At 43.8% G+C, this 144,179-nt stretch overlaps 3 protein-coding genes across 5 annotated transcripts; 1 reads left to right on the top strand and 2 right to left on the bottom strand.

Annotated features, from left to right (window-relative positions):
* The first annotated feature begins 14,148 nt into the window (after nucleotides 1-14,148).
* apln (apelin) lies at nucleotides 14,149-43,154 on the top strand. The gene is made up of 3 exons (XM_039012049.1): nucleotides 14,149-14,717; nucleotides 30,463-30,638; nucleotides 38,755-43,154. Exons 1-2 carry the CDS (start codon nucleotides 14,651-14,653, stop codon nucleotides 30,630-30,632), a joined length of 237 nt encoding a protein of 78 aa, XP_038867977.1. The 5' UTR covers nucleotides 14,149-14,650; the 3' UTR covers nucleotides 30,633-30,638; nucleotides 38,755-43,154.
* A 34,545-nt stretch (nucleotides 43,155-77,699) lies between these two features.
* vimr2 (vimentin-related 2) lies at nucleotides 77,700-97,755 on the bottom strand. The gene is made up of 10 exons (XM_039011762.1): nucleotides 97,603-97,755; nucleotides 96,662-96,806; nucleotides 96,080-96,229; nucleotides 95,791-95,910; nucleotides 92,197-92,292; nucleotides 89,866-90,003; nucleotides 88,277-88,414; nucleotides 85,053-85,163; nucleotides 84,386-84,510; nucleotides 77,700-78,609 (listed from the first exon to the last, which is right to left on the bottom strand). The coding sequence occupies exons 1-10, from the start codon at nucleotides 97,716-97,718 to the stop codon at nucleotides 78,567-78,569; spliced, it is 1,182 nt and encodes a 393-aa protein (XP_038867690.1). The 5' UTR covers nucleotides 97,719-97,755; the 3' UTR covers nucleotides 77,700-78,566.
* A 304-nt stretch (nucleotides 97,756-98,059) lies between these two features.
* On the bottom strand, nucleotides 98,060-137,948 carry ocrl (OCRL inositol polyphosphate-5-phosphatase). 3 transcript variants are annotated; one of them, XM_039012045.1, is made up of 24 exons: nucleotides 137,306-137,948; nucleotides 136,513-136,595; nucleotides 129,537-129,628; nucleotides 129,100-129,138; nucleotides 128,343-128,456; nucleotides 122,820-123,050; nucleotides 122,316-122,583; nucleotides 120,989-121,150; nucleotides 120,394-120,495; nucleotides 119,871-119,985; nucleotides 119,512-119,628; nucleotides 118,766-118,947; nucleotides 118,233-118,344; nucleotides 117,722-117,831; nucleotides 116,935-117,070; nucleotides 116,522-116,632; nucleotides 115,998-116,163; nucleotides 115,131-115,366; nucleotides 109,673-109,696; nucleotides 102,973-103,092; nucleotides 102,581-102,665; nucleotides 101,931-102,058; nucleotides 101,609-101,720; nucleotides 98,060-101,243 (listed from the first exon to the last, which is right to left on the bottom strand). In XM_039012045.1, exons 1-24 carry the CDS (start codon nucleotides 137,348-137,350, stop codon nucleotides 101,119-101,121), a joined length of 3,015 nt encoding a protein of 1,004 aa, XP_038867973.1. In that variant the 5' UTR covers nucleotides 137,351-137,948; the 3' UTR covers nucleotides 98,060-101,118. The 3 variants fall into 3 exon arrangements, with proteins under 3 accessions (XP_038867973.1, XP_038867974.1, XP_038867975.1); XM_039012046.1 differs by having other exon boundaries at nucleotides 122,316-122,580; XM_039012047.1 differs by lacking the exon at nucleotides 109,673-109,696.
* Between the last annotated feature and the right edge of the window lie 6,231 nt (nucleotides 137,949-144,179).

Here is a 144,179-nt window from a genome sequence, read left to right as displayed (position 1 = left end):
TACCTAAACCTGCTCACTCAACTATGTTGGCAGTAGCCAGAGTGATGACCCACTACCTATACCTGCTCACTCAACTATGTTGGCAGTAGCCAGAGTGATGACCCACTACCTATACCTGCTCACTCAACTATGTTGGCAGTAGCCAGAGTGATGACCCACTACCTATACCTGCTCACTCGACTATGTTGGCAGTAGCCAGAGTGATGACCCACTACCTATACCTGCTCACTCAACTATGTTGGCAGTAGCCAGAGTGATGACCCACTACCTATACCTGCTCACTCAACTATGTTGGCAGTAGCCAGAGTGATGACCCCACTACCTAAACCTGCTCACTCAACTATGTTGGCAGTAGCCAGAGTGATGACCCACTATCTAAACCTGCTCACTAAACTATGTTGGCAGTAGCCAGAGTGATGACCCACTACCTATACCTGCTCACTCAACTATGTTGGCAGTAGCCAGAGTGATGACCCACTACCTATACCTGCTCACTCAACTATGTTGGCAGTAGCCAGAGTGATGACCCACTACCTATACCTGCTCACTCAACTATGTTGACAGTAGCCAGAGTGATGACCCACTACCTATACCTGCTCACTCAACTATGTTGGCAGTAGCCAGAGTGATGACCCACTACCTAAACCTGCTCACTCAACTATGTTGGCAGTAGCCAGAGTGATGACCCACTACCTATACCTGCTCACTCAACTATGTTGGCAGTAGCCAGAGTGATGACCCACTACCTATACCTGCTCACTCAACTATGTTGGCAGTAGCCAGAATGATGACCCACTACCTATACCTGCTCACTCAACTATGTTGGCAGTAGCCAGAGTGATGACCCCACTACCTAAACCTGCTCACTCAACTACTGTATGTTGGCAGTAGCCAGAGTGATGACCCACTACCTATACCTGCTCACTCAACTATGTTGGCAGTAGCCAGAGTGATGACCCACTACCTATACCTGCTCACTCAACTATGTTGGCAGTAGCCAGAGTGATGACCCACTACCTAAACCTGCTCACTCAACTATGTTGGCAGTAGCCAGAGTGATGACCCACTACCTATACCTGCTCACTCAACTACTGTATGTTGGCAGTAGCCAGAGTGATGACCCACTACCTAAACCTGCTCACTCAACTACTGTATGTTGGCAGTAGCCAGAGTGATGACCCACTACCTAAACCTGCTCACTCAACTATGTTGGCAGTAGCCAGAGTGATGACCCACTACCTAAACCTGCTCACTCAACTATGTTGGCAGTAGCCAGAGTGATGACCCCACTACCTATACCTGCTCACTCAACTACTGTATGTTGGCAGTAGCCAGAGTGATGACCCACTACCTATACCTGCTCACTCAACTACTGTATGTTGGCAGTAGCCAGAGTGATGACCCACTACCTAAACCTGCTCACTCAACTACTGTATGTTGGCAGTAGCCAGAGTGATGACCCACTACCTATACCTGCTCACTCAACTACTGTATGTTGGCAGTAGCCAGAGTGATGACCCACTACCTATACCTGCTCACTCAACTACTGTATGTTGGCAGTAGCCAGAGTGATGACCCACTACCTAAACCTGCTCACTCAACTACTGTATGTTGGCAGTAGCCAGAGTGATGACCCACTACCTATACCTGCTCACTCAACTATGTTGGCAGTAGCCAGAGTGATGACCCACTACCTAAACCTGCTCACTCAACTATGTTGGCAGTAGCCAGAGTGATGACCCCACTACCTAAACCTGCTCACTCAACTATGTTGGCAGTAGCCAGAGTGATGACCCACTACCTAAACCTGCTCACTAAACTATGTTGGCAGTAGCCAGAGTGATGACCCACTACCTATACCTGCTCACTCAACTATGTTGGCAGTAGCCAGAGTGATGACCCACTATCTAAACCTGCTCACTCAACTATGTTGGCAGTAGCCAGAGTGATGACCCACTACCTATACCTGCTCACTCAACTATGTTGGCAGTAGCCAGAGTGATGACCAACTACCTATACCTGCTCAGTCAACTATGTTGGCAGTAGCCAGAGTGATGACCCACTACCTAAACCTGCTCACTCAACTACTGTATGTTGGCAGTAGCCAGAGTGATGACCCACTATCTAAACCTGCTCACTAAACTATGTTGGCAGTAGCCAGAGTGATGACCCACTATCTAAACCTGCTCACTCAACTATGTTGGCAGTAGCCAGAGTGATGACCCACTACCTAAACCTGCTCACTCAACTATGTTGGCAGTAGCCAGAGTGATGACCCCACTACCTAAACCTGCTCACTCGACTATGTTGGCAGTAGCCAGAGTGATGACCCACTACCTATACCTGCTCACTCAACTACTGTATGTTGGCAGTAGCCAGAGTGATGACCCACTACCTATACCTGCTCACTCAACTATGTTGGCAGTAGCCAGAGTGATGACCCACTACCTATACCTGCTCACTCAACTACTGTATGTTGGCAGTAGCCAGAGTGATGACCCACTACCTATACCTGCTCACTCAACTATGTTGGCAGTAGCCAGAGTGATGACCCACTACCTATACCTGCTCACTCAACTACTGTATGTTGGCAGTAGCCAGAGTGATGACCCACTACCTAAACCTGCTCACTCAACTACTGTATGTTGGCAGTAGCCAGAGTGATGACCCACTACCTAAACCTGCTCACTCAACTACTGTATGTTGGCAGTAGCCAGAGTGATGACCCACTACCTAAACCTGCTCACTCAACTACTGTATGTTGGCAGTAGCCAGAGTGATGACCCACTACCTATACCTGCTCACTCAACTATGTTGGCAGTAGCCAGAGTGATGACCCACTACCTATACCTGCTCACTCAACTACTGTATGTTGGCAGTAGCCAGAGTGATGACCCACTACCTAAACCTGCTCACTCAACTACTGTATGTTGGCAGTAGCCAGAGTGATGACCAACTACCTATACCTGCTCACTCGACTATGTTGGCAGTAGCCAGAGTGATGACCCACTACCTAAACCTGCTCACTCAACTATGTTGGCAGTAGCCAGAGTGATGACCCACTATCTAAACCTGCTCACTCGACTATGTTGGCAGTAGCCAGAGTGATGACCCACTACCTAAACCTGCTCACTCAACTATGTTGGCAGTAGCCAGAGTGATGACCCACTACCTATACCTGCTCACTCGACTATGTTGGCAGTAGCCAGAGTGATGACCCACTACCTATACCTGCTCATTCAACTACTGTATGTTGGCAGTAGCCAGAGTGATGACCCACTACCTATACCTGCTCACTCAACTATGTTGGCAGTAGCCAGAGTGATGGGAAAGGAATGTGCTACCATGCTGGAGCCCTTGCCAGGCACACATGGGGCTGCTTTCCCAGCAAATGCAGCTGTTGCCCTGGATAGACTTTAACACAGTTTGCAGCCTGGGGGATAACGTCATCCTCCCTCCCTCTTCGACACCCTTCCGGGACAGACAGGGGTTGTCAGAAGGCTGGGGTGGCGAGACAGATCTGGAACACTCTTCTCAGTGAGAGACCCCAGGGCCAAAGGATCCACACCCAATGACACAGAATACAGTGAGCCATGTGACCATGGGGGAACATGTCCACCAATGACCCAATCATGCGCTGTCCTACAGCCCTTAAGTTGCAGTCAAGAGTCAGTTACAGTGTTCTTGACCTAGGCTACATAATGACTGTCCATTTATTTTCTCAATTCATCAGTTGTAAACTGTAATTCAAGGTATAGTGAATTTGGGGGACTCCACACCCTACACACTCCAGCCACGTTCCTCTTCCATGGTTTGTAACCAGCGGGTTATGCCACATGGGCAGGGTAAGGTTCTGAGCCATGTTTCCTATTGGGTGGTGAGAGGTTGTGTTGGCACGAGTGAAATTAAACATGAACCCGATAGCTGTGACATGAGGCAGTGGCATTCGGGATGTGGTGTGAGCCCAGATTCAAAACACCCTGGGCTTTAAGTGACAGCCTTGTCATCAGTTTCACTCTCACAACAACTGAGTAGTCCTCTAACGTCAGTGGTTACAGAGATATGCTGCCATCTCATGTGTGTCAACACGGTTTTGGATTGTAAGTGTCTCTGAATATCGCCCTCTCAAGGAATTGACTTACCAACACTAGTTTTCATTTCCCCATAGTTTTCCTGGTCGGCCTCATACTCTGATGAAATTGCTGAAATTGAAATTGCTAGCCTCCAGTTTGTACTCATTTGATTTTAGATCCTTGTACTTTTTCTCCTCCAAGGATGAGTTTTTGGCTTTCGGTCTCAAAACGTAGCAAATTTAGCGAGCAGGCATTTCGGCATACCTCACAGCAAAACGACTCCACACAGAGTGTCTCAAGCTGGAAGTCGGTGATTGCATAATCTATTGGGAGGCTGGAATTCCCAGTACAGTAACCATAAATGTTTTTCTCATAATTGCTTTGGATGGTGGCCTGGAGCCTTTGAATTAAAGTCTATTTTATAATAAATTGTCTGATTCAACTGGTAACATTTATGCACTTCAAATCAGATTTTTGGGGGTTGATTTCACTAAACAATGACAAATATTTGAATAATTGTCCCAAATCTTTTAATTGTCCCAAATGTCCCAAATGTTTTAATTGTCCACTTTTATCATGAGATCAGAACAGTCAAGTCTGAGGGGTTGGTGGGAAACGTTGTGTTATTAGATATTGCTACTAGTGCTGACATGGGGTTCAAGAAAATGTGAACACATGCCCACTTAGATTTATGATTTGTGTTCGCTAATAGACAAAAATTATGTGAAATACAATTCCTGTCGAAAGTCTAGTTTCTACGTAACTGAGAAGGGTCATACACGCTGTTCTTTCACCAGAGAAGTCCATTTATCAAGTGCCGCCAACGTGCCAAACACACAAAGGACAACACATCCTTCGCTGGCTACATTTCCCTTTTTCTGTCTCTTTCTCTGCTATTTTATTATTTTGAACTCCATTGCAAAGGTTTCTTTAAAACCTTAACAACTACTCACAAAACAAAGAAACAACCTTATTTCTTCTTTGTGAGAAGGACATGGACTTGACTCGAGAACTGATATGTATCTTTAACTGTGAAGAAATAAGTTATTTAGGTCTAGTGTTTTCCTTTCTCTAGGGGCCCTATCCTTCCTTTTCTACCAAACCAAACACGCTTTCAACTACTATCAAGTCAATCAATCAAGTTTATTTTATATAGCCCTTCGTACATCAGCTAATATCTCGAAGTGCTGTACAGAAACCCAGCCTAAAACCCCAAACAGCAAGCAATGCAGGTGTAGAAGCACGGGACTAGACTACCCATACTAGTAGTCTACCCATACTAGACTACCCATACTAGACTACAGTTCTTAAACAAATGTAGCTGCTTTATATATTCTATTGAATTTAACTGCCATGTGGAAAATGTTCAGGTTTTTCCATCTGTATTTCGTTGAGGTACAAAGTAAACTTTTCTTAATGGGTCCCTGAGCCCATGTTGAGAAATGCCTTGAAACTATACTGCCGGAGGCAGGTGAAGACCAGAGTGGCACAACACAAAAATAAATGATTCATGATTGGGATATCTGAAGTTCCAAGTTGGCCATGACACATAGGTCATCAATGGAGTTGCCTTATCATGCCCGTTTCTCTTTCAGTTGATAACAATACACAGCTGGGGGGAAAAGTGTCACAAGACCTATTGGCTTTGACTTTACATGTGACGGAATATAAATTACTTTTATTACACGCCATATAGCAGAGAAAATGGTTCATTATGAATTGTGACTCGTGATATTATTCTTCCCAAATGTGAGCAAAGATAATTATTTGAAGAAAAGGTGACAGCGCGTCAAAGACAAACTTCACAAAGGCATAAGAGACAAAAAAACATTGGGTTCAAAACACCGCCGGTCTGCTGTGGCTTTTGTAGAGCCTGTTTATTTTCCACTGACTCAAGTCGAAAAGGAAAATTTTCCCATTTCATCCTACTGCTCCTTCTACCTCACGCCAAACTCAGACGCGAATCTCTGACCATGACACAGGGGGCACTCAAAGAAGCACAATGGCAAACCGTCAACGAGCGGTCCAAGAGGAGGGCGGTTTCAGCAGAAAGGAGGTCGTGAAAAAAAGAGACCTCTTTTTAAGTCGGCATACCCCATAACGGCACTCGCTAAACCCTTCTCTTTATTGACTCTTCTCCCTCTCTCTGCTTTTGTTCACCTTGGCCTGGTTGCATCAGCACCAGAATCACCTCTGAGAGAATGGCTGCAATTTTCCTGTGAAAGTCTCTCTGCATTTGCAAAGCATCGAAAAGAGAACGTTGGCTAATGATGAAATTTACAACACGACTCAGTACAGCGGTAATGAGGACAGGAAAAGGATCATTTAAAAAAGGGCCAAATCAGCTCACAATAACATGCTGGTTTTTATAATTACTTTTTGAGTGTTTTTAAGGCTGCCCACTGAGCATAAACTGGTTGAATCCATGTTTTTTCCATGCCATTTCAACAAAACAATGTATTGTGATGACGAATCAACATGGAAATGGACTGGATTTACAAAAAGTCATAAACTTAAAGGAATCCGGGAATTGTTGTCTTTTTTTCACCCAACTTTTACTCTAAATCCAATGAGATGGTTACATTTTTTGCTGATTTCCCTTTGAATTGACGTTAGTTGACAACTCAGGGTTGAACTGAAATCTGTGCCCAGTGGGTGCTGTTCAACAGGTAATTCTGCCAGCCTTAGATTACCATCTTTTGGGACATGTTAGCCGAGTTTCATGCTCAGAACTGCATTTATCCTTGAACTTTTCCGAACTTGTATCAGAAAGGAAGAAAAAAATGTAAACAGGAAAAACTTCCAATGAAAGGTTGAGTGTGTAGAGAGCGTAGAGAGACAGCAATCTTCAAGCTCTTATTAACTGATGGAGGCTCGGGCTTTGTGCACTTTCAAAAACCCATTCAGCAACACCTTACGCCTGTCTGCCTAGTCTTTCCTCCCCCATTCCTCTTATCTCTCATCTGTCAAGTTGCATCTCTCCGTCTCTCAATGTGTCAGAGAGACCAAGCCAGAGCACGCTCGGTCCCCCTCCCTCCAAACCCCCAGCACTTTAAATCCCGGGATCCATAAGAAACAAGCAGTCCGTTTCCAAACTGCGTGCCACTGCGCTCAACAGATAGAAATCCCGATAAGCACAACAATATTGGAGGGGAAGAGAGCACTATCCGCTTTGGCTACTTCACACCAACCGTTTAATTTGTTTTGACTCCATTTGATCTCCTGCTACAATAAAGGAACTGTGGATGATCAACATATCTCCTCGCCAGAAAGAGACAGAAAATACTCTAAGCATGAAGTGCACTTGAAGTGCATGGAGGCAGGTGAAAAGCTGGCAGCCTTTCACACTCCACGAGGACACACACCCATACCCACAAGTACAGCAAAGTCAGGAGCGAGGATCGAACTCTAAGCTTCAGATGATTTCTCTGGCACCCTGATCACTTCCACAGGGCATTCAACACTGCCACTGAGACGTACAGTACCGTAGGTGACGGCAGGAGCAGTGCTCCTCTTACCTGTCACCTGGAGAGAGAAAAAACTCTGAAGATCTAAGGTTTGATTAGAGTCACTGGGGAAATCCTTCAAAATCCAGCCTTTGTTTGTTGTTTTAAGATATCTATAGAGAATCTCAATCTGACAGGCTTATGAGGGCGTGGAGCAGTTTTTATACATTCCCTTGGGGTTTGATCATGCCCCAGCTGCAGGATAGAGCAACACATGCACAGTACACGCATGCTCGTCGACCAAGCAGGCTTCCATGACGTAAGTGCATAGGTAAAAGAGACGACTCCTGCAGGTGCAACATCACAGGAGACGAACTCTGGTCCCTTTACCACAAATCAGCAGAGGCGGAAGTCACCTAACATAAATATTATGATTTATTAAACTACTTGAAAGGCTCATAGCGGTGCATAGCGGTGCACAGTTTCCCAGTGATCATTTCCGTTCCCTCTGTCGACGCGGCCCTAAACTGTCAATTCCCATATCGGAGACTCAATTACTGCTCTGGGACGGGATAGCCTGGATTATGGAGACAGCAGCTGTGGAGTCACGCAACACTGGAGCAAATGGTCATAGGGGATAATTGTCCCAGGGTCGGCTGAAAGTGTGTGTTAGATATTGGGTAGTGAGGGGATATGTGAAACAAGCCCCATGTTATACCTTATACGTGATGGGATGAATGGCAAATATTCCCATCAGTCAGTAGAAAAGCAAGAGTGTTCATTCATTATTTGGATGTTGGAAAAGAAGGCCATTATCTTGTGACATTTGCACCCGCCTGCTTCCTACGTCAACACTACTGAGGATGTTGTATGCATTTGTTACAATGGGAAGAGGAAGAGGAGGAAAAGGAAGAAGAAAAAGATTAGGATGGAGGGTTGATATCTATTGTTGGGATTGCGGAATTGGTGGGAATACAGAAACGTTTGGGGACACGTTGAGTAACTGTGTACGTGAAGTGTCTATGATTACTCTTACGGGCTTTGTGTGTATTTGTTCATGACCCCCCAGACTTACAAGATAAAACCCAGACATCTTGCCAGATAGAGACAAAAACAGAGCATCTCACACGTTTTTCATTCCGTTAGCACAGCAGACTAAAACATTTCAAGACACCTCTGCCTGTTGCCTGTTGTTCCAAGAAACCCTTCATACTACTGCAGCGGTGCTACTGTATACTGAGAGTGACCTTATGGAAGAAATGGTACTGTGATTGTTCAGAGGCGAGGTGACTGAGTGAGAATCAAAGACGGGGCAGCAATTTTCTGCCAATCTTCCATCCAGGGCCTCGGGGAGCAGAGCACATTTCTCAGTTGAATTTCAGAGCCACCGATAATGTTACGATTAAAAGGCAGAGAAGTTAATCCACCGGCCCTGTGATTCTTGACATTTGTGATATGAAGCACTGTGCCGCCTGAGGGGAGTATCGTGTTTGTTTAAAGCATCTGTGAAGAAGTGGAGAGCGATGGCTCAGCTCCCTCAGATCCCCTTCATAAGACAAACTTAAACAAGTCTTAATGAAGATGTCAACAGTTCCCCCTTCTCATTACGGATCACAAGAGAACCACATCTTACTTACTGTCTTACTAACAACTTGCATACAGTAGCAGGCTTTGTGCCTATGGTTGGTGAATGAGACTCCACCTTACTCGGTCTCGATATGTTCTCCATTTTACAGTAGGCTGATTATGACGGGGGCCTGGGGAATAGTGCCGGATGGTCAGGTATTCTCACCTCTGCACAACAACAATAACAACAACAGCCCTCCCCTTCTGCTCATTCAATCATCGGGACAATTAAAACAAACATCCGTCCACTTAAGGTCAGACATCTTTTTGAGACAGGAGGTCTGCCATTGGCACATTCAGACTTTCAGATTCTTAAATTTAGAGTCCGATAGTAAACAGGAAGCACAATCTTGAATCCGGAAAATAATGCCGGAATTATTCCACACAGATCGGTGACCTCGTTGTATCTGTATATTAAAGGGAACCTGTTGATTGTTCCACAGTAATGATGGATAGGAATGGAAAAACATGCTTTCGGAGAGAAGCACCTATTTCCTCCACTCCTTCCGATTACACACGTCACTGGAATTATGGAATTCAAGTTGAACTATTAATAATACAAGTTAACAAATCAGGAAAGCCTAGTCATTTACAGACCACAAGGGCATCACCAGTATCGTCATTGCTGACCAAATCCAAGCATAGATGGAATTCTTTTTATCAGACGGGTTTCCTGTTAACTTCCAAGTGCTTCCTGTGTCAGGGCAGATGTGGTTGTATTGCGGTTCTGTGACTCACTCCGCTCCCGGGAGGTGCCCATCGGGCAGATCCCCACTGGTCCATCAGGAAGACCTCCACTGGCCCATCAGGCAGAGCGTTACTGGCCTACACTCACGTCACCACAACAGACCGCATCCTGCGACTGCATTTTGGGGAAATCTCCAACTCTCTCGTCATTAGCTTTATTTCAACATTACAAGCTTTTCTTCACGCAAACATAATTAAAGATAATACGATTGCAAATGTTTTGATCTTTATTGCCAAGTTTGTGTCGAATCATACATTCTTATGTTAATAACTCGGGACGTTTTAACGATTTGTAAATCCACAAGCAGTCCATTTCCGCAGCCAGATGCACCTGGATCCCCGCAAGTATGCACAAGCTCACTCAATATAAAAACAGACAAATCCCTACTGATATTCGGCAGTAAATTTTTTTAAAGCATCTTAATACAGTCATCCCAAAAGGCATAGAAATGAGTCCTAAAACACGGAACATGTAAAAATTGGAGTATGATGGAATGTGGGAATTATACGCCCAACGCCAGACTGAGCAGGGAATATGCTATTTCCCAAAATGTCAGTCATTGTGCAACTTCAGGAACAAACATCATGTTTTCTGGTAAAGTGGTAATGAGAGCACCTGTATGGGATAATGCTAAAAAACAAAACAAAAACATTTATTAATTAAGGCAACAACAACAAAAAAAGTAAAGGCTGATGGGAAAATATCTTTAGGCTTGGCCTCAGTCATCAGCCAGCCCCGAGGCGAGAGGACTACTACACACATAAAGTGAAGGTTTTAAGTGCTGTATGTAAAAATGGAAGGTGCTCCTGTTATTGGCTCTCAAGTGGGTGGCGCGGACATGCTGGCCCCTGGGACAGAGGGGCTTCAAGAGACAAAGGCTGGGCTATGTGAAGTTTAGGGCGGGGCCTTGGGGGCCGTTCTCAGGTCTCTACAGCAGTAAAGTCCCTTTTTTCGTGACAGCACATGGTTGTGACCAAGGGCACAGCATCCATCATGTGTCACTGTTCCCCCTTTAGTGACTCTCTAGCACTGTAGGCCACCAGTGCTAGAGAGTCACCATATATCAACCACCACATATCAACTTACATATTATAGCAAACGTGGTTTGTGTTTGAATGATTGAAAGGTCAAATAATGAGCTACGCTTTCCAATTTATGAACTATTTTCTATGTGGTGTTAACCATTTCCCTGTTCGATCGCTAACATTGATTGTTCAGTCACATTTTGACTGCAGCTTCTGTATTCTGCTGAAAAGGGTGGACCTAAGCAAACCTGAAAAACCAATGTGAAGGGTTGGGTAAGGGTGAAATTATGTAGATATTTCTGATCAGAACAAATATGTTTTTACTCCCCAAAAATATACATATCCTTTTTGGAAATCAACCAGCTGTATTTGTATGTATTGTGGATCCTCATTAGCTGGTGCCAAGGCAGCAGGTACTGTTCTTGGGGTCCAGCAAAATTAAGGCAATTATACCATTTTAAAAACATTACAATAAATTCACAACAGATTTCACAACACATTACGTGTGTGCCCTCAGGCCCCTAATCTACTACCACATACTGTATCTATAACACAAATCCATGTGTACGTGTGTGTATAGTGCATATGTTATCGTGTGTGTGTGTATGTCAAGGGTGGCAGGCAAGCCTGGAGGAGTGGGCCCACTCCAGGACCGAGGAGTGGACAGAGTCAGGAACAAACATCCAGTTATCCGGGCCCGCCTGGGTTCGGCTGGGAACGCTGCTCCTCACGGACCTACTTCCCTATTCCCCAGCTGAGTGCCATTGCCAGGCACGAGGTGGGAAGGATGGTCTCGGGGCCTGAGGGTGTAGCCGCGGGGCTATAGCGGTGTGACAGCGCATCCGGCTTGATATTCTTGGATCCCGGTCGGTAGGAGAGGTAGAAGTTAAACTGGGTGAAAAGCAGGGCCCACCTAGCTTGCCTAGAATTGAGACACTTGGCGGTGCGGAGATATTCCAGGTTCTTGTGATCCGTCCACACAATGAACGAATGTTCCGCCCCCTCCAACCGGTGTCTCCACTCCTCCAACTCCATCTTCACCGCGAGAAGATCACGATTTCCCACATCGTAATTCCTCTCCGTGGCGTTGAGGCGATAAGAGAAGAAGGCGCAGGGATGTAAGTTGAGGTCCAGGGCAAAACGGGACAGGACAGCCCCCACTCTGACATCCGAATCATCAGCCCCCACCACGAACTGACGGGACGGGTCAGGATGAACCAATATGGGAGCTGTGGTGAAGTGGTGCTTGAGGTCCCGGAACACCCGGTCAGCAACTGGGGACCACGTGAACGGAACCTTGGGAGAGGTGAGTGCAGAAAGGGGGGAAGCCAGGGTGCTGTGGCCCCAGATAAAGCGGCGATAAAAGTTGGCAAATCCCAGGAAACATTGCACTGCACTCTAGACGTAGGCTGGGGCCAATCCACCACCGCTCTCACCTTCCCGAGATCCATCTGTACATTCCCTGCAGCGATGATGTAACCAAGGAAGGGGATGGAATTTGCATTTCTCCGCTTTCAAGAAAATGTGGTTCTCCAGGAGGTGCTGGAGGACCTGTCGGATGTGGAGCACATGTTCTTGGGCTGAGTGGGAGAAAATGAGGATGTCATCAAGGTAGACGAAGACGAACCGGTTCAACATGTCGCGGAGAACGTCCTTACAGGGCCTGTAACACTGCTGATGCTTTGGTAAGGCCAAATGGCATGACCAGATATTTGTAGTGACAGCTGGCCGTGTTGAAGGCAGTCTTCCACACATACCTCTTCCGTATCTGCACCAGGTGGTAGGCGTTCCACAGGTCCAACTTGGAGAAAACGGTGGCCCCCTGGAGCGGCTCGAAGGCCGAGGCGATGAGTGGTACCGGGTAGCGGTTCTTCACTGTGATGTCATCGATGAACAGGCGCAGAGTTTTGTCCTTCTCCACAAAGAAGAACCCTGCGTCGGCAGGGGAGGCAGAAGGACAGATACACCCTGCAGTCAAGACTCAGGAGAAGACCCAGATGCAGACAGTTTCGAAGTAACAAAAGTTTATTTCCAAAACAGGGGAGCAGGCAAAGAACAGGTCAAGGGCAGGCAGAATGGTCAAAAACCGGGAAAGCTCGAAAACAGAAACTAGAGACAGAAAGGAGCATGGGAAAAACCGCTGGTAGGCTTGACAAAACAAAATGAACTGGCAACAAACAAACAGAGAACACAGGTATAAATACACTGGGGATAATGAGGAAGATGAATGACACCTGAAGGGGGTGGAGACAAGCACAAAGACAGGTGAATACAGATCAGGGTGTGACAGTGTATGCATGTGTCTGTGCCTATGTTTGTGTTGCTTCACAGTCCCCATTGTTCCTTAAGGTGCATTGTTATCAGTTTTTTTATATCTAATTTTACTGCTTGCATGAGTTACTTGATGTGGGAAAAATGTCCATGTAGTCATGGCTCCATGTAGTGCTGTGTGCCTCCCATAGTCTGTTCTGGACTTGGGGACTGTGAAGAGACCTCTGGTGGCATGTCTTGTGGGGTACTTATTGCTCCAATGGCGATAGTGAAACAGGTTGCATTCAACATGATGTGACAAACTATTCCTCCTATCTATGGACAAAGCTGATAAGAGTACTTGTTACAGTTGTAGTGGTCGCACGGATAGTTCTCACAATTCAGTACCAGAAATGCAACCTTTCCTGTTTACCGTCTAATAAACAAATGAAAAAACAAGTGCATTTATTTCAGAGCCTTACAGGGAGGGTAGCTTTCTGGTTGCTTTGTTCACCAAAGAATATAACATTGGAAACCAAACCAAACAAATTACTCAGAGTCAGTGAAACAAACAACAAGAGATTGGATCAAGCCAATGAGTCTGCTAAGTTTTTCCTAAGGGTACTCCCAATGTTGCGGACATTGACTTGAAATACCGCAAAACATTTAACGCCATGCCCTTAGTCTCTAAGGACTGGAGTTTTAGACAGAGAATAAGGGAAGGGAGCTACATTCAAAGACTACTTTATCAACAAGAGCATGTGGCTGGTTATTATGATGACCTGGACACCCCCCACCACTCCTCCTTTCCTACCCCCGCCTGCCTTTCATTCCCTCTCTTTCTTTAGTGGGAGGGTCGATGTATGTGTGTGTGGGGGGCAACATTGTGGGTGGGGTGGCCCCCTTTTCCAGGACCCACAGAGTCAATGATACATAAGCCACATGACCGACTGGGCTCCTGTTATCCAAGGCAAACAGAGGACTTGCACACACACACAGCCAGACAGACCTTCTTCGAACTGCAAGCTGACTCCCAGCACATTCACAGCTCTACTGAACTTGGCACTGGCTGCCGTGTTCTCCGAGAAGGAAAAAAAAACTGCACACCTCCGTGGGAGAGCTCAGATAAAGACTTGCGTTCAGTCTTGGAGTGGCGTTGTCACACACTGATATACAAATACGCATTTAGAAACACACACACATACAGAAATACACACACGCACCAGGCAGGCAGGCAGGCATCCAGACACACTCCCAGGCACACAAACACACGCACGCACCAGGGTGCATACAGAGGCACGCGCACACTCACTCTTACACACACACAGAGAGAGAAGCAAACAGTCTTGCTCTCTCCCTCTCTCTCTCCCTTGCTCGCTCAGTCGCTCTCTCTGCCTCTCTCCCTCCCTCCCATCCACACACACACACACCACTACAGTATATCAGCTAGCGACTACCGGAGAGCCAGAGGGGAGTGCAGAAATGAATGTGAAGATCCTGACGCTGGTGATTGTGCTCTTGGTGTCTCTGCTGTGTTCTGCCAGTGCTGGTGAGTACAGGGCTCGCTCGGGCTTCTGCCTGTAGCCTCCCTATGCTTTCTATTTTCTCCCTCGTTATCGGCCCTAAGGCTCGGCTAAGGCAGCTGTAGTTGATCAGTTACCCAGTGTGATTAGCCTTGTGTGCCACTAAAAGGGAAGGAATATCTGTTCAGCACCTGACTGTGTATAGTACTGCAGTGCAGTGGTTTCCATGTTATTGTTGCTGGGGCTGTATTTTGTATTGAAGTGTATAAGGTGCTCTAGGTCATATGCTTTTCACTTGATTCAGCTTGAGGGACAGCAGAGATTGTGGCTCATATGAAATATTTAGGGGCTTTTATTGATGGTCATTGCTGTCTATGCTGAGTGCTGTCAAGGCTGTGTTGCTATATGACTGTTGTGACTGTTATGAAATGGACAGTGGACATGGCACATGTACTGCAAGGTAGTGTGGGGAAATAAATCAACCATAGCTGGTAGAGGCATAACTGGTTGTACAATCCTAATTCCACCTGACTAAATGCATTTATAATGTCTTAGTGTATTGTTTTTAACCACATTATAGCAACAGCATGCCTGTTCCCGTGGTAATCCAATGCTCTGATTCATTTGGTGTGCTGTTGATGAGGATTGTATTTAGAATGTCTATGGGGGAGGCACATAATCCTAGATGCATGGTTGGATGGTCTCTTGAGGAGCTCAATTTGTGCTCCTTTGTCACAGTACATTTCCGTAAAGTGCTGCCGCAGCTCTGGAGCCATTGTGTTGGACTCGGGTGTGAAATGAGAATCCCTGTGCGTACAAATTACAACAAGCCACAACGAACGTGGAGCATAGTGTCTAGAGTTATTTCTCAGTGGTGGCTCATGGGAGTAGGAGCCTTTAGTGATGTGGGAGGGGGGGGGGGGGGGGTCAGTTAGCTGACCATTGGCCAGCCTGCAGATGTGGTGCAGGTAACAGTGGTGTGTGAAAACATAACAGTGGGTCTTGTGTCAATGCTTCTAGCTACCTCTCTGAGGATCGACATCTATCTATTAACCACTGCTGGTCGGCACGTGCGTGTTCATAATTGTGTATCTGTGTATATCTACTTGTATTATGTGCCTGACTGTACGTGCATCTGTGAGGTGTACTGGCCACACTTGGCGTATAAAACTACAAGGTGCAGCAGTGAGACGCTCATCGTCTCCCATGCTTCCGAGCGTTGCATTCATTACGGTGTGTGACGTGCTATTTTTGTCTCGGCCACACGAGTACATGGGAAGCAATTATCCTGCATTATACGGTCAGTGTCGTTTTTTTCACAGCCCCTGCGTGTGTCTGACCATGTTCCACGCCCGAGAGCTCAGCACCGCCCTACACTTCCCCTTCCCTGTGCTCTGATGACGGAGGAAAATAAGCTGTGTGGGCTCAAAAATGCTTATTCAAATGATTCTACGTCTTTCAGGACATGCTGCCTGTATCTGCTCTTTCTCCTTGCCTGTTTCCCTGGCTGGTACTGTAGTATTGTCTACATTGAGAGGGAGAAAGGGGAGGCTACTGTATAGCAGCGTTCGTGGGTGTGGGGAGAGATGGATGCTGCTAGTTCGAGCTGGAGTCTGTGTCTGTGCCTGTGCAGCACCAGCCTCTGCTATATGCGCTGTGCTGTCGCGGGAAGGTGTCGGGAGAAGGCTCTGTGTGTAGGAAGTGGGTGTGAAGCCTTTCATCTCGAGACAAATGCTTTTTCCAGTTCACCAGGAGTTTTCCCGGGTTATCTGTTTTCAGGCGTGTGTGTGTGTGTAGGCTGAAGCACTGGCATGGTCAGGCAGAGAAAGGGTGGGGACCTGTGTGTGTATGTGCCTGCTTGTGTGCCTGTGTGTGTGTGTTTGGCAGTCAGAGCTCATGGTGCAACAGGCGACAGAACCTCAATCTAACACTCCCCTCCGGCAGTCCTTCGGTGTCACTGAGTAGATTCAGTAGCACTACAGTGGCCTTGCTGGTTCTATATCACCATCCCTGAACAGCATACCGTACCTCAATTACCCATCTTCAAAAAGGCACAGTCTACCTTGAAAGCAAGAGAGAGCAGGCAAAGCCTCAGATGTGGTATTCATGATTCATTCTGAAGGCGATCACTTGTCTTCCTCCCCCTCTATCTCTTAAGGGCTGGTATGTAAACAATCCGTATTGTGGAAACAGTCTGGCCTCTCAGGCCTGTCAGCCGAGATATCAAAACCCCATCTTTCACAGGCACGGAAACACCTCCGCCCAAATCCCTAAATGCAGAGAGTTGCACAGGAGGAAAACAACAGATGCTGACACACACACACACACACACACACACTCTCAAAAGGCACAATGCTTCTGAGGTGTGTGATGTTAGAGGCCTGGTTGACTCCGGGTTGAGACCCAGGCACATTTGAACAGGTGAGGTGGTTGGTGGTTTTGTGAGGTGGGCATGATAGGGGGGCTCCTCTTACTGGAATTATATATGGGAGAAATCATCTGCCTTACAGTAGGGAGGCAATTTCCCGTGAGCTGTCAGCAATGCTATTATTCCGTGTTAAACTTTGATGTATTGTCGGTTCTCGGGATTCGGCACCAGCATAGTCCCAACTCAGCTGCACCTGTGGTGCGTTCTGGGTCAGGGAGAGCCACAGAGAGGCCGGAGAAAATAAATACAGGCCCTCATTAAGGCACCTACATCCACACAATGTTTCTTTTCAACAATAAAAAAAGGGAAAAGGGAGGCGGCGAGGAAAAGCCAGGATATTTGGTGAAACAACATCAATGGGACCTATGCTAACAGTACCCAGGAAGCCTTAAATCATAATCCCAGCTCCTTCACATTGGCTCTGGTAATGTAAAGAGTTTTTTTGTGTCCGCTGTTGCTGCAGTGATTATATGGGCCGTAGAGAGAACAAAAACAGGAAAACTTTTCCAGATGTCCTGCAATAACATAATAATGGTGGGCAAACATTTGCGACAGAGTGGGCGCAGTAGTTAGGTTATTAGGGGATTATGGGGAATCATTCAGAGGGTCTTTGAGGCGCGGGGGCTAGCTTAGTTGGGCGAGTGAGTGGCAGCTGGGTTTGTCTTGTTCTCTCCCACACACACAGATACACATGAAGAATAACACATTGTGAATAACCTGGATTTCCTCTCTACGCAACGCTGGCAGAGAATCAGAGCCAAACCATCAGTTTCAAGATAGGACAGCTAGTCTGAGAGACACGACACAGACACTCACGGCTCTGTCTCTTTACAGATGCAACCAGACATGCTCAATAGACAGCAAGAATGTTTGACCATTGGCTACAGTATGGTGCATGGTGGCAATCCTGAATGGACACATCATGTAGGCCTAGTTTCATTCTTCAACCCCCAAATCAGGAAGAGCTAATTATTTTATTAGCAACCTCTACTAACTGCTAACTACTTGTTGCACTCTGCCATGTAAATGAATGACAAACATGGAGAAACCGAAATAAAGTCCTAAATCCCTAGTAAAAACCCATAGCCTGCGATTTACTGTATTGAAAAAACAGTCTGGTCTTGTTGACTTCAATAATAAAGTATTGGGACTTTATTAATGTTGTTTGTGATAAGCCACTTTATACTGTACATTGGTATAACTCCCACTCACCGTGGACTTCATATAAACCGTCCACAATTGCGTTAGAGGAGAGGGAAGAGATTTGTGGGGGGAAATCGTAAGTCAATTGGTAGGCTCCAAGACGTTAGCATATGCGACTGCTGAGGCGCTGTAATGTAATTCAGAAATCCTTTGAATGAATAAATCAACTCACTTAGAACATCGGTCAGAAGTGTAGGCCTATGCATAAGAAGAAAGACACAGGGAGCGAAAAATAGAAAAAAAGAAAGGAAAGACAGAGAGAGAGCGGCCATCTTGGAGCACAAGGGTCGTTTAAGCTTTCAGTGGCGAGGGGAGCGCCATGCACGACACTGAAATATTAAAAAGCCTCTAAAAACTTCACAGCTGGTGGTCTCACTTGCCTTCCCAAATTTCTGCAGGTGGACGAACAAGAGCAATAAAAGGTGGCATGCAACGGTAGTAAAACAATTAGTCTTGAAACGCTCTCTGCCTCTGCCTGACCCTGAATCCATTATGTGGCCCTAGCTGTTCCGGAGTCGGGCCTTAGTCTGTCTCCCTCATATGAGAGCTATGAGAATGCTGCCCTGGGGCAGATGGTTGAGGTTACCCACCATGCTAGCCAGGCCTCTTCTGAGCACCACCAGATCCCTATCCCCAGGCCCAGGTTACTCCCATTCTTGCACCCAATAGCTTAATCAAAGCCAGATATTTTCAAAACCTGCGCTAGCTCCACCAGGGGCTCAATATTAACGTGATTTATGACTCCCTGTTCAAACATTAAGTGTTACATTTAAAGTGGGTGTCAATTGTGATACGATCGGAGTGGACATTTTTATTAACAGCACACCAAAAAACCCTGAATAAATATTCTGGAGTCGTTGGAATGAATGAATGGAGCTTTAATTACTTACACGGTCAATTTACGCAAAACATGGAATGGGAAAATATTACTCTTGAACAGTGGTGGTCACAGATATCATTTCCCATCATTTCTTGTGGCCAAACATTGTTTTGTTTCATCTCATTCTTTCATGACAGATATCCATAATTCAATGCATGGAAATATAGGAGCAGCTGGACATCACTTTAGAATGAGGTAAAACAGAAAGAGAGTGGAATGAAAATATAACCAAAGGCAACTTTGTATCCCTATTAATGCTAAAACCACGTACAGTACATTCATTACGGACACCTGGTCCAAAGCAAGACACAGCTGGCACTTGTTAGGGACTGTTATAGATAAGGAGGACTGGGGAGATTCATGCGAACTCTGAAGTAGTGGATCATGCATTGGAACGATGGGCCATGCAAAGGGGGCTTAGCAGAGTTTGGGAACACTTACCAGTGCCCCTTACCAGTGCCCCCACTGTGTTTAGTCTTACCTCCCAGGCCCTAGACCACAGGATATCCTTATTTCGGCTATACCTCTTTATTCTCTCAAAGACACACATACAAAGTCAAGTCATTTCTCTCCCCACCCCTCCCGATTTAAATTAAATGCATGAAACTAGAAACCATTAGATCACTTTCCCTTCCTATACCCAAGTGGGCTACACGTGGAATCATTCATTTATGAAACAATACGTTATTCATGGCGGGAGGAAGTTGCCATTGTGCGTAGTTTGTTAACTAATGATATTTGACTATTCCACACATGCAAAAGAGAGAGCTCCAATGTGGGTCAATCAGCCTGTGACTGATAGGTGGAATCTCTCAATATGTTTCCTAATGGCTATATTTGGTGTAGGGCTGGACCTCCCACAGTGCCTCTTTCTCGATCTCATTTACTGATGAGGAGAGAGAAAGGTTCCCTCCTTTCTTTGCTGGCCCCTGACCATGAACAGATGTTTGTGAAAGGGGAAAACAAGAAGTGGGATACATAACCATATATCTCGATCAGGCAGAACGTTGAGTCAAGTAGCAGCGGAACATCTCACGGATGCTTCAGGACAAACACACACAGGTTAGCATGTGCAGTACATTTGTCAACAAAACGCCGTAAGAAGCTTATATATTTCAGTTTTATGTGACACAATGTGACCCAAGGGACAGGTATCTGACAGGTATACCAGTTTGTATATAAAACCCTTTCAGAAAAGCATTACCCCTTGACTCGAACGTTTATACTAATGTTGTTATAAATGCAGGTGGCATAAGTCCTACTACTACTAGGATGTCTGCCAGTCAGGTAAGAGTAGCTGACTTGGCTGTTCACCTATGTGTGCGTTTGCTGTTTACCTAACCATGACGTCAAAATGCCCTCATTAGCTGAGAAACAGCCATATGCAATGTTGATGCTATTTTCCTTTAAATCCTACCCTATGGGAGAAGCACTGATCCCTAAAGTAGCAGAGCTGCAGTGAACCTTTGGCGTCTCACATACACACACACACACAAACACACACACCTCCCCTATAACATGGGAGAGGGCACGTCAGTTCACAGCAGGGGGGCAGTGATGACACAAGAGAGGGGAGGGGCTAGAGCTGGTGCTCTAGCGTGCCCATGGAAACGGACGGTTGGAGGATCCCTCTGCCCTTGCCACGCTGTTTCTGGAGATTAAGGCGGCACCCACCTCACCTCCTCGCTGATTAGTCTACATACCGACCGACGTGCTGGGCCTCAGCCCACTATTGCTTACTGGAATATCCAGGTCTAAAACGCCATTCACCTATTGCTACCTCCAGCCTCCTACTTGGGGTTTTAAATCCTCTTTCAGACAGCAGGCTGCTACCGTCCTGGAAGCCAGTTCAGGGAGAAATCTCTCTTCAAATGCTATGCATGATCGGCTCTCTGGTTTTGCCTGTATTTAAAAGACCCTAAAATGCAGTAAACTCCTAGCCATAGATTCACATCAATCCATTGAGTTGGATGGTGGATGAATGAAAGCAGCCAGGCGCTCCAGTGGTGGACTCCATTGCTTCATTAGTTGGCCCTTCAGCGTCGCTGCCGCCGCCCGAGGCCCTTTGAACACGCAGAGCTCTGATCATAGCTACCAGAGCAGGCTGCCCCGTCTCACACCTCATCACGAAACACTCTCACTAATTTGGGAGCATGTGTAGTTCACTCAAAGGGCTGCAACTTCACAGCCGACATAGGGGGTAAGGTCATGCTCAAAGGGACATCTGCAGAAACAGAGTCTGCCAAATCTGTTCAAATTTTTCTGAGCCCTCAACTTAAGTGAGCGATAGTTAGCGTAGTGTAGAAAGGGGGTTACGTTAGAGCTGGGAATATGCAGCGGGCGCTATGTTTAATGCACTTCCGTTTCCTCTAGGGAGTGGTTAGGGACAAAGCCAGCCTTCATTTCACCCCCACAACCCATTATTACCACAGACAAGTACCACAATACTACATATCAAACAGGGCCGAGCAGCAGTGGAACACACTGCTTGGAACACTCTGCTCGCCATGAAAGCAAAGGGCTGACACACACATACAGGACCCAAGCCCTCTCGCCCAGGGGAAACGGTTGAAAAAACATAAGCTGCCCAGTCAGGTTAATTATGCGCTGAAATTTGTAAACTGGGAAACCTGATCCATTCCAACTGACAATGTCATTCTTTTTGCTCCCTGAGTGTCTTTCACAGTGGCTGCCATGGTAACGTGAGTCTGAAAGTCCGCTAGGGAATGGCACCAGTTTCTGCCAAGGCCCAGAGTTACTGGTAGGCATGCGATTAGCAGCACACTGACAGACTCCGGCTTCAACAGGCAGAACATTTCCAAATGGGGGTTCTGAATGCTGAACAGGGCAGGGGTGTCTGCTTCTTCCACTGCATTTCCATATCTGAGGTAGTGGTAGATGCAAAGGCGAAAGCTAGACTAGCAGACGGCTAGCAAATCCACCACCATACTTTAACAGCATCAGCAGAAGCTTTGCTCATGCTAGGGCTAAAATAGCGACGCTAGGAAAACGGGTTGGCTTGTGCTGTATGTACTTGCATGATTAACATGTCTCATTTCTGCCTAAATATTCTTGATCCCCTCATATACTCCTGGAGGGTGCATCCCTGGGCACAGTATGTGGGGTGTGTCTGTGTGTGTCTGGGTCTGTGGGTTAGTGTGTCTGTGGGAGTACTAAACACACAGGGAATCACTGGCTGCAGGTCCATGCCTTGTTTTAGTGAATGAGGGAAGCATGTGATGGAGACAGTGTGGGCTCACTCCTGTTACCGTACGTCACACTAATAACCATAGCTACACTCACTAGGGTATTTACTCTTACTCTCACGCAAACACATCCCTAGCAGTGTTACCCATAAGGATCACCCAGGCAAATGCACGGAATTAGGTACAAAGCAAACTGTCTCAATGTTCTGTATATACAGCTACAGACTATGTATATACAATGATGTGTATAAAATGCTGCAGATGATGTTAATGGTATTACATACATATAAACTGCTATCGCTCTTCCCTCGGCTAAGTGGACTACCATGAAACAGTGTCTGTTCTGCCGGGCTTATTACTTCCACGGAAAAGGGACATGCTGCACTGTAAGCTGCACTGAACCATGGTCCTCTGGCTCAGTCGGTTTTGAACAGAAAATGTATCTCTGTCTGAATCAATGGAGCTCATTATCACGTCCCCGTCACCTGTGACATGAGGCACTTAGCCGTTGCCAGCATCAAATGGGAGCCTGATGATGCCCCATGGTAGATGTGGCATCAAGCGGCGAGGCACTGGGCTAGGCACTGGAGCCAGTGTTTTACCAAGCAAGGATGCTGGTTCTCTTCTTTTCTGTTCTTTCCTGTTCTCTCCTCTACCTTCTGGTCCCTCCCCTTCTCATCTCTTCTGTTCTCCTCTCCTCTTTCTTCCACTCTCTTCTCTCCTGTTCTCTCATTGTCCTCCACCCTCATCTCTCGCCATGGTTACTACAGAGCAGAGCCCAGTTCCAGTCCGATGCTCTCGTTTCCACTCTATGGCAGCTGCTTGTTTACACATCAAGGGCCTCTCAGGCTGCCTCATCCTCTGCTTCGTGGAAGGATAGAACGGAGAGCAAGATGTAGGGTGTGGAGGAGCAGGAGGAAGGAGGGATGGAGGGACAGATGAAGAAAGAGAGAAAACAGAGCAAGAGGGATTGTTTTCCAATCGCTCTGTGAACCGTGAAAGATAATCGATGAGACAGTGCACTGATTTATAATCAGTTTAGCTGAGCAATGAGCAAAGACTATTCCAGTTAAGAAACAGATAAGATTAGTTGAAACGATGTATTAGTTCGCTTTTACGCACAGAAAATGAAACACTGCAAGGATTCAATTTCAGTGCGACACGCTTGAGGAACCTTGTTGATTCTGTATCAATCCATAAATAACCAGTTCAACCTTCTCACCTGTTGCTGGTTTACTCATGGTCCTGGAAAGAGAGAAAATGTCATATTTCCTGGCGACCGAGTTAAGTCTAAAGCCATTGGTAAATGTACAAGACCAGAGATATGTTATGTGGGCCTCTTGGCATCCTACACAAATCAGCTTTTCTCTACAAAAGAAACAGTGCTCCTCATTCTCCATTCCCTGTGTGCTTCCTCCATCGGCGTGCCACGTCTCAGCAATGTGATATCCAATTTACCCATGCGGCTATCGATCGATAGACTTGGCACCAGACAGCAGGCATCCATTTCTCCCTACTACTCCCCTCTCTCTCTGACAGAACGGCGAGCGCTGGGAGACGTACAACTCTGCCCGGTTGATGGGGCTGCAGGAGCATTGACAGGGAAGGGCTGTCAGAAACGCTGTGTATCGGCCGGTTCTGAAATGAGATAAAGTGAAAAAGGCAACGTAATGGATGGCACCTGAGGAGTGTGGTGAAACAAAGGAAGGGGAATTAGATAGCAGCCGACTGGCGATGTATCATTAAGCCTGGAAGCAGGCCAGTTTGTGACACAGCTCTGCTTCTCTCAGTCTTGCTCTCGCTCTCTTTCTCCCTCTCTCTCACCACTTCCCTCTCAGATAGGTCTGGAGGGGCAGCAGCGGTAGCTGCAATATTTCCGGCATTCCAGAAATTCCCTATTAATTCGAGTTTACTTAGGGAATTACCAGAAGGGGGAGAAATGCCTGAGTTTGGTTGTGATGAGGGCCTGGGCTCTGGGGTCAGATGTTGAGATAAGGAGGAGTGGTATCGTGAGAAATATCTCATCTCTGCCATATTGCTTCCTTACCCGCTTATCATGTTTGTGGGAATCCCACAGTGGGAAAATATCAAATGGAATGCTACATATGCTGGATCCAATTTCACAGCAATACGATAGTATAGTGGGTTTTGTTTATGGAGATGAAATGTGCATTAACAAACTATTACTTTGAGTTGGGCCTCAATTGGGCCTCAATTAATCGCCAGCAGCATACCACCCTGCATACCACTGCTGGCTTGCTTCTGAAGCTAAGCAGGGTTGGTCCTGGTCAGTCCCTGGATGGGAGACCAGATGCTGCTGGAAGTGGTGTTGGAGGGCCAGTAGGAGGCACTCTTTCCTCTGGTCTAAAAAATATCCCAATGCCCCAGGGCAGTGATTGGGGACACTGCCCTGTGTAGGGTGCCGTCTTTCGGATGGGACGTTAAACGGGTGTCCTGACTCTCTGAGGTCATTAAAGATCCCATGGCACTTATCGTAAGAGTAGGGGTGTTAACCCCGGTGTCCTGGCTAAATTCCCAATCTGGCCCTCAAACCATCATGGTCACCTAATAATCCCCAGTTTACAATTGGCTCATTCATCCCCCTCCTCTCCCCTGTAACTATTCCCCAGGTCGTTGCTGCAAATGAGAACTTGTTCTCAGTCAACTTACCTGGTAAAATAATGGTTAAATAAAAACAAGGTCTTATGTCATTTGGATGGCTGCCTTCTCATCCCATCTATCCAGATATGGCTAAAGATACATGCCTGGAACTGGAAGTTGCTATATCATGTCTGGCCCAGCTTGATACCTTCTCTCCTGGTGGGAAGAGTCAATCCATAACTGCCAGTCTTATCACTGGGCCCTGGCTTATTTTTAGAAGCTTTCATTACACCTTTCTTTCCTGTGGCCAGACGGGCGGTAGGGCTGAGATCTGTCAGGAGATGTGCTCCCCTCAGAGCCCAGAGTTGAGCAGCGGCTGACAGCTCGCCGTGGCAGGAAACATCTAAATTGTCTCATTACAGATCCGGGTTATGACAGACTGAGCGACCCAGAGAGGAGAGGGAAGCGGGTGATGAGTTGTGTTCAGCACAGCCGGCCCAGGTGTAATTACAGTGTGTGTGTGTGTGTGTGTGTGTGTGTACGTGTGCGCATATGTCAAAGTGCCAGTTCCAACAGCACAGCCTTCACACATCAGCCGTAGTGGGGGGATGCTGTTTTAGATGCTGAAATACGCAACAGAGCCTTTTCCCCGGTGCAAATGAATTAGCCTACTGTTTCCTGCAAATATGCTATATGTGCCCAGAAGAAGATTAGCCCAGGAAATTAAACTTGAGACGTCTGGCATTTCATGGGGATATACATGGAAAACATTTTTTTTAAATTACATTTGCCTTCTGGTACAATAACAGTAATTCACCATTGTGTAAAACCATTCAAATCGTGGCGCTGTCTCGATTTCCTGATTCTAATGCTATTCTAAACTGTTTAGAACATGATCAATGAATATTAAGTGTCAAAACATGGTGGGGGGTTCAACCAATGTACATGATATGTGTGCTGATACGTGTGCTTTCACTGTGATGGCATGTGAATAATGAATTCAATTCAGGCAAAAGCTGTTCCCCATTCAAATGAGTTTACCTTGTCAGCTGGAGAAGGGGTCCGCATGTGTGCAGCGGAGAGATGTTAATTAAACCCTAGTCTGAAAGCTCCTTAACAGAAAATGAGGATCCACCATCCACCACCCCATTGACAGCCCTTGCTAGTTGATTCATCAGCCTCAGTTTCTCCAGTTGTGTTTTGCTGTGCTGGATACAGGAAGCAGACATGGGGAGACAGGAATGGTCTCCAGACACTTTCCATAAACCTAGTCAATTAGGAGAATCACTAGAGGCTAACGTAATCATGACTTTGACAACTGCTCTATTGCAGCCCTTAAGTATCTCCGCTCCTTTTCCCACCTGTACGGGAGGATGTGGATGATTGTCCAGTTTTAGGAGAAGACATAAAACCTAAAGGAAGGTTCTTCCCAGGAGAATTCTAAAAATGGTGCCAATCTCTCCTATGGGAGGAGCCTGGAATGTCATGACACCATGTGAGTGATGTCACTTCGGTTTTTGACAGGAAAAGCCTAATGGGAATTGTTGTTTATTTTTCAGGAAAGGTATTTATGTGTCTCTCAGCAAAAGATGCCTCTTTTAGGAACGCACACGCATCGTGAAGTTGAGAACGGAAACGTGTGACGAATTCTGATAGACGAAGTATAGCTTAGATTTAAAATGCAAAAAATGTTTACTGGGTTGGAAATAACCCAGCTAGCACATTTGGTTCCTTGGACATTTTGGGAACATACTATGTTTTTGGTTTCACATTGGTTGTGGGAATGAAGCCAGATGTTTCTTGACCGGTAAAACAGAAAGATTTTTAAACGTTCTGAAAACAGAAGTGAACATTTTGAACTGTTCTGGGAACGTTCGTTAGGTTGCAGAGGAGGTCCTAAAAAGGTTTTACTGTGATTCCGTGAAGGTTTCCCTGGGAGGTTTTATTAACGCTCTGAGAATGGAAATGATAGGTTATTTGGAGGTGTTTGAATAAGTTCCTTAAAACGTTCACTGAATGTTTCAACAAGACTTTTCATAACAACTGCTAGGCTATTTGGGGTTGACTTTTTTGAACTCCAAGCACAGATAGGACACATGGAAATGAATTTCCTTATGCATTAATCATGCAAACACATTTATTTTTTATTGTGACACGGCATCATTGACATTGTTCTCTATCCACTGCGCCATACAAAGCTGTTAATGTTTGTATATTCAAACAGACCACATTTCAAAAGGAAACAAGCACTCATTAACCCTTTACACTCGTACCTGTATACGGGTTGAAAATGGCAGATTTGAACACTGACAAGTGCCTAAACTGAAACGCAATGGCTGTACGGTAACATGCTATACATGACGTCAGAGCTCAGGTTCTCCGCTTCACAGCTCTGTGTGGGTTTTGACTGACAGCCATTCTGAACATGCTCCCATCCCTCCCACAACTTTGGCAACTTTTGCAAATATTTTTGTCTGACTGAGGGAAATGCTGTAAATTAAGAGGACTGAATGGCTTGCTTTCAAAGTACAAACACAAGCCGAATGAGCACTTCAAACTTCCATATCTCAAAATCAATGTAATATACAGTGTCAACGTTTATGATCACTATGTTTGATGTACAGTCACAAGATGACATGGCATTATAACCTGGGTTATTCTAAACAGAATGAGCCTATGTTTGTTGTATTGTGGAGAAGATCTGCTACGGACCATGCATCTGAATGCACTCATGACTTCATTCTATGCCCACTAAAATTACCATCTGCTTCTCTGAATTGCCTTGTGAAAGCCTAACACTGTAAGATCGGATTTTATAATTTAGCTGGGCATGTTGGCAACAGAACAAGCTTTCAAATGAGCCCCACCTGACCCAGAATGCAATTTATAAATGGACCGTTTTTGGATTGCGTAAACAACAACAGTACTTGTGTGATGGTGGGGATGCAGTGATTGCTCTAGTTCCTCAACGGCACAGCTAGGAGAGCACTTTATAGTCGAAGACTCTTCTTTGAGTCATAAAAGTGCATTGAAATTACACTTGGAGACACCAGTTTGACCTCTAACTCAAACCTTTGTCATTTCTTGTGTCTCATGTTGCACCTACCCCAAGTTTTTCAATAATATTTTTATGTTACTTAATGTATCCAGAGTATTTTCACACAGGAAATGTAAAACGCAAATAAAATTAAAAAAATGTAATGTTTGGATTCAGTCTTGTATCCATATAGACCAATTCCTACAAGTTATTATTATTATTTTTTGTTTCACCTTTATTTAACCAGGTAGGCCAGTTGAGAACAAGTTCTCATTTACAACTGCGACCTGGCCAAGATAAAGCAAAGCAGTGCAACACAAACAACAACACAGAGTTACACATGGAATAAACAAACGTACAGTCAATAACACAATAGAAAAATCTATATACAGTGTGTGCAAATGAAGTAAGGAGGTAAGGCAATAAATAGGCCAATAGTGGCGAAGTAATTACAATTTAGCAATTAACACTGGAGTGATATATGTGCAGATGAGGATGTGCAAGTAGAAATACTGGTGTGCAAAAGAGAAGAAAAACTAAAACAAATATGGGGATGAGGTAGGTAGTTGGATGGGCTATTTACAAATGGGCTGTGTACAGCTGTAGCGATCGGTAAGCTGCTCTGACAGCTGACGCTTAAAGTTAGTGAGGGAGATATGTCTCCAACTTCAGTGTTGAGTTAAGATCAGTTGTGGCCAATCAGTGGGTGTGGCCAACACAGTTGAACACACTTAACAAGATAGAGGATAGACAGTTTTGTTAATGCTAAGAACGGAATGTATCTGTTTTAAAATAACAGTCTTAGAACGTTCTCTGAATGTTACTAAAGTTTTCTTGTGGTTTTTATAGAACGTTTTTTTCACGTTCTGAGAACGGAATGTAGGTTTTTAAATAACATTCTTAGAACGTTACAAAAGTTTTCTTGTGTTTTTTTATGGAAAGGTTTCTTAATGTTCTCGGAACAATTTGAGAACATGACTTTAAATAGAACCATGAGGAAACCTGTGTAGGCAATGTTATCGTCAAGTACTGAAATTCCCACAGAGGAATGTTGTTTCTTAACATTCTCTGAACTATTTGAGAAAATTCCCAATGTCCAACCAGTTGGAGAACGTTCCTAGAACATTACCACAATTGTGATTAAATGTAACCATGTTTGAACTTTTAGGAAAAGTTCTGTTAAAGTCATGAAATACTAAGAAAATAACATTTACTTGTCAAGTTCCTTAAATGTGCTGAGAATGTTCCAAAGTCAAGCAACTATCCTACACCATTTCCAATTGTGGGAAGGTTGTATGCAAAATAACACATAGGACAACCACGCTTTCACCAAGCTCTAAGAACATTATACGCTAGCTAGGAAGGGTTGTGATTGATGGATGACATGTTTTACGAGGTTGTCAACTTGTTCAGTTAATTAGGTTAGCAAATTGTAAATTAATTGCATACAAGAGTTGATTTCATCCATCTATTAGTTACTATAATTTTTTTCTTTTATTTATTTTTTAACAAAGCCTTACTGGAATTTTCCACTGTGAGACATTCAATCTTTTTGACAGGCTCACACAAAAATTCCAACTAAACTAAGTACTGACATTTTATGCGACTAAAGCAATGAATGGGGGTTGTGTGAAAGATCACCCACATTAAATATCATATAATGGTATCGAGATACTCAACAAACAAAAAACTTGAAAGTCTGTACTCTCTCAAGAACGTCTTTGAGTTTGCAAAAAGGTCGAAGAGGTTACGGAGACACTGAGGTGGATCAAACCATTTGGAGTAGAGGCTTAAAAGATCAAGCCACACTTATTGAGAAATGACTAGAAACATCTGGGTTCACTCTCTGACACACACACACACACACTGTGGGACGCATACTACTATTTAGCCTGTCCCTAATCTTGGGTCAAACACAGGGTGCTGTGGTATGTACCTTCACCAAACCTGGTGTGTGAGACATCTGTAATCTTGAAGTGAGTCACACGGGACATGAGACACTACGGTTTGAGTTTCTCACCGAGGTCGAGCTACATCTGCTGTGTTTTGGTTCCACCACATTGACTTGATGAACTTCAATGCATGGGTGGGCTAAGAGAGGCCCACACACATGCTAGCTTTGCATATCTTCGATTGGCTCATCCGCTATAGCTCTTATCCATATTTGTGTCTTATGTACACATGACTGAGAGTGAGATCACGGAAGTCACAATCAAAATGAGGATCAATCTAGCTGAGGATAGAAGTAGCGAGACTCATTGATAGGCTACATACAGTACATGTCTACAGGGAGGCCATTTTAGGGTGCTAACATGCATCACCTCTGGTCCTACAGAAGTAGCAAAACTCATTGATAAAGTACATGTGTGTAGTGGTGGCCATTTTGGGGTGCTAACAAGAGTTTGTCATTCTACAGGTCCCATCATGGCCTCCACGGAGCATGGCACAGCACTAGAAGAGGCGGGCGCCGTGAGAAGGCTGGTCCAGCAGAACCCCGGCAGGGGTGGCCAGAGCCACAGACCGGCTGGCTGGAAGAGGAGACGCCCACGACCCCGTCTCTCCCACAAGGGGCCCATGCCATTCTAGAGCAAGGTGAGTTCCATACCGCACCACACGTCTCGATGCATAGGCCCCTGTTGCCAAAGTTCATTCCCTTTCAAGAGAGTATCTTACCCGTTATCTGGTCATCAGGGCTGATGATGAAAACGGAGGTCTAGTGTGAGATCCAGCCTTCATGACTGATCCCTCTCTTGGACGTATCACTCAGCATGTTTAGTCAGTGTGTGGAAAAGTTAAACTGTAAGAGGAAGAAAAGGACATCTGTAAATGGCTATCACGTCCTCCCCTCTCAACTTAATCACAACACAGGGACGTTATTGTTGGCACAGGCAAAGCCTACTGGTTTAATGTATTCATCTTACTCCAGAAGTGTTGTTGACACAGTGAAAGCTAATATACTGCTTTTTGAGGGAGGTCGATTATACTCAGAAACATAATCTGGGTGAGTCAACTCTAGAGGAACAAACGTTTTCCTTCAATCTGATAATGTCAATTAAAATAAAAGATAATACTTAGCGGGGTTGAGTTCGTAGCAGTGCCACAGTAGTGTATCTTTCACATGAAAGAATATTTTACTTTCTGTCAAGAAAAACAAGACTTTGTGTGAAACGTCTTTCATCCCAAAATGTGTGAAAATATTGTCTTTTCACCTTCTACCGGCACTGTCTGCACACACTTTTCAATGCTATTACAAAAACATACCGTGTCATTCAATTAACTCCAAGCAGGTTTATGGGAAAAATAGCACTCATGAAAATCACACAACACCACAGCTAGCATCTGAGCAGACAATCAGTGCACTTGGTTAATATACGTAATCAGAGCTGTAATTCGAAAGCCTCAGTGTGCTCTTGTTGACCGATAGTACTGGTGAAGGTACACTATCGTTCAAAAGTTTGGGGTCACTTAGAAAAGTCCTTGTTTTTGAAAGAAAAGCACATTTTTTTGTCCATTAAAATAACATAACATTTATCAGAAATACAGTGTAGAAATTGTTAATGTTGTAAATGACTATTGTAGCTGGAAATGGCTGATTTTGAATGGAATATCTACATAGGTGTACAAAGGGCCATTATCAGCAACCATCACTCCTGTGTTCCAATGGCAAGTTGTGTTAGCTAATCCAAGTTTATCATTTTAAAAGGCTAATTGATCATTAGAAAACCCTTTTGCAATTATGTTAGCACAGCTGAAAACTGTTGTGCTGATAAAATAATCAATAAAACTGGCCTTATTTAGACTAGTTGAGTATCTGGAGCATCAGCATTTGTGGGTTCGATTACAGGCTCAAAATGGCCAGAAACAAAGAACTCTTCTGAAACTCGTCAGTCTATTCTTGTTCTGAGAAGTGAAGGCTATTCCAACTAACTTGGATTAGCTAACACAACGTGCCATTGGAACACAGGAGTGATGGTTGCTGATAATGGGCCTCTGTACACCTATGTAGATATTCCATTCAAAATCAGTCGTTTCCAGATACAATAGTCATTTACAACATGATCAATTTCTACACTATTTCCTATCAATTTGATGTTATTTTAAATAGACAAAAAATGTGTTTTTCTTTTAAAAACAAGGACTTTTCTAAGTGACCCCAAACTTCTGAACAGTAGTGTATGTTCTACCATGATGGTCTTGAATGGAGGGCCATTCGCCCAGGCATGTGCAAGAACTGCCATGAATTGAGGAACCCAAGACCCATTGTCACACATGAGACACATGTCTCTCCCAGACCACATGAGATACAGGGGGAGCTTGGCAGGATACAACATCCCTGCAGGAGGTGCCAGCCACACAACGCCAGCCTGCCATAAATGAATCCCAGTAATAGACGAGGCTTGGGATGAGGCAGATGTGTCATTCCCCTTAAGGCATGCTTAATCAGTTTAAAAGGGAAGTGGATAAAAGCCCTAGAAGGTGAGAAGCTCCACTTTCTTTTGTCCCCACATGGGTTTTACAATCTATGGAAAATTATGGATTGTTATATGTAGCATTTTTGGAGAGAGAATTATTTAGACTTTCCTCTCCAAGCCCAGGGGAACTTCAGATACAGTGGCACAAAGGTGCAAGCAAGGAACAAGCACCAAGCTAGGCCACACGTGCTCGTGGGACAACACAGGACCTCGAAGGTTCAATGCTCTGCGTAGCCCAAAAAAATGTAGCGTTGCGCGGTCAATGGCTTGTTTTCATTGTCAGAATGGCGGCCGCACAATGAGGGAAACTTCAGGAAGTTGGTAGAGCTCTATAGAAGAGAACGGCTCACTGACTCACAATGCTTTCACCGCTAACATCACTTCAATCACAACAAGACGATGATTTCTATTTTCTCTGGCTCCTCTCGCCTTACATCAGCTGATGTCCCAAAGTGCTGTACAGAAACCCAGCCTAAAACCCCAAACAGCAAGCAATGCAGGTGTAGAAGCACGGTGGCTAGGAAAAACTCCCTAGAAAGGCCAGAACCTAGGAAGAAACCTAGAGAGGAACCAGGCTATGAGGGATGGCCAGTCTTCTTCTGGCTGTGCCGGGTGGAGATTATAACAGAACATGGCCAAGATGTTCAAATGTTCATAGATGACCAGCAGGGTCAAATAATAATAATCACAGCAGTTTGAGGGTGCAACAGGTCAGCACCTCAGGTGTAAATGTCAGTTGGCTTTTCATAGCCGATCATTCAGAGTATCTCTACTGCTCTTGCTGTCTCTAGAGAGTTGAAAACAGCAGGTCTGGGACAGGAAGCACGTCCGGTGAACAGGTCAGGGTTCCATAGCCGCAGGCAGAACAGTTGAAACTGGAGCAGCAGCACGGCCAGGTGGACTGGGGACAGCAAGGAGTCATCAGGCCAGGTAGTCCTGAAGCATGGTTCTCGGGCTCAGGTCCTCCGAGAGAGAGAAATAAAAATAAATAAAGATAGAAAGAGAGAGAGAATGAGAGAAAGCATACTTAAATTCACACAGGACACCGGATAGGACAGGAGAAATACTTCAGATATAACAGACTGACCCTAGCCCCCCGACACATAAACTACTGCAGCATAAATACTGGAGGCTGAGACAGGAGGGGTTGGGAGACACCGTGGCCCCATCCGACGATACCCCCGGACAGGGCCAAACAGGCAGGATATAACCCCACCCACTTTGCCAAAGCACAGCCACCACACCACTAGAGGGATATTTTCAACCACCAACTTACCATCCTGAGACAAGGCCGAGTATAGCCCACAAAGATCTCCGCCACGGCACAACCCAAGGGGGGGCGCCAACCCGGACAGGAAGATCACGTCAGTGACTCAACCCACTCAAGTGACGCACCCCTCCTAGGGACGGCATGGAAGAGCACTAGTAAGCCTGTGACTCAGCCCCTGTCACAGGCTAGTCAAGATTGGTTCTAGTCAAGATTCTAGCAGCCTTGTTTAGCACTAACTGAAGTTTGTTTAGTGCTTTATCTGAGTAGCCGGAAAGTAGAGCATTGCAGTAGTCTAACCTAGAAGTGACAAAAGCATGGATACATTTTTCTGCATCATTTTTGGACAGAAAGTTTCAGATTTTTGCAATGTTACGTAGATGGAAAAAAGCTGTCCTTGAAACAGGAAACAGCTCTTGATATGTTCGTCAAAAGAGAGATCAGGGTCCAGATTAACGCCGAGGTCCTTCACAGTTTTATTTGAGACGACTGTACAACCATCAAGATTAATTGTCAGATTCAACAGAAGATCTCTTTGTTTCTTGGGACCTAGAACAAGCATCTCTCTTTTGTCCGAGTTTAAAAGTAGAACATTTGCAGCCATCCACTTCCTTATGTCTGGAACACAGACTTCCAAGGAGGGCAATTTTGGGGCTTCACCATGTTTCATCGAAATGTACAGCTGTGTGTCATCTGCATAGCAGTGAAAGTTAACATTATGTTTCCGAATGCATCCTCCTAACAAGGCATTCCAGTTAGCTCAACCTGACCAGCATGCCAATCAAGCCATTAAATTTGCCTTGGTTGGAATGTTGAGAAAGTTAGGAGACCCTATAGGAGGATGCCATTGTCTACTGTCCTCCATTGACTCCATGATAAAACCATCAAAACCCTTCATAAAAAAAGAATCTTCTTTTATCAACATGTTCAACTGAACCAGAGAATAAATGAAACATTCTCCCCCAGTTGAGTGCAGTCTGGGGCCTGATAACCAGCAGGGATATAGCCGGCAGGCATCATTGAAACCACTGTCTTTGTTCTTGTCTCCTCCTTTCTTTTCTTTTTCTGATGGTAGGATGCATGTCTTGAGAAAAAGCTGTTGCAGCACATTGTTTTACCCTGGAGGAAAGATCTAAGCTCAACCAAGTTCAACGGAGGCACGAGTTGGAGAAAAAAATAGATTTCTCAATATGCCAGAATATGGATCCTAGTCATAATTGGCCCTAATTAGTGTACGTTGTGAGTAGGGAAGGTGCTTCACTTGACAATATCCATCACTCTACTTAAACCACACCAGATCCAGAACCACAACCTCCACCTCCCTCCGTTTCATTGTCAAAGGCAGCTCATCCATTATATTCTGACACCTCAGGCAAGAGGGAGGTGAACTTGACTTTTAGCACGTTACACAAACGAGATGTGCGGAAATATTAGAGAGGAGACTGAGACCCGGGTCATCCCTTTGAGATGCTGTTGAGTCTCCAAGCTGAGGAGGTGCTACAGGATTACAAAAATGTTGAACGACAGTATTGCAACAGAAGCAAGTTTTCAACAGTTCCTTAGGGAGTCTCCATAAATTGGGCAAATGAGTCGTACAGTTAGCTCTCTATCAAAACAATATAGAGACTGTCTGCGACTTTTTGTCCAAAAATGATTTGTTAAATATGCTTATTCAGAGTAAATATTGCTAGTTAGCAAGCTCGCAATCAAGCTGAAATGTTTTTATTTATTTATTGAAAAGTTCTCATTCAACTTACCTCTTGGATATGGCTAGCACAAAATAACTTTTCTAGCTAGCACGCTAACAGGCACCTGCCGTGGTGGATTGTGATGACGGTCAGACTTACTGAAAAATCTTGCCGTTGCCTCACATAAACCATACCTCTTGACCTTTTTGCAACAAGAAATGATAACTCTTCTGCCCAAAGAATAGAGTTCGCTACACTTTGTCAATCTGCACTTTGCACCCCTGACACTGACTCTCTAATACATTCAGAGAATCTTACCATACTGAGATCATACCACAGATAAAATAAACAATAGAGTACAGACACAAACAATTACCCAGAGGATGAGTAGATTCATTACACAACCACAGAAATATGCCATCTGGAAAAAAGGACGGGCTCTCGTCAATCAATGAACCCTGTTGTCGAGCAACAAAGTTCACCGAGAGCACTAACCATCTAAAAACATAATAAAAGGCCAGGGAAAGATAAAAGATTGTCCCATTGACAGGAACTCATCAAATCAAATCAAATCCATTTTTATTTGTCACATACACATGGTTAGCAGATGTTAATGCGAGTGTAGCGAAATGCTTGTGCTTCTAGTTCCGACCATGCAGTAATATCTAACAAGTAATCTAACAATTTCACAACAACTACCTTATACACACAAGTGTAAAGGAATGAATAAGAATATGTACATAAAAATATATATGGATGAGCGATGGCCGAACGGCATAGGCAAGATGCAGTAGAAGGTATAGAGTACAGTATATACATATGAGATGAGTAGTGTGGGGTATGTAAACATTATATAAAGTGGCATAGTTTAAAGTGACTAGTGATACATTTATTACATCCAATTTTTAATTATTAAAGTGGCTAGAGATTGAGTCAGTATGTAGGCAGCAGCCACTCAATGTTAGTGATGGCTGTTTAACAGTCTGATGGCCTTGAGATAGAAGCTGTTTTTCAGTCTCTCGGCCCCAGCTTTGATGCACCTGTACTGACCTCGCCTTTTGGATGATAGTGGGGTGAACAGGCAGTGGCTCGGGTGGTTGTTGTCCTTGATCTTTTTGGCCTTCCTGTGAAATCGGGTGGTGTAGGTGTCATGGAGAGCAGGTAGTTTTCCCCCGGTGATGCGTTGTGCAGACCTCACTACCCTCTGGAGAGCCTTACGGTTGTGGGCGGAGCAGTTGCCGTACCAGGCGGTGATACAGCCCGACAGGATGCTCTCAATTTTGCATCTGTAAAAGTTTGTGAGGTTTTTAGTGACAAGCCAAATTTCTTCAGCCTCCTGAGGTTGAAGAGGCGCTGTTGCACCTTCTTCGCCACGCTGTCTGTGTGGGTGGACCATTTCAGTTTGTCCGTGATGTGTACGCCGAGGATAACATACGGCGCCGCCAGAGATGGCTGCCTCGCTTTGCGTTCTCAGGAAACTATGCAGTATTTCGTTTTTTTATGTATTATTTCTTACATTGTTACCCCAGGAAATCTTAAGTTTTATTACATACAGCCGGGAGGAACTATTGGATATAAGAGCAACGTCAACTTACCAACATTATGACCAGGAATACAACTTTCTCGAAGCGGATCCTCTGTTTGGTCCACCACCCAGGACAATGGATCGGATCCCAGCCGGCGACCCAAAACAACGGCGCCGCAGGAGGGGCAGAAGAAGAAGCGGTCTTCTGGTCAGGCTCCGTAGACGGGCACATCGCGCACCGCTCCCAAGTTTACTACTCGCCAACGTCCAGTCTCTTGAGAACAAGGTAGACGAAATCCAAGCAAGGGTTGCCTTCCAGAGAGTCATCAGAGATTGTAACGTTCTTTGTTTCATGGAAACGTGGCTCACTCGAGACACGCTATCGGAGTCGGTACAGCCACCTGGTTTCTTCACGCCGACAGAAACAAACATCTTTCTGGTAAGAAGAGGGGCGGGGGTGTATGCCTTATGATTAACGAGACGTGGTGTGATCATAACAACATACAGGAACTCAAGTCCTTTTGCTCACCTGACCTAGAATTCCTTACAATCAAATGTCGACCGCATTATCTACCAAGAGAATTCTCTTCGATTATAATCACAGCCGTATATATCCCAAGCAGACACATCGATGGCCCTGAATGAACTTCATTGGACTCGATGTAAACTGGAAACCACATATCCTGAGGCTGCGTTCATTTTAGCTGGGGATTTTAACAAGGCTAATCTGAAAACAAGACTCCCTAAATTTGATCAGCATATCGAATGCGCTACCCGGGTGGAAAAAATCCTGGACCATTGTTACTCTAACTTTCGCGACGCATACAAAGCCCTGCCCCGCCCTCCTTTCGGAAAATCTGACCACGACTCCATTTTGTTGCTCCCAGCCTATAGACAGAAACTAAAACAGGAAACGCCTGTGCTCAGGTCTGTTCAACGCTGGTCCGACCAATCTGATTCCAAGCTTCAAGATTGCTTCGATCACGTGGACTGGGAAATGTTCCGCATAGCGTCGGACAATTACATTGATGAATACGCTGATTCGGTGAGCGAGTTTATTAGCAAGTGCATCGGTGATGTTGTACCCACAGCAACTATTAAAACCTTCCCCAACCAGAAACCGTGGATTGAATGCAGCATTCGTGCAAAACTGAAAGTGCAAACCACTGATTTTAAATCAGGGCAAGGCGACCGGAAACATGACCGAATACTAACAGTGTAGCTATTCCCTCCGCAAGGCATTCAAACAAACTAAGCGTCAGTATAGAGACAAAGTAGAGTAGCAATTCAACGGCTCGGACACGAGAGGTATGTGGCAGGGTCTACAGTCAATCACGGACTACAAAAAGAAAACCAGCCCCGTCGCGGACCACGATGTCCTGCTCCCAGACAAACTAAACAACTTCTTTGCTCGCAAGCATAGTACAATAGAAACAAGTAGTGTTCTTTTCCACAATGGTTTTTTTAAAACGTTTTTTTTATCCCTTCAGACAGTAAACTGCAATTTCTGTGTTTTAATCAGCTGGATATATCTTTGTGTTTGAGGGCGATTTGAGTCGACATTACTATTTCCAATCAAACATTGCATTATTTAACTCAAGAACAAATGTTGTGAAAATTACACCAACCAACACTGAATCCTAGAGGGCTTTCTATTGTAAAGGGGGAAATAAAATGGCTGCATGACTCACATAAATGTTCATGAAAATTTCCCTCGACTTACGGCACTTTTGTCGTCTCTGTTTTTGTTTTGCAGGCACTGCTTCGAGCGCCCACCCCCAAGTTCTGATTTCTATGCTCTTCCTTTGCCTTGGGGGGCCTTGCAACGATGGGCCTACGCTTGCCCAGCCTGAAGAGTGATGTCCCATAGCACCTGCTGGTTCTTCAAGCAACTCTTCTCTGTCCACAAAACAATCAGGACAAGCCACTCACCCTCAGCTCTAAGAAGAATTGGGGGCAGGGAAAGGGGGGGTGGGGGGTACTGAGCCCAAGCTATCAGATTCTATTTCGCTCTCTCTCTCTCACTCCCTTGCTCCCTATCTCTGTCTCCTCCCCCAAGTGTTTTCTATAATTTGCTTTCTAGAGCCCTGTCATAGCTGGTCTCGTCAGTGTTGCCCACTTTGCATGATGTGTGGTTGACAGGGAGCCTGGTTCCAAACAGTCTTAGTCTTAAAGCGTCAGTCACTTCTCCATGGTGTGGTATTCCCATCCTCTCAGATCCAAGGTGACCACAGCCATTAGTTCCATTGCCGTGTAACTACTTCTGGCTTTACTAGTAAACGGGTGGTGATAGTGAGGAAAGGCAGTGGCAGAGTTCCACAAGTTGACTGCATTTATTCTACAACATGGTTTCGCAGATCCATTAAAGCCAGGTTAGCAAATTCACTCAAGGCATTCTCACCTGTCTGCAGCAAAACTCAATCCGAGGTTTTCCTTTCAGAAAGTAGAGAAATGATAAAATCGTTATCCTTTTTATTTCATGATAATTTCAGCAAAAGAAGTAAACAAAAATTGGACCCGAGTGAGGATGCCATTTTACCATTTGAAACAGCACATGTAGTCAAAACAATCATGATAATTACTTCACCTGAAAGATTCTTTAATCCAAAGCTCTTTACATGTTACTAACCCCATTAACACCTCGGTGGGGGTTAAGCAATTTTCCCAACGTTACAGACACGTTGTCCCACCTGAGATAAGAGTCCTCTGATCCCAATTCCCAATCCTCAGCCTCCTCGCCACTCTGAAGCCCCCGGTAGCTTCTCTACACGACTGTTAACTGGCAGGGGTGGTCTGGTCTGCTCTCTGAACGACAGACTCCCTTGCCTTTTAATGAAGTGCCAAATAATAAACTACTCCACAATGCTGCCAGGAACGAAGGAACGAAAGGAAGAGAGAAATGAGAAACACATTACCTCTCGTTTGAAGTCTCGATAACACTGACACATATGCATTATGATACATTTCTAGACAACAAGAAAAATCCCATTTTACAGGCAGTGGTAGCAAGGAGTCCAGTTAAATTAGACCAAAAACACGTTTCAAGCAAACTTGCTGTCAGCTCAGTAAATCTACCACCATGTTCAGCCTACCAATAGTGCTCTCTTCTCTGACTGTTTAGTGTGAGGCTGTTTCGACCCTTTGACCGAGATCTTTGATTGATGGAATGTGCTATGCCTTTCCATCATACTGGAATATATTACTGTTTTGTTCAGATTTTTGTTTCTATTTTCATTTCTTTTTTTCTCAGGGTGCTGTGATAGAAGCTTGTGCCAGAGCAGTCTCTATTTTGCACATTTATTTAAGACACACAAACATTTATATATGATAAGCATATTGACGTATACTGTATCTTTACTCTCCCTGCCTATGTATAACACCACTATAGCCATGTATCCAGATTCAGTCCTTGCTAAGTCATTATGGTTCTTTATGCCTCTGTTGGGTACAGTTGCCTTTTTAGCTTGCGCTTCCACAGCACAGGTGGTCATGGCTTTGATCATGATGTTCATCAAATCCCATGGCTAATTTCTCTCAGATGAGCCTCCCCATAGGCTGGCAGGGGCCACTCACAGGCTGAGCTTATTGTCAAATTGGCGGAGATTGGAACCACACCCTTCCCCCCCCCCTCTACAACCTTAAACCCCCTGTTGATTTATGTAACATGCTACAATTGGGACATGTAGAGCAGATGCCATCCAATCAGCATCCAGTTTGCTATTAGATGTGGAGGGATGGGGGAAATCTGTTTCTTCGGTTGGTCTCTTAATCCAAATCTGGTTTCAACCTAGAGTAAGAATGGCTTTCACTACTAGACTGTTAACAATCACCCCCCCAATTTTTTTTTTTTACACGTGACCAAGAGAGGAAATTGTAAGGTTGTTTTTTAACCTGCTTGGTTTCAACCAAGAAATCCAATATGTTATCTTTCCCCCATTACTGTTTCTCACCCAGAGATTAGAATTAAAAAGCAGTTTCCCGGCACCTCTGCCTCCCAGCATGAGACGCTCTTAATAAGAGAGCATCTCAAATCACAGTGGTAACTCGCCCGGCCGAGCTCACCTTGATTAAAAATGTATTCAATCTTAAGGGCACTGTGAAATCATAATTTCAGTCGCACCATGATTATTTCATACCCTCTCAGACAGAGCATTCATTACTGCTCCTTCTAAATAAAGACAGCGTTTGCTCAGTATCTTTGCTCACGTATTATTATGGGGGGAGGTAGCTAGTAGGGAGATAGGAGCTGGGGATGGGCATTCTAAGCCACAAGAGTTGGGCTGGATTGGCTCAAAATAATAGGTTTAAAAATCACTCTTTTCCGGTCTGAGAAGCTAGTGTTAAGGAAGCAGAGCAATGTCTGTATCCGCACTGTTCTTCATGAATGTATCCCCCACCATCTGCACCAGCCGAGCCGCCCCTCCAAATGCAGACCCAATGTTTATGTATAGAGTACAATTTGAGTCTTGGTCTCCCCAAATCACTGCTAGTCCACCCTGGTTGGTTATCAGTTGGATCCAAACTTCCAAAGCCAAATATCAATCACCTGGCTTTGCTCCAAGACTTCTTTGTACGGGCAAGCTAGGCTGCACTTTTGCAATTCCATTATGCTGCTGGTAAAAAAAAACTGAAAACCATTGGTATAAAATGGCGCGCCAGTGTTTTGTGACAATTTTTGGTCGTCTGATTCTTGTCTAGCTGGTTGTCCAAAGCGTACTTTTTTTTAAATACAGTGTGGAATACAGCTGTATATTTTGTGGTCGTAAACAATAATAGAACATATTGTCTGCAGTACAATATGTTGTAGACAGGTGAGAGCTTCACGCATTCTTCTCCTATACAACATACCCCACAGGCCTCCATTTTAGGTTAATGGAGCTTGTGGTGTAGAAGGACAAGCACATCCAGGCTCAAACTGAAATGGGAAACCAATACGTTTTCCTTAATGGTCTTTTCCAGCAAAGCTCACGCAAGAGAAACGATTCCCATCCTCTCATCTTGTTTCCTCTCAATCCTCTTATTTGTTACATCACAAGGCCTGAGTAATGTTCCTATGCACATGTTAGCATGTTTTCACTGGTTTGTTTGTTCCGAGAAGAACGTACCATGTTTGTGCTCAGCTCATTTTCCACGTTTAGAAATGTGCACTTGGCTGGGAGTGTGTATGGAGTAGGAAGCAGTGGAGGGATAAATGTGTATGACTGGTGGAGAAAGGAGTCTAGCAAGCTAGTGATGAAAACTGCAGCTTAACCATGGGTCACTGTCTCGCTCGAGCTGTAGGCAGTCCCCACAAAGAGTCAATCAAAACCACTAGGTTTTTAATCTTTGATGTCGCTGTCACTTTCTCTCAGCTCTTGACAAGCTCCAGTAAAACTCCTTTCCAAACGTAACACGACCCACCAAGAAAAACGACTTAGCTAGCATGCAATACATTCCATGGTTTTACCTTATGCATCTAAACCCGTCATACACCACACACACAGAGTGGGGGTATCTGCAGGATCAAGTGGCTAAGATTCAATCCCGATGCAGTCACACAATTCCACAGGCGGGACAATCCAAAGGATAACTAGATTTGATCTCCCGCGGGAGATGAAAATTATCTGTCATTATCTCGCTGCCTCAAATGAGACCTTCATACCCCAGAATAGAGAAGGCCCCTCCTCCCATTGATTATGACAATGTTCTCCATCTACATGGCAAACTGGGTCCACCATCAATACCATTCAAAGTAGTTGAGGGAGCTCCAGAGTGTTTAGGCTGAAATGCCATTGCAACAGTGTTACTTACTAGGTCACAAGCAAACTGCAGTTAAAAAGACGATTACACCTGAACTTCTTTACTACTGTCGAAGGTATGTGCTCATATTACTCACCAGGCCAACTGTACAGTCCCTGTCTCTGTTTTGATGTTAAACTGGGCAAAAATTAAACAAATAAATGAAGAAAACAAGTGTGTCAGAAATGGTTGAAATACTGTGTACATATTTGAACTTTTGGTTTCTAATTTATAAAATATAAGCTTTAGCTCTTGGAGTACTTATTTTATTTTTTCCTTTCACGCGTAGCTTTGTGTTTTTATTTTCTATTTCTGTAAAGTGTGTAAATATATCTTTATGATAATAAGTCATATTAAAAAAATCTTATTTTAAGAATCTATTGTGTTTTGTCCTCTTTGCGTTGGTCCCTCCGAAACGAGGCATGTTAATGGGTGTTACTACTGAAAGCAATTGATAACATTGCAGCATTATTGCAGAGGACACTGGGTGTGATAATTAAAGTATGTACACTACCGGTCAAAAGTTTTAGGACACCTACTCATTCAAAGGTTTTTCTTAATGTTTGACTATTTTCTACATTTTAGAATAATAGTGAAGACGTCAAAACTATGAAATAACACATATGGAATCATGTAGTAACCGAAAAAGTGTTAAATAAATTTAAATCTATTTTATATTTGAGATTCTTCAATTGTCCACCCTTTGCCTTGATGACAGCTTTGCACACTCTTGTCATTCTCTCAACCAGATTCATGAGGTAGTCACCTGGAATGCATTTCAATTAACAGGTGTGCCTTCTTAAAAGTACATTTGTGGAATGTATTTCCTTCTTAATGCGTTTGAGACAATTAGTTGTGTTGTGACAAGGTAGGGGTGGTATACAGAAGATAGCCCTACTTGGTAAAAGACCAAGTTCATATTATGGCAAGAACCGTTCAAATAAGCAGAGAAACGACAGTCAATCATTACTTGAAGGAAGACATGAAGGTCAGTCAATCCAGAAAAATTTCAAGAACGTTGAAAGTTTCTTCAAGTGCAGTCGCAAAAACCATCAAGCTCTATGATGAAACTGTCTCTCATGAGGACCGCCACAGGAATGGAAGACCCTCTGCTGCTGAGGATAAGTTACCAGCCTCAGAAATTGCAGCCCAAATAAATGCTTTACAGAGATCAAGTAACAGACACATCTCAACATCAACTGTTCAGAGGAGACTGTGTGAATCAGGCCTTCATGGTTGAATTGCTGCAAAGAAACCACTACTACAGGACACCAATAATAAGAAGAGACTTGCTTGGGCCAAGAAACATGAGCAATGGACATTAGACATGGAGGAAATATCTTCACTATTATTCTACAATGTAGAAAATATAAAAAATAAAGAAAAACCCAGGTGTTCTAAAACCTTTGACCGGTAGTGTACATTAAATTATAACACAATTATAATATGTATATTTGCATTTGACATTCAACAGCTATTCAAGTCAGCCCTGTCATCAGCTCTTATGCCCGTGTTTACCAGTCTTGTAACTCTGCTATAGAAAAGAACTAACTTTGGTCCCAAGAGAAGGCTGTCAGAAGCCCCGTTTATACCTGCCACTAACATGCGTCCTTATCTTGTCCCGATCTTGCCCATTTACACTTATAAGATCTGATCAAAATCAGTTCACAATGCATCTTTTAATCATCTACACCTGTCTAAAAATGTGAGCACAATCAAAATGAGGACAAGATCATGACAAAGGACGCATGTTAGAACCAGGTATAAAACGTGGCTATAGCCAATGCCAAGTAATAGGACACATGCAAAGAACTCCACCCACATCTCCGTTGGAATCCTATATCAAACCCATGACCATCAAGTAACACCTTGCCTGTGACAGGTTCCTATAGCTTCAACTCCTTATTAAGCATAATGCACATTAATACAGCATAATTGCTGAGTATGAATATCACGGATAAGTCCAGCTGTATTAGCATTTAGCAATCATGCAACGTATTGCTACACAGGACCCCCTGAATCTAAGATTACACTCAGCTGCTGGATAATCTTAAAGGAATCCAGCTCAAGCAATTACAGTTGACATATTGAGTCATAACATTTCTCTTTCTCCGTGAAATATCCGCACATTATTCAACAGTCGCCTCAGGCTTCAAGCTGCTCTCTTCTAGCTTATAAAAACAATAACGTCTTGAGATTAGTTTATATCACCACCTACATCGCTAACCCCTACTTTGGCGCTGTCCTTTAATTGACCCACATAAACACATAGACCTATTAATATTGTCTATTATCACAAGAATAAAGGGTTTACTTCTAGTATTTTCTTTGGTCTTAAAAAATATCTAAACTAAAGTGACATCACTGACTCCAGTGAAGTTCTATCAAATTGACTTGGAACGTGGGTGACTACTTTAACCCTCTAAGTGAAGTGTCCTACCAAAAGAGGAACATAATGTCAAATTGAATTTACAAAGTACCCTCTTCAAGTGTCTATTATGGTCTCACCTATCATGAAAGGAATCTTTGAAAAGACCTCTGAAGGGAGTGTGTGGGTGAATAAGTTAAGGTAGATGTCTAAGGTTCTGCGTTCTGGTTCCACTACATCCAGTGGAACCACTGTGGGAAGGGCCTTGTTAGCATGCAGAGTTGACACGGCATGACAGACAGGAGGTACCCCCTCTGTGCTGCGGCACCCGCAAAAGCCGCCCAAGGTTATGTCATCAACCCCAGGTCAGCTGTATAATTGGGCTGGGGGTCACTGGGGCGATACGGAGCGTGACAATGAGGCTATAGAGTTACAGTGCAGTGCGGCGCAGAGAGCGTCGCCAATGGGGCGTTACAGCCACCAGACGGCCCCTTTGAATGGTTAAAGGTTCAGTACAAAGAGCGGCTCCAGTCTGTTCACTGTCATTGCTGGAATGCATGTCACTGCCACTGCTTTCCAAATCACAGAAATTGTGAGGGGGCTGGGAGAAGAGGGGGAGGAAAGGTGCATCCGCTTCAGTTGGGAGAGAAAAAGGTTTGAGGCGGAGAATATGAGGAGCAAGGCACCATGGGAAATAAGTGTCAGACACTGAGTCCCTTGTGGCTCTCTTAATTATTGACAATATCCCCACGGCAAGCGAGGGAGAGCCGGGGAATCAACTGTGGAGGAGAGGCACACAGTGTGCTGTGCCTAGCTAGCTATGGAGCACAGAGGAGACAGGCTGCAGGAGGCAAAACATCTGTACTGCTTTTGGCACTGAGTCCCAGGATCACTTCTTCTGCCACATTATTAAAACCCCTTTACTGCAGTTGGCTGGCCCATTATACCACCAACAAAGCCCTCAGAACCACTGACAAATCAAATACTGGTGGATTCTATCCAGTCCAAGGCTCTATTTTGCTCGCCTGGACTGGATTGAAGATCTCACTGATCAAGTGGATCTGGCCACACTGCTCGCTGCTGGATAGGCACTGGTTCAAAGGTAAAAAATTCAAGGGGAACTAAAGAGAACACAACACCACGGGCAATTAACTACACAACAGCCTGTGAGAGATGCCACTTGGATGTGGTGAGGGGTGGTGTTGTATCTCCAACTGCTCTGAGATGGAAGGAAAACACTACGGATTGCAAGCAGAGAGCCTGGAGCCAGGTAAGAGGCAGGAACAACAGTCTGTCTAATTCACCTCAGCTGTGGTAACACCAGCAGCCTCTGCAGCGGGCCACGGATCACTGGAGTGGTCATAAAAACAAGGCCAGTGCAAACACAGGACAGCCAGGGGAGTGGGGAGGGGAGAGGAAACTGGGAGACTGGGAGAGAGAGTGACTTCTGACTCCTTCTGTTGTTAAAGGTGGACAACAATATGACATCATAATAAAAAAGGGCCGATTTCTTAATTACAGACATCAACCGAAATCAAATATGCCAAGACTGCCACAGCTTTTCCTAATTTGAATCTTTCCTTTGGGGAATGTCCACATTGGGAATAGCCAATGGGGTGGCAGGTAGCCTAGTGGTTAAAGAGGCGAGCCAGCAACCGGAGGGTTACCAGTTTGAATCCCGGGTCCAGCAGGTTATTTCTGTCAGGAAGTGAGCTGGCAGCTGGTATCAAATCCTAAATGCATTGTCTGCTGTTATGCCCTTGAGCAAGGCACTTAACCCCCCACAACAACAGCTCCCCACTGCTCTCAAAACCTGTACATGTGTCTTTCAGAGGGGTTGGGTTAAAAACAAAAGTAACATTTTGGTTGGAACTTGTGTGCAATTTACCAATAAAGTGATCTTAATTTCTTAGTGGCAGTCTTTGAAGATTGGAATATTGTTGTTGTTGATTTCTTAAGGAGGAAGTCGCCCAGCGGTACATAATGATGTCATACTGCTGAGTCTACCTTTAAGGTGGAGATTCCCTCCAATGGGTATGTACTGTAGAGAGTGTCTTATGATATCATCCCAAGTTCCGTTGAAGTTAGAGAGCACTTCTAAAAAGGTATGGTGAGAACGCGGTGGGGGATGTTGGGTAATGTTGCACCTTTCATTGAACTAATTTCCCTCGTCACTGAGCCAAAACTGTCCTCCAGGATTAAACCGCACACTGTACGGCTCAGCAACATTAGCCCTACATCGCAGGCTGGGAACAAAGCAAGTGCACTGGCCCATAGGCTAACGTATTCAGGGTCATACTGCACCTTTCCCATCATTACATTGTTACACATTTGTGATGAGAGGAGACAGAGAAAGTCACCTTCCCCAGGCCTTGTCTAAAAGCACATTTTGGGGGCATTTGGAAAAATGACAATTCCTTCCCAAGACATAGGCCGCTGTTGGTGACGGTCTCTTTCTGTGTGTCCGTCGGCTGTGGTCAGAATAGCGTGGAGGAGCGGTGTGGTCAGAATAGCGTGGAGGAGCGGTGTGGTCAGAATAGCGTGGAGGAGCGGTGTGGTCAGAATAGCGTGGAGGAGCGGTGTGGTCAGAATAGCGTGGAGGAGCGGTGTGGTCAGAATAGCGTGGAGGAGCGGTGTGGTCAGAATAGCGTGGAGGAGCGGTGTGGTCAGAATAGCGTGGAGGAGCGGTGTGGTCAGAATAGCGTGGAGGAGCGGTGTGGTCAGAATAGCGTGGAGGAGCGGTGTGGTCAGAATAGCGTGGAGGAGCGGTGTGGTCAGAATAGCGTGGAGGAGAGGTGTGGTCAGAATAGCGTGGAGGAGAGGTGTGGTCAGAATAGCGTGGAGGAGCAGTGTGGTCAGAATAGCGTGGAGGAGAAGTGTGGTCAGAATAGCGTGGAGGAGCAGTGTGGTCAGAATAGCGTGGAGGAGAGGTGTGGTCAGAATAGCGTGGAGGAGAGGTGTGGTCAGAATAGCGTGGAGGAGATGTGTGGTCAGAATAGCGTGGAGGAGAAGTGTGGTCAGAATAGCGTGGAGGAGCAGTGTGGTCAGAATAGCGTGGAGGAGAGGTGTGGTCAGAATAGCGTGGAGGAGAGGTGTGGTCAGAATAGCGTGGAGGAGAAGTGTGGTCAGAATAGCGTGGAGGAGCAGTGTGGTCAGAATAGCGTGGAGGAGAGGTGTGGTCAGAATAGCGTGGAGGAGAGGTGTGGTCAGAATAGCGTGGAGGAGCGGTGTGGTCAGAATAGCGTGGAGGAGCGGTGTGGTCAGAATAGCGTGGAGGACCGGTGTGGTCAGAATAGCGTGGAGGAGCGGTGTGGTCAGAATAGCGTGGAGGAGAGGTGTGGTCAGAATAGTGTGGAGGAGAGGTATGGTCAGAATAGTGTGGAGGAGAGGTATGGTCAGAATAGTGTGGAGGAGAGGTATGGTCAGAATAGTGTGGAGGAGCGGTGTGGTCAGAATAGCGTGGAGGAGAGGTGTGGTCAGAATAGTGTGGAGGAGAGGTGTGGTCAGAATAGTGTGGAGGAGAGGTATGGTCAGAATAGTGTGGAGGAGAGGTATGGTCAGAATAGTGTGGAGGAGAGGTGTGGTCAGAATAGCGTGGAGGAGAGGTGTGGTCAGAATAGTGTAGAGGAGAGGTATGGTCAGAATAGTGTGGAGGAGAGGTGTGGTCAGAATAGTGTGGAGGAGAGGTGTGGTCAGAATAGCGTGGAGGAGAGGTGTGGTCAGAATAGCGTGGAGGAGAGGTATGGTCAGAATAGTGTGGAGGAGAGGTGTGGTCAGAATAGTGTGGAGGAGAGGTATGGTCAGAATAGTGTGGAGGAGAGGTATGGTCAGAATAGTGTGGAGGAGCGGTGTGGTCAGAATAGTGTGGAGGAGAGGTGTGGTCAGAATAGTGTAGAGGAGAGGTATGGTCAGAATAGTGTGGAGGAGAGGTATGGTCAGAATAGTGTGGAGGAGCGGTGTGCAGAGAGGCCTGAGGTCGTCGGCTGTGGTCAGAATAGCGCAGAGGAGTGGTGTGCAGAGAGGCCTGAGGTCGTTGGAGGCCGATGCACACAGTGCTGCAATCTTTACGTGTACATTTCTGGCAGTAAACACAGTCCCATAGGGGGATCCGGTGATATTGCAAAATGGAGCAAGGCCTTCTGCTGTGCTGTCATGTTTAAAATAACCAAATAACCTTTTATAGATGTGTTTTCTGTTGTTATTGGGAGTCTTGTAAGATTAACACTTGCTGGTTTTCAATGGTTTGTTTGTCAGCAGGATGACACGTCAATAGACAAGAACAACATTTGAGGTGTCCGTTTGTCCTTGAGTTCCATGAAACAGGCCTATCTATACACCCCAGAGGCAACACATGCAAGAACCAACATAGGGGCAGGGAGGAAGTCAGATCGCAAAAAAGCGAAGGTTATCAGTTGTGTGCATGGTAGAGATTGCTGGATGACAATAGCACATCCTGGGCCCTAGAAAGACCGTTGATGAATACCTTTGAAGCTCACACCAGTAAACCTTTCTCCCTCACCCACACAGCAGCCCACCCAATCCCAAAACAACATTTAAATAAACATGTTGCTGCTGCTCAGGGGGTGCATTGCCGTGCCATTATCTTGTTAGGGCCAATTAATTAAGAGGCCACGTCTTTAAGGGGCCGAAGCAGGGCTTGTCAGCAATATTTAGGGTGATTTTTTGACCAAACTTTTGTGTTTTTTCGTCCTTTTTTTTCTGCCAACAGTGCAAATTGACTGGAAGGGCAGCTATAATGAAGTTATATGGGCAGCTTCAAGTTGAAAGAATGGGACAGTGACAGTCCTTAAAATAACAGGGGGAAAAACCCATCACAACAAAAACCCATTCAGCTTCTCCCTCCCCCAGTTCCCTTTGTAACTCAGCGGTATTCCAAAAACACATCACACAACAATGACTCGAGTACAGTGGCCATGTCCTTACTGGATGTCTTCCCAGTCAAAATAGAACGGGAATAAGCACACAACTGAATGCAGCGGGAAACAAGACAAAAGCATTAAAAACTGAAGACAATGATGCTGTGACACACACTAACCTATAATTGCACACAGCACAGGATGCGAGGCCAGTCATTGGCTGCCTCTCCGGGGCCCTGTGGCCTCCGAGGATGAAAGCCATCATGAAATTGCACAGGATCAGCAAATCACTGTCAGATGGCCACCGGCTAAACCATTCCGAAAGAAACCCATTTTCCCATAAGCGTGAAGAAGTTTGCAAAGCACAAGGTAGGGGAGAGAGAGACAAGGATAGACTACAATTTGTAGTGGCCTAATAGACAGATGTCAACGCAAGGATCTTAAAACACAATCCCTGAATAGGCTCCCATTAGCAAAGGAGAGGAGAAATTGAGCTTTTAAATCTCGATAGTGGCCCCCCACAATAACAACGTTACCTCAAGCTGCTTGAATGCATTAGGTTACTTGGAAAGCAGTGTAGTAGTACTCGAAAGATCTTGGCTCTGGAGATTCATTCATCCGATGAGACAGAAACAGGTTGCCTTAGTGAATACTATACAGCTCATAAATGCATTCGCATGGAGACGGAGACATTAAGTGAAGCAGCAAGTATTTGGGCCATGTCCAGACAGCTCTAATCTGCCAGCATGGATTAGATGAACCCTATTAAAACTGTAATAGCAGATTTCCCTAAATCACTGCCAAAGCTTTCCTCTTTAACAAGCTTTTGAAGATATGCACTAAGACCAGCCCCTTTTAACCGTCATGCTGTTCTTGACGTCTTAATGCAGGTCAACTCTCAGGTGTCACAAACCAGCCGCAGAGAGAAGAGATAGAAGGAACAGAAACATAAGAACACCAGAGGGAGAAATACTCCACATATTTGTTTATTGAATGAGAGAGAGAAATAGAGAGTAAGAACATGGAGTGGGCCCAGAAACCAGCCAGCTCCCTATTCCTCCTCTATCTCTCCCTCTCTCTCTGACAGACACAGCATTTCAGGCCCAGACAGTCTTTTCTGGCACCTTTCCCCCACTAAGGAGAAGATAGTGTAGACCCATCTACACTATCAGTGTAGAAGCCAATGCTCCACACATCAACATCAGTCAGGCAGCGGCAGTGGCAGGCGCATCATTTATGGCAGACAACCACTCTCTAATCGTGCCAAGTGGAACCATACTGTGCTGGCTCAGATATTTTCTCTTAACATTGTCCAGTTCCAACAACTACGGTGGATGCGTAACCAGGCCAGCACCATACAGTTTGGCTTGGCTCACTAGTATGGAAAGGGTATTAGACAGCCACTCAAACTGTATATACTGCAGATCACTGTATACATGAGTGTAAATATGAGCCATATGCAAATATAAAATAATTGTCCTTGCCCCCACATCCCAGTGGAGTAAATCTGCATTTTCTAATTTCTCCCTTTAGGTCCTTAATTGATTAAAAATGAATATGGTATGGTAATATTAGGCAGGCTTTTAACTGTGACTGGTTGTAGGCGATATATGAAGTTGGAGTCCCTGCGGTTAATGAAAGTGGTGTCTTTTCATCTAATTATTTTCTCAGAATTGTTTATCAAACACAAACCCTGAATTCCTTTCCTCCTCCACTCTGGGCATGTGTGTGTGACATATCTGGTTAGCATTCCGAGCCCAGGGTTAGTAAACACAGACGGGAGGAATATACAGAGCAGATTTCAGAAAAGACATGCATAGGGTGCTAAGAGGTAGCATAGTGAGACTGTGACTGCTAACGGATAGCATTGCTATTGCTACTACTAACGCATAGCATGCTAGTAATGTATAGCATATGCTAGCAATGCATACCAAGCTAATGGATAGCATAGATATACAGCGCCTCGTGAAAGTCTACACACCCCTTGCACAGCTTCACATCTTGCTGCCTTAACATTTTACCTAAAAATGGATTACATCAAAAAATGAAATCTGCCAATGTACATAACCTACTCCACATTTCCAAAATCAACAAAAAATAATATAAAGCTTTCCAAATTAATAAAAAATAAATAAATGAAGAATACAGCCACAAAACATTTTGAAAAAGATTCAACATACATCCATATTTTTAAGCTCAGTGAATTTGGTTGGGAGTCATTGATGGACAGCAATATTCAAACCCTGTCTCTGGTTTTCAAGCAGATTTAAGTCAGGGCTGAGACTTGACCATTCAGGAACACTCAACATTTATTGGAAAGCCATTCTGGGGTGTCTTTTGCATTAACATTTGTCTCATTTTCAGCCCTGAAAAACTCTATCCCAGGGTTCGGTATTCAGAAGCCTATGGCAAGGGTTCCTTTAACTTTTGATATTTTCTTCGTCACATTTATTTTGACCCTGACAAACTCCACAGTCCCTGGCAGTGACAAGCATTCCTATAGCACGATGCTGCCACCACTATACTTGAAAATACAGAGGATCAACAGCATTGCATTCACTCCACATTACTGGCCTGTATGGCAAAGTTAAAAGAATGACGCCTGTTTTTTTTTTAAATACACTCCAAATCATCCATTATGTTTGCAACAAGGATGTGTAGTAATACTACAAGACAAAGAAATGAACTTTTTGGTCCAAATAAAAAAAATACAGGCTTGGGTCAACTCCAACACAACACAAAACAGAGTGAAAACCTCTGTATTGTGGGTGGCAGGATCATATTATTAGTATGCTTGTAACCGGCATGGACTGGGGAGTTTATCAGGATCAAAAGAAACATGAAAAGAGCAAAGCCCAGGTAAAAAGTTTGAGGAAAACCCGCCTCAGTTTTCTAAAAACCTAACCCTGGGGAAGAGTTTTTATTTTCAGTGGGACAATTACAAAGACATGTATGCCAAAGACACACCAAAATGGCTTTCGAAGAGGTGTTGGGTATTTATGAGTGGTCCAGCCTCAGATCTGACTTGAAAATGTGCTTGAAAATCAGAGACAAGGTTTGCTGTCCATCAATGACTCACAACCAAATGTACTGAGCTTGAGCAAATTTGACAAAAAACATTGGATAAATGTTGCCCTAAGAGTTGTGCAAAGTTGGTAGAATCTTATTGAGAATGATTCACACCTTGTAATGGCTGCCAAAAGTGCATCCAAGACATACGCAATCAAGACGTTCTAAGGCAGCAAAATGTGAAGACCGTGCAAGGGATGTGTAAAGTTTTACGAGCGGATAGGGGATGTGGTTGCTGTGCTACAGGGATGCACAACATGGAGGTGCAGCCTGGGATAATAGTCTCATTCTCAGCCGTATGGCTTCATAACATCAAAGTTAGCCTGGCTGGTTAAGGGAAGGCAAGCTCCTGAGTTCTCAGAGTTCCCAGGGTTCCTGGGGAATGCACCGTCCACCGCGGGGGGCAGGCAACTGCCAAGGCCACATGACAGGCGTGCTGTCAGGCAATGGACCAACCCAAACCTAGCCAATCACAGCTCAGACAAACGCAGAGGATTATCAAATGTACACACACAGAGATAAGGGTAGCACTGGAGAGGGGCTATTTGGCAGGCTAGTTGGACCTGTTCTTCAAAGTTCACGTGTGTGTTAACCATAACACGATCACAAACATAATCTAGCATTGTATTGGAAGTCATTACAATGTTATTACTGAGAAATATCAGAAGTATTTTATATATCTATCGGTGTTCAGTATTGTCTATGACATTTTGGGAAATCAATATTGACAAGCCTAATATTCTCGAGTTAACTACTCGCAGCTGTAAACGTGGCTACAGTAACAGTGGCACACTTACTATGATGTGAATAATGTTCATCGCACTGCGGGCAAAGCACTTCAACTCAATAGCCTCACAGTGTATAGAGAGACAATTCCCAAGGTTTTCAACATTAACAGTCAAATCACTTTTCTCTCTTTGCTCAGGAAAGTGTATCCACATGGGTGTCATCTCCTCGACGGCTCCTTTAGTCGTGTAAACATGACGTCTAGCACACTAACAGCTTGAAATGTTGTAAGTGTGTAATCTAACTTCAAGAGGAACACAATGTAAAAACCAAAGCCATACACTTTGAGAGAAATCCGGCGAGAACTAGGAACGTCGGTTGGCTGGATATGCACTCACCCGCTAGTTACTGCTGGTTGGTTTTGGTTCTGCCCGTTAGTGTGCTGTCCGGTTAGAACGTGATGTTGAGGCCCATTACTTGAGGCCCGCCACAAACACACACGGACACAGCTGCTTCCATTAGAAGGGTTTCATGTAAGTGTGGTTCTAAAAAGGGAGAGCAATACAATCATTAGGATCCACTCACAGGAGGCTATTGAGACAAATAGACGCAACACAACAGACATGCAAACTCTAAACGGAGATCGGGATGTGTTAACATTTGACCTGATTAAAAACATATCAACGAATGCAATAATTGTACAGGCTAACACAGGGATATTCACACATCAGCAATGTAAACATATTGGCAGAGAGGGAAAGAGAACTGAGTCTAGGGATATTAAGATGTATGGCCCTCTATGGCCTGGCTACAGATCTTATCTGAGGCAATTAACAACTGCACGTGTGGGGGCACGAGTGAGGCTATACTTCGCAGCGGTAGCATGTAAACAATATAACCATTGTTAATACACTTAATACTGAGTAAGCTAGCTGCACTCAGTAAACACTATTGTAATAATGAATAAACAGTATTAACTGGATGAGGTAGCGTGCACAGGGTACTTATAACCAGACAGTGCTACCATTAGCTCAGAGCTAGCAACAACAATTCAAACCTCTTACTTACAAACTTATCTACACAGTTACATTGCACAGTAAGGTAGCCATCACTCACTAATATTACATCTAATCTTATCCCATTAACATTTCCAACACTTAACTTCGTTCACATTACCCATAAGCACTCTGTTACGTTGCGCCGGATGTCATGCATTTCAATGGATACATCCACAATGGAGTGGAATCGCAATGCCCCCTTTCGGTTGAAGGCTCCGTTGCGAGACTTTACGTTGTCTTCAGTCCAGACAGAGTCCGTCGAAGAACAGAAGTTACTAAACCACAGAAGAAGATGAAAATATGATGGCTTTATGGGATAGATAGCAACTTGTAAACTATTACATATTCCTATAAGTGAGTACTATTGTAATAGTAATGTTAAATAATACACATTGTCTGAACCTTTTCTCAATAGGGGGGTGCTGTTTTCACTTTGTAAAAATTCGTTCCCAAATTAAACTGCCTCGTACTCAATTCTTGCTCGTACAATATGCATATTATTATTACTATTGGATAGAAAACACTCTCTAGTTTCTAAAACCGTTTGAATTATATCTGTGAGTAAAACAGAACTCATTTTGCAGCAAACTTCCTGTCAGGAACTGAAAAATCTGAAATCTGGGGCTCTGTTCCAGGGTCAGTTTATAAATCTGCATGTAATCTATGGGTCGACATGCACTGCATACGCCTTCCCCTAGATGTCAGTAAGCAGTGAGAATTGGAATGGGGTTGCTAGGTAGATCTGAGGCAGTATAAAGGCTCTTGGAACGGGGGGTGCACTCTTTTCAACATTCGTCATGGCGCAAAGCAGACCTCAGGATGGCATTCTGAAAAGCTCTCGTTATAGGCCTTAGATATATCCGGCTCTGATTTTATTCGATATAGGTGTTAAAAACATCATAAATGTAGTTATTTTAAACCGAGTTATATCAGTTTATATCAGTATATTGCGATTTTCGGAATTTTCTTTGTGCTGCGTTATGAAGAGTTGGACACGTCTGGGCCACATAGCTAATGTTTGCTGCTAATTCCTAAGTTGAAGACGACAATGTACAACCGAGCAACGATGATTCTGGACAAAGGACAACTTGCACAAGATTCTGATGGAAGCTCATCAAATAGTAAGAACTATTTATGATGTTAATTCGTTGTTCTGTTGAAAAATGTGAAACTATTATTCCGCCATTAATTTCGGTGCGGTCTCGCTTTAACGCACGCTGTATGTCGTAGTAACGTTAATTTTAAAAATCTAACACAGCGGTTGCATTAAGAACTAATGTATCTTTCATTTGCTGTCCAACCTGTATTTTTTAGTCAAGTTTATGATTAGTTATTGATTAGATTAGGTGCCTCTCCCAAGATTTCTCCCGACATTTTGTTTGTTGTTTGGCTACTATTCATATTGTATAACCACGATTTGTGCCGCTAAATATGCACATTTTCGAACAAACCATATATGTATTGTGTAATTTGATGTTATAGGACTGTCATCTGAAGAAGTTTGAGAAGGTTAGTGAAAAATTAATATCTTTTGCTGGTTTATTCGTTATCACTACTGTTGGCTTGAATCAATGCTGTTGTGTGGTTGGCTATTGTAGTAAGCTAATATAATGCTATATTGTGTTTTCGCTGTAAAACACTTACAAAATCTGAAATATTGGCTGGATTCACAAGATCTTTGTCTTTCATTTGCTGTACACTGTGTATTTTTCATAAATGTTTTATGATGAGTATTTAGGTAATTCACGTTGCTCTCTGTAGTTATTCTAGTTGCTTTGGTGAGAGTTGTGATGGTGGCTTCAATGTAAAACTATGATTTATACCTGAAATATGCACATTTTTCGAACAAAACATATGCTATACAATAAATATGTTATCAGACTGTCATCTGATGAAGTTGTTTCTTGGTTAGTGACTATTTATATCTTTATTTGGTCGAATTTGTGATAGCTACCTATGCAGTAAAAAAATGGTGGGAAAAAAAAGTTGGCTCTTTTGCTATCGTGGTTAGCTAATAGAAATACATATTGTGTCTTCCCTGTAAAACATTTTAAAAATCAGAAATGATGGCTGGATTCACAAGATGTGTATCTTTCATCTGGTGTCTTGGACTTGTGATTTCATGATATTTAGATGCCAGTATTTACTTGTGGCGCTATGCTAGGCTATGCTAGTCAGCTTTTTTACTGATGAGGGTGCTCCCGGATCCGGGATTGTGTGCAACTAGAAGTTAAGCCAATTGTATTATATGACTGTTGCCTCCCGTTTATTGGGATGGTTTGTTTTTGATAATAATTATTAGGTGAAGGTCACTAGATACAGTGGTATCTTCAAACTAGCCTATCTTTCAGTTAGCTAGCTAGCTAGCTGCTCTGCAGTGCAAGCTTGACTTGCTATAAAGTTAGAGTAACAAGTTGAGGAAAAAGTAAGTCAACAAAACATGTTTTATTATCACCTGAAACAAAATATCCTGTCTTGAATGAAAATGTCATATATTGCAATCTCCCAAAAGAAATGCAATCTCTGACGAGAGATCACGGGGCAAGACTCCGGGAAGATAACGTACGGCATAATGAAATACATCACAATGTAAACAGGGCATTACTTATTTCAATGGACGCACACAACACCTTGGTTAGAAAACAGCACGTGAACAGTCCGTAGGCACAACACTTTCTTCTTCTTGCGATGCCATGGACAAACACACTAACGTGAGATGTCAGAGGGGCCTCTGGATTTCTGTTGGAAATCTACACATCATAAAAGGCCTCAATGGGGGCTTAGTCCTGAAAGGGCCTAGTCCTATCCGACAGGACAGGAGGGAAAAAGGGCAGAGCAGCAAAGGGACCAGACAAGGTGGGGTCTAGTCCTAGTGTGCATCTGGCCGAACTAGAGGAGCAGTTGATTACTAAGGTCTCTTTAGAGGACCATGGGGACCAGTAGGGTGCCGGTTCCAGTGCACACAAGGGGCTTAGAGGCAGCCCAATGAGGGAGGTGCACGGAGACACAAGGACAGTCCTGGGAAACCCATGGATGTGGGTGTGGAGGAGGATCCTCTGGATTAGCTGGTGCAGGGTGCTCAGCTGGTGCAGGTCACATTCTTGGATTCTGAGTACAGTGCCGGGGGCTGGCCACAGCTGGAGGAGATGGCTCGCCTACTGCGATAGAGGAATGTGGCACGCCGGCGACAACTGTCGTTAGCAGTTGAATGCTGAAGGTGATGGCTCCCACGGTGGAGCAGGTGGGAAGCCCTGGGTGAGGCTCATCAGGGATCTGAAGGTAGTGACAGGTTGGGCCTCAGAGACAAGGTCAGGTGGATTCCCAGGTGCAAGTGATGGAGGGTCTTCCAGTGCAGGAGGCGGGCGGTCCCCCTGGGGATTTAGATCTTACTACTAAGGTTGGAGGCTTAGAGCCAAGTATGGCAGTAGACTGTGAACAAAGCTGATTAGGGAACTTTGTGAACTGGGTAAGGCAGTGTTTCCCAAACTCAGTCCTCGGGACCCCAAGGGGTGCACATTCCATTACACAGCTGATTCAAATATTCAAGCTTGATGGCGAGTTGATTATTTGACCTTGAAGTCCCCAGGACCGAGTTCGGGAAATGCTAGACTAGGGGCAGGGACTGCAGACCTAGCTAAACAGCTGACGCAGAGCCTAGCTGAACAGGAAATCCAGGGCCTGGAACTAGTGCAGGGGACTTGACGTGTAGCACTAAGGGAGCTTACTGCTTACCAACTGAGGCTGGGGGCTGCTAACCAACTGAAGGCAGAGCCTGTGGACCTAGGGGGGCAGGTAACCGAAAGCCTGGCAGAGCAGCGGACCATGGGCTGACTAGGGCTGGAGACAGCGAAGCTAAAATGGCTGAAGGCTGACATACTAGTGCTGATAGCTTTGGGCCTGACAGGGAAACTGACTCTGAACCTGACAGGGAAACTGACTCTGGACCTGACAGGGAAACTGACTCTGGACCTGACAAGGAAAATTATTATAATTATGCAGGATTGATTGGACCTACCAGGAAGGCAGGGAACTCTAGACCTACCACAGGGGCAGGATACACTGGGGGAGGACACTCAAAGCCTGGACACTTTACACCTGCCAGGTAAGCAAGAAACTTAAACTCTAACCCTACAAGGAGGGAAGGGAACTCTGACTCAACCAGGAAGAAAGGGAACTCAGACCCTACCAGCAAGGGAACTCTGACCCTACTGTGAAGGAAGGGAACTCTGACCCTACAGTGGTGGCAGGAAATTGGATGTCTAGGTCAGGGGGGAGATTAGGGGTGACTTCTGGTCACCCAAGGTGATGTCCATATGGTTCCCAGAGGTAAGATCTGGAAGGTCTGGAGGTAGACAGGGCAGGAGAGGCCTCAATGTCCTGGCTGCACTTGACATCTGCAGTAGCTGCAGGCTGTGGCTCCATCCTACGACCAGACAAATAATCCAACGCTGGCTTGTCAAACCTCCGGCACCCAAGCATCAGTGGAATTATGTTTTCGAAATGTTTATAAATTAATTAAAAATGAAAAGCTGAAATGTCTTGAGTCAATAAATATTCAACCCCTTTGTTATTGCAAGCCTAAATAATTACAGGAGTAAACATTTGCTTAACAAGTCGCATAATACATTTCATGGACTAATCATTTTGTTTAATATGATCTTTGAATGACTCCCTCATCTCTGTACCCCACAGGTTATCCAATGCCTCACAATGAAGGGCACCTATTGGTAGATGGGTAAAATTGAAGACACTGAATATCCCTTTGAGCATGGTGAAGTTATTAATTACACTTTGGATGGTGTATCAATACACCCAGTCACTTCAAAGATACAGGCGTTCTTCATAACTCAGTTGCCGGAGAAGAAGGAAACTGCTCAGGGATTTCACCATGAGGCCATTGGTGACTTTAACACAGTTACAGAGTGGCTGTGATAGGAGAAAACTGAGGATGGATCAACAACATTGTAGTTACTCCACAATACTAACCTAAACGACAGAGTGAAAAGAAAGAAGCCTGTACAGAATACAAATATCCCAAAACATGCATCCTGTTTGTAAGCAAGGCACTGAAGTAATACAGCAAAAAAATGTTGCAAAGCAATTTGTTTTTGTCCTGAATACAAAGTGTTATGTTTGGGGCAAATCCAATACATTACTGAGTATCATTCTCCATATTTTCAAGTATAGTAGTGGCTGTATCGTGTTATAGGTATGCTTGTAATCGTTAAGGACTAGGGAGTTTTTCAGGATAAAAAATAAACAGAATGGTGCTAACACAGGCAAAATTGTAGAGGAAAACCTGTTTCAGTTTGCTTTCTACCAGACATTGGGGGATGAATTCACCTTTGAGCAGGACAATAACCTACAACACAAGGCCAAATCTATACTGGAGTTGCTTACCAAGAAGACAGTGAATGTTCCTGAGTGGCAGAGCTACCGTTTTGACTTAAATCTACTTGTATATCTATGGCAAGACCTGAAAATGGTTGTCTAGCAATGATCAACAACCAATTTGAAAGAGCTTGAAGAATTTAGAAAAGAATAATGGGCAAATGTTGCACAATCCAGGTCTGGAAAGATCTTAGAGACTTACCCAGAAAGACTCACAGCTGTAATCGCTGCCAAAGGTGCTTCTACAATGCATTGACTCAGGGGTGTGAATAATTATGTCAATGAGATATTTCAGCATTTCATTTTCAATCTTCAAAATGGTTTTCTTTCTGCTTGCATTTTGTATTTATATTTTGATGCGTGTATTTTCTGTAATTTATGTCATTCATGTGTAAAATTAAACCTTAGTCTCATCTCAGTATGACGCCCTGATAAAATGTATTTCCAAAAATGTCTAAAAACATGTTTTCAGTTTGTCATTATGGGGTATTGTGTGTAGATGGCCTTCAAAATATATTTAATCCATTTTGAATTCAGTCTGTAACACAACAAAATGTGGAACGTCAAGGGATATGAAGACATTCTGAAGGCACTGTATAAGGATTTGTTACATTGACTACCATAATGAGTCTTCTACGTAAACACAAGCAGTGAGTAAAATAGAGCTTGAATAAATTGTGTGTGTGTTTTGTTAATCTGATTAGCCACCAGTAGCTCTGTGGTCCCAGTAAGACGTAAGCAGTAAGGAGGACCTTACAACGCAGTGGCCCTAGTCTCGCTGGTTTCTGTCCATGGACTTTGCCATGTGCCAACAACACAATTCAAAAGGCAACAAGGAGAGAAACACAAACAAACCCAACAGCTCTGTGAATTAGTCTTGGTCAACATCTGCTGGACAACAATGGTGCTCTGTGCCTGACTGGGGTATCTGACACATTATTAACCCATTCGCTACACTTAACTTACAGTCGGGTAATCAAGCGAAAGCTTAAGGTTGCCAAGACAGAAAGACTAAGATAGAGATCTGGTACTATTCATGGCCACTACCTAGGGTCATTCCCAGCCTAGTTTTGTGGACCTCAGGAAGACTAGTGGTCGCTAAGGCATCAGGTAATGGGAATCAAGTAAAGAAGAAAGTTCATACTATGGTTAAATATAGCCAGAGCAGAGCTATATAGCCTGGAATCCAAAACGTATAATGCTCTGTTTCACTATCCAGACTTAAGTAAAGAATTGGTACAAATGCGAGCAAATACTATGGTTCTGGTAGAGACAACACCCTTCAGTTCATACAGTATCCAAATGTGTAGCCTGTTCGTCATAAATGTCCTGCTTACAGCTTCTGTCATCGTTAAGCCATTGTAATGGGAGGCATGCAGAGGTAATGTGAAACATGTTCTAATGTGTTGAGGTCTTGTATAGGTCTGGTCCCATAACATATCTTCACATATGCTACAGTATATAGCACCTAACTGACAGAAGGGAACATTGTTGAGTTAAACATGACAGGCTATAGGCCTATGTCCTGGTCCTCACACAAGTATGATCGACTGTGTTTGAACCCAAGTCACCTGAGCTGAGTTTAAGTTTGGGCATTCGCTAGGGGACCATATGCAAGTCTTCAGGTCTCGGTCAAGGTCAGTCATCACCGAACCATGTCTGTTACACAATGTGAAATAAAGTTCCATGCTCTCAATTCTAGATAATTGAATTAAAGCAGCCTACGTGCTAGACTAGAGGAAAATATATCTCAGTTGTTTCTGGCTGTTCGTTGCGATTTTGGATTCCATGTATGAAACGCAAACCATGCATCATCTGCTGGCTTTACATTACATTGCCTTAAATTGTTTTCCTTTCTTGTTGTGCAGCAACAAGACGTGTGTGTGTGCAAACATGAGGCACAATGCTCTCATTATCACGTGGCTACATCAGCTACCCATGCAGAACACTGGGTCTGCATACGGGCAGGAAGGGTCCCTTCCTTCCTCTCTATAATACATTGTGCCCTTGTATATCCCCTGTAGAACTCTCCTTGGATAGGGAGTCTGATGTTTATGCAGTTGCCATGGCAAGGGCTGTCCTTTGGAGAGGAGCAAGGGAGGTGTCGCATGATCCACATCATCCTTCCAGGGTAATCAGACAAGCCTGGATGTCAACCACAGAAATACCATCTCTCCTCTTTCTGCAGTCTGGATGAGTGCGCTGGCAAGCGAGGAGGGAAGAGAAGATGCATCACAATCAATCCAAATAGAAGTCCTTTTTTTTGCATTCATTGTAATACCGCCCAGAAGAGAGTTAATGATAGCTGCTGAACTAGCCGAAAAATACAAATATTCCCATAATTGTGGAACGGATCCCACTGTAACAAATGTGATGTGAATTCTGTATTTTTAGCTCTTTATTTGTTTGCATTTCGAAGGTCCAAAATCGTCTCTGCTTTCGTGAGAGACTGCATTCCCTGTGAGACTATATGAATAGAATGTATGCCAGAAGAATACGCTTTCTCATAGACACACAGAAACAGATACAAGTGTTTTAAGGGAATGGAAATGGTTAGGAGGGCTTTGTCAATACATTGACTTTACAAACCATTAGGAATACCAGGTGAACACTATGATCCCTTATTGATGTCACTTGTTAAATCCACTTCATTCAGTGTAGATGAAGGGGGGAGGAGACAGGTTAAAGAAGGATTTTAAGCCTTGAGATAGTTCAGATATTGAGTATGTGTGCCATTCAGAGGGTGAACGCGAAAGACAAAAGATTTAAGTGCCTTCGAACTGGGTATGGTAGTAGGTGCCATGTGTAGGTGCCACCGATTTGAGTGTGTCAAGAACTGCAACGCTGCTGGGTTTTTCAACAGTTTCCCGTGTGTATCAAGAATGGTCCACCACCCAAAGGACATCCAGTCAACTTGACACAACTGTGGGAAGCATTAGAGTCAACATGGGCCAGCATCCATGTGGAACACTTTCAACACCTTGTAGAGTCCATGCCCTAACGAATTGAGGCTGTTCTGAGGGCGAAAGGGGATGTAACTCAATATGAAGGTGTTCCTAATGTTTTGTACACTCAGTGTAAATATATCCTTAGACATTCAACAGTACTTTATGAGGTCATGTCGTATTAAAGGCCATGCAATTGAACTAATTATCAATTAAAAGAGTTAATGCTCTCTGCGTAAAGTAATCAGCAATACACATGGCAAGTGTTTATGTACGCAGGGAATTTTAACTGTTGCCATTAAAAGAAAGGATTGAGTCTCTCACTCAAGTAATTTCCCTTAAAAGTTGCAATGCATTAATCTTTACTGTCCTTCCAATGTTAAAACAACATTTATATTTGGATACACACATGAAACCGATTAAAAACATTTTAAAAAGCACTCAATATCGCTTCCATTCTGCCAAAGGGGCTTGGCAAAAGTAAAATTAAATATGCACCTTGGACATGTTTGGTGTAGACCCATAAAATCACGGGGTTTAAACTCTCCAAAATATGCTACTTAATTCGTGGTGCACATTTGGCACTCCCTCTCCGCCCTGTTTCTCTGCACATTTGTCTCCATCTCTGGCTGGCAGCTGAGTTGGGCCTGGCCGCCAGCTCCTCTCTGATTGTTTGATGATTAAATACATCTTGATTTGCCGAGCTAGCTGTGTTGTAAACTTCCTGTGCGGGTGCAACCAGTCAGGTCTTCGTTCGTTCTCCACCTCCACTCCCCAAAGGCCTTCTGGGAACACCATTATTAACCCTGCTAATTAGCCTGGTTAACCACGCCTCTGCTCCGGCTCCGCTCTCTTTTAACCCCTCATTTTTCACTGTCTGGACTCTGGACCTAAGGATCGAGAAGGGGGGGGGGGGGGATTCTTCTAGCTAGCTCCTGTGAATATTAAACAGCAGTGACTGCAGGAATGCTAGCCTGCTAAATTGGCAGCAGATGTTGTTGGGGGGGATTGGGTTAAAACGTTTTTTTTTCTCCAACGGAGCTGTAAAACATTGCAGGGCAGACAACTCCTCGGGTGGAACCTCCATGGAGTTGAGGCGCAGGCGATATGGGCCCGGTGGCTCTGCTGGTTTATTGGTGGCTAAACACTCCACCAGGCATTTAATGGTCACTGATGAGGGGTCTTCAGGAAACAAGTTCCGAAGGGAGATACTCCTTTAACAGTCTGAATACAACAGGGATTGAGTCTATGTAGAGCACTTGAGCCTTGCCCTGCCCCCATTGTAGGTGATAGCGGGAAAATAATTCAGAGATTAATTGGAGGATAACCTTCTTACTAACACCATGGAGTGATGTCAATGTGCTCCATATGTTGACCCCCTTTATGTAGGCCTCCTAAAGCTTTTATCCGGATAATTAAAAACATGTCGCTTTTGTCTGCACAGTTTGCGTATTTTCGGCTTAGATGTCTTACGTCAGCTAACTGGAAGTCCCATTTGGGATTAGATGGGCACCAACATGTTTAATGTGTTCGCAAAACTACATGGGATTTAAGTTACCTGTTTGGTCTGTCAATGTTGTGAGGAACCAGACCTAGTCGTCTGGGACAAGATGAATGACTGGCACTCCAAGAAAATGATTTCGGAAATTTCTCCAAATACTAAAAACCAGCCATACCTCCAGGCTATGGCTGCCGACATAAACTGTAACGTGTCATTTTTTGGTTTCAAGCTGGATTTCTGGTGTTCTGGCTCCATGTCTTATGAGGCGGATGAAAAGGAATTGACAACGAACTTAAATAAAAGTCAACGAGTGTATATCAGAAACATATATTGAAATGAACTCTTGAAAACAATGAACCTCCTTCATTCCATTAGCAATACTGGCATATTACAGCATTCTAGCCTAAGCTTGGATATCCACTGCAAGGACATGGTACGAGGACATTTAGGTAGAAGATGAGGCTTAACATGGGAACTCGATGTTCAACTCCAGGGAAGCCATGATCCTTTCAGGCCATCTGCCAAGAGTCCAATAAGGAAAATGGATGAATCTGTGTAAGCCATGGCCTAACAAAGTCACTATGCTGAAAATGTTGCTAACACCTTGTAACGCAAATGAAAGCCACAGCTAAAGCGCCATACAAATCCTGCCAATTTACAAGTGTTCCCGTAGTCAAGACTGTTATCCGCCTCCATCCATTACACCCTTCTGAAGTTGATTAATTGAACACTTGAAAAAAAGGGTCACCTTTAATCAGCTTTGATCAAGACCGATTCGCTTTGTAGTGGTGGGAAATCAAGCGTAAATATGCAGAAATTGCGCTTTTTATCATTAGATCAGAGGCAACATTATCATCACTAGGATAATTTCCATAGAAAATACAGACATTATTTATAAAAGGGCCTATTACAATATTAATGAGTAAGTAACCAGGGTCTCAAAACAGCAAAATACACAAGATTCAAACACGGAACACTAATGAGTGGTAATGTACTGTTTGCCACCTGCTAAGGGAGAGACATATGGGGAGTGTGGGATAAATGAGGGGCCATGGCTGTCAACAGTCTCTCAGTTATGCACACCAAGTGGGGACTGAAGACACGAGGGGCCACAAAAACACATTGATGACAGGATAAAGACCCTTAGGCCACATGACTAAACCACTGCCATCACAATGTGGTCAGGGTAAAGGTGTGTGAAAGGGGTTGGAAGGGGGGGCATGGGTTCACATTCCCTTATGGAGACAATGCTAGAGTTCTGGTATTTTTTCAGGGACTCGGGGACAAATCCTATGTACTTTGATGCTGGTTTTCTTCTCCTACAGTGGTTCTAAGTCCATGACCCCTATAAAGATAGAGGGATGCCCACGTCCTTCTACCCTGGGACCTGCCAGTCGAACCCCCCAGGGAGAGGGGCCCCATCATTTATTATTTCTGCCCCTCTTGTTAAGGAAATACTTTCTCAATAGCCTCCTCAGGTTTGTATATTTGTACAGTCTTCATTTTCTTCCTTGATTCAACCCCCTTTTTCTCCTATTTATTTGCTGTATAAACACCAGCTCGGTCCCCAGCTTCCACCCGGGGTTGAATTATTTTGTATTTTTTTTATGATGTTTCTTCCCATTGAAGACTGTGTTTATTTGCCCGGGCGATCTGGTTGGGATAAGAGTATTTTGGGGTACCTATGAGTAGGCGAGAGCTGAATTGAAGCGTAAAAGCTGACCTACCATTACCTCAGGTTCTAATCAAATTCCTCAGCTGCAGATGGGAGAGATATGTAGACTGATCCAGCTCCTGCTGTTGGTCTCAAATGTCATAATTCATAGGCAAAGGCCCTGTCTCATATTAAGGTTCAATATTACATTTCAATATTACACTCAATTTCAATAACCCACCCTGTAGTTTGGGTAAAAGAGCCAAACAGTCAATTATGTTAAATTATTCCTTGGTCTGTTGACTGCCGTTTTCTCCCCTCCTTGAAACTCATCAAGGGCAACAGGATTAAAAGGCCAACCAAGTCACAGACCACTGACCCGTGACACAGCTTTGATGACCCCTACAACACCCCACCCTTCCTTAAAAGTAAAATTGTCCAGTTATCGAGGGCTGCCCTAGGCCCCTTCAATAGCTAGGTTTCCATTCAATTGGCGACAGATCTCCATGCGAATATTCTAGAACCGCGTAAAAGAAAATATGCACATTTTCCCACCAAACGGATTTGTTGTGGATAGAAGTCAGTGGGTGATGACACAATGTTTCCATCACATTTTCAACTCTACACAAAAATTGTTGTGTTAAATAGAAAATGTACCTAATCATGTCTTGGCATGTGTGCTCTCGCTAATAGCTCGCTGTGCGGGTAGGGTGGTCTATATGATGAAATTATTATGGATAAGAGCGAGAATATTTTATTTGCCAAACGGTAGCCAAGCATCGATCATCATTTTACCAGAATAAGACCCTTTATTTTAATTGGAAAGGAGCATCAAGATCACCGTGCACTTTCACCACCCTGTGAAGTTCATCGTAACCTATTTCATCTGTAGCCTAATAAACTGCATTGTTTCCCAAGTCATAGAGGGATGACCAAACACCATATCATCGCTTGACTCTAAGTTTACTTTGATATGATGGTTATTAGATACATTTTTGTGCATAAAGGCGTTTCTACCACCATTTCTCGAGTCATTTATTTTACCGACACAAAAAGATCCCACCATGTCGAACGAACAAATTATCTGTTGGTATTTATAAAATTGTACATGTTTCAATCACAGCTGTCGTGATTTGTTTTTATATGGTATGACTTTACTCGCATAAAAACTGTAGATGGAAACGTGGTTAATGTCACAGACAAGCTTTTTGGGGTTAACAGTAAAGGTGAAATAAAGGTGAAATAAATCAAATTAAAAACAGCAGCCATATTCTACTAAGCTAACATATGGAGTTGTTTGAAGATGGTCATACCATGGATCATTTAGCTATTTGATTTAGAATTTTAGGACCCCTTTAGGTATCCAACAAAATAAATATATATTTTGAATTTGGCCTTTACTACGATAGCCCATAGAAACGCATTGAATAACACAATCAAAAATGACAAAACTGACAGTAAAAAAAATACATAATGAGGAAAAATATTTTGAAGAGTCTATCCTATATCTAATTTAGGATATAAAAGACATCTCAGGAAATATTGTAGTTTTTTGGACAAATATTTGTTTTTGTTGGCAATAATCTCCATACTTCCATTCATTCACCTTCAGACGAGTCCCGTGACAATTGTGAGGCTCATAAAAAAAGGAGAACACCATCATGTTCGTGAGAGTCTCATCTTACAATGAAGTGGTCATGGTTAGTAGGTCAAACCGTTCAGACACTACAGATATTTTCGTGAGAAGACCGATTTTCGGGATGTCTGCTGGTCTGACAAACAGCGCTGTAGCTCTGTCACTTCCGCAGATGCGAAATCAAATCAAATCAAATGTATTTATAAAGCCCTTCTTACATCAGCTGATATCTCAAAGTGCTGTACAGAAACCCAGCCTAAAATCCCAAACAGCAAGCAATGCAGGTGTAGAAGCACTGTGGCTAGGAAAAACTCCCTAGAAAGGCCAGAACCTAGGAAAAAACCTAGAGAGGAACCAGGCTATGAGGACTGTGAAAGGCCGACATAGGTGGATGCGGGGGGTTGAGACAGCACATACAAGAAAAAAGATATCTCTAGCTTAAACTGACAGACTTTGATGGGGATTTTTATATTATATTACTTAGACAGATGCACAGGTGAACAAATAGACTCTTAACGATGTTATGGTCTTCATTTGGCATAGTCGAATATATAACTGACTTACCATGCAGTTGTAACAGGTTTCACTGCATTTTGAGTAGAGTTCATGCCAACTTCTGTCTTGATGGATCGGAGTTGCCTGCCTGCATAGTTACAGAAATAAAATGTTCTGTTCAAGGTGTCTCTCAACTGCCTCCACACCTTCTCCAATATGAGCAGAAGAACAGTGAAGAAGAAGTAAAATAAGGACTTAGTGTATAAAAAATGCACAGCACTACTAAATAAATACAGCACGATACAATATGAAAATAAAAATATATTTTAATTCTTAACAGGCTGCATAGAGTTGCATAGAGTTATAGAAATCGAAAAACAGCATTCAGTTCAATGTTTCTCAACTGCATCCGCGCCTGTTGGAAAGTAAAGCAACATAATTGTCAGTGCATGACCAGTGAGATATGTCGTGACGTGACTACCATTAATGTGATGACTGCTATTCATCAAATAATTACCTCCTACATTTAATTATTACCCGATTAAATTAATAATGTAACAATTAACTCATTAGGAATCTGGGGCACCACGGGAAAAGTTTGATTAATGAGTTACCGTTTCCCGAATTAACTCAAGAATATATCAGAATATATCGATATTATACCAGTCATCAATTAATCAATTAATAATTTCCTCATATCAGTCTCATTCTGAACGTTGTTGACCTCGTAAATCTGCACGAACCCTAGCCTAAGTGATGAATCAGCGATAATCAAATTGGCTTAATTATTTATTTACTAACTAACTAAATAATCACACAGAATTACATAAACACACACGTTATAGGTTATATTGATTACTAACATAATGCAATGAAAAGTCCCTAGTGAACTAACCTAATATGACGGCTTGTTACACAATGGAAAGGGGGTGGGGAAATAAAGAGCGGGAGAGACAAAGTGAGTGGACTTATCGAACATACATGTGGAAGCTATGCACAAGGGAAAATGAATACTTTGCACATGAACGTCCGCTCATTCGAAAATAATTGCAATGTATATATTTACACGTGGATGTTTTTGTCGCCTCTCTGTTGAACTCGATCCGTCTATGGGAAGTGGTTCGATGTAAGTCTCTGGTTGTGCAAGTCTCTGGTTGTCCACCAGAGGTCACAATGTCCTTAGTTGTAGTCTTCTTTGTCTCGGAGTGTTCGTTAGAATGGATACATCAGAGGTGTACCAAGCGGTGTTCAGAGGGATCTGTATTTCCCTATGTTTGGTAGAATAGATACATCAGAGGTACCTATGATGGTGAGAGGAATTTGTCCTTCCCTTTCGTCTTGGTCAATTGTCCTAGACTACGTTACATGTAGAGCTGCTGGCGGTGCATGTTTTAGTCTAGTCTTCACCTTCGTCACTCGTTGAGCGTTTCAGTGGGTTTTACCATTTTCTGGTCTTGTAGTTTTAACCATTTCCATCCGTGTAGCCACCGCTCCATGCTGTCTGGTCTGGTAGTCTAACCATTTGTGACGTCCGGCTTACACCGTCCACCTGATTGGTCTAATGTACATTTCGTTACGAGTCCTTTTAAGCACTCTGGTCTTGGAGAGTGTTCTATCCTGTTGACACAATGTATGCGCTCACGTGGGCGTGGTCACTGACCTGGCCCAGGTCTACATGAAAAGCCATTATCCCATTTAGAAGGCCAAAATCACACTTCCATCTTCTCAAAAGTATTCCTATACTTAATCACCTATTTTATACAACATTCAGATGCAAACCTGATAACACTTTCAGAGCTACAGCTATCTTGCTATACAGTCTTTCTGAAAATCTCAATGACATCACAAAAAAGACAATCATTTCCCATATTCCATCTGTCATCATTTCCAATATTCTTTATGTTAGAAATATTGTTTCAATGTTCATTGTTTGATGTTTTAGTTCTTTGGCAAGAGTCTCTCTGTAACACTAAGACATTCCATTGTCAATACTGCAGAGCCAAAGGGAAAGTTTCTGCTAGGTATTTACGATCTGGCAGTTAAGTCATAAAACCGGGCCAATTCCCCCAGGAGAGACAGAGTTTGGCTATCTGTCAGCCATTGGCCTAGCTCAGTGGTTCCCAAACTTTTATAGTCCCGTACCCCTTCAACATTCAACCTCCAGCTGCATACCTCCTCTAGTACCAGGGTCAGCGCACTCTCAAATGTTGTATTTTTACAATATATTTATTTAACCTAAGAATGAGTGTGAGTTTTTGTCACAACCCGGCTCATGGGAAGTGACAAAGAGCTCTTACAGGACCAGGGCACAAATAATAATATAATAATAATTTGCTCTTTAGTTAGCCATCTTACATATAAAACTTTATTTGTTCATCGAAAATTGTGAATAACTCACCACCGGTTAATGAGAAGGTTGTGCTTGAAAAGATGCACATATCTCTGCAATGTTGGGTTGTATTGGAGAAAGTCTCAGTCTTAAATAATTTTCCACATGTAACCGGTGTGAAATGGCTAGCTAGTTAGCGGGGTGCGTGCTAATAGCGTTTCAATCGGTGACGTCACTCACTCTGAGACCTTAAAGTAGTTGTTTCCCTTGCTCTGCAAGGACTGCAGCTTCTGTGGAGCGATAGGTAACGATGCTTCGAGGGTGTCAGTTGTTGATGTGTGCAGAGGGTCCCTGGTTCGAGCCCAGGTAGGGGCGATGAGAGGGATGGAAGCAATACCTATACACACACACAGTCTGTGCCTGTAATTAGTTTTCATGCTAGTGAGGGCCAAGAATCCACTCTCACATAGGTACGTGGTTGCAAAGGGCATCAGTGTCTTAACAGCGCGAATTGCCAAGGAAGGATACTTTGAGCGCCGCCCAATCCAGGAATCTGTTGGTGGCCTCTAATTAAATTAAATGTTCACAGAACCGATTGTTGCAATTTTGATGAGGCTCTCTTGTTCAGATATCAGTAAGTGGACTGGAGGCAGGGCATGAAAGGGATAACGGAATCCAGTTGTTTGTGTCATCCGTTCGGGGAAGTACCTGCGTAATTACGCACCCAACTCACTCAGGAGCTTTGCTATATCACATTTGACATTGTCCGTAAGCTTGAGTTAATTTGCACACAATAAATTATACAATGATGGAAAGACCTGTGTGTTGTCTTTGTTATTGCAGACAGAGAAGAGCTCCAACTTCTTAATCATAACCTCAATTTTGTCCCGCACATTGAATATAGTTGCGAGAGTCCCTGTAATCCTAGATTCAGACCATTCAGGTGAGAAAAAACATCACCCAGATAGGCCAGCCATGTGAGAAACTCATCATCATGCAAGCGGTCAGACAAGTGAAAATTATGGTCGGTAAAGAAAACTTTAAGCTCATGTCTCAATTTTTTTTAAACGTGTCAATACTTTGCCCCTTGATAACCAGCGTGTTTCTGTATGTTGTAAAAGTGTTACATAGTCGCTGCCCATATAATTTCATAGTGCATAAAATACACGAGAGTTCAGGGGCCTTGCATTAACAAAGTTAACCATTTTCACTGTAGTGTCCAAAACGTATTTCAAGCTGTCAGGCATTCCTTTGGCAGCAAGAGCCTCTTGGTTGATGCTGCAGAGCAACTGCACGTACGCACGCACGCACGCATACGCGTTACCACTCCACTATGTCTCCCTGTCATGGCTTTTGCACCATCAGTACAGATACCAACACATCTTGACCACCAAAGTCCATTTGATGTCACAAAGCTGTCCAGTACTTTAAAAATATCCTCTCCTGTTGTCCTGGTTTCCAGTGGTTTGCAGAAGAGGATGTCTTCCTTAATTGACCACCCATAAACGTAACGGACATATACCAGGAACTGTGCCAGGCCCGCCACGTCTGTTGACTCATCCAGCTGTAACGCATAGAATTCACTTGCTTGAATGCGAAGCAGTAATTGTTTCAAAACATCTCCTGCCATGTCACTGATGCGTCGTGAAACAGTGTTGTTTGATGAAGGCATTGTCTGTATAGTTTTTTTGGCCTTTTCCCCCAGCATTGTCCCAGCCATATCCGCGGCAGCAGGAAGAATGAAGTCCTCCACAATAGTGTGGAGCTTGCCTGTCCTAGCCACTCAGTAGCTCACCATATATGACGCTTCTAGCCGCTTCTTATTAATGGTATCTGTTGCTTTTATACATGTCTTACTACTCGAACTCGTCTTAATTCTCGCTCAAACTCCTGTGGCTTATCTTTCAAATTGGCATGTTTTGTTTCTAAATGTCTGCGCAAGAGTGAAGGTTTCATCAAGTTGTGAGATAGTACTTTTGCACATATAACACACTGTGGCTGAGGAAAGGCACTACTCCCAATATAAGTGATCCCCAAATCAATGTACTTCTCATCATATTTGCGCCTCTTCGATGGTCCAACGTCCCTGTCTGTTGTTCGGTGCTTTCCAGGGTAAGGGTGCAGTAGCTCTTTGGCTGCATCAGATTCACAACTGTCAGTGTCCATGCTAGCTGGGCTAACAACAAACGTAGAATTACTGATGCTAGCATTGGATGTGCTCGTGGAAGCAGAACAACTTGTGTTGTCGACAGGTGCAGGTGTAGTACTGCTGGAAATAGCATGACTACCAGTAGAACTGGTATGTGTCTCTATGGATGCAGGCCTTACTTTTTTAAATCATTTATCAATTTTCGAGCAAACGGAATGAGCAGCAGGTACGTTTGGCTACATACGGACCGTTAGTGTAATTCCCGCAAGAGAACAACGGTTAATGTGATTGGATGTTAATTATTTCACTCGGCTACCTGTATCTGACATTGTGTTGTTATTTCACTAAACACTAGATAGTTTCATTTTATTTTTGGCAGTGAAACGAGGCTACTCAGGTGAGAAACAAACCTCACCCAAATGTATAACCCTGTTGGAAAATATAAATGGACTGTTTGAAAATGTGAAGAGAAAAAGTTAATATATATATAGATTATATATATATTTTATTTGGCGTACCCCTCGACGGCATTGCGCGTACCCCTGGGGGTAGCTGATCCGGCACCTTTGATCCTCACCGAAGAGAGAGAGTCATGATAGATACAATAAACTCGGTTTACCAAAGAAAATAACAGCATTGCTAAAATGCTAACGAATCTGCATAGCTTGCTAGTGAATGCTAAAAAAAACTGAGTTAGCAGCTGGTGCTCAACATGAGTGAACGTTGAGTTTGTGTACAAAAATAACATTTACAACCAACAGAATTCGAACTTAATGCAATAATTACATTTACAATAAACACATTTGACCATTTCTAGTAAACAAAGAGCGATATTTACACACTTTTAAAAACAGAATTGTAAGAGCAGAAAAAAACAATACCTTCTCCAACAGGTATAGACAGGAATATATAGCCATTGAAACAGATGACGCAACAGGTTCACAGGAAATGAACCGAGCCAGACTATACTGAACAAAAATAAACGCAACATGCAACAATTTCAAAGATTTTACTGAGTTACAGTTCATATAAGGAAATCAGTCAATTGGAATCAATGGATATCACATGACTGGGAATACAAATATGCATCTGTTGGTCACTGATACAGTACCTTAAAAAACAAGTGGAGGGCGTGGATCAGAAAACCAGTATCTGGTCTGACCACCATTTGCCTCTTGCAGCGCGACACATTTCCTTCACACAGAGTTGATCAGGCTGTTCATTGTGACATGTGGAATTTTGTCCCACTCCTCTTCAATGGCTGTGCGAACTTTCTGGATATTGGCAGGAACAGGAACAAGCTGTCATACACGTCACTCCAGAGCATCCCAAACATGCACAATGGGTGACATGTCTAGTGAGTATGCAAGCCATGGAAGAACAGACATTTTCAGCTCCAGGAATTGTGCAACAGATCCTTGCAACATGGGGCTGTGCATTATCATGCTGAAACATGAGGTGATGGCATCAGACAAATGGGCCTCAGGATCTCGTCACGATATCTCTGTGCATTCGAATTGCCATCGATAAAATGCAATTGTGTTCTTTGTCCGTAGCTTATGCATGCCCATTCCATATCCCCACCGCCACCATGGGGGCACTCTGTTCACAATGTTGACATCAGTAAACCGCTCGCCCACACAATGCCATACATGCAGTTGCATGCTCCCTCAAAACTTGAGACATCTGTGGTATTGTGTTGTGTGCCAAAACTGCACATTTTAGAGTGGGCTTTTATTGTCCCAAGCACAAGGTGCTCCTGTGTAATGATCACGCTGTTTAATCCGATTCTTGATATGCGACACCTGTCAGGGAAATTGATTATCTTAGCAAAGGAGAAATGCTTACTAAGAGGGATGTAAACAAATTTGTGCACAACATTTTATTGAGCATATGGAAAGGTTCTGGGATCTTTTATTTCAGCTCATGAAACAATGGACCAACACTTTACATGGTGAGTTTATATTTTTGTTCAGTATGGTTGGCCATCCTCACTGGTTCTATGTCATGTTTTATACCAGCTCTTCTAAACTCAAATGACAAAGATTTGCATTGATGTTAGAAATAATACACCAGCATAGTGATAATAAGCCAGTTAATATCCCAGTCAATAAAGAGAGCAATTAAAATAACCCTTAGCGACCAGATTGACCATTCAAGATCATTTCTGATTAATCAAAATAGTGGCACTGGCAAAAGTCAGCGACTCAGTGTGATACCTCTGGTCTGGTATATATCAGCTTGTTGTTAACGTAACACTACTTCGCTACAGCCAATTGGCATGGAATAAGTACAAATCTTGCCATCTTGTCTTGTATTTGGAAGGTAAAAAAAAAAAGTGTTTGTTTTTGTGTGTTTGTATAGTTCTGCTGTGTAAGAACATTTCCCCATGAGACCGTCAAAAGACAGAATTAGTGTGAATGATAGAGGGAGAGAGAGGCCATACTATACTATCTCTTTAAGCACATATGAGTTTAACTTCCACTCCTTTTTGACACATGTACAGAAGGTCCAGAAATCGACCATCGGGGCCCAAGCAGTGCCATGTGGTAGAGGAGATGGGTGGTTGGCCGTCAGAGACCTATATCCATCCTGCCATTCTAAAGTATTCGAAAGCCAGGTGAACAAAAAGATCGCCCACCATTTCGAATCCCACCGTACATTCTCCGCAATGTAATTCGATTTCCGAGCTAGTCACAGGTGCACCTCAGCCACGCTCAAGGTCCTAAACGATATCATAACCGCCATCGATAAAAGACAGTACTGTGCAGTCGTCTTCATCGATCTGGCCAAGGCTTTCGACTCTGTCAATCACCGTATTCTTATAGGCAGACTCAACAGCCTTGGTTTCTCTAATGACTGCCTCGCCTGGTTCACTAACTTCTCAGATAGAGTTCAGTGTGTCAAATCGGAGGGCCTGTTGTCCGGACCTCTGGCGGTCTCAATGGGGGTGCCACAGGGTTCAATTCTCGGGCCGACTCTTTTCTCTGTATATATCAATGATGTCGCTTTTGCTGCGGGCGATTCTTTGATCCACCTCTACACAGACGACACCATTCTGTATACATCTGATGCCCTTCTTTGGAGACTGTGTTAACCAACCTCCAAACGAGCTTCAATGCCATACAACATTCTTTCCGTGGCCTCCAACTGCTCTTAAATGTTAGTAAAACGAAATGCATGCTCTTCAACCGATCGCTGCCCACCCGACTAGCATCACTACTCTGGACGGTTTTGAATTAGAATATGTGGACAACTATAAATACCTAGGTGTCTGGCTAGTCTGTAAACTCTCCTTCCAGACTCATATTAAGCATCTCCAATCCAAAATTAAATCTAGAATCGGCTTCCTATTTCACAACAAAGCCTCCTTCACTCATGCTGCCAAACATATCCTCGTAAAACTGACTATCCTACCAATCCTTGACTTCTGTGATGTCATTCACAAAATAGCCTCCAACACTCTACTCAGCAAATTGGATGCAGTCTATCAGAGTGCCATCCATTTTGTCACCAAAGCCCCATATACTACCCACCACAGCGACCTGTACGCGCTCGTTGGCTGGTCCTCGCTACATATTCGTCGCCAAATCCACTGGCTCCAGGTCATCTTTAAGTCTTTGCTAGTAAAGCTCAACCTTATCTTGTAGCATGCACTCCAGCAGGTATATTTCACTGGTCATCCCCAAAGCCAACACCTCCTTTGGCCGCCTTTCCTTCCAGTTCTCTGCTGCCAATGACTGGAACGAATTGCAAAAATCGTTGTTGGAGACATATCTCCCTCTCTAACTTTAAGCGTCAGCTGTCAGAGCAGCTTACCGATCACTGCAGCTGTACACAGCCCATCTGTAAATAGCCCATCCATCCAACCAACTACCTACCTCATATTTTTTGTTTGTTTTTCTGCTCTTTTGCACACCAGTATTTCTACTTGCACATCCTCATCTGCACATATATCACTCCAGTGTTAATTGCTAAATTGTAATTACTTCGCCACTATGGCCTATTTATTGCCTTTCCTCCAAACTTCATTTGCACACACTGGATACAGATTTTTCTATTGTGTTATTGACTGTACGTTTGTTTATTCCATGTGTAACTCTGTGTTGTTGTTTGTGTCGCACCGCTTTGCTTTATCTTGGCCAGGTCGCAGTTGTAAATGAGAACTTGTTCTCAACTGGCCTACCTGGTTAAATAAAGGTGAAATAAAATACTTTTTTTTTTAAAAGAGGGGGATGGCAGGGGGCTGGGTGGGATATAACTCGTTTGTGGGTCCAGGCCTCGGAGGCAGAACATGATTGAGTGCTGCAGCCCTGAGAAAATAAAGGCCCCACAGACCCACCGGTCTGCTTCCTCACTGCTCATTGTGTTTCATGTCCACACAATTAAACAAGTCCCCCTGACCGCTTGCAGCCTTCTCTTAGTGTGTGTGTGGATGTGTTTCAATCCACCAGGAGATCACCGGCTGTAGCAAATCTTATCTGAGACATTATTAGCGGTATTGTTCATCTTTATGGCTGAGCTAACAAGCCTCTGATATCGTTAATAGCCGAGAACGTTCACATGTGAGGTTAAGCATGAAGACAAATGGGGCAGGGATCACACAGCATAACTCATCTTCTGTTAAATGTACAGTTATGATTGTGAGGTAAGGCACTTAAGTGGAGAGTGAAAAAGACAAGAAGGGGATGTCAAGCAAAATGTTTTTTTTATTGTTATGGTTTTAACTTGACTAAATTCCTCCAGGTGTCATGGGCAGAGAATGAGCAACTAAGTCAGGGACAGCACACAAGCTATCTGCTGGCCAGCTGTACGGGAGCTGCAGAATGTCAACTTCGACAACCATTTGCAAAGCTAATATACCAGTTCGCAAGTATACATGAACAGTGTAACTGACTTGACTGCCATTTCTGTGTAAAACCCACATTAACGCATGACTGTAAAACAAATGGAAGGTGACCTGCCATGATCGGTTAAGGCTATCTTATTGGATATAAGAGCTGTCCAATGGCTGTGAACAGTGGAGAGGTCAGTGGTTAAGAGCGTTTAATGGGCTCATGCTGGAGTGAGGGTTAACGGGAGGTAAATGATTCTGCAGAGTCAGTCAGTGTGTGTGTGTGTGTGTGTGTGTGTGTGTGTGTGTGTGTGTGTGTGTGTGTGTGTGTGTGTGTGTGTGTGTGTGTGTGTGTGTGTGTGTGTGTGTGTGTGTGTGTGTGTGTGTGTCATATCAGTGAGTTAGCTCCAGAGACTGTAGCCACAACAGATAGAGACCACTTAGGGAAATTTCACAGACATTGAATACACACACTCTATCCAGTCCCATCCCCCTCCACCCCAATGTTAGACAATTCCATCTTTCTTATAGGACAGGGGTCACCTGCCAGTGACCTGTTATCAATGGCCCTGGCACGCCCTCCAGACCTCGTTAATCTGTCATGATACTTTTACATCTGCTCAAATGGTTGTGTGGCGGTTAGCTTCATGTGATCTGGCTGACTTTGGTCTGTTGTGTTTTGGCAACGCATGAAATCTGTATGGGAGGATATCCATCGCCAAAAGCAGGTTGGTTGGTCTGGTCTGCATCGGTTCCTCTCACAGGTAGCAAAGCCTCTCATCCTCCTCTTCCACCAAACCTCTGGGAATAGAAGAGAGGAAAAGGAAAACAACTGTAAGAAGTTCTGCTGATAACACACACACACACACACACACACACACACACACACACACACAGAGTTCTTCCACTTCAGCTAGGAGGACTTAGACCCAGCATGGCTAGCCTCCATAGAAGCATTGTCTGTTTTATGTACTTCTTAATAAGCCACTATGGAAGCATACCCATCGGAGTTAGGGACATGACTTTTTCATATTATTGAGAACATTTTTCGGTCCAGCACTTGATTTCAACCAGATTGTTTAGATAAGATGTGAATTAGATCAGATGAATTCCATCAGTTGTGCCTATTCTTCCTATTTCATTCATTATAGCCACCATATCAGGGCTAGGGGTAATCTCAATATCTGTTTAAACTTCTGCTTGTTGTTGTTGTGTCGTCTACCACTAAGACATTGTTTGTGTCCCAAATGTCACCTTATTCCCTATAGTGCACTACTTTTGACCAGAGCCCTATAGGCCCTGCTCATAATCCGAGTTACACACGTAATACTGCTGAAAGTGAATTGTTAACATTAAGACTGTCACTGGGGAGCTACAACAGCAGAGAGCATCTGGTCCAAATGGCTCAGTGTACCTTTTAAAGGCGAGACTCGTGTCATTAGGCTCTCTTCTGCAGACACATTTCCAAAGTGTGGAGAGAAGCTTTTTTCATTTATTTTTCATGGTTTTAATCACATTTGACAAAACAGCCCTGTTACCAAAATGTTTAAAATGGTAAGCAATGTCGCACCCAGACCGTCTTGCCTGCCTGCGCCTTGCCTAAATGTGTGCACGTGTCTTGAGTCTATGTGGTGTGTGTCTTTGGAACAGTCTGTTCAGGGACCAGAGTGTTTAAAGGAGGCTATGGTGTGTTGTGGGGCTGCTGACAATAACAGGCTGGCGGATAAAGTGGCTTGGCAGAGACCCAGCCTACGGTCCTGACAGTGTGAGGTCCCCCCTGTCCATTCTAATGAGGAATTGTTTGAGGCTAACTCTTCCTGAGCCGCAAGGATGTATCGGGGGGCCTCCCAAGGATCGGATGCGTAAGGAAGGGGCGTCCAAATGTAGGGGGTCGGCAAGGGCAAAGTGCATCATTCTACATACCAGGATGGCAGATGGTTGAGCGCACAGACAGACACACACACACACACACACACAACAGGAGGGAGGCATGACAGAAACACAAAAACGTCTTCAAGGACACCGGACAGGGAACTGCATCATGTTTTCTTGGGCTGTCATAGGGTCTGTTTCCTGTGACCCCAGTTAACCTTGGATGTCAGGCCTTTGTTCTCAGGAATGTCTTAATATGGAAATTATGGATATGGAGTTGCCCAGGTGACATGTCACATATACTACATGTTCACAATGTCAGGCTACACAAATATTCTGAACAAAATCGAAAATATCACGTCATCTGAAGATGCCATTGTCATTGTAATACTACAGAGGCCTCTGTACACTCTTCTCAATTTACATCAACAACATAGCTCAGGCAGTAGGAAGCTCTTTCATCCAATTATATGCAGAAGATACAGTCTTCTACTCAGCTGGCCCCTCACCAGATTTTGTTTTAAACACCCTACAAAAAAGCTTCTTTAGTGTTCAACAAGCTTTCTCTGCCTTGTTCTGAACACCTCATAAAGAAAGGTCATGTGGGCCTCCCGGGTGGCGCAGTGGTCTAGAGCACTGCATCGCAGTTGCTAGCTGCGCCACCAGAGTCTCTGGGTTCGCGCCCAGGCTCTGTCGCAGCCGGCCGCGACTGGGAGGTCCGTGGGGCGACGCACAATTGGCTTAGCGTCGTCCGGGTTAGGGAGGGTTTGGCCGGTAGGGATATCCTTGTCTCATCGCGCTCCAGCGACTCCTGTGGCGGGCCGGGCGCAGTGCGCGCTAACCGAGGGGGGCGGGTGCACGGTGTTTCCTCCGACACATTGGTGCGGCTGGCTTCCGGGTTGGAGGCGCGCTGTGTTAAGAAGCAGTGCGGCTTGGTTGGGTTGTGCTTCGGAGGACGCATGGCTTTCGACCTTCGTCTCTCCCGAGCCCGTACGGGAGTTGTAGCGATGAGACAAGATAGTAATTACTAGCGATTGGATACCACGAAAATTGGGGAGAAAAGGGGATAAAATTTAAAAAAAGAAATAAAATAAAAAAGAAAGGTCATGTGGTTTGGTTAGAAGAATGCCCCTCTCCCCACCGGTGTGATTACTACCTGTGAGGGTTTAGAGCTTGAGGTAGACACCTCATACAAGTACTTGGGAGTATGGCTAGACGGTGCACTGTCCTTCTCTCAGCACATATCAAATCTGCTGGCTAAAGTTACATCTAGACTTGGTTTCCTCTATCGTAATCGCTCCTCTTTCACCCCAGCTGCCAAACTAACCCCAATTCAGATGACCGTCCTACCGATGCTAGATTACAGAGACGTAATTTATAGATCGGCAGGTTAGCCGCTTGAGAGCATACTTGATGTTCTTTACCATTCAGCCATCCGATTTGCCACCAATGCTCCTTAAAGGACACATCACTGCACTCTATACTCTTCTGTAAACTGGTCATCTCTGTATACCCGTCGCAAGACCCACTGGTTGATGCTTATTTATAAAACCCTCTTAGGCCTCACTCCCCCCTATCTGAGATATCTACTGCAGCCCTCATCCTCCACATACAACACCCGTTCTGTCAGTAACATTCTGTGAAAGGTCCCCAAAGCACACACCCCTGGGTCACTCCTCTTTTCAGTTCGCTGCAGCTAACGACTGGAATGAGCTGCGACAAACACTCAAACTGGACAGTTTTATCTCAATTTCTTCATTCACAGACTCAATCATCGACACTCTTACTGACAGTTGTGGCTGCTTTGCATGATGCATTGTTGTCTCTACCTTCTTGCCCTTTGTGCTATTGTCTGTGACCAATCATGTTTGGGTGAAATGTATCAGTGTCTCTAGTATGGCGCTGGAGGGGATGGCTGCCATTTTACGGGCTCCTGACCAACTCCTATTTTGTTTGTTTTTTCGCATTGGTTGTAACTCATTTTGTACATAATGTTGCTGCTACCGTCTCTTATGACCGAAAAGAGCTTCTGAACAGCAATTATTCACCTCGAACTGGAAAAATATTTTTTCTTTAAAAGATTCCGATGTGAAGGATATGCTTTGTCAAGACAAGGCACAAATTCCCATCAGCATGAAGAAAAGACAGAGAAAAAGGGGAAGGAGTGCCTTGTAAGAATTTGCCATTGAGTAAGTAAGCCACCACTACCCTCCATATTATTGGCCAACGTGGAATCATTAGAAAATTAGCTAGATGATCTATGATTTAGACTACCCTACCAACGAACATTAAAAACTGTAATATCTTATGTTTCACCGAGGAGTGGCTGAACGACGACACAGAGCTGGCTGGCTTCTCCGTGCATCAGCAGGACAGAGCAGCTACATCTGGTAAGACGAGGGTCGGGGGTGTGTGTCTCTTTGTCAGTAACCGATGGTGCGCGATGTCTAATATTAAAGAAGTGTCGAGGTATTGCTTGCCTGAGGTAGAATGCCTCATGATAAACTGTAGACCACACTATCTACCTTGCAAGTTCTCATTTATATTATTCGTAGCCGTCTATTTACCACCACAAACCGATGCTGGCACTAAGACCGCACTCAATGAGCTGTACAAGGCCATAAGCAAACAAGAAAATGCTCATCCAGAAGTGGCACTCCTAGTGGCTGGGGACTTTAATGCAGGCAAACTTAAATCTGTTTTACCTTATTTCTACCAGCATGTCACATGTGCAACCAGAGGAGAAAAACAAGTCTAGACCACCTTTACTCCACACACAGAGACACATACAAAGCTCTCCCTCGCCATCCATTTGGCAAATCTGCCAATAATTCTATCCTCCTGATTCCTACTTACAAATAAAAACTAAAGCAGAAAGTACCAGTGACTCGCTCAATACGGAAGTGGACCGATGACACGGATGCTATGCTACAGGACTGTTTTCCTAGCACAGACATGAATATGTTCCAGAATTCATCCAATGAAATGGAGGAGTATACCACCTCATTCACCAGCTTCATCAATAAGTGCATCAACGACGTCGTCCCCAGTGACCGTACGTACATTTCCCAACCAGAAGCCATGGGTTAAAGGCAACATCCACACCGCGCTGAAGGCTAGAGCTGCCGCTTTCAAGGAACGGGACACTAATCCGGACGCTTATAAGAAATCCCGCTATGCCCTCAGATGAACTATCAAAGAGGCAAAGCGTCAATACAGGACTAAGTTTGAAAAATATTACGGACTACAAAGGGAAACCCAGCCGCAAGCTGCCCAGTGATGCAAGCCTACCAGAAAAGCTAAATGCTTTTATATGCGCTTCGAGGCAAGCAACACTGAAGCATGCATGAGAGCACCAGCTGTTTGGGACGACTGTGTGATCACACTCTCCGTGAGCAAGACCTTTCAACAGGTCAATATTCACAAAGCCACAGGGCCAGACGGATTACCAGGACGTGTACTCAAATAACGCGTGGACCAACTGGCAAGTGTCTTCACTGACATTTTCAACTTCTTCCTGACCGAGTCTGTAATACCTACATGTTTCAAATAGACCACCATAGACTTCCTGACGGGATCCTGGACTTCCTGTAAGGGTAAGCAACAACACACTGGGGCCCCTCAGCGGTGCGTGCTTAGTCCCCTCCTGTAATCCCTGTTCACCCACGACTACATGGCCAACCACGACTCCAACACCATCATTAAGTTTGCTGACGACACAGCAGTGGTAGGCCTGATTACTGACAGCGATGAGACAGTCTATAGGGAGGAGGTCAGAAAACTGGTAGTATGGAGCCAAGACAACAACCTCTCCCTCAATGTGAGTAAGACAAAGGAGATGATCATGGACTACAGGAAAAGAAGGGCCGAACAGGTCTCCATTAACGTCGACAGGGCTGAAATGGAGCGGGTCGAGAGTTTCAAGTTCCTTGGTGTCCACATCACCAACGAACTACCATGGTCCAAACACACCAAGACAGTTGTGAAGAGGGCACGACAAAACCTTTTCCCCCTCAGGAGACTGAAAAGATTTGGCATAGGTCCCCAGATCCTCAAAAAGTTCTACAGTTGCATCTTGACCGGTTGCATCACCGCCTGGTATGCAACTACTCGTCATCTGACCCGTAAGGCGCGTGTGCGTACGGTCCAGAGCTTCCGGACATCCAGGACATATATACTAGGCGATGTCAGAGGAAGGCCCCAAAAATGTCAAAGACTCCAGTCACCCAAGTCATAGACTGTTCTCTCTGCTACCGCACGGCAAGTGGTACCGGAGCGCCAAGTCTAGAACCAAAAGGTTCCATAACAGCTTCTACCCCATGCCATAAGACTGCTGAAAAATGTATCAAATGGCCGCCCGGACTATTTACACCCCCCCCCCCCTTTGTTTTTACACTGCTGCTACTCGCCGTAAATTATCTACGCATAGTCACATTACAAATTTCCTCGACTTAACTGTACCCCCGTACATTTACTCGGTACCGGTACGCCCTGTATATAGCCTCATTATTGTTATGTAATTCTCTTGTGTTACTTCTATATATATATATTTCATTTTTGTTTATTTAGTAAATATTTTCTTAACTCTATTTCTTGAACTGCATTGTTGGTTAAAGGCTTGTAGGTAAGCATTTCGCGGTAAGGTCTACTACACCTGTTGTATTTGGCGCATGTGACAAATACAATTTGATTTGATAGGGCCCACCTGTAGGCAGCGATCTCGATTTCCCGGGCCATCTTCTGACCCAGCAGCTCCTCGTAGTCATCACATTGTTCCCTCATCTGGACCTGCATGTCATGCTGCTGCTCCCGCATCTCCTCAATACGACACTGAGGAGAAACAGAGAGATAATGGGCCATGTTCTAATAGCCGCACAAGCATACTACCACTTAGTATTAAGCCATGTATCTATGTATTGGACACATTCTAAGTGGTATGCTAGTGTGGTTATTGGAATAGAGCCATTGGGTTTATGGGATGGGTGGAGGTAAAAGTTATTGGAATAGAGCCATTGGGTTTATGGGATGGGTGGAGGTAGAAGTTGACCCTAACAGCTGGTCTATGGTCTGATATTTAACTTTCTACCCTTAGGATCGAGGGTAGGGTAAACTGTTCCTAGATCTGTGGTTAGGATTGAGGGTAGGGTAAACTGTTCCTAGATCTGTGATTAGGTTTGAGGGTGGGAAAAACAGTTTCTAGATCTTTGGTTCAGATTGAGAGAAGGGTAAACTGTTCCTAGATCTGTGATTAGGATTGAGAGTAGGGTCAACTGTTCATAGATCTGTGATTAGGGGCAGTGTCTACTTGGAGCAGAGATGGTGGGGTACTGTACTGGAGTCAGTTTAAGCTCGGTGTGGTCTGTCCCTCTTACCTCCAGCTCAAAGATCTCCTCCACATACGCTTCTCTCTTCATCTCAATCTCATCTTCCAGCTCCTCACCACACTTCTCCAGCTCTGCAAGCTCCTTTTCAAGCTCTGCAATCTATACACACAGGTACAAACACAAAAACACAGAAATTCAGGTACATGGTCGGAGGAAACATGAGATGCGTGAGTAAATCTCTGCCAATGTCATTCTAAACAGCACATTGAAACCTCAAACTGTATACTCTCTTCCTAACACACACACGGCTCCCTGCTGTACACTGCTGTATATAACACAAATATAAATCCAACTGTTACGTTCCCCGGTTTTTGTTTGTATGTGTGTGTTTCAGGATGGCTTCCTGAAATTCCCCCCAAGCAGCTGATTGGTTGGCCACATCAATGATTGGCGAGCTGACCCCGCCCCCTCGTCAGGATACAGCTCTATCCCATTAGACTCCTTCTTCCAGCTATATAAGCCAGTGTTCTGTTGCTCAGAAGAGAGCTGAGGGTTATGTCATGTGTTGGTTGCTGAGGGAGATGATTAGTATGTCATGTGTTGGTTTTTGCTGAGAGACAGGTTTTTTGTTAAGTACTTTGTAGCCGCTGCTTTTAAGGTATGTGTGTCCCCGTAGGAGGCAGTGTTCTTGACTATTGTTTACTTACGTTTGTATTCTGTTTTTGTTCCAAGGGGGGAAGGGGAAGGCACCTAGGGAGTGCTAAGGCAAGAGGCATAACCCGTAGTATTCACTGTCTATGCACACTAGGTAAGACCTGGGCGTACCAGCCCCTGTATTTTGGTTAGCGCACCAGGTAAGTAGTGGGTAGGCAGGTAAGGTGCTTTGGTTGCTTTGGTTCCGTCCAGCCCCTTTTCCCCAAAATTACCGTGTGACGGAATAAATTCCCAGTAAACGGTAAATTCTCTGCCTTTGTCGTTCTTACTCGCACCTACAATCCCATACCTCTTTCACTCTATGGGAAGTTGAGTTGTAGCAGGGCGTTGCGTTCCCTCTTCCGAGAGGCGTATGTAACACCAACATGTAAAGTGTTTCATGAATTGAAATAAAAGATCGCAGAAATTTTCCAAGCTTATTTCTCTCAAATTGTGTGCACAAATTTGTTAAAATCCCTGTTAGTGAGCATTTCTCCTTCACAAAGATAATCCATCCACCCGACAGGTGTGGCCTATCACAAAGCTGATTAAACATCATGATCATTACACAGGTGCACCTTGTGCTGGCGACAATAAAAGACCACTCTAAAATGTGCAGTTTTGTCACACAACACAATACCACAGATGTCTAAAGTGTTGAGGGAGCGTGCAATTGGAATGCTGATTGCAGGAATGTCCACTAGAGCTGTTGCCAGAGAATTTAATGTTGATTTCTCTACCATAAGCCGCCTCCAACGTTTTAGAGGATTCGCAGACCACGTGTATGGCGTCATGTTGGCCGATGTCAACATTGTGAACAGTGTGCACCATGGTGGCGGTGGGGTTATGGTATGGGCAGGCTTAAGCTACGGACAACAAATGTAATTGCATTTTATCGATGGCAATTTTAACGCACAGAAATACCGTGAAAGGTATCTATGACCAACAGATGCATATCTGTATTTCCAGTCATGTGACATCCATAGACTAGGGCCTAATGAATTTATTTCCATTGACTGATTTCCTCATATGAACTGTAACTCAGTAAAACCTTTGAAATTGTTGCATGTTGCATTTATATTTTTGTCCAGAGAAGTTAAACAATTAGCTGTCAGAGACGGATGAGGATTCCGGCTGTCTGCTTCTCTTGCAGGTAGATCACAGGAGCTCCAGGCTACTTCCTAAATGGCACTCGACTCTCTATATAGTGCATTACTTTTGACATCTGGTAAAAGTAGTGAACTATATATGGAGCCATCTGGCAGACGGCCCCAGTCAGCTAGGTCTCTCTCTCCCCCCCTCCCCTGGTCGGATGCCCTGTGTGTGGGCAGGGGGGTGGGTGTGTGTCATCCCCATCAATGCCTGTTCTACTCTATTATACACATCTCTAAGCTGAGCCTGATTTCACTGCAAGGTTGTTTGTTTGGTCAAGTTGTGTCTCGGTGAGAAACCAGAACTGGAACATCCATCACGGCCGGTGAGAGATAGATTAAGGGAGGGAGAAAGACAGGCAGGGACATGTCCATCAGACTAGGCCCAGGCTAGGCAGAGCGAGGGCTCGCGTGCTGCACATTAAGGGAAGAGGAGACGGTGTTATGAGAGTGCGACTGCAGTTACCGAGGGGGCCTGTTTATTTAAAGACCACAACCTCGGTAATGGGAACCAAACCGCCATGTTTGTTATGGAAATGGAGAGGTGTCGGCTGTGGTCCGACCACTGATGATTACGGTGGAGCGAGCAGTTAAGCCAGTTACTGTCGATTTAAGTCATTGACCAATTCTATTAAGTGTTGATTCTTGAATGATGGATAAACTGCAATGGGAAGTTCCAGCATTTCCTTGAATACTGTAAACTTGAGTGAATCATTGAGTTTTGGGGTGGTTGGAGACTAATTCTTGAAAGACTGTACTGAGACATTCTACCATTTTCTCAATAAAGCCTCTCTGTTGCGTTTCTTTTTCTCTAGGAGACGGGGATGGGTGATAGATGAGGTTCTATTTCCATTGTTCAGTTTTGGGGTTGGAGTCTCTGGAGACACAGAGGAGGAATGTGTGAAGTTGTAAGAAGTTGATGATGAAGAAGAGAGAGTACTGTGAAAAGTCTGTCTAATAATGAGAGAGAGAGAGAGAGCGCGAGAGAGAGAGCGCGAGAGAGAGAGAGCGAGAGAGAGCGAGAGAGAGAGCGAGAGAGAGAGCGAGAGAGAGAGGGAGAGAGCGAGAGAGAGAGAACGAGAGAGAGAGAGCGAGAGCGAGAGAGCGAGCGAGAGAGAGAGAGCGAGAGAGAGAGAGCGAGAGATGTCACTCATGGAAAACTCCTGAGGAGTGAACTGCCTTTCCCTCCCTAAACTTTACTGTCTGTGGGAAGAAGCCATACATTTTCTACAATTCCTCTTGATTTCGTGGCTGATGTTTGATGCTGAGCTCATGGTGGGGCTTTTCTAAGAAGATGTCTGAGAAGTGTGAATTTACTGGAAGGAAAGTTTTACGGGAGAGAAAGAAACTTGAGAAACAGTCAAATCAGCAGGTAGTTATTGTCTAAAAAAAGTAGGTGAATGCCAGAGAGAGATAGCGGTTCCTCACCAGTTTCTTCAGTTCGCTGACGTCCGTTATTTGGCCAACGCCTGTGACCCCCGCAGGTCTGGCCACCGTCAGCTCCTTTCCAGCACCAATGGCGACAACAGCACCAGCAACAACCACACCAGTTTCCCTGCACTCACACTGGAAACATAACATAGTTACTACCTTCAATTTACTGCATGACACTAGATGACAGAGTTTCCCATAAATTACTTTCCGGGGGGGGGGGGGGGGGGGGCGTAACCACAAGTACAATAACCACAAGTAGATATTTCAGTTGTCTTACGGTTGTTGTTTAGAAATGCAGTATGCATGGGTTATTCATGTGCAATGAAGTCCTTATGTAGATACACTTCCAATAAAGTGTTACCCTTTCCCCCATAAAGGGAATGGTGAAGGGGAACAACTTAGACAGCAAATGAGTGGCAACAAGGGCTCACAGGTGTGTCAGAGTCAGCCAGCAATCACAATCACACTTCAATCCCAATGGCAATCATTTGGGGATGGAGACAATTGCACCTTGTGAGACACTAATGGAGGCCAGGCCCAGACCGCAAGCTGTCCAGCTGGCAATGAACGAGGGAAGGAGGAGGAGGAGGAGGAGAGGAGGAGGAGGAGGAGGAGGGGAGGATGAAGTGGGAAGGAGAGTGTAAGTGTCTGGGTTAGAGAGAATACGAACTGTGGTCAATTTCAACTAGTTCTCACAGTCTCACATCAGAATTAGACGTTCATCCATGTTTTGCAAACGTCAAATTTCGAAGTTTTTGCAAACGTAAAATTTCAAAGTGTGTAAGGTTAAGTTTAGGAATTAACTTCTAATGTTTAAGGTTAGGGTTACGTTTAGGAATTAACTTTTAATGTTAAAGGTTAGGGTTAAGTTTAGGCATTAACTCCGAAATCTTAGTTTCTATCGCTGGATTCAAATTTGCAGCCTTTGGAATCAGAGGTAGATGCTCACGCCCATCCACCATCCCCATCATCAACGGCCTCGCAAAACCAAAACTTACTTGATGGTAACAGCGCTCTCTGTTGTCCCTAGTGGCCGGTTTCCATGTCATCTTTTGACATCCACAGACATAAATGGACGTCAAATATTGACTTTAATCACGGGTAACCTGGCTGTAAATTTAGCCCAAAGCCTTTTCACATACACATGCACACACACACGCCGCCTAGCGGACATCCCCGACCCGGGACCCTATGGCGGGTCAGACCCACCGGAGAGCAAGGTTGACCCCAGCAGAGCACCTCTAGCTTGTAACACACACTCACACAAACTCTCTTTCTGAAACACACCAACATAGACAAACCAACGCAAGACACCGAGGGACAAAGTGGGTCTGTACTGGTGTGCGGCAGCACCTCTGATTCTAAGGTTTGCCTCTAGTGTTATGTCAAGAGGAAAAGAAAACAAGCGGGCCCGTCCCTCTGCGAGGTGAGAAGGCTCAGATTTAGCCAGACGGTTTGGGGAAGAAAGGGGGAGTGGGTGTGTAGCCGGTGAGTACGCTGTCAGGAGTTACATTGAAGGGTGTGTGTGTTCGGTGTTCTGTTTTTGTGACATGCACATTGTGTGTATGCTCCAGACTCTGTACCTGGATGGTCTCAGCCAGCTGGCTGTAGTTCTCCTTGATATATATGATGGCTGACTTGATGTCAGGGTTGCAGAACTCCAGGACTCCTCTCCCTGCTGCAGCTGGACCATCTACAGGGGCCACCATGTTCTGAACCGTCTGCAGACACACACACACCATTAAGTAAGTAGGTAACAACATTAAGCCCCCACCATGTACATATTCAGGTCACAATACCTAAAACTCCATTATTAACCTCCATGCATCTATCATAGCAGAATGAAGTGTTGGAGAAATACCCAAGCAGCTTGACCCTCATCTAATTTTTCCTCGACATGAGTAACGGCGGCTGATTCATCAGGGGAATAGGTGTTTGGAAATGCCTGATAATAATAGCAGTTAATAAAACAAAGGGGGACTTCTGTTTTCATTTGGTATTGAGCCGGTGCTGTGAGTTATTCAGTGCAGGGAGTTATCGAGCATGTCCCTGAGGGAGTGTGTTAAACGTAGCCGGCCAGCCGAGTGGCCGGGCTTCACAGAGGAGAGAAAAAAACTGAGTGATGGAACGGCCTCGCTTTCTCCCTCTCTCACTGCTCCCAGTTTCTTGTCTCTCTGCCTCGGCCTCTCCTACCGCCTCGGGCCTCTCCTACCGCCTCGGGCCTCTCCTACCGCCTCGGGCCTCTCCTACCGCCTCGGCCTCTCCTACCGCCTCGGCCTCTCCTACCTTCTATTCTGCTGTCTTCCTCTGCCCCTCTCCCTCTGATATTGCATTAACACCCCTACTCTTACGATAAGTGCCACGGGATCTTCAGTGACCACAGAGAGTCAGGACACCCATTTAACGTCCCGTCCGAAAGACGGCACCCAACACAGGGCAATGTCCCCAATCACTGCCCTGGGGCATTGGAATATTTTTTTTAGACCAGAGGAAAGGGTGCTTCCTACTGGCCCTCCAACACCACTTCCAGCAGCATCTGGTCTCCCATGCAGACACCAACCAGGACCAACCCTGCTTAGCTTCAGAAGCAAGCCAACAGTGGGATGCAGGGTGGTATGCTGCTGACATTGCCCTGTGTAGGGTGCCGTCTTTCGGGTGGGACGATAAACGAGTGCCCTGACTCTCTGTGGACATTTAAGGTCCCATGGCATTTATGGTAAGAGTAGGGGTGTTAACCCCGGTGTCCTGGCTAAATTCCCAATCTGGCCCTCATACCATCATGACCTCCTAATCACCCCCAGCTTCCAATTTGCTCATTCATCCCTCCTCCTCTCCCCTGTAACTATTCCCCAGGTTGTGCTGTAAATGAGAATGTGTTCAGTCAACTTACCTGGTAAAATAAAAAATAAATAACATGATTGGTCTATAAACTAATTTACCACCTGGTGATGTCACCAGGCAGGCTAAAACAGACATTTCCGGCAGTCTTTTCAAACACTAAAAGGGCATAATTATTTTCACGATTTCACAATATTATTCCAACCTCAAACAATACATTTCACTGCACCTATCCGGTGTAATAAAAATATATAGTGTGGAAATATATAGAAAACACAGGACAATTACGTTTTTGACTGCACTGGGCCTTTAAAGATATGTGGGGTTTTGGTAATGGAATTACAAGGCACAAGGCAATATTTCTTAAAATAACAGAAGGGGAAAAAATTCTCCAAAACAAAATAGAAGTGTTGATATTAGTTGGCAGAGGTCTTTACTTCAACTTGTGTTTTGATGTATTTCTAATACCCTTTAAGACTTTTTGTTTGCAGATGTTTTCTAAGACCCCCCTTTCCCTCTGTTTGACCAGAAATTAAAGCCATTACTTGATATGCTCTTATGAACTTCACATGTTAGAAATTTCCTTTAACAACTGGTTATATCACCTGTGAGATCTATCCTTGGCAAGGCTTATTCTGGCTCTACCCTGCTTTGCTGTGCTCTAATCCTGCCTCAGTACCACAATTGTTCCTCGTAAAATAACTACTGTTCATGGTAAAACCTGGTCAACAAGGTGGCCGGGGTCATCTGAACCGTGTTGCCCCCGGCAAACCCTAATGGGAATCTCTCCAACACCTGCCCTTTGTCTGGAGTTTTAGTGTCTTTGGCTAAACAGAAAAGCTTGCTGCTTGTGTAAAGGAGGTGGTTCAGCAAACCTTGCCAGAGATCTGAAGACTCAGTGGGCAAACAGTCTGTGGCATGCATGAAATATGGGTTCAAACCCAGTCACACTTGTAAGTAATGACCCAGAGAGCCATTGAGTAGTACACTTTTCCTCATTTGTGTACTAATACTGTGGGATAATCAATGTTTGCCATCCAGCCAGTCATATCTAGGATATGTCCCTTCGCTCTTACCGTCTCATGCTGTGCCTCCATGCGAGCCAGTTGTTCCTCATAGATTTTCACCTGCTCCCTCAGGGCCAGACAGTCTGCGGTCACTACATCCACTTCCTACAAAGGGGTAGCAGACAGCCAGGTCAATAGAAAACCGAAAGCACTCGTATGTTGAAAGCTCCCGCTTGTCTTCTGATATACTAGATGTCATTTTCACAAGATTGCTTACACCAGTGTTTTCCAATCCTGGTGTTGGGGGACCAAAGGGGTGCACATGTTTGTTTTTGCCCCTAGCACTAAGACGCTTGATTCAACTAATCAACTCGGCATTAAGCCTTTAGTTGAATCAGGTGTGTTAGTGCTAGGGCAAAAACTAAAATGTCTACCCCTTTGGGTCCCTAGAACCATAATTGGGAAACACTGGTTTACACCAATCCAATCATACCTACACTGAACAACATAAAACGCAACATGCAACAATTTTAAATATTTTACTGAGTTACAGTTCATAAAAAGAAGGTAAATTGCAATACATTCATTTAGCCGTAATCTTCCACATGACTGGGAATACAGATATGCATCTGTTGGTCACAGATACCTTAAAAAAAGGTAGGGGCCTGGATCAGAAAACCAGTCAGTATCTGGTGTGACCACCATTTGCCTAGAGCAGCGCGACACGTTTCCTTCGCATAGAGTTGATCAGGCTGTTGATTGTAACCTGTGGAATGTTGTCCCACTCTTCTTCAATTGCTGTGTGAAGTTGCTGGATATTGGCAGCACCTGGAATAATCGGTCATACGCGTCGATCCAGAGCATCCCAAACTTGCTTAAATGGGTGACATCTCTGGTGAGTATGCAGTCCATGGAAGAACCTTGACATTTTCAACATCCAGGAATTGTGTACAGATCCTTGTGACATGGAGCCTTGCATTGTCATGCTGAAACATGAGGTGATAGCGGCGGACGAATGGCACGACAATGGGCCTTAGGATCTCATCACGGTATCTCTGTGCATTCAAATTGCCATCGATAAAATGCAATTGTGTTTGTTGTCCATAGCTTATGCCTGCCCATTCCATAACCCCTCTGCCATCATGGGGCACTCTGTTCACAATGTTGACATCAGCAAACCAGTTACGACGCCGAACTGCAATCAGGTCAAGACCCTGGTAAGGACGATGAGCATGCAGATTAGCTCCCTGAGACGGTTACTGACAGTTTGCCCAGAAATTCTTTGATTGTGCAAACCCACATTTTCATCAGCTGTCCGGGTAGCTGGTCTCAGACGATCACGCAGGTGAAGAAGCCGGAGGTGGAGGTCCTGGGCTGGCACGGTTACGCGTGGTCTGCAGTTGTGAGGCTGGTTGGACGTACAGCCAAATTCTCTAAAACGACGTTGGAAATGGCTTATGGTAGATAAATGAATATTCAATTCTCTGGCCACAGCTCTGGTGGACATTCCTGCAGTCAGCATTCCAATTGCACGCTCCATCAACACTTTAGACATCTGTGGCATTGTGTTGTGTGACAAAACTGCACATTTTAGAGTAGCCTTTTATTGTCCCCAGCACAAGGTGCACCTGTGTAATGATCATGCTGTTTAAATCGGCTTCTTGTCAGGTGGATGGATTATCTTGGCAAAGGAGAAATGCTCACTAACACGAATGTAGGGAGGAGGGTAAGGGGCAGGGGATAGGGGTGGTAAGGGGTTGGGAGGAGGGTAAGGGGCTAGGGGTGGTAAGGGGTAGGGAGGGGGCAAGGGCTACGGGGGGTAAGGGGTAGGGTTAGGGGTGGTAGGGAGGAGGGTAAGGGGCTAGGCGTGGTAAGGGGTAGGGAGAGGGTAAGGGTTAGGGGGCTAGGGGGTAGGGAGGAGGTATGGGCTAGGGGTGGTAAGGGGTAGGGAGGCGGCAAGGGCTTGGGGTGGTAAGGGGTAGGGGCTACGGGGTCGATTTGAAATTCAGAACAAAAGTACCATGACACACTATTTCCTCAACCAGCAGGTAGCTAGACAACGCAATGCAGAGGAAGAGGGGCTAATTAGCTAAAAATGCCTTCGTCCTCGATTCCATTCAGAGGCAGGGTTTATCCAGCCCTTTTTAAGTGCCTGATTAATTGGTGATGAATTGAATTACTCCTGGTACTAGCATTTGTATCTGAATGCAAAACGGGTCCACGGGTGAAACCTTCCTGCTGTGGCTGCCTGAACACATGGGTCCCTGATGGACGTCACACGTAAGGCAGGCGGTCTGTTACTGTTATCTCTGGGCAAACACAAGGCCGTACATTGGAGAGTCATGCACTCACAGTCTATGGACTGTGAAGACCAAAGAAATCCCCCCTAGGTCACCCTTCTCTTCTCTTGTTCCCCATCCATCGCGTCAGGCTAGCTGTGCTTTATAGCACCGTCTTCCGCTTTGGATTTGGATGAGAACCAGCCAGCTCCTCCAGCCTTCTTCCACTGTGGGAAGCCTTGGTGGGAGCCTGCTGAACCTTTTAAACACCGTAAGCCTCAGCCCCAGATAAAAGCTCAAAAGAACACTCAGAGAATTGGCTGGCAGAGAGACGGACAGACAGACCATGGAGGTTGTCCAAGATGTGGGCAGCTTTACCACAAAATACAAACAGGCTTAATCAATAGCTAATGGCAAGGCTGGATTTTAAATACCCAGCCATGCCTTGGTTTTAAGCCTCTTCCAAAGTCTGTCTGCTTGCCTACTGAGAAAGGCTGCAGCCTCCTCTCGCGGAGCTGCTTCCAACACCGGTTCACAATCACATTCAATCTCTCTTCTCCCTGCCTGTTTCTGTTTGTTTGTTTCCCACCGACTCTAAGCTCTCTCCACGCTCCAGCTGCTTTCCAATCGGAGCCAGGAGCTGAGCCAGCCAGCAAGCCAGCCAGCAGCGTTACTGCACCGACTACATTACAGTCTGTATTACATCTGTATAGGAGAAATTAAAGACTGAATGACTCAATAAGGAGACATGTAAACGGCTTCTCCCACATCTGGGCTGGCAGTGGGGAGATTGGCTGTGACGGCAGGGACATGTGTGGTGTGGCAGGCAGTGAGGGAATGAGAGGGAATGGGATAGTAGGTTTTGTTAGGACTGGGGTTTTGTGGTTGTGTTGTGGCCACCGGCCCAGACTGTAGGACTGATAATTAATCAACACCCTGTGGGTAGAGATACAGAGGAGCAGCAGGGCTATGCTGAGCCACACAGCTTATGAAATTCGTTTTTTTGAATCGTAGAGAATAAAACAGTGTTGGCAAATCATGGCAACAGTGCCGTCTAGTGGTAGTTATACATTAGTACAGTCAGTATATTAGTGCTCCTAAAGAGATATTGGCCTACTTTGAATATTTAGATAATGCATACTTCTTTCCACCCTTCCTTGCCTATTATCAATCTTTCATTTTGAGGAATGATCAAACTGGGTAAATTGGGTATAAAAGTTGAGCTACCACAAGTTAGATCTATGTCTATATACATGTTATAAATTGACAGTAGCACACATGAAAAGTCTACTTATTGTTAGAGAATAAATTACCCACGAAAACACCAGTTCAACACAATTACTAAACAATAACACTAAAATGGCACAGGAAGTGAGGTCATTACCAGGCCAACGTCTTCCTGCTCCAGTTGGATGAGGGTCCTCTGCTGAACGGTCTCCTCATACTGCTCCTGCAGACACTCCAGCTCTCTCCTCAGCTCCTCCACATCAAACAGGCTCTGGTCCTGGACACACACAATTGGTAATGGTAATGGTCTGTGACAATGGCTACCTGTCGATTATGGCAGCCCCATCCAACCAGCTCCAACCAACCACCATTAGACAACAGGTTATTTTTCTCCTAGCATTCGTGTGACATGAATGCCTCCACTCTGCTGCATTGTTAATATGTACCCTCTCCTTGCGCAGTCTCTCCACCACGGCGTCCAGGCTGTATTCAGGGACAGCTACGGCAGTGGAGGTGGTCTGTTGGCCGGTCATCCTCTCCTCCAGCTCACAGATCTGGGCCTCCAGAGACTCATTGTCCTCCTCAAAGCAGCGTGCCTATTAGGGCGCACACAGCATGTACAATGGTATAGGAAAGTACATGAACGTTAAGGGTTGCAAAATTCTGGGCATTTTCCCATAATTCCCAGTTTTTCCAGAAATCCCAGTTTGACTATTAGAATTCCTTCTTGATTTGCGGGAATATTCCAAATGTGATTTCTGGAAAATCTGGGAATTTGGGGAAGGTTACCAGAATTTTTGGGGGTTGCTTCCTTGGAGCATCTGTGTAGAATAGACTTGAGTCAAATACATAAGAAATACCTTTGAACTTTTGGGACTATCCCATTGGTTCTACTGTGTCTGTTGGTCAATCTAAAATCGAGCACAGTGCTCAAGTTAGTGTTCATTGTGACCCTTAGGTGTCAAGTTTATATAACATTATAGAACCTTAGATTAACGTTTCAAGGGTTGAATCCATCCCGGGCTCACCATGTTGATGAGGGCGACAAAGCGATCATTTAGGGCGGCAATGATGCTGCGGTCTTTAGCGAATCGGACCAGACTCTCCTTATTGAGCGTCTTGGCAGCCACAAAGTCCAGCTGGTCACACGTACACTCCTCAGCAGCCGCACCCCTGTGGGAGACACACAGCTTAGGAGAAGCCTGAGTTTGTATAAAGCCCTGGAGAGACACACAGACACACTAGCACAATACATTTCACAAAAGTATCAGCATCAGTTTTGTGCATGTACATAGAAAATCAAAGATAGCAATCCCTAAAAAGTCTTTAATGCATAGCATTGCTGCCCCTCCCAAATTAGATCTGTGTAAATGAACACAGCCGAGGGGAATATATCGTCATCATCTGATGGAAGTACAAAAGGCATTTGTCAACACCCTTCAAACTTTTCCCATGGGACTGACAACTAAAGTAACCGACGTGCGTAACTAACACTAAACACACAATAGCCAACTGGGGGACATTCAATACTGCATATGAAAACCACGCAAAGCTACCACACATTTGCTTGCGATTCAATTCAATAAATATTTAGAAATACTTCAGGAGTGAAAGGAAACGAACATCTGGTCCCATAGATGTTGTCTGACACGTTCTAGTTTTAATCTAAGCAGTCCCCCGAGAAGAAAGGACACTAGCTTGCCGGCCCGTGGTACACTGTAGTAAACCATCCTCAGTGCACAGGGTGTTCTCCATAAAGGCCATCTCCAGTGGTCCATATGCATGTTGAGTCATGTTTGATAGGGCTTACCTAGCAAAACATTTTGTGACAGAAAACATAAATCCTTGAGTTTAGGTAGTACCTCCACATTTCACTCAGTTTCTAAATGCTCCACACCCCTACTGAATAGGACCCAGGCCCTCTAAGCCATGAAGAGGTGAGGGGGCTACCAAGAAACCACACACTGACCTGGCCTTGACCGCTGAGGAGCGGTACTGCCCTCCACAGCCACCGCTGGACCGTCCATTCCGACTCCTCTGCTCCTCAAACTGCCGGCGGTAGGACGACACTCTCAGCATGGCCATGGTTGATACTGGGACACGTACTGCAGTCTGGGGCTACAGTAACAAATAATGGCAAACGGATGACAGTGAGTCCAGTTTGAGGACTTTATACATGGAGATGAAGGGGAATGTTGCATCCAGGCGATGGATCTCTCACGGCCCGCTGACTGGACTAACTATAGGGGCTCACACCAACAGCTGGCCATTTCACACGGAGCAGACAAGTCGGCCATAGCAACGACGTCACCATATTGTTTATCTGAATGTTTTCTTAGGATTTCCAAAAGGGGGGACTGTGATTACTTAGAGTATCACATGTGAACAATTGGGTATTTCGTAGGAAAAAAAGTTAAAACATAGGATGCTTTTTGTACATTATTTTATTTCCGTTAAATAAATTAAAAGTACCACACAAAATATACATTGAAAACATTTGTGCAAGTTTTCCTTCGCATATGTAGCATTATTACTAGACAGACCATTACAAAACTTGAGGCATGAAGAGGAGCAGAGCGCATTAACCAACACATGAATACACAGACAGGCGCCAGATGAAGAGAAATAAGGAAACACGAGTGTGGAGTTCTCTCCCAAATATGACTATTCAGTCCTGACAATCTCTCCTCAGCTTGGGTTGGCCTTATTTCTGATTTAAAAGCTTCGTGTTGTGAATGAGATTAAAATACCAGATTTCCCATTCCTCCTCTTTTGACTCGGAGACAAACGGAAGGACAAATCCATCCAGGGCCAGCCATGGTTTGGCCAACCTAAGCAAAGCGCTTAAGTCTATGACAACTCTCAGGAATGCTAAAGGCATGCCTGGCCCATTGTAGAAATATACTGTATGGGATGATTGCAGCGAGGCACAGAAATGTACACAAGGCCCACTCCACTCAAACTCCTTTCAGGTACAGAGCTAACACTGACATAGAAACCGGTAAGTGCTTTGATTAACGAACTGTCAGTGTTAAAGCTATAAGATTACATAACATACTGAAACAAAAGCTTCCGCCTCAGAACGCATTTTCTGGTGTAGCAATGGTCCAGCAATGCCTGTTAAACAAGATTACGAAGTACAGGCTTTTTCTGGCAAGACTGTCGGTGTGTTAGCTATAATGTTATTTAACCCATTGAAACACTGTTTGAAATGTATTTATTAGCCTGGACCTGTAGTAGCCAGGTTCCATACTGTGTATGCTGTAGGCAAATCAATACTCGATGTCATACCTTAGCATGGAATGACAACAGAGGGGTTGGCTACACCACATACAGTGTACGGAACCAGGCTAGTCTTGAAGTGTCTGTTGACTAAGTAACAGGCTTTTCTGGCATGATTAGTTGACTGGAGACGTACGCCAGGGCTACAGTTCCAGTGGAAACGGGTGTCATATACCAACCGTGTCACATAACCGGCCTGTAAAGTGCCGACCAGGAGAAATTTTGACATATTACTGCTAAAATTACTAGACAGTGTCAAACACAGGGAGGAAACACTGTTGAAATTGCACGGCATTGGAGTTCCCCATTTCATAACCATAACACAATCCACGACAGCGTTTGGGAAAAAAACATTTCCTTTGTGGCCCGGAAAAGATCATGTGTCTGGAAAACCATTTTCGTTTCTCAGGGTGTAATGAACAACTAAATCCTGTTCAACCTGCACTGTAAAAAATGCTTAGTCACTGAAAAAACTAAAAGAGTGTGTCCGAAATGGCACCCTATGTAGTGCAGTGCTTTTGATCAGAGCTCTGGAATAAAGTGGAGCACTATAAAGGGAATAGGCTGCCATTTGGGACACACAGAAAGCAAAAAAGAACATTATATTGTCTGAATATACTGCGGGAGACAAAGTGACAAAAAATACCCTTGCATGAGCACACAAGCCCAAAACAACGAAGCTCTACATCGGCATGAAGGCAGATAGTGAGGCTGAAGCAAGGAAAGAAAAAACTAAATGAGGACACATGGCAGACATTAAAAACGACGGTACCACCTGCATGACGAACACACAGCACATACATTTTGAAAACACAAGAACACACAGTTTGCACCAGCATAGTAAGAGTTGACAGCAGAGTCAAACATCGTGGGCAATGGGGACAGGAGGACTATTTACAACAGTTAAGACATCGATACCCTAGAGGTGTTCTCTCTCTGATGTTCTGTAGGGCTGGTTTCTGGGACTCATATTAAAAGCCTACTCTTGAACTTAAAAAAGCATGCTCAATAGAGAATGTTCATCTCTGGGTCTGAAAAACTGGCCCATAAAAATGGCAAAGAAATGCAGGCGTGATGACTGATCACTCTATTGTGACGGGTTCAGAGTTGCAATGTACTCTCACTGATATTGAACGACACGTGTTTCAGAATGGCAGAAGCGAAAAGGTGGGTTTGAACAACCAAGGGCAGTTAAACAATATGCAAAATGTGGTCTCTTAAAAATAATTATGAAGGTGAAATAAACTATAAAGATGGTGAAAAAAAGTAATGCAAGGAAGAGAATAAATAACATTAGTTTAAAGTACAGCCCACTGATCATTCTAACATCTCCCAATATCACAAGAACCCAGACGGGACTTCTCCCCACTGTCATCGTTCTCTTGTAACAATGGAAATCTTCCATTATCAGATTGTCCCGACAAGCAAGGATTTACTCAGTCTCTCTGTGTTCACTAGAAGTATTTTGTGCCCAATATCACTGTCTACTGATGGTTTGAATAGTTCACCCCGAGAGAAGTATCCATCGGGTAGCTGCAATTCAAATCTTCTGGACGACCACCCATGTGGGCCATCTTTAGTGTCATGGACTAACAATTCATCATTATCTTAGTATCTATGGGTTCGTACATACATACATACATACATACATACATACACACATACATACACACATATTGTATTTTCATTCAGAGTTCAAATTCAGATCAGGTATAGGGAGTCATTTTGGCATGGAACATGTTATATGATGCATGGGGGTCTTAGGGGGTCACCTGGGGCGGGGTGATCCATAGACAGGGCATACAGGTATTCTGGTACAGCAAAATGTGCAGAGAGGCATCAGTCAGTTCACTGTCACTCCAAGCTACCAACACCTAAACTCCTGGTCCTGCAGCTACACTATGAGCAGAGGTGAAAACTATAGTGATGGTTGTGAGGGACTGAAGCACAGAACTACAAAGGCTGGGGGCTGGGGCATTGATAAGAGCCTGTGATAAAAAGAGAGGGTCCCATATAACTACACTGTTTGTTCTCCCACCACAGGATCCAACACACGTCCCCTAAGGGCCAGGGGGCGTCAGGGGTGTCACACCATGGTCCCCCACACACACGTCTTGTGTGCACCAAAACTCCACTCTTATAACAGTTACCAAAAGGTCCAGCCTGGAGGATGTCTGAGCCCTGACCCCTGACTCTTAACCCCTCACTCGTCGTCCCCTCCCGTGAGGAAGCCCAGGATGAAGATGACGGCTCTCTGTCGATCCTGCGGGGTCTGTCGGCCCACCATTTTGGGCGGGGGCCGAATGAGCAAGCTGGCAAAGAGGGTAGCTGGCATGGGGCACAGTGGAGGAGAGAGAGAGGTAGAGGAAGATGTTAGAAACAGAGGAACAGTTTGGATCCGTTTCCTTTCAATTCAGTCAGGATTCAGTGAATTCCAGTTCCGGAATATTTTTTTCAATTCTAAACTTGGGAATTTCATTTCCAGAATTGAAGTGGTATTGACCCTAAATCTGGGTTGTGTTCAGTAGAGAGGATACATTTTGAAATGGAGTCAAGTGGGGACAAACTACTCTGCCTGAACATGTCCAATAAGAACACTGATATTTGCATTCTGTTGTCAAATGTTTTCCTACATTGAACCCTAGTGAACTCAACCTCGGAAAGCAGAGAGAATGTGGCCATGGGGTACTGACCTATGAGGTTGGCAGTGAGGTTGTTGTTGTGGGCGTATTTCAGCAGCTCCTTGAGGAAGGCCATCAGGTAGCGGAACACGTTGCGGTGAGCCCGGGGCAGCTGGGAGATCAACTGTCAAAACAGCCCAGAGAAAAGACAAATGAGAATCCCAACCAGACCCTTCTCGAGCACAGATGACAAACTAACTATGTCTCATGGTACGCAATGACCAGATGAGCTTTTAACGATTCAATAGAAGTCAATGACTCCTACTCGTATCCATTACGATTCGTATGGTATCACATGCATACATTTTTATGTGAAAATATGTATTCACTGCACCTGTTTGCAGAGGCGGCTGTCGTGGGAGCAGTCCAGGCTACGCTGGTAGATCTCGTAACACACTACTGGCTCAGGCAGAGCTTCCAGAAATATCAACAGGGCCTCGGCCACCGAGTGGTTACAACCAGCTGATACACACACAGTCAGGGAATAACACACAGATTTGTGGCCGAGGGTCGGTGTGCGAACTACATTGCTGTCATACTGTGCAGAATCACTGACCTGCAAATCACCTCGAATTCAAAATAGCTACCCATTATGTGATGAAAAATAGCCATCTTGCGCCTCTCCTTGCTCAAACTGATCCTCTCAAACACACTGGTTGTGTGTGTGTGTCTGTGAGTTTGTGTGTATGAGTATGGGCAGGAACACTGATGATAGGGAGAATTGCACACCATAAAACCCAAATATCACACACATCATTTTTCATCCACATAGCAAATCTATGTAGCGTATGTCGTGAATGTAGCACCTCTTAATACTACCACCCCATGCACCTTGGCAGCAGTCTGTGTATAGCAGCCGCTTTATCACAGTGACCCATATAGCTGTGTGGCATCTCAGTCACAGTCTCCTGTTACAGGGCTGGGCCTACTAGTGGATCTGGGCCAAAGGGTTTGGAATGACTTGGGACATATGAGCAAGGATACGGATGGAGTCAGGAATGCTGGTGTCCAGGCAGTCAATGATACTCTGCAGCTCCTCCTGCAGGCCCGGTGTCTGGAACAGGTCCTCCTGAAATAATGGTAAGGAGTTTACAGCCATTTTGTTTTTCCTTGGAATAAGGGTAGGGTAGAATACAATTTAGAGGCGGAGACGCTAAGTCTACAATAGTGCTTGGAAAGGTTCGCTTGGAATACAAAACGTTGTGCTGTTTCGCTCCGCCCAAACAGAATCATTGAAGTGACAATAGTGAAATGGAGCGATATTCCGTTTGGATTCCACACTAACCAAGGTCACCCCTCTGTGAGGAATATCCTAATTCATTGCAACAGCACTTGAGAATAGCGCTTTGAACATTTCCCCCTTACTATCCTCTCACCTGTTGGCAGGACTTGGTAAAGAGGTGGTTCACCAGCAGCCACACCTCCTTGGGGATTTTTAAAGGCTTGTCCTCCGTGCCAGCACTGTCCACCATAAGGAAGCTCATCTTGGACTTCTCCTGAAGTAACACACACAACCACAAGATGTCAGAAACATAGATACTAGACAGAGAACACCACAAGATGTCAGAAACATAGATACTAGACAGAGAACACCACAAGATGTCAGAAACATAGATAATATACTGAGAACATCACAAGATGTCAGAATCATAGATAATATACTGAGAGAACACCACAAGATGTCAGAAACATAGATAATATACTGAGAGAACACCACAAGATGTCAGAAACATAGATAATATACTGAGAGAACACCACAAGATGTCAGAAACATAGATACTAGACTGAGAGAACACCACAAGATGTCAGAAACATAGATAATATACTGAGAACACCTCAAGATGTCAGAAACATAGATACTAGACCGAGAGAACACACACAACCACAGCATGTCAACGGCATACTATACCAATATGACACAACACACACAACCACAGTATACTGAAGAAAATAGTTGGCATTTCAGCGCAACTTTCAGTCAAAAAAGACCGTCGTCAGAGCATAACCATACCAGATTCTGACACATAAAGTATCTGTTAGTAATGTGACTGACACCAGCTTTACCCGGTCGATTCATAAACTTATGAACTGCTTAATTCCCTAGGGAGGATTTGATTAGATTCATCCTGTGCCATTACATAAGACAATTTAAAAGTATCCCATTTATCAAAATGTTGATTCCATTCCTAAGATGATTCCACATGGCACATTGCCTGTCATTATAGGTATAAGGAACATATTAGGAGTGGATTAACGCAAGAGTTGGATGTCGGGTCGGCTTGCAGGAGAGCCATTTTACTGGAAGTGGATCACATTGTTTTGTGTCTAGCTGCAAATGGATCCCTGAGAACTAGGGAGAGTCGGGCCAAAAATAACCACTGGCAATGGGGGTCACACACACACGAATGGGACACAGTGATAGCCTGCAGAGCCATATACAACATCAAGAGCTAGAGAGACTCTCAAAGTGTTACTGTTCCTTACGCTTCTAGGAGTGCAGCTTCTACAAAAGATGTAGCCTAGGCTATGGTTAGGTGACCAGAAATAAAGGCTTTTACAGAACTCAAATACATCAGGCCCTGGATGTTGATTTGAGTGGGGCAGGGCTTTTCCCACTGGTGCTACCAACTTTTTCAGTTGATGGCACCAACACTTGATTTGGTCGCACCAATTTTTTACCTGACCAGTGTCCCATAATGTACCTACATTCCATAGAACCAGGCTAAAAGACTAGCCATCATTTAAAGTAACATGCCATTGCAGGCCTCGACATTCAGGCCAGTGACAACTAAAAGCTACTGACCTGAATGAAAAGAATACTGGCCTGGGAAAGCAGATGCTCACATTACTTAAATGTTATATTTAATTTGAGGGCTGAGCACAAACCCTATTTCCCAGGCTACCCAGACTCCCTGCTCCATCCAAACGAAACACCACGGACGTTAGTTTCTTCACCGCAATTAGTATGGATCAGAGTACCTCCCCAACCCTTTAACGAATGCGAACATATTCAGGGCAATCTTATTGGTACAGAAACCGATGGGTTGGGCCAGAGACAGAACACACATGGGTAAACCGGCAGTTTGACAATTCGTCATTGGATCTGATACTAACCTTGGATAGAGACGATACAATCGCTGATGACTTTGTTTTGTACAACACCCCTCATCACCACAAACGACTTCAATAACAGCGCAATCTCAAAAAGGGTGTTTTTGTGAGAGATTTTTAAGTCACTCCACAGTTAAAGAGCCCTTTTTATATTTTGGTAAATTCTGTTTTATTTTTCTAGGTTTCCGGTTTTCACTCTCAAAATCACACTTTATCAAAAAACTACAAAAACTGGATGTTCTAAATTCACAAAAATGCTTAAACCACATCAGGAGACCAATTTTGAGGTCAGGAAACTAAAAAATAAATAATAACTTGTAAAAAATTGGAGGGATTATTAGGTGGCCATGATGGTATGAGGGCCAGATTGGGAATTCAGCCAAGAAACCGGGGTTCACACCCCTACTCCTACGATAAGTGCCATGGGACCTTTAGTGACCACAGAGAGTCAGGACACCCATTTAAAGTCCCATCCGAAGGACAGCACTCTACACAGGGCAATGTCCACAATCACTGCCCTGGAGCATTGGGATGTTATTTTAGACTAGAGGAAAGAGTGCCTCCTAATGGCCTTCCAACACCACTTCCAGCAGCCTCTGGTCTCCCATCTAGTGACCGACCAGGGCCAACCCTACTTAGCTTCAAAAGCAAGCCAGAAGTGGGAAGCAGGGCAGTATGCTGCTGGCCCACCATAACACGTTAACTATCTAGCTAACTTAGCTGGTCCATTGTTGCCTATGCGAGGAAGTTAGGCTACCTAGCTAAAATGCTTGCTAGCCTATGACAACAAAAACAACGCCATGGCATTGGCGTTCAACTAGTCACAAGTAGGGTGAGTCCAAAAAATGTTTGACTTGGGCATGCGCACACGCACACACACAAACAAACACACAGAAATCAGTTCCATGGACAGCCACATTATATTTAGCAACATTGATTGGACTAAATCGTTTTTGGAATCTTTAAGTTAGATTTCACTGTATTAAAGCCTAGTTGATATGATGATGTTTAAGTGTAAATGGTGCTGGAATAGCAGAGGCAGGGCTCCTGTTGTCTTTGTGCTGACCTGCAGTAACTCCGTGGTTCTAAATCAGTAGTTGTTTAGTAAACTGTTGAAAACATTAACTTGCTGGACCATGCTGCAGGTCATATAACTGTTTGTTACATCTAATATTTGCTTTGTGGACTTCACCGGACAGATGTTGCTCTCCAGTTTTGTCATGAAACAAACGAAAGTGTAGTTGAATTTATTCCGCCTCTGCGTGACTTGTCTTTTTGTTGTCTTGGCCTTATTGTACTGTATATCACAGTGGCGTATGAATGAATGAGTTATAAAGCACGCAACGCAATTATCACAACTTAGGTTGTAATACAGCTTTTTTTTACTGGCTTGGCTTCACTAGTGATTTATCCCACGCATCACTACTGGTAGTTCCTGAGTTAATTAGCAACTAACATCCCATCATGCTTAGGGTCATGTATAAAAATGCACAGTTGCACATTATTTTGGCTACCATGGTTAGAAGAAGGATCTCAGTGCCTTCGAAAGAGAGGTCTCAAAGGAGCATAGGGGGTTTAAAGGATGTGTGTGTGTGTGTGTGTGTGTGTGTGTGTGTGTGTGTGTGTGTGTGTGTGTGTGTGTGTGTGTGTGTGTGTGTGTGTGTGTGTGTGTGTGTGTGTGTGTGTGTGTGTCTCTCAGTCACCAGATCCCAACCCAATTGAACACTTACGGGAGATTCTGGAGTGGCGACTGAGACAGCGGTTTCCACCAATTATGGAATTTATTGTAGAATAATGGTGTTGAATCCCTCCAATAGGGTTCCAGACACTCGTAGAATATATGCCAAGGCACATTGAAGTTGTTCTGGTGGCTTGTAGTGGCTTAACGCCCTATTAAAACACTATGTTGGTGTTTCCTTTATTTTGGCAGTTACCTATTTATGGTGCCATCTGTAGTGGGTTTAGCCATGCAGTGATTCAGTTTCACTGGCCGGTGAGCTGCTCAAGATACGGAAGGTGAAGATGGGATTAACATCAGGCTTTATATGGGTGAAGCTGATGCTGCTTAACTGAGCACTGAGCACTCTGCTTCTCCCTAAACTCTCATTAGCCTTAATCATGTGTGTGAAGGCCTGTGCACTGTAGAGTGACCTGCTGTGAAATGAGCTTGGGTGTGCGGAAAAAGGACTGTATGTGTGTGTGGAGGGACGGTTGTGATGCGTGTGTACTGCGGTGGAGACGTGCTTGAAGTCTAGTACATGTGGTGTCACTTCTATGATCGCACACACAAGCACGCAAGTGTGAAAACCAGGCTCCTCTCTTGTAGGGCTGGGCGATATATCAAATTAATTTGATGAATTCAAATGTATGTTTTTGCGCGATATTCTAAATGCCTGTGTCGCTCCTTCTGTGCACTTTCCCATTTACAACAGAGATCTGAATATAATGACAAGATGCTCATGACTCCGCCCTAACAATAGGAGTCGTTGTCCCAAAGGCGGGAAGGCAGGCGACAAGCTTAGGTCCAAAATAAGCCCATAGAAACACATTGGGCTAATTTTGGACAGATTTTAACGAGAGCGAAACCTCACTTCACCTCTTCCTCTGTTCACACATACACAAGTCCCTGAAACTCACACCAACAAAGTTGAGAGATCACTTCTTCCTCTCGATTTGCATTTGAGGTTCGGTCCAACAGAATCGGTCATATGGACACCCAAACACATTGAGACATTTTACTGTAATAGTAGAAGTTAACCTGTCTAACGATATCCTTTATATGTCTCAACGACTCAGCTGTCGAGTCTTTTATAAATGTGCAATAAGCATAAAACAGTTATATTAGGAATTGGACGCTTATTATCATTCGAAGAAATACGGTAGGTCACTTGATTTCAACATCTGAACAAAGTGAAGAGGCTAGAATGCTGTTCAAACAGTTGGAGACGCATAGAAGGTAGTCTTCATAACAATTCGACTGTTCTGCCGTGTTAGCTACAAAACATATCCAAGTTGGCTAAACTTGAAATATAAAGATTAGCTGGCTACTCACTAGCATGTGGGCTTGTGGTTGAGAGATTGTTGTTGAGACCTGTGTTCATTTTCTCTAATGCCTTCTACAATAAGTTAGTCATTATTAGTGAATGTGCATTATGCATGGTTCTGGTTACATTTATAACGAGGGCATTTTCATAGACATCAAAGCCAAATCAGAGACGTTTGCAAAAAAGCGGGTTAAACTATTTTTAATAAATAGTTACATTATCAGTGGGGCTTTTAGCCTAATTTCACACGCCCTGTATTCATTCGATTATTGCTGACTGTTTGAAATGCAGTGTATTTGACCTTTAACTGTACAACAAAGCTTAGAGAAAATGTTTAAAAAAAACAAATTTAATCGAGATGTATATCGTGAAAGTTTGGGGGAAAAAACGAGATATGATTTTTAGGCCATATCGCCCTGCTCTACTCTCTGGTCTATCACTGCCTTAGGGTTATCAATCTCAACCAGTGCTTGCATAATTTTAAATATTTAAAGCATATAATATGCACTCAGGCACATTTCATGACGGTCTTATGCGGGCCACCAATATCTCAGATTGAAGACTAGTACAGCAAGTAGTGGTGAGAGATTAGGTCTTTAGGTCGATTATTTTAAAAAAGAATAACTTTTTTTTATCGATTTCAAATATTTTTGTAGACATTAAATGCAATACGCATTATGTGGGTTGAATGCTGTAACAGAGAATAAAAGTCCCATGATGGTAGTGACTGCCCATTACTGCTTATCGCTTATTAACCACAATTTATTCACATTACTTCAATAAAATATTTCAGTTGTGTATATTACATTTGTTTTAGGCCTAGCTGATTACTTTATTATTTCATTCCAAGTCATCATCTCTATAGAGCAGCTGCCTACGCTGTCTGACAAAATAGAATATTGGCCTGTTGGAAACTAAAACGCCCTACTATATCACACAGTTGGGGCTTGATCGGATTTCTCTCTAGAGAACCTGCACATTGCGCTTACAGCAAAAAAGGAATTCAAATAATTGAGCCAACATCAGTCAATTAGTTGTTTGAAAATGGAAAAATACCACAATTCAACTATTCGCTCAGCACTTACAGCTAGTACTGCTATGGCAGAGATGGACATGCAACCCCTGCGTCTAGAGCTGGAGTAAATTAAGACTTTAGCATTGGATCCCAAAGCAGAATATTTGATCATGGTCATGTCTGAACCAATGTCCTTCCCTAATTCAGAACATGAGGTACTGTATATTTGGTTAATCTAAGGTGTTTTTATGTCAAATCTAGAAAGCAACATTACTAGACTAGAACCTGGGTTGCCTATTTCGCTGACCAACAGCGGGGCAACAGACTAGCCTTATACCCTGACTACACCGCTCGCATCGCATGAGCGAGCGTTGCAAAATAAATGTAGAAATCTATGTTATTCAATTATTGCACCCACTGCTTGCGCGCGTCTGCGTTGCCAAGGGCTAAAATAGAAGTCCTTTCTATTTCTGACGCAGATCACGCTGCAAGTCCTGCCTCTCCCATCTCCTCATTGGTTTATAGAAGCAGGTACCCACGTGCCATCTCCTCATTGGTTACACCCACGTGGGTGATTGAAAGACGAACTGTGTTGCCGGTTGTCGTAGTAATACTATGAAAGTTTAGATGCCAATCACCACATAAATTCAAAGATGAAAAAGCTTGGAAGGAGGAGAGATGACTAGAAACGATTCAGTAGACCGTTTTATGTGTGGATTAATTGTCGATGTCGAAGACCTTGTGCATTTCAGGTAAAATAACAACTCAATGTTTATATCCCAGGACAAATTAGCTAGCAACAGCAAGCTAAGTAGCTAAATTGCTATAAATGTTTAATGCTTTTAAATGTTTAATGATTCTAATCATTATATATTTCTATAAATGGGCACACCATGTTGACTTTACCTTTTCCATGTAGCTGTCCTCTCCCTGAGCACCCAGCAGCCACCAGCACAGCAGTGAAGAGTTGGAAAGGAATGATCAACGCAATGAGGAAAGATGAATAGAGAACAGAGAAGATACTGTAGATAGGACATAAAGCGTAACCACAGAGGAGTAAGGGAGTAAGATAATGACATGCTGTTTGAAAAGGTGCAATCTGTAGGTTACTTTCTGTTTTTTTAAAGTATTGTCCCAGGCCGGCAGGATTGGGGGAAATGGTCTTTGAGAGTGTATCGAGCACTGATTGGCCTAAATTGAGTTTTGTTTTGTGTGTGTTCTTGTTTGAGCATTGATTCCTTGAGCATTACAGGGGTTTAAGAAGTTACAGATTGCACCTTTAAAAATTAATGATTCCACCCAAATGTACCCATGCAAAGAATGACAGTAGAAAAGTAACAGTGGAAGCAAGAGATCATTTGCAATGCAATGGATCATATAAACATAGCATACTAATCTAACACTAGTGGCCAAGGTTGGATATAGATAGAAATGCATGGACAGGCTATTTGTACTGTAAAGTAGACCAGGGTATATGACTAGCCTAGACTAGTCAATGATCCCAGCATTTCAGGAAAGCCCTTCTGTCATTTGTACACACCATGTGCCACTTCCTTATTCCTTTGGAGATTCTAAACAATGGCACAGGTTGAAACATTCTCGCTGCACTCGACAGACTGTGGAGATTTGGACTGTGGCGGTCACTAAACTTTGTCAGCCGGTGATTGTCAAGCAAATAACTGCCGGTCTCATGGCAATTGACCGTTAATTAACATAAACATGATACATGATAAAAATAAAATGTAGTCTATTTCAAAGGAACAGAATAGCATACTCTGAGTTGTCTTTATGTTAGGTCCTGATCTGGCTATTCCAAATGGATTTGGGCTACACTAGTTCATTTAGTAGACCAGATTTGCTTAGAATTCCATGGCATTATTTTATATTATGAAGAATACAATTGAACAAAGCTGTAAAATAAAATGGAAATTTGAGGGTGTGCGGCTATTCTGTGTTGAGCGGTTAACAAAGAAATAGGTACTCCTATATGCTTAATTTAGAGTTATTTATGCAACTTTAGTTGTTCTACAAACGTTGGGCTATATATATTTTGATTTTTAATGCACTGTAAGGCTGCATGATGAGACTAATGATGATTTGAAAAAAGTTGCTTGAAAGGCATGAACTCTGCTTTGCTTTTTTGTGCAGGCTGTACACACTTCATCAGTATCTCATTTCCAATTTGACAAGCATTTCATAATGCCTTGAATTTCACAGCGGCCTCCCCTTTGTGTGGCCGTAATGTACCCTAAAAAAAAATCCATGCCTTTTGCGGCCAGTGGCCGTTGTGCCCTTGGCCAGGAGTGCTGTGTTGTGCCCTTCTCCCGGAGTCCTGTGCGCTCCGAAGCACCTCTTACTCACATGGCTCTCCATCACGTGATCGGGTCTTTCTCACAGGCTACAAGTGAAGACAGACATCTGGGATGCAACTGCGCACGTCCTTATCTAATTCCGAGGTGCATATTAAAGATATTGGAAGAACTGTCCACATTTACTTTTCATCAGCAAACAAGATGAGTAGGCCTACCGAACAGCAAAAGCACTAGCCTATGTCAATCTACTATCCCCCATAGTACAAAAGTCAACCTATTCTATTCTGTGCGAGAAATAAATATTCCGAAACAGTCTGGGACAGTTGTGGGATGCGATAGATCCCAAATTAATACAACCACTAATATACAAAAACCTTTTTCTCGCAATGTGGCTGACGAAACAGAGCAGAACATTTAGCTTAAAACGTTGATAAATTAGGCTATTTCTTCACATTATAAGCGCAGCAATGTGCACATTGCAGTAGGCTATAAGTGTGAATGTTTTATTAGCTGGAAAACACCGTTATTAAAAGTGACCGCAATTGTGATTATGCATGTAATGCTTTTATTATAAATTATCTTCCCCAAACTTGAAACTAACACGCTGCTTATGTATGCCAGTTAGGCTCTACACCCCTTCTAAAGCGGATTAATGTGCTTCATTTTAAGAAGTTATTTGGCGACTTTAGTTGTGATACAAACCTTATCAAAACATATAAACTATGGGCTAGGCTACATGTGGTGTTTGACTATGATTAGATTTTTTTTTTTTTTTTTTTAAGGCATTGTTTCTTATGCTGGGCATCATTCACAAGTGATAATATATAATTCAGGCTAATATTGTCACCCATCAGACTATTCTTAATTTAATCTTGTCTTTACTAAATAATGTGTGAGAAATTTGTTTTGATTTAGAATGGACCATTATCATGCACCTGTCTTGAATACATGTCATCTATGCACTTAAATTGCGAATGGAGGACGCTTTTCCCGTGGTTCATTTTCATGCCAGCCAGGTAGGCTATACTCTTGTTGTAAAGATAAGCAATGTGCATAATATTATGAAAGTTGAGAAATAAATATAGTAGGCCTAGCCTATAGAAAGCTGATGGGATCCTCCTCTTTTTAGTAGAGGCCATCACTGTTTTCTCATGCAATTGCATAGCCAAATAGAAATGTTGCGCAACATGAGCTCTTATGAAGTGTTTGATTAACTTTTCGATTACATTTGAATTGTCAGAGTGATTAGAGGGACAATAGAGAGCTGAGTACAAGGTATTTAGCATGTTTGGTAGGCTACTTATGACCATCTGCAGCATCAGAGCTTGGAGAAGCCTAATTACCGTGACTAAACGGTCACGTGGAATTTGACTGCCTTCATGACCGCCGATATGGCGGTAATACGGTCACCGCAACAGCCCTAGTGGAAACTCTTACAATCCCTTAAAGGAGTGGACAAACAGGCCTTCACGTGTCCCTGCCAGATATCACTTTCTGAAGAGACTTTTGAAAAAATGAGGGGCCAATGGAGGAAGATCTAGAGCAAATCTATGTGCTCTTCAACACCAAACTTTGAGGGCTCAAAGGTTGGTGTTGAAGAGCACATAGATGCAGTGTTGGCTGCTTTTCATGTCTTACCCTTTTAGATGGCTTAGGGTTAGGGAAACCAACTTTAGCAGAATCTCTTTGCCAAAAGTGTCATGGAGAAAAACAACTACCTGCCATTGCTGCCTTCAGTTCCTTCAATGACTGAAGTGCTGTATATACAAAGAATAAGCTGTTGCATTGACAGTTCACCTAATCTGGCAATGAATACTATATGTATGTTGTGTTGTTATTTTAGGGCTCTCTTTATGTCGTGTTGTCTCTCTTCGTGATGTGTGTTTTGTCCTATATTTTCAATCCCAGCCCCAGTCCCCGCAGGAGGCCTTTTGACTTTCGGTAGGCCACCATTGTAAATAAGAATTTGTTCTTAACTGACTTGGCTAGTGAAATAAAGGTAAAACAAAAAATAACAATATTTAAAAAATCAACACAGTACCAGTCAAAGGTTTGGACACACCTACTCATTCAAGGTTTAAAAAAAAATGTATTACTATTTTCTACATTGTAGAATAATAGTGAGGACATCAAAACTATGAAATAACACATATGGAATCATGTAGTAACCAAAAAAAAGTGTCATATTACATTTGAGATTCTTCAAAGTAGTCACCTTTGCCTTGATGACAGCTTTGCACACTCTTGGCCTTCTCTCAAACGTTTGAGCTAATCAGTTGTGTTGTGTCAAGGTAGGAGTGGTATACAGAAGATAGTCCTATTTGGTGAAAGACCAAGTCCATATTATGGCTAGAAGAGCTCAAATAAGCAAAGAGAAACGACAGTCCATCATTACTTTAAGACATGAATGTCAGTCAATGAGGAACATTTCAAGAACTTTTAAAGTTTCTTCAAGTGCAGTCGCAAAAACCATCAAGCGCTATGATGAAACCGGCTCTCATGAGGACCGCCACAGGAATGGAAGACCCAGAGTTACAGTTGAAGTTGGAAGTTTACATACACCTTAGCCAAATACATTTAAACTCAGTTTTTCACAATTCCTGACATGTAATCCCAGTAAAAATCCCCTGTCTTAGGCCAGTTAGGATCACCACTTTATTTTAAGAATGCGGAATGTCAGAATAATAGCAGAGAGAATGATTTACTTCAGATTTTATTTCTTTCCTCACATTCCCAGTGGGTCAGAAGTATACATACACTCAATTAGTATTTGGTAGCATTGCCTTTAAATTGTTTAACTTGGGTCAAACGCTTCGGGTAGCCTTCCACAAGCTTCCCACAATAAGTTGGGTGAATTTTGGCCCATTCCTCCTGACAGAGCTGGTGTAACTGAGTCAGGTTTGTAGGCCTCCTTGCTCGCACACGCTTTTTCAGTTCTGCCCACAAATGTTCTATGGTATTGAGGTCAGGGCTTTGTGATGGCCACTCCAATACCTTGACTTTGTTGTCCTTAAGCCATTTTGCCACAACTTTGGAAGTATGCTCAGGGTCATTGTTCATTTGGAAGACCCATTTGCGACCAAGCTTTAACTTCCTGACTGATGTCTTGAGATGTTGCTTTAATATATCCACATAATTTTCCTTCCTCGTGATGCCATCTATTTTGTGAAGTGCACCAGTCTCACCTGCAGCAAAGCACTCCCACCCCCATGCTTCACGGTTGGGATGGTGTTCTTCGGCTTGCAAGCTTCCCCCTTTTTCCTCCAAACATAACGATGGTCATTACGGTTCTATTTTTGTTTCATCAGACCAGAGGATATTCCTCCAAAAAGTACGACCTTTGTCCCCATGTGTAGTTGCAAACCGTAGTCTGGCTTTTTTAGAATTCAAGGCACACTTAACCAGCATGGCTACCACAGCACTCTGCAGCAATACGCCATCCCATCTGGTTTACGCTTAGTGGGACTATCATTTGTTTTTCAACAGGACAATGACCCAACACACCTCCAGGCTGTGTAAGAGCTATATGACCAAGAAGGAGAGTGATGCATCAGATGAGAGTGCTGCATCAGATGACCTGGCCTCCACAATCACCTGACCTCAACCCAATTGAGATGGTTTGGGATGGATTGGACTGCAGAGTGAAGGAAAAGCAGCCAACAAGTGCTCAGCATATGTGGGAACTCCTTCAAGACTGTTGGAAAAGCATTCCTCATGAAGCTGGTTGAGAGAATGCCAAGAGTGTGCTAAGCTGTCATCAAGGCAAAGGGTGGCTACTTTGAAGAACATAAAATATATTTTGATTTGTTGAACACTTATTTGGTTACTACATGATTCCATATGTGTTAATTCATAGTTTTGATCTAGTAGTAAAAATAAAGAAAAACCCTTGAATGAGTAGTTTTGTCCAAACTTTTGACTGGTACTGTGTGTGTATATAATTTAACAAACATCTCTTCAATACGGAACAATATGTACATCACTCCTAACCTACTTCGAAAGTTTTCCTTCCTGGTTGCTACAGTAACTTCACGTTAACTAGTCCCACTCACCAGGTCGATGAGCTTGATGATGGGGATCTCCCGGATGGGCTTTTTCATGCGGCACAGGGTCTCCAGTGAGGTACCGAAGCAGCTGGGCAGGTAGTTGCCTGAGATTGTGATGAAGTAGTCCTTGCCTCGGTCCAGATGCAGCACCAGAATGTCCTCGATGGCGTCCTCTCCTGAGTTGAGCAGCGTCACCGAGTCTTTGCTCACATACACATCCAGGAAGATCTCTAAAGTTTCGTCTGGTGGAGAGAGACAAAGAGGGGGAGGGGTCATTAGGGTATGGGATGGAAAACATTCTGCAATGGAAAGTGGACATGGTCTTTTCTTATTGAACAAATCCAGGTAGGCCAAAATCCTTGTTTCAATCTGTTCTCTTTCGTTTTGGTTCCTCAAGAACAAAGCCCTAGTGGTATGATAACTGAAGAGGGATAGCACTGGGAACAAAAAATACATGCACACAATGGGTTATGACAGAGTATAGATACTATACAAATGCATTCTTCGGTGCAGTTGCGAAACAACCCCTAGACCCTAGGCACCTTATGTCAAATATTTGATTGGTAGGCCTATGAATAATATGGTAGCAGCATGCCCTCTGACAGACTTGGTAGGACTTTCAACATATTGTTTATTGTATACGTATCAAAAGCGTATTTAAGGAGTAGGGGCTAGAGGTCGTATCTGGACAGGCCTTCCTTCTCCCTCCTCTAGGAGATTATTCAACTGATTGATCAGTGAATCCTTAGATCCTCCGATCAGTGAAATCCCACCAAGGAAGGAGTAAAGGATTGTGTGAAAGTATCCCACCAGACAGGGCCCGTGAGTGACTGTGGAAGGTAGGTGCCATGGCTGAAAGTGAAGTGGACTCACTGGGCTCTAGGAAGCCTTCGCTGGGCTCGGCGTGGAGCCAATTCTTGCAGTACTGTGAGTCGTTCAGCTTGGGAATGAAGGCAAAGTGACAGGGGACCTGCCCGTCGTTGGAGATCACAAAACGCTCCCGCTGAAGCTGGCGGAACTTGACGTCCTTAAAGGTGAACTACGGGAGAAGAGGGAAAGAGAAAGAGAGATGTTGAGAGGAGGACAGACACACAGTAAGCCAGAGTGCAATAATATTTGTTTAAAATACAAACAGATGCCCATACCATTCTACCTGTGCAAAGTAACTCAAGCATCTTGGCAGGCTTATATCAATTTTCTTAGTGATTTAAATTCAGACCAAAAAATTGCCTGTCACAAGTCCCTGATTCAATTCAAAACGACCATGTACCTTGCTTACTGACAAAAACAGAGAATTATTTATCTGAATCAACATGTCAGTGGGGAGGACATGCTGGACAGGAAATCAATACGATGAGAGTCATGGCTCTGTACGTGTGCATGTTCTGTCTACTCACCTCTCTGTGGGTCAGTGACAGAGACGGGAGGAATTCGTTCTCCATCCTGTCCATCATGCGCACAATCTCCTCAAAGACCTTCTTGTGGCGCGCCTCGTTCACCACCTTCACCTGTTACACACAGATTCATTTTCCATCAACACCGATTCATTCATTATAGCATAACTAAGCACGCTATTCGAGAATAAACACATTTTAAGCCAATGTATATGTATTTATATTATGAGTCTCAATAAGCTGTATAGTATGTTAAAGGTTTTTATGTCTATTTTACTTAATGGACTCCTTCGGCTTAGCAGATGTGTTTATTGTGAATGTGAGGCCTCCATTGACTGCCTCGACCTCAATCAGTCAGATGTGATTTCCAGACGCTGACAGACAATGTAGTGAGTAAGTGGCTCCATGATCCTTACCCCTACGCTGAAGAGGGAGCTGACGGGCTTGTGGTCGCTGGTCTTCAGTTCCATGTGGCTCCTGTAGTGGAGCTGCTTAACGTCACTACCCCTCCACAGTATCCGGTCGCACCACGCCGGGACACGACACTTACCACTGCAGGAGAACCCCAGACAGAGAGACAGTGGTTAGAGGCACAAGGTCAGCTAGTGGTTAGAGGCACAGTGGTTAGAGGCACAAGGATCGTGTTCATTTGGGCACTAAATGAAAGACAGCAGATTGAAACAGTGATAGACAACGTTGACTCGTCCAATACGAAACAGTAATTTTCGCTTTCCGCTGAAATGTTTTCCAAACATGTTCAGTTGCATGCCACACAACCCAGTGTCTCCCTAGATACCTTAGATTGTTTTCCAGGTAAATCACAAAGGCCCCCAAAGCAACCTCCTGGGTCTCTTCAAATTATTTTAGGCAGGAGGGGAACAAAGCTAGTTAGGGGGGCCTACCATGCCTATTCAATACTGGAAAAACATTGCCTCAAACAGCTGTTTTGAGCAGCATATTTGAGTAAGGACTCATTTCATTACTGGGACAGAAAGTTTGGGAAGGTGGCTTTACTAGGTACATAATCATGAATAACCAAGGTGCTATGGCATATGAGGACTATCCTACACAGGGTATTTCCTTTGCACTCTGTTGGGTGGGGGGAGTAATAGTTTACAGCTCAAAATACCAAACTCTCTGGGTATTATATACTGTAAGTACGTACTTGGAGGGAAAGGAATCAGGAAACAGTGGTACATTTACCTAGAGTCCCAACGGTCCGTCTTGGCATCATACTTATATGTGGGCATGAAATTGATCTCTCCCTCAATGAAGTCTGTGAAGGCTCGCCTGGTCTGTCTCTGGATATTCAGCTTCACACAGAGGAAGGAGGAGAAATATACCAACAACAAAGGTTATTCAGAGACAGACAGAGGAACTCCTGTATTTATAACCCTCATAAACAACCAGAAAGAAAAAGGGAACAAGGAGGGATTCCACCAAAGTTATTGCAGAATACAGAAGTCCTAACTCCTCAAAAAATATTTACTTTTATTTAGTGTCACTCTTTTCGAAGTTGCTGTTTTTTGTTTTGTTTTTGTAACCGATTTGTCACGGTGCAGAACTTTAAATGACAACATGATTGATGTGCAGTATTGTTTAATTAAATGTCAACGATTTATGACAGCGCTGAACCTTACACTTTAGGTTGTTTGCATAAACAAGTTGTAAAAACCCATTGTGTGTGTGTGTGTGTATGTGTAAATAATCTCACCTGGTCATACTCCTGCAGCTTCCGTAGTTCGTTGTGGGAGATGAGCTGTTTGACCTCGGCTGCATCGTACACAAACAACCGGTAGTTCAGATCTCCTACCCAGATCACTACACTGGACCACAGAATGGATGAAGAGTTATGCATTGTAACACAACAGCATGTAAAGTCTTACAGTAATGCCATAAGTTTACACATAACATAAACCTCTACGAAAATAAATCTGTGACATGGTTACACTATTTTACAGTCCACTATTTACTTTGAAATTATGTTGAATTACATTATTTTTTACCTGAGAATTGTTTATTGGGTATTCAATAACACAATCACCACGGCACTTTGTAAGTACTACTTCAAAGAATTACATGTATTATGGGCAATGACGACTACTGTAAGTCCCTTAGATCTTGAAATACTATTATTGAGAACACATGCCCAATGCATTGCCCAATGCTTCACACTAAGTGGTATGTTAGTGTGGGCATTGGATCAATGCCTATGACTTTACAGTATGGGTCTTGTAAGGCACTGACTCGTGTTTGACGATGGTGAGGGGAGGGTGGTCTAGCAGGTGGAAGCTCATGCGGGCACAGATGTCTTTGTAGTCCTGGTTCCTCCTCTCAAAGTCCTCGACGTGGGCCGCCAGGTGGGAGTTGACAAAGCAGAAGCTGGTGTTGTGGAACACAAAGCGCACCGCCACGCCTCCCTTGTTCCCCTAATGGGAAAAGAAAGCATTGTTATGTTGATTGACTGATTTGTTTGTTCAGTCAAGTGTCCCGCAACAGACGCTCAGCCCATCAAAACTTAAGACATCTGTGACGTTGTGTGGTGACAAAACTGCACATTTTAGAGTGGCCTTTAGTTGTCCCCAGCACAAGGTGCACCTGTGTAATGATCATGATGTTTAATCAGCTTCTTGATATGCCACACCTGTCAGGTGGATGGATTATCTTGGCAAAGGAAAAATGCTCACTAACAGGGATGGTAAACACATTTGTGCGCAGAATTTGAGCAAAATAAGCTTTTTGTGCGTAAAGAACATTTCTGGGATCTTTTATTTCAGCTCATGAAACATGGGACGAACACTTTACATATTGCGTTTATATTTTTGTTCAGTGCATTTCATATTGCATTAAAATATCTGTTCATTTACATTTGCGCACAAATACAGTGTATATGTTCTGTATACCTACCTATAAAATGGTATAAAGTTATAAAGTTGATTAGAGAAATAGGAGAACACAAACACTTCCTCTTAGTTGACTTGACTCATTCGTACCATTTTTCCCATGATGCCAGTTCCCACTTGCTCTGCAGCCACTTCTTTGATGTGATTCTTGTGCACCTTGTTGACATACACCACCAGCATCATGCCCACTAGTCGGATGGTGCGCACCTGCGGGGACAAGAGCATCCATTGGGGACGACATTCATATCCAAATAATATTACGTCTATTTGTGTATGAACAAAATAGGTTGATAAGGGCATCTGCTGCTCTTGATAAGTGTGTGATTACTGTCATTATTTTACGTAATTACAAGAATGTAATGTTCTAGGAAACAGTTTCTTTTTAGTTTAGTTGATCGAACCATTCCTGTTTTACACTGAAGATGAGAAGAGACCTCTCACTGACTCACCCTTTTGTACTTGGCTTTGGGGTGAAGACTTCTCTCCACAGCCTCCACCCACAGCTGCTCCTTCGACGAGTCCAGATAGAAGAAGGCCTCTGTGCTCAGGTCGAGCTCCTGGAAACTACAGCACCCAGAATGCACAGGGAAGTCAGTGTTTCAATGCTTCGGAAAGTGCAATCAGCACTCATGCATGGGAAAGTGCACAAAAACACTCTTTAGAGTATGCAAAGAAATTTAGGTTATAACTAAGTCCATCCATCATTAATGATGTGGCATTCAGAGGATCCGTTTCCGAAAAGTATGTTATTTGCACAATTCTGGGTTGTATTCACTAGGCCCCAAACGGAAGAAAACGGACTGAAGCAGGGAGGGAATACCTGAGGTTGTCCGATAAGAAAAGCGTGTTGCTTGTTTCTGTTTTCCGTAGCAAAACATTTTGCAACGGTGTGCACTGATGAATACAACAGGTTCATTCACTCATACATTCTGTGTAGAAGACATTGGATACTCAGATAGACATGTCACTGACCCCAGAGCGTAGACGTCAGGAGGTTCTTGGTTACAACACAGCCAGGGCTCTAGACTGCTGTCTGGGGACTGGCCGTTCACATTCCACGTTCCGGTAAACAATCTGAAACACACACAACAGTCTTATATTGACATTCACATGCTTAAGTGGACAGACACACAAGTGAGTTTAGTGCTTGGGTGTTGGCTGATAAGGGTTGCAGGTAAGAATAGGGACAATGGTTCAGTGAGTGAAGGTACTTTTTTTGTTCAATGCAGGATCCTGCCCACTACAGCCTCCAGAAAAATGTATAATAACTAAATAGGCGCATTTGATTTAATCTCACCAGAATGGAATTTAAAAAGCGTGATGCTGCTATAATCCACTTTCAATCGATCTCCTCAATGTTCTGTCCAGAATCACAACTGGCTACTGCAGTGGAGCACATGTAATGGAGCTGGCTCAATGAATCACGCTTGTGTGATGTTACCTTGCCGAGACCTCAATACTCGGATTAGCTCTCCAAGGTAATGCCTAGTGTTTCGCTTGTGGCACACAGGAGACCCGGGTTCGAACCCAGTCGGTCAAACACCTCCACAAACCAACGGGCACTCACCTGAAGTCCTTGATGTCCACATACTCCTTCTCCTTCTTGCCCAGGCGGTGTTTAATGAGGTACTCTCTCTGGCCGGCCTGAGTGGAGAACATGGCATTCCGCATGCTGTTGGTGGTGGGGCTGTCGTTCCACGAGGTGGGCCGGTCCACTGCAGTCCTAAGACTGCAAGATCAAATGAGCTAAGTCATCACCACAGTATTTCCACATCATTATTTTCCAAGCGGGGTGTAAAGCCTACACATCAACAACTAGGCCAGTGGTCACCAACCGATCGATCGAGAGATCTCCAAGGCATTCGTAGGCGATCACCAAACATTTCTATAGAAAAGCCAACAATAAAGCCTTGTGTTCCTATTTTTTTGTTTTGCACTGTTGGAGGTAGGTGCACTTGATTCAGCAGCCTTAGGGCCAGGAAGGTAAAGTATTCCCATTGTGAACCATTTCATATGTCTTAAGGCAGAACTTGGCATACGTTCATGTTTAAGTTATTCAGCACTGTAAACACTTTACACTTTCTATAAGCCATTCTGCTTACTTCCACTCACGCTACAACCAGCACTACAGCTGCAATTAATGAGTATATCAAAATGTTTCCATAAGCTTGTGTTATCATTAACGGCTTGTCTTTTTTGGGGGATATATTTGAGAAATATGACTTTCTCTGGTCATAGGAATAACAACATGAATTGGTGCATGAGGCAGAAATAATGCAGTGCGACTTGAATTTCGACCATCAGCTGGAAGGAAGACTGTGTCCCCTTTTCCTCAGCGAAAGGAGGGAGAGTGGAGAGACGGTGAGTCGGGTGAGAGGCAGCCTTACCGCTGCTCTCTCCCTCCCTCCCCTCAGACTGACAATCAGATGCAAGCCACCAGTCCAGTAAAACAAAACAAAAAGCCCATTATTATGCTCGCTCAGCTTTGCCTCACAAGTAATAGAACAAATTATCTATTACCAGTGTGATCAAATACGAAACATTTCGCAATATAATTTCAAAATGGTCTGAGAAGAACAACATTGGCAAGGCAATTCAAGTATAGCCAATATGCAGTGATAATTATTGGGCCTATAGCCTACAGCACAAACATTATTGCTACAGAACGTTTTTTAATAGGTTAATGTTGCAGATGCCTATGTTTTTTAAGTCAATTTTATTTTAGAATCAGAAAGTGATCTTGACTCAATGAGGTTGGTGACTACTGATCTAGGCCCTCTAGAAATAAATAGAGGCCCTCTGACACCAATAGAAGCCAAATACAGTTCTGTAGGCGGGAAAATATCTCCAATAGGATGGGCATACTATGGGACGGTCCTACTGGTACCACTCACTCTGTTTTGGCAGGCGTGACGAAGGCAGCATCTTTAGCCTGTATGGACGAGGCTCTGTCTTTGGAGGTGGGGATGGGAACAGGGGGGAGAGGATTGGAGGGAGTGTACGAGCCTTTACGTGGAGGTAGAGGGGGAACTGGAGGGGCTTCCCGGGGGGGCACAATGCGATTCTGCTGGTTCTTCTTCTCCTCCACTTTGAGGGAGTGGTTGAAGTTGTCCTCAAAGCCAAAGTCCGTGGCCAGGGAGAGAGCTGTGTCCTGTCTATCTGCTGAGATGGAAAGATTCAGATGTGAGAAACCCTGTGACATTCAACAAGTATTGATTCACCCCTTCACTGTATTGTGTGCTGATGTAAAATGGCTGCAGCACCATCACCCAGGTGGGTGCTAGACATAAGTGGGGGACAAGGTGAGTTTACCCTATACAATGTCAAGCGCTTTGAGCAGCTGGAAAAGCGGTATATAAATGCATTCAATTTAAACTATATTATCCATGTATCCATACCTGTGCAGGTTGTATCCATAGCTGTGCAGGTCTGGTTAGCTGAAGAGCTATTGTTGAGGTTTGGAGGCGGTGGCGGTACGCCGGTGGGCTTGGTATGAGAGTTGACAGCTTTGTGGATCCCTCTTTGTGGAGGGATGGGTGGGACTGGGGCAGAAACTTTGCGAGGAGACGACATTATGGGAGCCGGTACGATGGGATCCATCACTTTGATTTGTGTGCTTTTGGACTCCACTGGAGGAAAAAAATAAAAAAAGAATTACATTAAAAAAAGAGAGCCTTGGGTTTGACGGCAACGCTGGATCACTTAAGAGATAAATGTTCTGACTTACATAAGACAGCATTTCTGTACAAGTTGCAACCTGCATAGTACCAATAAGTGCAGTCTTTCAAATGTGTATAGTTCCAAGAATGACCTCAGAGTACAGTAAATGTAGTTTTTAGTGGATCTAAGGAGAAATGCAATAGCAATATCACTACTCCCTTCAAAAGGATCCAAACCATTTTTCTATGAAATTTGCCATCTTGTTTCTATTGACCATCTCAAGCTGACATCAGCAGTTTCTGTGAATCATTATTACAATGACTGGGAAAACAGACTATCTTGAGGGACAATCCAGGAGGAATAAGATCGTTGTGGATGGCATTCCAGAGTCTTCATATGAGAACTGGGCCGTATGAAGAAAAATGCTCAGTGAAAAGCTGCAGATGGATCATACGAAGATTGAAGTGGAGCGCGCTTACAGGTCTGGAAAACATCTAACCAGCCTAGGTGACAGACCCATGCCAATAGTGGTCAAGTTCCTGAGGTATAAAGACAAGATGGCTGTTCTGGGGAGAGCCAAGATCTTGAGAGGAACCAACATCTTCCTCAACCAGGACTTCTCTGAAGCTGTGCACCAGAGGCGGAAAGAACTTATCCCAGCTAAGAAAGCTGCCAGTGAGCATGGGAACATTGCTTACATTGACAAAGACAGGCTCATTGTCCACCCTCCCTCACCAAAGGCCTGGGAAGAATGAGAGAGCCAAACAAATTTATTTTCTCTCCGTATTATGTCTAGCTCCGATTAACTACCAAGGAAAGTGCTAAGGCCCATATATGCAGCCTTAGAAATAAGGTTCATGAAATCAATAACTTGCTGACACTGGATAACATTCATATACTAGCCATCTCTGAAACTCAAATAATTCCTTTGATGATACAGCATTAGCAATACAAAGATATAACATCTACAGAAAAGACAGGAATGCCTATGGGGGAGATGTCGCTAGATATGTTCAGAGCAATATTCTTGTAAAGCTTAGAGAGGATCTCATGTCGAATGTTGTTCAAGTGTTGTGGTTGCAGTTCACCTGCCTCATCTAAAGCTTCTTCTTTTGGGGTGCTGCTATAGGCCACCAAGTGCTAACAGTCAATATTTGGATAATGTGTGTGATGTTAAGAGAGGTCCATTTTCTGGGTAAAATGAACATTGACTGGTTAGCAACTAGCTGTCCTCTCAAGAGGAAGAGTCTAACTGTGACTAATGCCTGTAATATGACTCAGGTTATCACTCAACAAACTAGAGTGCATACCAATATTGGATCTGTGACATTCCCTTCTATTGATCTGCAGAGCTTTGCTTCAAAGCAATATCAGTTTCCATTGGCTGGAGTGACCATAACATTATGGCAATAACACGGAAAGCCAAAGTACCAAAGGTTTGGCCTCAAGTAATTTAAAAGAGATCATACAAAATGTTCTCAGGATTCTTTTGTTGAAGATGTGAAAAATGTTTGTTGGTCTGAAGTGTAATGAAGTGAATCCAGGTGTAGCACTGGAAGTATGAAGTGAATCCAGATGCAGAACTGGAAGTATGAAGTGAATCCAGATGCAGCACTGGAAGTATGAAGTGAATCCAGATGCAGCACTGGAAGTATGAAGTGAATCCAGATGCAGCACTGGAAGTATGAAGTGAATCCAGATGCAGCACTGGAAGTATGAAGTGAATCCAGATGCAGCACTGGAAGTATGAAGTGAATCCAGATGCAGCACTGGAAGTATGAAGTGAATCCAGATGCAGCACTAGAAGTATGAAGTGAATCCAGATGCAGCACTGGAAGTATCAAGTGAATCCAGATGCAGCACTGGAAGTATCAAGTGAATCCAGATGCAGCACTGGAAGTATCAAGTGAATCCAGATGCAGCACTGGAAGTATCAAGTGAATCCAGATGCAGCACTGGAAGTATCAAGTGAATCCAGATGCAGCACTGGAAGTATCAAGTGAATCCAGATGCAGCACTGGAAGTATCAAGTGAATCCAGATGCAGCACTGGAAGTATCAAGTGAATCCAGATGCAGCACTGGAAGTATTTGTCAAATGATTAATGCCTATTGTTGACAAGCATGCACGCATGCACCTGTTAAGAAACTAGCTGTGAGAACTGTTAAAGCTCCCAATTCATTGATGATGAATTGAAAAATTGGTTCAAAGAACATGATGCAAAAGAGGTGGCAAACAAGTCAGGCTGCTCAGCTGATGGAGTGATATACTGTAAATTGAGAAATGTCATGACTAAACTTAAAGAAATGACATGACAAAACAAAGACAAATGACATAAAACACAACGGAGAAATACTTTGGAGTACCTGAAATTAAGTTCACGGGTCATTTATAACAAAATATTTCTATATTGTCAATCATTTCAATTACTATATCACTAGTAAAGTGAAATTACAATGTTACAGTGAACCATCATATTTTCGTACACTGTAAAACTTCAATTAAACGCAGTCTCAAATAGCCACCTGACCTTTAAATTGTCGTGCAACGGCACACATCTCAGTAAATAAACGCCCGTTTCAAATAAACGGTGGGTCTAAACAAATTGTTGACGAGGTTTAAGGTTTGATTTGTTACATTAAATAATTCAGTAATGACAACAGAAAAATGTCAATCATCCATTTATATCACCAGTAAGAAACCGCTAGCCATTCGCTGCTAACAGCTGAGAACTGATAGCTAGCCATAGACATGTAGCTAACTGGCCAACACAAAAACAGTCAACAACTTCGGGAGTACAGACCCAGAAAATCAGCTGGGAAAAATGCAGTCAAACATGAGAATAATTATTCTGTCAAGGAAGAAAACGTATCTTCCCGAAAGAGACAAAATAAACCTGACAGTGTGTAAATGACAACACATTATTGCAGGAAATTAAGAAAGTCATTTAAATGCTGGAAGTGAAACTGTAATTGATGGAATTAAAACATTTACTATGCAAATGAGCAAAAGCTGTGTGCGTTATGAAAAAAAAGGCTGACTCAAATAAAAGCCTGTTGGGTTCAGTGATTTAAGCACGAATAAAACTTAAATTTAAGTTTTACGGTAAAATATTGAATAATGAAAGAGAAGGATTGCTGTTTTGAATTTGGTCAAGTTAGTGTGGCAGATGTCGAAAAACTACTGTTATCAATCAATAATGATAAGGCACCAGGTATAGACAACCTTGATGGGCAACTATTGAGAATGGTAGCAGACTGTATCGCCATCACTATTTGCTATATTTTTAACCAAAGCCTAAAGAAGTGTGTGTATCCACAGGCCTGGAAGGAAGCTAAAGTCATTCCACTGCCTAAAAATAGTAAAGCACCTTTTGCTGGCTCTAACAGCCACCCAATCAGTTTGCTGCCTGCAATTTTTCAGAGCACAAGTTAACTACTGACTTTCAGCATGCATTTAGAGAAGGGCTTGTACTTGTACTGCACTGACTTAAACTCCTAAGTATATCATTGGATGGCCAATTATCATAGGCAACTCACACTGACAAAGTTGTTGTGAAGATGGGGAGGGGTGTCTGTTATAAAAAGATGTTCTGCGTTTTGACACAAAAATCAACTGTACTAGTTGTTCAGGCGCTGGTCTTGTCCCAACTCGATTACTGTCCTCTAATATTGTCAAGTGCTGCAACGAAAGACCAAGCAACGCTGCAGCTAGCTCAAAACAGAGCAGAACGCCTTGCCCTTAACTGCACATAAAGAACTAATATCAACAACATGAGAAATGTTACTGTGACAAATTCCAGATTGTCTGCAAACTCAAATAACATTCAGCTCAGATACCAATACATAAGACATGCAACCAGGGGTCTCTTCACAGTCCAAGTCCAAAACGAATTCACAGAAACGCACAGTTTTATACAGAGCTATGATTGCATGGAACTCCCTTCCAATTACTCAAGCAAACTGAACAATTACCTTTAAAAAAAATGTATTACGCCTCCCGAGTGGTGCAGTGGTCTAAGGCACTGCCTCGCAGTGCTAGCTGTGCCACTAGAGATCCTGGTTTGAGTCCAGGCTCTGTTGTAGCCGGCCGTGACCGGGAGACCCATGGGGCGGCGCACAATTGGCCCAGCGTCGTCCGGGTTAGGGGAGGGTTTGGCCGGCCGGAATGTACTTGTCCCATCGCGCTCTAACGACTCCTGTGGCGGGGCGGGCGCATGCATGCTGACACGGTCGCCAGGTGTACGGTGTTTCCTCCGACACATTGGTGCGGCTGGCTTCCGGGTTAAGCGCGGGCATTGTGTCAAGAAGCAGTGTGGCTTGGCTGGGTCATGTTTCGTAGGACGCACGGCTCTCGACCTTCACCTCTCCCGAGTCCATACGGGAGTTTGCAGTGATGGGACAATTGGATACCACGAAATTGGGGGGAAAAAGGGGTAATTTGAGGTTAATTTGTGTGACATTCCTTGTCTATCAGTCTATCAGTGTTTTGTTACTTTCCATGTTCTGTGTTTTTTGTGGACAGCAAGAGTAGCTGCTGCTACTGCAAAAGCTAATGGGGATCCAGTGGTCAAAATGTGTCAAAATTTGTGCATGGAATAGGGTGCCACTTGAGACAGTCAGACAGACAGCGCGTGGGCAGTTTGGGTGGTATCTTGAAACTATGGCCACTATGAAGGAGCTGGTTGATGTAAGAGGCTGTGTTGCTATATTTTTACAAGCTCGCTGTGACACGCCGTCCCAAACGGGACCCTTACTCCTTACATAGTGCAGCCTATGGGCCCAAGTCAAAACCAGTGCACTATATAGGGAATAAGGTGCCATTTGGGACAATGTATCAGTGTGACCTCATTACAGTGGGCTTTCTCAATTATTAACCAGCGATGCCAAGGCAACCATTGACACGGACAGGAACTGTTCAAAACTTAAAGGGCAGGTTGTCATATTGAACAGTTACTATCGCCCATCTAGCCAAACTGCTCCAGAACCTGCATTTATAATGGCTAAGGCTGTGCGACCGAAGGTAACCGCCCCGTTCTGCCCCCGCCCCATCCCCTTGGTAGACTCTTCCCCAGAGCTTAAATATATCTGAGGAATGTCACAGGCAGGCATGGGTTCGACGTGAGAGAAGAGAATGTAGAGATATATCAGTAACATGAAGCAGTGCAAGTGAATAATACATGCCCAAGGGAGTAGGGACGTCAGTTCGGTTCGGTAATGTTGAGCAGTGTGAGAGAGGAGAAAAAGAGAGAGACTGGCTCACCTTGTTGCTTGGCTCTCTTCACCTGGGAGAAGAAAGACTGGCTGCGCTCATCGTCCTGTAACTCCAGCACCAGCTCTGGGGCTTTCTCCCCTCTGACACGAATCCTAATGCAAGCTGCAGGTGCAGGGAGAAAGACAGATTCATTCAAACAAACACACATTCACCATTGACTCACCTTATGGCCACCACAGACCCATTCAATTCAAAACACTTTATTCCCAAGGGGCAATTATTGCTGGACATAGTGTGTGACACGGGCAGGAGTGACATGCAGACAACACATGGATAAATGAGTTCCAGTCGCCACAAATATACCATTGACTCACTCACCACAACCATGGAGACAATACCCACGTCTACATGCATGTCTACCCACTAAGCACAAAATTAGGTAAACAGTGATTTTGGAAACAGTGACCCACTTCAACCGAGTGCAGATTGCACCATCGCCATAGGCAACTCACGACCAACTTTTGCAACCAAATAATGCTGCAGACACATCCAGACATGGAGCTCAGGGCATTGCATGCTCTAAAAATGTAGCCAAATTGAATGTAGAGTGCTGTAACAACCGACTGAAATGTTTTTATTGTAGTATTGTTGCCACAACACTGGTCTTGCACATATGCTCGTATTATAAAAAGGGTAGAAACAACAACCAAATCCGTTGTTTACAGTAAATCTCCATTAGAAACAATTCCTATCAAGACGGATGCACATTTTTTTTTAAATGGAAGTATGAGGAGAAAATACTTACTTTTTAATGGTAAGTCAATGAACAGCGCTTCTTCGGCCTCTGAAATAAAGCGGTTAAAAAGAGGGGGGGGATTATGTCGTGAGAAGGTTCCAATAGGCTCTTGCTACTAGCTGTTGACTTTTAATGCTGTCTAGCAAGAGAAAAGAAAGCGCCTTGGACTTGTTGCACACTACGACAAGCAATAACCTTGAGTAAATACTGCTCCCGTGGTAAGGAGTTAAGGAATGTGAAGTGAAATGCCTGCAGGATTTTGAGGAGAGAGGGGCTCTGCATCACAAATAACTGTTTCGTGACTGGAAGCACAACAATATCATATAAAAATCTCGGAAAACTAGCCTGTCGGAAGTTCATTTCCAAATCATTTACTTAGGCTGCATTACAAACTGCATGGAATTTAGTCTCAAAGGATAACTTAGACAAACCATATGTTCACTTACGTCGCACTATCTGAAAATGACTGTTGATGGGTATGGACAACTGAGGTACGGGAGAGGACACAACAGCATCAGGGTTAGCCAAAACACCTAACCTGGAGGGAGAAGAGGAAATTATATTTGGATACAGCACCCTAAATGTTTGGTTTTCAGCTAAAAAGTTTAATTTGATCCAATTTGGATAAAACTTCACGCAATACAGTGAGCGAGAGGTTTTGTCATAGCAATTTCATGGACCTCATCTCCAAAAAATGTAACAGGGAGGAAAAAAATACATTTCTAAATAACTTACATAACTTTTGCAGTTTCATGCAGGACATTCAAATGCAAGTGCAATGAAAGGAAATGTAAATGATTAGGTCTTTTTGTGTGAGCTTCAGAGCTGTGATGCTAGGGTTAATATAGGGTCATATATCTCTCTCTCCCTGATGATGACAACGCAACAGCCAAAGCATCAGCGAACTGAAGTCGATTCCAATTGAAATCCATGCAAGACACTCAAATAAAAGACAGCTTAACCTCATATGAAATGCTTACAAGGCCTGAGCTTAAATCCATATCAAATGGAGTTTGCCCGAGCTGTTACGTGGGTTAATGTCGGTCATGTTTCACTCCCCAACAATGACTTTACAGCAGCAGCCAGGGCATCGGGTTCGGCAGAACATGTCCACACATCCGTTCAACTCTAACCAGGAAATGTGATTACTGTGGAGTTGTGGAAAATGATTCAACCCTGGCTGCTTGTCGGAATGTGTCGAGTCGAGACACTCTTTTCCAAAAAGGCTCGCTGGAGATCGCTCAGTAAGTAGTACACCCAACTTCAAAAAATAAATACACTGCTCAAAAAAATAAAGGGAACACTTAAACAACACAATGTAACTCCAAGTCAATCACACTTCTGTGAAATCAAACTGTCCACTTAGGAAACAACACTGATTGACAATAAATTTCACATGCTGTTGTGTAAATGGAATAGACAAAAGGTGGAAATTATAGGCAATTAGCAAGACACCCCCAATAAAGGAGTGGTTCTGCAGGTGGTGACCACAGACCACTTCTCAGTTCCAATGCTACCTGGCTGATGTTTTGGTCACTTTTGAATGCTGGCGGTGCTTACACTCTAGTGGTAGCATGAGACGGAGTCTACAACCCACACAAGTGGCTCAGGTAGTGCAGCTCATCCAGGATGGCACATCAATGCGAGCTGTGGCAAGAAGGTTTGCTGTGTCTGTCAGCGTAGTGTCCAGAGCATGGAGGCGCTGCTAGGAGACAGGCCAGTACATCAGGAGACGTGGAGGAGGCCGTAGGAGGGCAACAACCCAGCAGCAGGACCGCTACCTCCGCCTTTGTGCAAGGAGGAGCACTGCCAGAGCCCTGCAAAATGACCTCCAGCAGGCCACAAATGTGCATGTGTCTGCTCAAACGGTCAGAAACAGACTCCATGAGGGTGGTATGAGGGCCCGACGTCCACAGGTGGGGGTTGTGCTTACAGCCCAACACCGTGCAGGAAGTTTGGCATTTGCCAGAGAACACCAAGATTGGCAAATTTGCCACTGGCGCCCTGTGCTCTTCACAGATGAAAGCAGGTTCACACTGAGCACATGTGACAGACGTGACAGTCTGGAGACGCCGTGGAGAACGTTCTGCTGCCTGCAACATCCTCCAGCATGACCGGTTTGGCGGTGGGTCAGTCATGGTGTGGGGTGGCATTTCTTTGGGGGGCCGCACAGCCCTCCATGTGCTCGCCAGAGGTAGCCTGACTGCCATTAGGTACCGAGATGAGATCCTCAGACCCCTTGTGAGACCATATGCTGGTGCGGTTGGCTCTGGGTTCCTCCTAATGCAAGACAATGCTAGACCTCATGTGGCTGGAGTGTGTCAGCAGTTCCTGCAAGAGGAAGGCATTGATGCTATGGACTGGCCCGCCCGTTCCCCAGACCTGAATCCAATTGAGCACATCTGGGACATCATGTCTCGCTCCATCCACCAACGCCACGTTGCACCACAGACTGTCCAGGAGTTGGCGGATGCTTTAGTCCAGGTCTGGGAGGAGATCCCTCAGGAGACCATCCGCCACCTCATCAGGAGCATGCCCAGGCGTTGTAGGGAGGTCATACAGGCACGTGGAGGCCACACACACTACTGAGACTCATTTTGACTTGTTTTAAAGACATTACATCAAAGTTGGATCAGCCTGTAGTGTGGTTTTCCACTTTAATTTTGAGTGTGACTCCAAATCCAGACCTCCATGGGTTGATAAATTTGATTTACATTGATCATTTTTGTGTGATTTTGTTGTCAGCACATTCAACTATGTAAAGAAAAAAGTATTTAATAAGAATATTTCATTCATTCAGATCTAGGATGTGTTATTTTAGTGTTCCCTTTATTTTTTTGAGCAGTGTATATCAAATCACAATGTTTTATCCCCTCGTAATTTAGGCTACATTTAACATCAACAAGTAGGCCTCTATTACCATGACAACCCGTGTCCCTCACCATTATTCCAGCAAGAAACGATCAATTCAATACGCGACATAATTGAAAAAAGACCGACATCATCCCCTCCTGGCACCTCTCCTTGCAATCACTGCCTTACGAGCACTTTCAGCACGTTTCCTCCAAGTTGGTAACTAACTATAGGCTAGTCATACAGAGGGCCTGGGACCTCTCTCAGCTTATGAGAGCATAGCATAGGCCTACTACTCAGACTAGAGCAGGTCTTAGCTCAGTATGTACAGTTTTGATGCATTTAGGTAGCTCTCATGCCAGTCTCATTAGAATCTAGGACATGGTGGTGGAATGCAGGTATAATACAGTGGCTGGTACTGGGGCTAATTGCCCTCTCTCTGCCACACACCAGATGTAATGTTCCTGAGTCGTACTGCTCGCTAAACAAAAACATCCGACAAGCAACCATGTGCTTGAGCTGCAGGCTGAGAATCTCCTCGTGTGAAGCCAAGATTGGTGCTGTAAACAGTGGGCCTAACATTGAGACTGTGGCTGTTCTGCTTGCTCCTGACTGTCCATATTAAGGACTCAGAAACAACATGAGTTCAGTACTTTTCACTTTTATACTGAAACATCTGACTGCAGGAAAAGCCACTTCGGCAGCAGACGACATCAACGTGAGATTCTGACGTGAAAACCACTAGGATATCCGAGATCTGTAATAAATGGCATGCGTGCATTTGACAGTGAACTCCCATCAGGACACAGCGGATGCACTGAGGTCTATTGCTTTATGCTGTAGTGCTGCACTGTTTCTCTCTAGAGGCATACCTGGGAATTGTCGCTCCACCTCAAACATCACGCTGCTAAAATTGTAACGACGCAACCTCGTTATTCAAGGTAGACTACAGTATACACAGCACCACAGCCATCATTGGTATGGTGGTTCTGCAGATAGTCTTGTAGAGATGGTTCACAAAAGCAAAATGCCATTGCAAAATTAGCAGTCGGAGCGGAAGAGGTTTTGCAATGCAGTGTGTCATCTTAAATTGTACACCACAGCTTGACAAAAATAAACCTGACCACAACTCATCATTATGTCCATGTTTGTCGAACCAGTCTGTGTGAGAAAGGCAGATTGGGAGTTTTAGGCTGGGTTTCTGTACAGCACTTTGAGATATCAGCTGATGTACGAAGAGCTATATAAATACATTTGATTTTAATTTGATGAATAGGCCTTTGGTGGTCATGAAAATTTGTCAGACGGTAATTGTCATGCAAATTACTGCCGGTCTAACGGTAATTGAATGTTAATTAATGTTAACACTTTTAGCATCTCCAAGCCTTTTAGTATACACCGTCACAATAAATCCATTATTTATTTTAGGTCTAAAGAAACATGATATGAAGAAAATTAATTTCATAACAACAAAATATGAGTCTGTTTGTTATCTGACTATGTGCCATGCCATAGGCTGTAGGCTACTTCAATTAGCAGACAAGATGCTTATAAGTCCTGTGCCATTATTATATATTATATGATTTTATAGTAAGAAGGATATAATTTAACTTAGCTGAATAAGATAGAAATTATATTTTCACCATTCCAGAGCGAGTGCACATATGAAGTGGCTACATTGAGCGTAAAAGGTCCTATATGCTAGATTTAGAGTTATTTGACAACTTTAGTTGTGAACGATACAAACCTTAGAATGTCTAAGAAATCAAAGCATATATGGGCTGCATGATGCGACTACACTGAGTGTACAAAACATTAGGAATACCTTAACTTCTTATGGCTGCAGGGGCAGTATTGAGTAGCTTGGATGAAAGGTGCACAGAGGTGCCCAGAGTAAACGGCCTGCTCCTCAGTCATAGTTGCTAATATTTGCATATTATTATTAGTATTGGATAGAAAACACTGAAGTTTCTAAAACTGTTTGAATTATGTCTGTGAGTATAACAGAACTCATAGGGCAGGCAAAAACCTGAGAAGTTCCACTTCCTGTTTGGATTTTTTCTGAGGTGCCAGATTTTCAACCAAGCTCTCATTGAAATTACAGCGAGATATTGATGAGTTTTCCTACGGCTTCCACTAGATGTCAACAGTCAATAGAACTTTGTCTGATGACTCTAATGTGAAGGGGGGCCGAAGGAGACAGGAATTAGTCACCACTCCCACGAGCTGACCACGCGCGTTCACGTGATAGGCAGCTCCGTTCCATCGCTCAACTGAAGTCAATCTAGTTCTCCGGTTGGAACGTTATTCAAGATGTATGTTAACAACATTCTAAAGATTGATTCAGTACATCGTTTGACATGTTTCTACTGACTGTTATGGAACTTTTGGACATTTCGCCACGTTATAGTGGACGCGCTTTGTGACTTTGGAATTGTTTACCAAACGCGCTAACCAAAGTAGCTAATTGGACATAAATAACAGACATTATCGAACAAATCAAGCATTTATTGTGGACCTGGGATTCCTAGGACTGCATTCTGATGAAGTTCATCAAAGGAAACATTTATCATGTATTCTCTGGTTTCTGTTGACTCCAACATGGCGGCTAATTTGGCTATTGTTCTGAGCGACGTCTCAGATTATTGCATGACTTGCTTTTTCCGTAAAGTTTTTTTGAAATCTGACACAGCGGTTGCATTAAGGAGAGGTATATCTATAATTCCATGTGTATAACTTGTATTATCATCTACATTTATGATGAGTATTTCTGTTGAAACGATGTGGCTATGCAAAATCCCTTGATGTTTTTGGAACTAGTGAATGTAACGCGCAATGTAAACTCTTTGTAAAAACTTTATCAAACAAAACATGCATGTATTGTGTAACATGAAGTCCTATGAGTGTCATCTGATGAAGATAATCAAAGGTTAGTGATTCATTTTATCTCTATTTCTGCTTTTTGTGACTGCTATATTTCGCTGGAAAAATGGCTGTGCTTATTGTGGTTTGGTGGTGACCTAACATAATCGTTTGTAGTGCTTTCGCTGAAAAGCATATTTGAAATCGGACACTTTGGTGGGATTAACAACAAGATTACCTTTAAAATGATATAAAACACATGTATGTTTGAGGAATTTTAATTATGAGATTTCTGTTGTTTGAATTTGGCGCCCTGCACTTTCACTGGCTGTTGTCATATCGATCCCGTTAGCGGGATGCAGCCATAAGAAGTTTTAAGGCATCAACCACTGTTTGAGTAGTATGCAGCCTCTCTCTGCGTGGCAGGGGATATTCCACCCAAACTCTGTATGCCATGGACTCTCCAACCCTGTTCCAGCAGCTACCCAGTGGTTACATTTGGGAAACCAAGTGAAATCTGTTCGGGAACATCTATAGTAACATGTTTTCACAACGAAACATATTTCATTAAACTGTTGACAGCCACTCACTCTGCATGCTCGAGAAAGGAATGAAGAACAGAGGAGGAGATAGAAACACTCGGTGGTGAGATATTCTTTAGCTAAAGGTGTCAGCCTAGTCACTATGAAAATATAAAAAAATGCCAAACACAGATATTTGAAAACAATTGCAGCCTATGTAGCCTATTTGACTGATAAACCTTAGCTTACAACCCAAAACGGCTAGAAAAATAGACTTGCTTTCTAACGCTGTTGATGGTCGTGGCCGTCTGTTCTCTCGGTCACTCCAGTGCATTCTAATTCCAGGTGTTTTTTTTTTTTTTTAAGAACCAAATAAACCGCTTTTGATTGATTTGGGCTTAACTCTAAGCTGCCCTGCACCATCAATGAACCAACAGCATCGCCTACAGGCTCATGGATAGAAAGTTTGGACTGTAGCATAAGGTAACCAGTCCATCCAGTATGCATAATACAGTCCGCTCAAAGGCGATTACTAGAATTTGTTTAATTTTGCAGTAGAGGCTAGACCAATTATGTACCAAAGACATCTTAAATAGGTTTTTTTCTGCGGTGCGTAATATGTGGTAGGATATTAGGCTATGTATTGTATAATGCCACAATCATTATTTTAATTCCGTTTTTTTTTTTTCAGATCTGGGGGTCATATATAGGCCCATGCGCTTTGGTGTTCAGAATGAATCATCACCTTAGAAAGCGCTGTCCATTTCTTTGCGTTTGGCTTAGAAAACACGACCATGTTTTCCACTCAGTTTCAACCTGTTGTTGAATTTCTTTCTTCAAATTGATCAATCACAGTAGGTGAGTTTTAAAAGCATGGTACTGTTTTGATGACAAGTGTTTGTTGTGATTTTCAATTGCATTTGCATTGTGAGAGTGGTTAGAGGGACAATATAGTGCCGAGTACCAGGCCATTAGTGACCTGACAGTACTACAGAGTTGGGTACTACTAACGCATGTCCAGAGTGCGTAAAAGGAGATTACCATGACTCAACAGTTACGTGGAATTTGACTACGGTCATGACTCATGACTGCCGGTGTGGCGGTCGGTAATACGGTCACCACAACAGCCCTAGATATGAATTTACATTACATTTCAGACAATGAGTTCTCTATTGTTAGTACTTACATAAACTCCCCAGAGCACTCAATCAGCGACAATAGCCTGGGCTCCTTCTGACCAGACAGCCTTAGCTCCTGTCCTCTTACAGTTTGAACATCACTATTAAGGAACCAGCAGCAATCATGAGAGGGCAGGGACACAGACTAGGGCAGACTAGTCTGTGTCCCTGCTTGAACATAAAACTATAAATAGGCCTAGTGAACAGAATATTGACTATGATTTTGTGAACAAATATTTTACCCACTAACTACTCAAGACTGTTGTCTATTCAAGGCTGTTGTGAAATTCTTCAAATGTATCTAATGCTTGTGGTATTATTCAAGAAACAAAATGTTGTTTAACTAAAGTTAGTACATTTGCACAAGCCTCAAAGAGTAAGGCATCATGACCATAGATTGTATGGGCCAAGCAATGGGTTATTTGGTTACATTGATAGCTACATTGTTTTGGAAACAGAAGCAAAAAGCAAGCGTTAGTTACGTTAGGCTGTTGCCATTCCACCAACAATGGCATGCAATTCTGAACATAGCATTCCAATCTAACTAGTTTAGTAACTAGGCTAAATGGGTTATCAAATCAATAAACATCTGAAATATTCAGAGTAACACACCCAAATGTTTGACCTGCAAGACAGTATTAGCTACATAAACTGTACTGTTTATTTACATTAAAATGCAAGCAAACCTAAACATTTAGACAATATTAAGGAAGCTAACGTTAGCTAGTTACCATTATGCTAGCAAGCTAGCTAGGTTTTAAAAGCAAAACAAAAAAATGGCACAGACTTTTAAAAGGATATTGCCAAACACTGCTCGTCACGTCCGAAGGCCAAAGAGGAATCCATTCTCAGCGATATATATATATATATACACACGTATGGTAGTTATAGGCAACTAGCTATATTTACTCGGTCCATCCAGACGTTTTAGGCAAGGAAAGTTGTTCAATCCCCGGGCCCACCCCTGACCAGCGGCCTTCCGGGTGACAGCTGCGGGCGGGGGGCAATGTTAGGCTTGCAATAGGCTAGCTAGCTAACGCGTTAGGTAACGTTAGCTAGCTAATTCCACCATCAACCACTTGACAGCCAGTGCCGTGTAGTTACCAAGCTAGTTATCTAGAGAACTAGCTTAGCTGGTTCAATAATTTGTTGCAAGAGGTAGGCTGCATGCTATGTTCATATTGCTAGACTGGTCCTGGCTTAAAATGTGTTATCCACACGGACACAAAGAATGTGTGCTAGCTGTGCTAATCAAAATGCCGGTGGCATAATTAGCTACCTAGCTTTGATAATAATGTCATTATATTGCTAGTAACTCCTCCATCGTGGCACCTTGTCTGCAGTGCTGTCTTCTCTCCTCTTCAATGGCAGGCTAGCTAGCCATCCAGCGGCTACATAAACTCGGCACTTGCGTTGCGATAATTTGTGTACAACATTTGGTTACAGATTCACTCATGTGAACTTCCCTGCTTCGCAGCATTTGCGCATGGATACTTTCTTCAGAGCAGTAGGGACGAGGTCATACGGGAAAAGTAAACAGGCTACATCAGAACAGTCAATTGAATATCATTATGATAATCATAAAGCCTGTTCGTGTGTGTGAATTGATCATACCATAAGGAATGAGCCCACGAAAACCCTTTAGCCCCTGTACACTGTATTAGACCAATACAGTACCTAATTAGGGACTACATTGACAAAGCTCTTGGATCCATGTATTCAAAAATGTTTCCATCTACTAATCTCTTACCTGGACTAAGATTATCAATAACGTGGGTGAGAAAAACAGTGAGAACAATGGAGGTCTGTATAGCCTGAGCTGGACCTACACTATGCTTGAGGATGGCGTCATCTACTGGACAGTTTACTGTAGGCGACATGAAGATCGAAGAATGAAGAATTTATGGAATTTAATGGTACAAAAAAGGCCTAAATCAAAAAAACATTTGATTTGACTCAGTGCAATTGAAATTGTCTTACCATTTCCCAAAACTTCTAGGCAAAAAGTTATTACGTTTATTGAAACCCACCAACCAAAAACATGTTGAACTTGTTATTATGTGTGTGCTTCATTCCAGTTATCTGAATATAATGAGGTTAGGACACCATATCATATAAAACGTACATTAAGGAAAGATAGATAACATGAAATTACAAGAAAATAATGTCTACTAAATATTCATTTTCAGTCTATGATTAATGTGTTGCTGCTGTCTATTCCCACAAGCTTTCCTGTGGATTCTCAAGCATTGCAGGCCTTTTATTTTATGTATAGTATAGAATACAATAGAATACCTATAGATATTCAGACACTGCTGGCCTTTATCTTATGTCTATTCAATTTGATTCTATTCTACTCTACTCCTGTGGATTCTCGGGCACTGCAGGCTTTTATTTTATGGATATTCTATTCTATTCCCTATTATCTTATGGATGGCGTATGGGCTGGAGTCCCTGTGGGGCCAGATGTCTCCGAACTTGGGCATCTCCTTCTCCTCTCCCTCCCTCTCCACCATCTCCACCGTCATGGTCGCTGGACTGAAGATATCCGCCGCACGGTAGGACTGGGTGAGGCGGCGGAAGGAGGAGGCATCAGAGGTGTCGTCGTCATACTGGTCCTCCATGACTTCCCGGCGGGGTCTGCGGCTGGCCTTGAGCTCATCCCCCAGCTCTCTTGCCAAGTCCTTGACGTCCCTCACCACGGTGGAGCGCAGGCCGAACAGACAGAGCAGGAAGACTAGACCAGCGCAGATCCCTGAGACAAAGTAGAGGGCCACTCTCTCTGGAAGACCTGTGGGTGGAGGGATGATACACTAGTCTGGGGTGAAACTAGCATGATATTGCTCAATGAGAAATAGATAGAAGACAAAGCCTATATTGACAGCTATACAATCAAGATAGTTACAATTGGTTGGCCTGGTCCCACATCTGTTTGTGCTGTCTTGCCAAATCCTACAGATATACAGAACAAACAGATCTGGGACCAGGCTAATGATGGGTGCCTGCTGATCATTAAGTAAGACAAAGCATAATATATAAAGTACAAAGAGTCCCTGCTAATGAGTAACCAGCCTACATGCACACAGAAAACAATAGACCTACCCAGTATTTTGTCAAAAATTTCCAGAGAGTTGGTATAAAGCACGTTTTGAGGCCTGATGACGCCGGGGCCAGTGTACCAGCCTCCTGCAGATGAGAATGGACTTACTGTGCCTTCTGCCCAATGGCTGCAAATCATATTGTCCTCCGACCTAATTGCACAGCTAGTAGCTGAGCTAAAGCTACATTTACTTGGATACATGTATTTGTAGGTGTCTTACCATGTGTGTAGTCTGAGATCAAGAAAGGGTCTGATGTTGATCCGCTCCGTCCCACATCCTCCAAGAGATATCGAGGAACTGGTGAGGCAAAAGAGGGTCCATTTTGATCAATTTCTCCTGAAACATTTTCTCAGTAATCTGGTGAGACCATGAAAACAGAGGGCAAGATGATATGAAAACTATTTCTTCAACTGTGGGTTATAGACACCATGATGTTTGTGTCTCTCACATGGTTGTGGCTCTGACTTCTAGTCACATACCACATGTAAAGGACACTCTCAGGTGCTTCCTGGTGCCCGGAAAACACGGGTCCCCAAAGTTGTGTGTGTCAGCCAGCACTGAGCAGTTGGCTCGGCCATGACACCTGCGTGACACCTTCCTCAGGGCAGATGGTGACAGACACTCTGAAGGATAGATGTACACTCTGATGAGATGTGGGTCAAATAAGTCAAATACTTTCAAATACATGAGCTGTGCTTGATACAGTCGGATACACACAAGCAAAAGGACTAGTCCCAAAAGTATAAACTCCAACCTTAATCAAGCACAAGTATTTAAAATAGGTATTTGATCCTGGTCTGACTCTGATATACAGTAGGCTATAGAGGTTGAAAACATGCATAGGTCAAGGGTATATCCATGTACCTACTCATGTGTTACTCATCTGTAGTAAGTAACATAGTACTATTGATTATGTATTGATACATGCACATGATTTTTTATCCTAGTATTTGACCACTAGATGACACTTTAGTTCCCTGTTTCACACCAATGACTATGGTTTCAGACCCATGTCAGGCTGTGGTGCAGTTTCCTGAGGACAGTTGGGACTCCCGTGCAGCAGGTGGCCAAATGTCGCTGAGTAGATAGCCAGGACAGTGTTATTCTTACACACCAGCCTCAGTCTCTCGTTTTCACACACCAACCTAGTACGGTGGTGCTCTGAAAGACAAAAACAGCAGTATCAATCACTGACAAACTTACTGTATAATACTGTATATTTCAATAGAACTAGATGTTATTCTATTCAGTTGAATAAAAACGGACACATTTAATTCAGTGTCCGATAATACATTTCCTGATGTATCCAGTTGTGGAGTACTATTCAAGATCTTTTGTCTCCTAAATTCACAACCACAGTTTATGACAGTTTGTGTTACCCTCACACAATCAAACCCTGTGGACTAGTCTCACCTGGGCGACACTTGTAGGACACTATGAGGTACTTGCTGGTGAGGGGACAGGGGTCCTGACCAAACACTGGGCTAATGACAGGTATATGACAGGAACGCCGGTCCTGACACTCCGACACCACTTTCTGCAGGGACAATACAACAATGTCTGAGTGTGAGAAAAATATGCACATTTACATGCAAGTCCTTAGGTCTCAGGCAAGGTTACTCATCAAAAGGCTTTAGCTCAGCAGACAGTCTTGAGGCATACCGGAGACCTAGGTTCAAACCCAAAACTTATTAAATCACTGCTGTAGTAATTCCTAACAGTATGTGATTAATATTATTTAGGTGAAGAGTAAAATGTTCTTAAGTTATCAACTTGTGGAGCAAACTGCTGATAACTGCTGATAAGTTGGGTTCTGTTTTGCTGTCAGTAATAGAGGACAACTCTGTGTGGCTAATTACTATACTGTACCTGGATAGCGACAGAGGAAGTGCATCCAGTGTTGTCCTCAGTCATGTTTGTGTTTGCAGGGGGACATAAGTTCTTGCTGGGGACACGGCGTCCGTAGAATGCTGACAGGACGGACACAGAGGTTCTGGAGGGACACTTGATAGAAAGGGTGTCTCCATCACAGGCATGAGCAGTGTGGTTTCTTAGTATTGTGTGGAGGTACACTGAAAAGGAACATATGGTATGCATGGAGATAAGACTTAGACCTCAAAGACCAAACTGACAACTGTCAATGCTTTTGATCAAATTCACCACCTCTCAAAAAATGGAGCAGAAAATGCATATAGAAAATTATTCAAATAAAAAGGCCCTATAAAGCAAGGACGGGGATTATTATGCCAAAATATTGTACTGTAATTGATTTTACATTTAAAAGGCAGGCAATGCCAACAGTACAATATAACACTGTTCAAACAAACACCCTGTCATGCAGTGCCTTCAGAAAGTATTCATACCCCTTGACTGGAGTGTGGTGTCAGGAAAACAACCTCTCACTTAACGTCAACAAAACAAAGGAGATGATCGTCCACTTCAGGAAACAGCAGAGGGAGCACCCCCTATCCACATCGACGGGACAGTATTGGAGAAGGTGTAAAGTTTTAAGGTCCTTGGCATACACATCACGGACAAATTTAAATGGTCCACCCACACAGACAGTGTGGTGAAGAAGGCGCAACAGCGTCTCTTCAACCTCAGGAGGCTGAAGAAATTTGACTTGGCACCTAAAACCCTCACAAACTTTTACAGATGCACAATCGAGAGCATCCTGTCGGGCTGTATCACTGCCTGGTATGGTAACTGCACCGCCATCAACCGCAAGGCTCTCCAGAGGGTGGTGCGGTCTGCACAACGCATCACCGGGGAAAAACTATCTGCCCTCCAGGACACCTACACCACCCGATGTCACAGGAAGGACAAAAATATCATCAAGGACAACAACCACCCGAGCCACTGCCTGTTCACCTCGCTACCATCCAGAAGGCGAGGTCAGTACAGGTGCATCAAAGCTGGGACTGAGAGACTGAAGAACAGCTTCTATCTCAAGGCCATCAGACTGTTAAACAGCCATCACTAACACAGAAGCTGCTGCCTACATACAGACTCAAATCATTGACCACTTTAATAAATGGATCACTGGTCATTTTAAATAATACCACTTTAATAATGTTTACATATCTTACATTACTCATCTCATATCTATATACTGTATTTTATTCCATCTATTGCATCTTACCTATGCAACTCGGCTATCGCTCCTCCATATATTTATATGTACATATTCTTATTCCATCCATTTACATTTGTGTGTATGAGGAAATTGTTGTGGAATTGTTAGATTACTTGTTAGTTATTACTGCACTGTCAGAACTAGAAGCACAAGCATTTCGCTACACTCGCATTAACATCTGCTAACCATGTGTATGTGACCAATAATATTTGATCTGATTTGACTTATTCCACATTTTGTTGTGTTACAGCCTGAGATGGGTTGAATTTATTTGTATTTATTACCCATCTATACACAATGCCCATAATGTCAAAGTGAAAATATGTTTTTAGACATTTTTGCAGATTTATTGAAAATGAAATACAAAAATATCTAAATAATATAAGTATTCACACCTCTGAGTCAATACTGTACATGTTAGAATCACCTTTGGCAGCGATTACAGCTGTGAGCCTTTCTGGGTATATCAGGAATCAAGGTAAGACCCAAGTGCAGACTGTGTGAAGTAATAATGTTTATTGTAACCACAGGGGCAGGCAAACGACAGGTCAAGGCAGGCAGGGGTCGATTATCCAGAGCAGAGCCCAAGGTACAGGACGGCAGGCAGGCTCAGAGACAGGCGGGCGGCTACAGGGTCAAGACAGGCAAAGGTCAAAAACCAGGAGGACGAGCAAAAGAGAGACTAGGGTAAACAGGAGCTGAAACAACCCGCTGGTAGGCTTGAACAAACAAGATGAACTGGCAACAAACAGACAGAAAACACAGGCATAAGTACCCAGGGGATAATGGGGAAGATGGGCGACAACTGGAGGGGGATGGAGACAAGCACAAGGACAGGTGAAACAGATCAGGGCGTGACAGGGTAAGTCTCTAAGAGATTTGCACACCTGGATTGTACAATATTCAAACGTTGTTCTTTAGAAAATTCTTCAAGCTCTATCAAATTGGTCCTTGATCATTGCTAGACAACCATGTTCAAGTCTTCCCATAGATTTACAAGCAGATTTAAGACAAAACTGTAACTCCCCCACTAACATTTCTAGTAACAGAATTACCTTTGACATTATGGGGTATTATGTGTAGACCAGCGTAAAAAAAAAATCTAAATTGAATCAATTTCAAATTCAGGCTGTAACACAACAAAATGTGGAAAAGGTCGAGGGGTGTGAATAAACTACATGACCAAAAGTATGTGCTCGTCAAACATTTCATTCCAAAATCATGGGCATTAATATGGAGTTGGTCCCCCCTTTGCTGCTATTACAGCCTCCACTCTTCTGGAAAGGCTTTCCACTAGATGTTGGAACATTTCTGCAGGGATTTGCTTCTATTCAGCCACAAGAGCATTAGTGAGGTCGGACACTGATCTTGGGCGATTAGGCCTGGCTCGCAGTCGGCGTTCCAATTCATAACCAAAGGTGTTTGAGGTCAGGGCTCT

Source organism: Salvelinus namaycush, chromosome 17 (genome assembly GCF_016432855.1).
Source record: "Salvelinus namaycush isolate Seneca chromosome 17, SaNama_1.0, whole genome shotgun sequence".
NCBI classification, from domain to species: domain Eukaryota; kingdom Metazoa; phylum Chordata; class Actinopteri; order Salmoniformes; family Salmonidae; genus Salvelinus; species Salvelinus namaycush.
Note: the sequence above shows the minus strand (reverse complement) of the source record. Positions and strands in the feature narration are given on the sequence as shown.

Bases quoted from the DNA above. Each gene is read 5' to 3' on its own strand.
- ocrl (XM_039012045.1), bottom strand. From the start codon at position 137,350: ATGGATTCCTCTTTGGCCTTCGGACGTGACGAGCAGTGTTTGGCA. The intron at 117,832-118,232 runs GTGAGATTATTT...CTCTGTGTGAAG, and splicing joins AGCTGCAGGAGTATGACCAG to CTGAATATCCAGAGACAGAC. The intron at 102,059-102,580 runs GTATCCTTGCTC...TGTGTGTATCAG, and splicing joins CAGCATTCCTGACTCCATCC to CTGGTTGTAACCACTCGGTG.
- vimr2 (XM_039011762.1), bottom strand. From the start codon at position 97,718: ATGGCCATGCTGAGAGTGTCGTCCTACCGCCGGCAGTTTGAGGAGCAG. The intron at 96,807-97,602 runs GTCAGTGTGTGG...TGTCTCCCACAG, and splicing joins TCCTCAGCGGTCAAGGCCAG to GGGTGCGGCTGCTGAGGAGT. The intron at 88,415-89,865 runs GTACAGAGTCTG...TTATGTTTCCAG, and splicing joins AGCTGGCTGAGACCATCCAG to TGTGAGTGCAGGGAAACTGG.
- apln (XM_039012049.1), top strand. From the start codon at position 14,651: ATGAATGTGAAGATCCTGACGCTGGTGATTGTGCTCTTGGTGTCTCTG. The intron at 14,718-30,462 runs GTGAGTACAGGG...GTCATTCTACAG, and splicing joins GCTGTGTTCTGCCAGTGCTG to GTCCCATCATGGCCTCCACG.